General features: G+C 50.3%; 4 protein-coding genes and 1 long non-coding RNA gene across 20 annotated transcripts; all 5 read right to left on the reverse strand.

The window, feature by feature from the left end:
* Positions 1-8,056: 8,056 nt before the first annotated feature.
* On the reverse strand, positions 8,057-21,947 carry ELK4 (ETS transcription factor ELK4). Of its 3 annotated transcripts, none has more exons than XM_032710661.1 (5): positions 21,914-21,947; positions 13,531-13,746; positions 11,306-12,211; positions 10,052-10,168; positions 8,057-8,541 (listed from the first exon to the last, which is right to left on the reverse strand). In XM_032710661.1, the coding sequence occupies exons 2-5, from the start codon at positions 13,735-13,737 to the stop codon at positions 8,443-8,445; spliced, it is 1,329 nt and encodes a 442-aa protein (XP_032566552.1). In that variant the 5' UTR covers positions 13,738-13,746; positions 21,914-21,947; the 3' UTR covers positions 8,057-8,442. The 3 variants fall into 3 exon arrangements, with proteins under 3 accessions (XP_032566552.1, XP_032566554.1, XP_032566553.1); XM_032710663.1 differs by lacking the exon at positions 21,914-21,947 and adding an exon at positions 15,346-15,931; XM_032710662.1 differs by lacking the exon at positions 21,914-21,947 and adding an exon at positions 15,335-15,931.
* A 9,967-nt stretch (positions 21,948-31,914) lies between these two features.
* Positions 31,915-38,444, reverse strand: LOC116798421 (Krueppel-like factor 15). Of its 11 annotated transcripts, none has more exons than XM_032710858.1 (4): positions 38,354-38,407; positions 37,278-37,754; positions 34,914-35,852; positions 31,915-32,286 (listed from the first exon to the last, which is right to left on the reverse strand). In XM_032710858.1, the coding sequence occupies exons 3-4, from the start codon at positions 35,780-35,782 to the stop codon at positions 32,109-32,111; spliced, it is 1,047 nt and encodes a 348-aa protein (XP_032566749.1). In that variant the 5' UTR covers positions 35,783-35,852; positions 37,278-37,754; positions 38,354-38,407; the 3' UTR covers positions 31,915-32,108. The 11 variants fall into 11 exon arrangements, with proteins under 11 accessions (XP_032566749.1, XP_032566755.1, XP_032566748.1 ...); XM_032710864.1 differs by having other exon boundaries at positions 37,683-37,757; XM_032710857.1 differs by having other exon boundaries at positions 37,278-37,757.
* A 4,642-nt stretch (positions 38,445-43,086) lies between these two features.
* On the reverse strand, positions 43,087-67,691 carry SLC45A3 (solute carrier family 45 member 3). 3 transcript variants are annotated; one of them, XM_032710805.1, is made up of 5 exons: positions 67,668-67,691; positions 49,883-50,298; positions 48,804-49,634; positions 46,426-46,691; positions 43,087-43,852 (listed from the first exon to the last, which is right to left on the reverse strand). In XM_032710805.1, the coding sequence occupies exons 2-5, from the start codon at positions 50,028-50,030 to the stop codon at positions 43,385-43,387; spliced, it is 1,713 nt and encodes a 570-aa protein (XP_032566696.1). In that variant the 5' UTR covers positions 50,031-50,298; positions 67,668-67,691; the 3' UTR covers positions 43,087-43,384. The 3 variants fall into 3 exon arrangements, with proteins under 3 accessions (XP_032566696.1, XP_032566694.1, XP_032566695.1); XM_032710803.1 differs by lacking the exon at positions 67,668-67,691 and adding an exon at positions 67,132-67,260; XM_032710804.1 differs by lacking the exon at positions 67,668-67,691 and adding an exon at positions 52,786-53,552.
* Positions 67,692-74,234: 6,543 nt separating this feature from the next.
* Positions 74,235-75,269, reverse strand: LOC116798410. The gene is made up of 3 exons (XR_004360890.1): positions 75,048-75,269; positions 74,502-74,602; positions 74,235-74,469 (listed from the first exon to the last, which is right to left on the reverse strand). It is a non-coding gene; the product is annotated as an uncharacterized LOC116798410 (long non-coding RNA).
* Positions 75,270-86,301: 11,032 nt separating this feature from the next.
* Positions 86,302-99,389, reverse strand: NUCKS1 (nuclear casein kinase and cyclin dependent kinase substrate 1). 2 transcript variants are annotated; one of them, XM_032710515.1, is made up of 8 exons: positions 99,240-99,389; positions 91,813-91,862; positions 90,659-90,764; positions 89,453-89,508; positions 88,967-89,119; positions 88,620-88,772; positions 88,022-88,168; positions 86,302-87,424 (listed from the first exon to the last, which is right to left on the reverse strand). In XM_032710515.1, exons 1-8 carry the CDS (start codon positions 99,254-99,256, stop codon positions 87,225-87,227), a joined length of 882 nt encoding a protein of 293 aa, XP_032566406.1. In that variant the 5' UTR covers positions 99,257-99,389; the 3' UTR covers positions 86,302-87,224. The 2 variants fall into 2 exon arrangements, with proteins under 2 accessions (XP_032566406.1, XP_032566405.1); XM_032710514.1 differs by having other exon boundaries at positions 88,022-88,171; positions 99,240-99,373.
* Positions 99,390-101,290: the final 1,901 nt, after the last annotated feature.

The following is a 101,290-nucleotide window of genomic DNA, read 5'->3' on the forward strand; positions in this document are numbered from 1 at the left end:
AGCCAGCTTGCATTATACAAAGCAAATCCCTCTGTCAGTTCTTACATAAAATAGTTTTCTTTAACTATTCCCACCCCGTTTTTAAAAAAGATTTGCAATACATTGATTTTTTTTGTTTTTAACTTTTTTGCACAAAAATCGAAGCAATAGAAAAGTCACCTGATTTCTCAGGAAAGACCTTCATGATGTTTGAATAACAATTACCAATGAGCCACTGTAAAAGCAGCATTTGAAGTGTCGTTACAGTGCAAAGGAAGTTTTGCATCTTAAAAAAACTTTGCCTCCAAATTGCATTCAAACCTGAAATGTGTTCAAACAACTCCACATTCTGCTCTAATCAGGCTGATCAGACTTTTGTGACGTCAACATGCTGAAGGTCTTCCTAAATGTTATCTTGGAAGGTTAAATAAAAGCAAAATTTAGTAACACTGAACAATTACTGAAAACTTTGGCTATTTATGTACTTGCATTACATACCAGCATTTTTTTTTTTTTAACACAATGGCATTAAGATACTCTTATTATAAGGTATTATTTAAAAAAAAGAAAGTTAGACTGAGAAGCTTTTCTGTCCCAGGCAGGTTCACCCAACTGTAACAAGGACCACAGAGGGGTGAGGTTACAGTTGTCTCTAAAAGATCATGTCTAGAAAAGTCTCCAGTGTAGGAAGTTGAGACACTCACTACAACATAACTTGCTTTGTCTTTAGACTTGGTACTATATATATATATTTATAGAAAAAAAAATAAATGCAATTCTGTTCGGGGAAAGAGCAACTGGAAAATGTTCTCTCTGCTGCTTCCAGTGTCATTTTTACCCCTGTTAAAATCACAGGAAGGTAAAACTGGAGCCATGGCAGAGTTAGGAGTCACCTGACAGGGAAATCTGCCCGGGGGCTGCTCCCAGCAGAGCTGCCAGAGCTGCTGGAGCCCAAAACTCGGCAGCAAAGAAAACCCAGATCAGCCTAAAAAAAAAAAAAAAATTCAACCACGGAATAGAAACCACTGAAGGCATCAGGAAGTCACTTCCCAGAACAGAACTGCACTGCAGAAATAAACAGGACAAAACTGGCCCACGTTCCCACCGCCCAGCAGGTTTGGGTGCTTAAGTTGCTAAAAATTAACTTCAGCTTCCCTCTCCCCTGACTCTCCCAGCCCAAAAGCTGCCCCCAGAGCAGGTTCTCAGCTCCCAGTGGAAGTTGGAGCAGTTGTGGTGGAGCCAATGGAGCTGCTGTGATTTCCAAGCCCCTGGCACACGATCCACATCTGCCACGAGCCTCAGAATTCCCAAGGCAGCCTAAGGGTTTAGTCCCAGATTAATTCCAGCTGCCCCAACACCCATGAGGGGAGACAACCACCACCCTTACCTAGAATTTTCCCGTTTATTCGGCTCTGTTATTAGAAATACACTTCTCAGCTATAAAAACAGAGGGGAAATAAGCATTAAATGTGCTACTGTACTTATCACAAAACACTGTGACGTACATAAGGCCATCTGGTAACACTGCAACAGGATACAAACAAGATCTGAAAAAGGGAGTTTTTTTTTTAGGATACAACGTGGTTTCTTCTTAAACTACAAGGAATAATCTCAACCCTGTTCACAGAGAATCAACGTCAAAACTAGCACATCATATATAGGGAACTCTGTGCAACTGAACAACAGCAGAACAAAAAGTCAACACAACTCTAGAAAGCAGTTTCAAAGCCTGAAGATTTAAGACATGCCAGCCAAAATAAAAATAAAAAAAAAGAAAACAACAACAAAAGAAAAAAGAAAGAAAAGAAAAGAACAAACCACAACACATCTCAAGGAGCTTCGAGCAAACCCAGGTATTGTAACCCCACCCCACCCCAGCACACAGCACACACTTAGGAACCATGCAGAGGCCACCCTCAAAGCCTTCCTGTGTTCAAAAAAACCCCAACAAACCCATGAAAAAATAACCCCCAACTGAAAAACAAAAAAATAAAAAGATAAAATAAAATAATAATAAAAAAAAACCAGAAAAAACAACAGCTTCCAGTTATTGGTACAGCACTGCTGCATGTACTGCTCAAGGGCTGAAATGGGCTCCAAAATCACCTCCAGCCTCCCCTCCCGGGTCACTCAGTGTCTCCATGAAGGTCCCTGTTCTCCAAAAGGTTCAGCATTACCCTGTTCCCCCCCCTGCCACAACCAATTTGAGATGAAAACCTTCTGCAATGCCTGGTCTCAAGAGAGAAGTGTTTTGAGTAAAGGAGTCCAAACTTTTGTTCCGTGAACACAAAACTATTCAAAGACAAATTTAAGACACATTTTTGTGTTTTTGTTTTTGTTTTTTTTCTTTTTTTTTTTTTTTTAGGAGATGTGGCATCCAACCATGTCAAAGCTGCTTTTGAAAACACCCTTTGGCAACTCACAGGTCCACGCTGTGGCATGATTGACTTGAGTACTAAAAGAAAAGAAAAAGCCCCCAAAAAAACCTCACCAGAGCGTGCAAAACATATTTAAAAGTGGTGACTGCACAGTGCAGTGGCTGCTTTGAGGGGTATTTATACAAATTTGGAAGCCAGACTCCATCCTGGACACATCCTGTCAGGCATGACACACGTGTGCTCCATGCAGGGCTATTCCAGGCACAAGGAATCTAAAAAAACCTCCAAGTTTTCAGCTCTCAGGGTGTGCTTCTCGTCAGGCAGCTGGAACAGCTCCACAGGCAAAACCTTCTGCTATGTTTTTTGGGAGGGGTAAACAAAAAAGCAATTCTGGTCAGTTTTAGGGTGGGTTTTTTTCCCCCCAAAATAATATTTATGAAGCAGGTATCTTGCTATTCCAAAAGGGAAATCCTTTAACACACACATCCAAGAAGGAACATGGGCCCTGCCCAGCTTTCCTACCTGGCAGAGCCTGGTTCTGGCTCAGCCCAAAACCAATCCCCCTTCTGCAGTGAACAGATCCTCCTTATTTCTGTTTGTTCTGGGTAAAAAGGCAGGAATAGCACACCTCAGGCCAAGATCCAGGAGACACTAAACCCACTTTTCTGCTCCAGATGGCACCAGGTCCATCAGGGAACTTCCAAAGGAGCTGCTGCTGTTGAACAGATTTGCAGGGATGTACCATCCCTGTGGCTTTGCAGCTCCTCTGTTGTACCCTCATGACTAAAATTAGGCTGTGGAGAAAGATCTGGTTCCATTTCCAAGAGTTCTTCTCTGGCCAGGACCAGCTCTTACCTCCACAGTCGGTGCTACTCGCTCCAGGTGGAATTCCGTGTGCCCAGGGGCTGATCCAAGACAGAGCCTCCTGCAGGAACCCCCTGGAGAACTGCACAGAACTTGCCACTGCATTTTATCCTTCAACCTTCACCAGACAGCCCCTGATCCCAGCAGAGCAGCTCCAGCATGTCCCACATCCCACCATCCCTGGACGGCCAAAGGCTTCCCCACGGAGCAGACCTGCTGTCCAGACCCAACAGCTTCACTAAATTCCAATCAAACCACAAAAACCCCTGTTTAGGCAAGACATCCTATACCTCACCAAACATCCTGAACAGCTTCTAAGCACCATGACTGCAATCCTCATGGATTTTGGACTGTGTGACATCCTGGGGGGGGCTCTTTGCGACACCACGCTCTGTGATTTTTTTTTAAGACAAAATAAACCATCCATCCCCACCTACCTCAGAGGCCAGAAGGTCTCTTTTTTTTTTTCCCCCTATTTCTGCTCTTACAGATACACATTGTATTTCTCACGCAGGAGAACTTAAGAAATGAAACAAAACTGTTGTGGATACCCAAAAACTCAAAACAACAAGTTTTAAAACACACCCGTCGACTTTGACAACGTTCTGTAACTACTGCTGTAGTTGATTTTCAGAGCTGACAATACCAAGAGAGCCTCTTGATACAACACTGAGATGTATTGTAAACAAATATGCCTTAAAAATGGAAGAGGTTAAATCAAAAAACAGGAGTACATACAAAACTGCTATAAAACAGGAGCAGAAGGTAACTAAAAGCTAAATGAATAAATCGTGGGAGACAAGAGTGTGTCAGAACTGCAGGTTCTGAGCTCAGCACTGGGAAAAACGCTACAGAAGTGGATCAAAACTCTCACCTGAGAAAGCCATCACTGCTCTAGGACAGCTCTGTCCCCCAACTTCAGCCTGCAGAGCTCTCATGTGAGAGCTGAAGTCCCGAGGGAACCTGACCTTGCTGCAGCTCAGCGTTGTGGGAAGCTGGGAAAAGGGAGATTTGCACCTAAGCAGCCTTCACTGTCCTTAGGAGGAACACTACAAACACAAGAAGAATCTATTGGTGAGAAATCTGAGGTCTGAAAACGTATCAGAGGGAGAAATTATCCCAAACAAAACCACTGACCAGGCAAAGCCTCTCTGTTCTCACACACCCCAAACACTGAGTGGATGCTGAAGTCTGAGGATGCTCCAAGTTAAAACACTGAATTCTCCAACTCGAGGAATTTTATCACTTGCTGACCTATTGCAAAACACAGCTCCAATGTGCCAAAGGCAGTGCATAGGAATTGCATTCAGCCACCACTGAACAGCTCAGGTTCTGAAACAAGGCTCTGGACTTGAGCTGCTGTTTAAAAACAACCTCAATGCTCCTCCATCCCCCTCCTCCCCAGGATTCCCTTCACAGGTGAGACAGAACACGAATGGTTCTGTGACTGGAGGGGATCATGAACACATTCCTGCTTCCATGGACTGTCTGTGTCACCAGTGGCATCCCAAGAATCTGGGATCTCGGGTGTGGCACACACAGCACCAGCAGTGTGAGACTCCCAACTCTGCAGTGACACGGAAAAGAGATTTCCAGAAGCAAGACAAGATGCTCATCCAGTCCAATTCTACCACCAGCTACCAATTAACCAAGGCAAATATTCCCCAGCATTCCACAATCCCATGGCTACTCCAGCAGCACCAAATGTCAGCTAAGAAAAGGTTTCTGTAATGCTGCATTATCACTTTTTTAAAGCCACCACGGAGCAAACTGCCACCGTGGCCTGGAAAAGAGAACCTCTGTCAACCCCCCCTGCCCTACACTGAATTAAAAAACAAGTTGCAAGGAGCTGCAAAGTGCTCCTGAAGTGACCTAGCAGAGAACCAGCAATCACATCACTGAGCCCCAAGGAGTCACAGGACGCTGTGCTCCGTCAGGAATGTGATCCAAAAAAAAAAGCTGGCAGTTCCATACCTGTCAGTAAATGTGTGTTTAATCAGGCAGCATATATACAAGATAATATTCCCTTTAAGTGACCTGAAAGCTGGAATGGAGAAAAGGCAGCAAGCTGCTCCTCTCCCCCCCTTCCCTGCCCTTCCCATGTGCTTTCCCAACTGCCTCCTAAGACTGTAACCCTTCCGTGGATTTTGATTTCCCTTGGAAAGGAAAAGCAACCACCACCTCAGTGGATATTCCCAGATAAAACCCATCCCATCCAGGCTGCATTTCCACAGGAGCTTCCTCTGCATAAAGGATTCCCAAAGGGAAACGTGGCTCTCCCTCAGCTATGGCAGTGCAATCTCAGGAAGCTTCTTGGAGAAGAGCAGGAACCCAGGCTGGGTTCTCCTGGAGAAGAGTAGGAACCCTGGCTGGGTTCTCCTGGAGAAGAGCAGGAACCCAGGCTGGGTTCTCCTGGAGAAGAGCAGGAACCCAGGCTGGGTTCTCCTGGAGAAGAGCAGGAACCCAGGCTGGGTTCTCCTGGAGAAGAGCAGGAACCCTGGCTGGGCTCTCCTGGAGAAGAGCAGGAACCCAAGATGGGTTCTCCTGGAGAAGAGTAGGAACCCAGGCTGGGTTCTCCTGGAGAAGAGCAGGAACCCTGGCTGGATTCTCCTGGAGAAGAGCAGGAACCCAGGCTGGGTTCTCCTGGAGAAGAGCAGGAACCCAGGCTGGGTTCTCCTGGAGAAGAGCAGGAACCCAGGCTGGGTTCTCCTGGAGAAGAGCAGGAACCCAGGCTGGGTTCTCTTGCATACCCCATGCTCAAAGTGATAAAAGTTCACAGAGAGTTAAGTGCATTGTGTGCACACACACACAACTTTTTAAACAAATAAACTTGGCTTTTCTCCATAGGGGACAAGGGAAGGGAAGCAATTAAATTGCAAGGGTTTTTAGTGCTCATTAAGTACTTTTTAAATTCTAATCCTAGTCTGCAATGTTGCTCTCAAAGTCCACACACTTGGTGGGCGTCAAATTGGCCAACCTAAAACAACCATTTAAAAAAGTGCTGCTATTTATACATAGCTATATATATTTTTCTAGAGCAGACTCAAAAGCCACCATGCAAACCAGAAAATTCCAGATGCCTGCTCTCAATTATCATCTGCAGCTTTGCTTCTGCATTAAAAAGATAATAATAATTAAAAAAAAAAAAAACAACAAAAAAAAGGTCAATATTGCACATTTTAAGAGCTGCTGGCACAGGAACTTCATCCTGCATCTGCTGATGTCTAAAATGTGAAGCATTTATGCCTCTGACAGAACCCAACAGGAAGACAGGTCACTCCATGAGCTTCTCCACCTGAAGAAGGAATACTCTTTTCTCCCATTCCCACTGGGCAGGTGTTCTGGATGAACAATGCCCTCCCCACCCCCCCCAAAAATAAAAATATCAGCTGTTCCACCCACCTGTCCCAGGTGTCACGTCAGGAACACACAAAGTGGTTTTTACACGTTTCAATGTCAGAATACAGGAAGGTAACACCACCAAGGAAGAGAAGTCTTGGGTGCTGTCACACCCTTGGAAAGTGAATTCCAAGCCTGCAAAAGTGGCAAAAGGGAAAAAAAACTTCTGGAAAGCTTTGAGTTCACCAAACTTCTCCATGAAAGGGGTGCAATATGTACAGCAAACACTGTCAGGTCCTCCTGCTGCGAAATCTTCTGCTCCTGAAAACTCTGCAGGCAGCCAAGTGAGGATGCTGAAGGAGAGAGATGCTCCCATCTGTTTTCTACTGGGTGTTTTATGGAAAAAAGATTCCCTTCCATCCCCATCTCAATGCACTCAGTAGCAAAACAGAAGTTGCTGCCTGACATCAGATGCCCCAAGTGGAAGGAGGACACAGGGCCCAGCACCCACAGACCAAGACATCCAGACTCTGAGGGGCTGAGAGAGGACAAATCTCCCTTCCTTTCACTCCTCAGTTCTCTTAAAAGGCCTCCTGAGGTGTAAAAAAAAAAAAATAAATCTAACTACAAATTTCGTTTCGTCTCCAGTGGCTCTGGAAATTAAATCTCTCGTTCTTAATCCATCCACACCACCAAGAAAAGCAATGCAAGAGCAGATTTACAGCCAGGGGGACACACTGAGCCTGAGTTTGGGTCAGTGCTTCCTCAAAAAAAACCAAACAACAGCTCTAATGCACAACTCGAGCTCAGAGCTGGTAGAAGAGGAGCTCCTCCACTTGTGGAAAAGCAGGAAACTTTTCCAAAAAGAAAGAGCAGTAATGTTAATGCTGGGACATCTGTGCTCTCACCACTGTTTGGGTGTGGAACTCCAGCACCAGGCAGCAACCTCAGCACAGGCACCCACCCCCCAAAACTTCCAAGGAAAATCCACCATCCTGCTCATCCAGCAGTGAGATCACAAGCTCTGGAACAGGTCTCTGGCACAAGAAATGTTTGGACTTCAGCATTCAAACCTTCTGAGGGTCGAAAGGAACTCATCCCACCACTGATTTCTCCTCTCTCTCCAGACCTCACCTCCCCACCGAAGGGAGGGCAGGGGAAGCATCCAGGATCCAGCCAGACCACTTCTCCGAGGGGCTGGGCTGGTGGGACACACCCCACCACAATTCCCAAATTGTCCCATATTTCGGGATACGAAGCATGGAATAATAGTCCTTGAAAATTTCTCCCTGCAAAAAAGACAAGATGTTTTTACAGCAGAACAGACCAGGCTGTTTTCGTTGCTGCAGAAGTCACCGTGGCCCCCCCAGGCAGAGCTGGAGTGCACGCCCCCCTTTTCCCAAGCATTTCCTGGAATGCCAGCTTCCATCCTGATCAGATATCTTCTTGCCAAGCACAGGAAGCAGAAGAACAGAGGGTTGGTTTGTTGTTTTTTTTTTCCCCCAAAAGTCACAGAGAAAAGACTTCCCTGACACCGTTCACTGCAATCGCTGCAGACTCAGTTGCTGCAACACCGACCAAAAAGTCCCTTTTTGACCACGTGAAATCTTCCAAACCAAGGAGGGAAGAGAAGAAAACTGGAGCTGCAGCTCCTATTAAGGCCTTTGCATATACATTCCCAACCTGGGTTCTTCAGAAAACAAGGGAATTTTGCAAAAAAAAAAAAAAAAAGGCATTTTTTACTTGGGAATGGCGAAAACTACGATCGTTGAGAATCTCTGTGTGGAATTATAAATTGCTCATTTTTAAAAAACGTGGTTAAATAGAAGTGTCCCATCTTTCCCTTGCTTGCCAACGTGTCCTTTTCCATGAGTTCCATGTGCTATGTCTTCTGGAGATCAGGGGAAAACGGGCCAGGGGTAGAGGGTCCATCCAGTCCAGACAGAGTAAATGGGCCATGACTGTTCAGCACTGATGGAAACTAAGAGACAAAACAAAAATGATTAGGCAAGAGGTCACTTTAATTCATTGTTTCTCCCCTATCTGTGCATGTAGGAAAAAAACCAAACAAACTATAAAACAAAACAAAGAAAAAACACCCCAAACTTCAAAGAATCCTCTTGGATTTCTACTTTTAATTTAATTTTTTTAATGCCACTGCGAGCAGTGGCACAGCAATCCCTGCCCTGAGCACTGCCCATGTCCTCAATTAATAAGTGACTTTGATACAGGTTGTTGGGAAACCACAGGTCTAAATAGTCCCTCAGTTAATTATCAGCTATTTCTAGAGGAAAATGGCCAGTGCATTGTTTATTCCCCATCCTCGTGGCACGTATGAGCTACTTCCTTCATCTCCATGGAGATGAGAGATCCCAACCCAAAAAGCAATCACTTCAATCCCACCCTTTGCCTGAGCAAACCCAGGCAGCAGATGTGGTTATTCCAGTGCCAAAGTGGAAGGTGAGGGAAGAGCATGAGGAATTACAACTAAAGGAAGGGTTTTTTTTTTTTTAAATATAGGGGATTTTTTTTTTCTTATATATTGAACAAAATTATTTATTAAAAGCGGCGAAGGTGAGAATTTCCAAGTTACAAAAGACAGAAGAATGGAGAGATCACAGAATCATGGAATGGTTTGGGATGGAAGGGACCTTAAAGCTCATCCAGTTCCAACCCTTGCTATGGGCAGGGACACCTTCCACCATCCCAGGTTGCTCCAACCTGGCCTTGGACACTTCCAGGGATGGGGCAGCCACAGCTTCTCTGGGCAACCTGTGCCAGGGCCTCCCCACCCATTTCTTCCATAAAAATCCTACAGAACTGTGCCACACGTTGTCACAGTGATCAAATACACATTATTCCTCCTCACTAGTTTGAGATTAATTAGTGTCTTTCAGCAGAAACGATTAAAACAAACAATACAGTGGCAAAATTTAATTTTCAGGAATCTCAACCACTAAAGTTACAGGGAGGTAAGTTTTATAGGAACAACAGACCTAAAAAAGAAAAATATTCTATCTCTAAGAGCACACTGTGTGGCAGTTAATTGAAAACACTTCTGAAACACCAACATTTTCAATATCCTTAAATAAAACTGGGTAACCACTAAAATTAGTGTTGATAGAAAACCAAGATCACTGTTTTTATTTCTACAGCAGGTATTTGGGTAACTGATAACTGCAGATCTGCTGAGGAAGGGACTGAAAAGACAGAGCAGAATGGAGAGATCACAGAATCATGGAATGGTTTGGGATGGAAGGGACCTTAAAGCCCACCCAGTCCCACCTCCTGCCATGGGCAGGGACACCTTCCACTAGTCCAGGTTGCTCCAAGCCTTGTCCAACCTGGCCTTGGCCACTTCCAGGGATGGGGCAGCATCTACAGCAGGTATTTTATTTCTACAGTAGGTATTTGGGTAACTGATTCCTGCAGATCTGCTGAGGAAGGGACTGAAAAGCAGGGAGAGAATGGCAGAACTTGCTGGAACTCACCTGAAAGAGGGTGTTAGCACCTTGCAACCTGGCAGGACTGAGAGGAGCCACCGGGCTCAGGGTACTCCAGAAGTGGATGCTGGAGAGCAAAGGGCTGGGAGTCAGCAGGATGGGAGTCTGGAAGAGACAGGAGAGCTGAGTGAGACCTGCCCCTGGAGCAAGAGCACGTGGAAGCCCAGCCACAAGCACCTCAGCTCCTGCAGCTGCCAGGGCTGGCTCCCAGTTTCAGGAACTCCCAGTCCCTGCTCCTCCTCCCTCCCCAGCCCCATCCAGCTCTCCCTCCCCTGACTGAGCAGTCAGCCCTCTTCTCCAAACAGCTGCCAAATCCTGCTGGAGCCTCCAGCAGAGCAATCCAGCACACAGCACCTGCAAGGACCGGGGAAAACCGGGATTAGGAACTCCAAAGGAGCAGACAGCAGGCACAAGCCTGGTCTGGGTGACACTGACAATATAAGGAACAATAAAACAAGTTTCCACCCAGCTTCTGAATACCCTGGATGCCCCAGGTTCAACAGCCAAACACTTCCCAGGGTGCCAAAAGAGCAACTCCACTTGGGCTTTTTTCCCTGCCTTCAGCCATTTCGCTTTTCAATCAGCAGCTTCCCTACAGCTTCACTCTAATTCCAATTTATTACAGGAAAGAGATTAAATAGATACAGAATGATTTAACAGCCTAGCTGGATTCAGATCTCTTCCAAGTTTTCCATGAGACACAAAAGCTTTCCTTTCCCACACAAAGATAGCAACCAAATTAAGCAGCTGCTCTTATTGCTGTTCATGTTCACTCACAAGACTCTGGCCTTAACTAAATGCCTATATTTGTGTAAAAAAAGCTGCCAAACAGACACCTCTGTGCTTCTCTATTTTTAAAGTATTTTCAGAACCAGCTGAAGGATGAGGGCAGGGTTTAGGGTTTCTGAAATAATTCAGTCCCTCCTTGGCAAGGTTTACAAAGGATCCTGCTGGTGCTGGTTTGGGTTTTGCCTCCACATGCCAACCCTGCCCAGACGTGCAGGGCTGACACACCACTTGGGCACCTTTTTGGGGTGAAGTCAATACCAACTGTGAATAAAACTTAGGTTTTAATTAAAGAAAAAAAGAAAAAAAGGGGGGGAGGGACATCCTGAGTTTCAGAACACCCCACACAATGAGCCGACTATTCATTTTCCACTTGCCTTCCCTTACTGGTTTAAAATGTAACATAATCACCATTGTTACTTGAAAAAAAAGAAACCAGGAAGGGAGTTTGGTTACCTGAGAGAAAAGTGCTGGAGTAAGAGAAGCAGTGGGGAGAGAAGGACTCAGAATGCCCAGAGGACTTGGATCGCTGCCCGTAATGACGAGAGTAGGAGCCAACTCCAGCCCTTTGGGTTTCTTAGATCTGGAGAGGTGATTGGCAAATTCCTTCTCCAGCACGGCTGAATCCTGCTCTTTGGGCTCTGGGGATTGGTGCTGGAGGCTCTGGGCCTGCTCCAGCTGCTGGGAGGCCACGGACTCGATGTCCGTGTCAATGTCCAGGTCGGGATTGGAGCTCAGGGGCGGCGACGGGGGCGTGGAAGGGACCTGGAGAGTGGGAGACACCGAGGAGATGGGGGGGGTCGGGGTGAAGCTGCTGGTTAAGTTCGGCAAAGGTGCTGGAGCTTCGGGGACAGTTAACTTGGGCAGGACGAGCGTCTCCAAGGTCTGCAGGGTCTCCTCGGATCCCAGGGGAAGGGAGGAGGACGCGGCGGGAGCGGCGGAGACCGCGGAGGTGGTGGAGACCAGGGGGGCCGAGGGGGGCTTTTTGGAGGGCATGGTGACAAACTTGATGACGGAGGGGGTCGGCTCCTGAGGCTTCTTCTCCGTCAGCTTCTCCGCCGGGTTCTCGATCTTGATGGACCTGAAGAGTTTGACGCTGGAGCTGTTGAGGGAGTTGAGGGTGAAGGAGGAGTACAGGCCTGAGTGGATGTAGTCGTTGCGGCTCGAGGACTTAGCACACGACTGGGACTTCTCCTTCCCACAGTTTTCCACGTCCTTTGGAGCGCTGTTGACCTCTCCAAAGCCAGTCAGTTCAGGGTCTCCTTCTATCCGGCCCACGACGAGCGGGTCCATATTTAAAATCTCCGGATACGAGACAAACTTGTACACAAACTTCTTACCGTTCACTTTCTTAATGATATTCTGTGGGTAAGATACACATATATATTTAGACCTTCTTCAGATTAATTTTCTTCCTACAAACACTGCCCAAAATAGGCAGAGGAATTAAAGCCTGTAATCTTTCATCAAAAAAAATGTTTCTTTTTCCCTCTGCCTTAAAAACACACTGCGTTCCTGCAATTCAGTCCCGCTCCCAAAGCAGCGTTCCCAGAGCTCACAGACAAAACACTAAAACAGGTGAGCTCAACCTGACATTAAATACACCAAAAGCAGCCTAAAACCTGCTTTTAAATAAAATAAAAAATTACCCATTAACCCCCTCAAGGATCACTGCCCTGGGTACAGTCAGGGTAACCTAACAGGAGAACCTGCAGTATTAAAGGGTTTCTACAGCTTTGCAGAACTGAGAGCTGGTACTTCCAATCAAACCCCTTTTATCCTTAATAAGATGCTAATAAAGGAAAATAAGTAGCTGAACTAGTCAGTGGAATGCAGGATAATCAGCTACTTCAATACCACAAAACAGCATCTGTCAAACTTGTTTTGCTCCTTAAGTGAAATGCCACACGCAATTCGGGCTTAAGATCATCTTCATTTATCATGCAATTATTATTACTGAGATCTCTTCAGCACAAAGCCAGATTTGTGCCACCCAACAATAAACACCAGTAACTTACCACCTGCTACCCACTGAGGTTCCTCAGAAACTGTTTTATTTTTATCTCCCACACTGGCCCGGTAACAGTTGTGGGATAAACGGCTTATTGAAAACCAAGGTAGGTCTTGAAGACATTTTGCTAAACAAGAGAAGCTTCTTACTCAGCTGGGCTGAAATCACTGCCCATGTTAGAGGTAAAATTCTAAACACACAGAGAACAATAAAAACACTTCAGGCTGATTCACTGAAAATCCTTATTTTGAAGCCCTTTTGTAGAGGCAACTGCAGGAAAGATCTTAAGGTGGTGCAACACTCACCACCTCAGTCATCATCTCCCACTGTTGTTTTACCTGGAGTGTTGAGGATTTTAACCCTTGCCAGGGTATGCATTTTTGGAAAGGGGATTAGGATTCAACAATTTACGTTAGCAAAGGCATAAAGAGAAAACTTTGCACTTAGAACCTTATCAAATAAGCAACGGGGAGGAAACGCAGCACAGCGATACAAGAGGTTAAAAAAAAAATTAACAAACAAACAGACACTTTTAAACAAACCAGTACAACTTCCTTAAGCCTGGGAGGAAGAGGAGTGACACCCACCCATCCCCTTGCAGGGAATGAAAAAGGAAACAAAGCCCATTAGGCTGGTAAAGATGGCTAAGGATTGGAGGGGGATTTGTTACCTTCACGTAGTAGTATCTGAGCGCTCGGCTGAGTTTATCATAGTTCATGCTGGGCTTGTTCTTGCGGATCCCCCACAGCCTGGCCACCTCCTCTGCCTGCAGCAGCTTGAACTCCCCGTCGTTGGAGGTCCAACAGATGATGTTCTTGTTCTGAGGCTCTTGCAGGAGCTGGAGGAGGAACTGCCACAGGGTGATAGCACTGTCCATAGCAGTGAGCTGCAAGGCAGAGAGGCAGAGCAGAGGCAGGTTAACAGAGCATTTCCCTCCTCTCCCTACAAGGGGGTGATGGAGCTGAGATGTTATTTCCAAAGCCAGCAAGAGTAAAAATTATTAGTCACCAGTCGTGAAAGATGTTCCCTGCAGAACAGAGAGGCTGAGTGCCAACTCTGTCGTCTCCTCCCACATGTCAGTACTTTTCACATGGGTTATATTTAGCCTCATTTAACTAAATCAGGTCACTTTGGGTAAGTTGCAGTGAGTCACTACCCCAAAAAAATGTTTCTAAGTTGTTCCATGTTCACCCACTCTGGCTTGTACTGCTTTATGAGAAACAGCTCAGGTACACTCAGGTAAAAAAAAAAAAAAATTAAAAAAAAAAAAAATCAAACCTCCCACTCGCCGCCTCCTTTCCGTACCTGCTCCCACCTCCAACCTCAAAAACAGCAGATCAAGTAACTGCAAAGCTCCAGGAAGATGCCAGAGCAAAACAACTCCATTTTCCTTCAGTTCACACTTCTGCCTCTTTGTCATCAGCCCTACTCCCCTCTCTTTCAGATCTTTCCAAGTATCATCCCTGTTTTTTTTTTTCCTAAGAGCGTAAACATGAAAGTAAATAAAAATTATTTCAAGCGCTGCCTTTGCTTGTCTCAATTCCTGCCATGTCTTACCTACACCAATGATTTAGGCTGAGACTTTCTAGGATTAATATCTGCCAGCTGATTCCTGGTTTTCCTCTCCATGTCTAAATTCATCAAGGACAGACAAGGCAGAGAGATGTCATTTTTCCTTGACCATATCTGACTACACAAACCAGTATTTCCACAAACATTTTTATGCAGGACACTAATAATTCTGTCTGCACAAGGGAAGTATAAGACACACCAGATGAAATATTAATTCAGTCTCTCATATGGATTCTCTTAGTCTAGAATTGTGACAACTAATGAAGTTTAAACTTCTTCCTATGAAATAAAAACAAACCCAGGTGCTCTGGAATAAGAACCACCATGACGAAAGACACAAAAAATGGTTTTATATGTCAAATTGCTACATTTTTTTCCCCTCAGAGAAGAAACCTAAGAGTCCAGGGGTTTCTATCTGGGTGAACCCACAGCCTGAGTGCTGTTCACAACCAAAGCAGAGGCATCAAGTCCAAGGACTTGTTTGAAGTCCATGTGTACACAGGGCTCAGTTTAAGATCCAGCCAGGACTGCCAGCTCATCTTTGCTCCCAAAGCCTTTTATTCCAATCTCATTACTGCCCAGCACTTATCCAGCCCTATATAAGGAAGGGAACAGTCTCCATGTGAGCCTGAGCGTTCAGTGAGCCCTGAGAGAGGATTACTGACAGTTTACACAGTTCTTACCGAAATCAGGTGCCCCGGGGCAGGTGCCTTTTTGGGCCCAGCCCACGACACTGAACCTGTTCTGCAGAATCCCTGCCCCATGGCAGGCTGGGTGACTCCCCAGGGCCGTGCCATCGATCAAGCCAGCTAAATTGCTGCAATTACATGGAACAATCTCAACCTGAAGGACACCCACACCACGCTGTTATGCTGGCCTAGGGTGCTTTCCCCGTTAATTACTGCGCACGTACAACTCCCTGCTTGCCCAAATTAATTGCTCAGCACTCGAAGAAACTCAAGGCTGCGCTTCCAGACTCTTCCCATGGCGTGCCAGCTGATCCAGAGGGGATCAGCTCTGCCTCAGAACCGCCTGGAATCCACCTTTGCCAGCAACACTCCGTGGCTCCAAGGCTGAGGCTGAGCCCGCTGCGGATCCTCAGCCCCGGGGATGATGCACAGGCAGGAGGATCTGCAGAGCTGTCAGTGCCAGGGAGACGTGCTAAGAGAGAGCAGGAAGATGAAGTTTGAGTGATTATTCCCACGCTGCATTTATCTCCAGCACTTTGGGAACCCGGATCAGCACTGCACCAAACTGATGCAAGGGGAGGCAGCCACGTGGAAATCAGATTAGCAACGGAATTTCACAGAGTGGCAAAGGCTTTTTTTTTTTTTTTTTTACCCCTCCTCCTAAAAAAAAAAAAATCCACGCAGGTTGCATCCCAGAATTTAACTGCTATTATTTCATTAGGCTGCTTCCCTTTAGGAAGTACCACCTCGCTGTAGCACGAAGCTCATCAGCCTCTGTCACAGCCAAGCATCCAAACCTTTGGAATCACAGCTGGTTTGGAATCCAGCTGGAGACACACAAAGCTGACAGAGCAGCACTCTTGACAACACAAAGTTCAGTAACAGAGCACACACGGAGTGGCCAAAATTCTGGGAAGTGCAAGATATTAAAAAAAAATACACCTTTCCCTGCACTGAGCTATGTCCTTCTGAGGAGCATTTACCAAATCATGAGTTCATGCTGCCCAAATCCCCCAGTTTTCCAGCTGGAAGGATCCTTCTCCCATGGGCAGAGTTACAGACTGTACTGGAGTGTTACATTGATCAAGCCCCTGCTGATATTTCTGGCACTGACAGCTTTAGGGGTGTCACGATTTTGTCCACCGTTTGGAGGACACCTTGAGTACCCTCAGCTTTAAAAAGTCTTGTGTTAGACATGTTAACAGGGTGGAAAAGTCCTACTGAGACCCTGGTGTTACAGAACAGGAGCAGCAAGCACTTTGGAATTGTTCATGGATGGGTTCTATTGCACATATTCCTCTTTATTCAATATTTACTGTGTATATCTAGAGGAAATGATGGAGATCCCTCAGTGGAACCTCATGGATACCTCAATGGAGCAGGGAACACAGAGTTTTTCTGAAGGTTTTACACACGAAGGGAAGGCCAGAAAACAACCCTCCACAGTGGTCAAAGCAATGGGATCACAGGTGGATCTTCAGACTCCAGGAGCAGCTGTGAACTGGGAAAGTATAAATGTGTTGTATTGTGAACCAAGACGTCTCACTTAACTTCAGCACAAAAGCTGCTTTGATACAGCACAAGAACACATCAAAGAACTCCTGTTTCTTCAAGAAAAAGCAGAGTATAAAAAAAAAAAAGAAAAAAAAAATCACACAAGATGTAAAATGAAAACCAGCAGAGGCAAGCTGAGCACTTCTCTTTGTTTGAGAACCAACGAACACGTTGAAAAGGTTCCTCCTCCTCCAGCACCTGGGGCAGGAGGAGGCAGCTGCTGCTTTCCCTGAGCCTTCACCTTGCAACCACAGGGATGAGAAGTGGCTCAAGCTCCTTGTGCTGCCCAGAACACAGAACATCTTCAGGTGCCCTGCAGAGGAGGATCCACACCATGGCCACGTACTCAAACCCCTCCTGCACCAACACAATTCAGAAGATCCTCTTGTCCTTTTTATTCAAAAAACCCCACACTCCGCAGAGATTTTAAAGACCCACTAGTTAGAAAGAAATCAGGATGAGGACAGGAACCCACTGTCCCACTCCTACCCTGCATTAACGATGCAAACAGCATTTCAACTTCTTTCAAATGCCATGAAAAGGCCCCAACCTCCTCACACAGCTCCCTGTCAGCACAAATCTGATTGCTTTTTCTTCCAGATGAATGCACCAATAATTACAAAACACACCCCTGCGAGCCATCTTTCTGCTGAAGGTTATTTTCACAGAGAAAGGAAAAAGGTCTGAACCGAAAAGCCGCTGAGGGAAGGAGGCAGAGAGGCAGCACTGCTGCTTGTGACAACGGCCTTGCCACTCCTGCACCATCTGAGCAGAGGCAAAAATAGTTGCTAGAGGCAGAGGGCAGTTATACTTTGTAATGAGCATGCTAAAATAGAGCACTATTATTGTCTTGAGATCTTCTCTGACGCCTACGGATGACCCTTGAAGTTCACTGAGGAGCTGACAGAGTTTGGCTGCAAACCTGAGCCTTCTCCTGCTGCTGCAGCTTCGAGGGCCTTGACTTTACAAAGCCTCAGAGTTTACAGCAGGGCCAGGACACGAGATATGGATCTTTTTTCCGGCGACTTCTCCTCCTGCATCTGTGCCACAGCCACAACCAGCCCCGTGTGTGTGATTACAGAGCCCCGGGCTCTGCACCTCCTGGGAAGGAGGGTGAGCAGTCAGGGGTGGCACAGCGGGCATGTGGCAATCTCACCCTAATCTCACCCAGCAGCTATGCTTACTGAGGCCAAACAAACTCCCTCTGTGCTCAAAAAGGACAGGCCACCCTTGCCAGGTCCTGAGGAGGGAGCAGAGGACTGGAGGGGGGGATTAGGCCTGGCCTAACCGTGTGCAAGGTCTTGTGGCAGATTTCCCGTGCTTTGACTGGACACCGAGTAATCCCCAGTAATCTTTCACCTCCACTCGTTCCAACAGCCTCTCTCACCAGCATCTGCAGCCTGATGAGTTCTGCAGATGGGCTGAGTAAAACCCACACAGGAACAGAGATGGAGCAAAAGGAAGGGGAGGATGTCACACAGTCACACGGCGAGGACAAAACCACCACCGCGATTTAACCGGCTGGGTCACAGCTGTCACACACAGGGACACACAGAAACCTCTGCTCAGCCCAAAACTAACGAAATTAAGGCAGCAACAGGTCTGGGGGACCTCACAGGGGCACAGGTGAGATGTTCAGGCGAGCACATCGAGGCTTCAGCTCCAGGAAATTCCAGGAAATCCGGGCTTGTGCTGTGAGTACAACACGGAACCGGTCACGCTTCACCCCACAGAGCCATTCCCAGGGTTTCTCAGTAGCCTGAGATGGCCACGGTGTGTGAGCAGAGGGAATTTGGAGACAATAACTCCTGCCCCCGTTGTGCAATATTCCTGTGGACACAAGGCCCTGAGAGCTGGTCCAGGAAAACAAACAACCAGGGTTGGCTGAAGGAGACTTTTGGAGGTCACAGGCCCGAGGCCGGGTTCCAAACCTCAGAAGTCTGATCAGGTTTTTTTTCAATGTCTTTGTCCAGGCAGCTAAATAAAATTCATAAATAAGTGGCTGCCCTACCCCTTTTATTTCAGTGGAGGGGCAGGGAGGTGGGACACGGCTGATAAAGTACCTAATTAGGTGCTTATCAAAATACAACAAGGCAACCATTTCATCAGCACAGCACTGGAAATATCCCTTTACTAATAAACCTTTCACAAAAGCTTTTCAAGCTCCTGAGACTGTGGCTCACCTGAACTGGTACTTTTAGGATTTTATCAATTTTAAACAATTTTAGAAAGAGGAAAAAAACCACAAACCCTCTTGTCCAAAAACCAGCTATTACATACCCTGATGTGGTGGGAAGCACAGAAGGGTATTGAGTCCTTTTCCAGAACACACAGACAGGTGAAATACCAGGTTAAAAACTGTTGTATGTGTAAAACAAAGTTATTATTCACAAGGAATTAAAGCAGAGATACAGAATTCCACACCTGCAACACCACCCTCCAAAAAACTCCAAACCCTGGCAGCTTTCCAAGCAGCAATCAAATTGTACCTTCTCTAACAACTTAGTAAAATCAGGTAAGAATAAGGGAAAAAACAAACACCCTAGACCCAATAAATCCTTGTTTTCCCCTGCTGTTTCCAAAGGAGTCAGGAAAATCAGCCTGTTCTGAAGGAGAAGTCGTGGTTATCAAGGCAGGAAGTTCCCTGGAAGGAAATGCTGGAGGATGTCCTTATGATAAGAGCTGCTCCAGAGTTTTCACTGCCTAATCCACTCCAAGCCTCTTTTTTTTTTTTTTTTTAAACTCAAAACAAATGTTGCAATAAATTTTGGGTTCCTGGCTCAAAAATGTTAAGTTGCTTCAGATGAAATTTAGGTGTTAACAACTATTTCGGGACTCGGGAACAAACTGTTTCAGCTTTTTAACTCCTGAGAAATAAGTATTTGTTTTTCTTAGTATTTTCTAGTTTTTCCTCGGTTATTTTTCTACTTGCTTTCTGAGTATTTCTCACTTCCTGAATTAGCAAGCCAGGATCAGAAAACAAGCCATGAAGGACAGCAGTGGCATCGGGATTCCCACTGGATTTATGGCTGCAGGCTCAGGTTGGCAGTGGATGAGCCAAACAGCTTTTTGGGGATTTTTTTTTAAATCTCCATACAGAGACAATGATGCCCCTTTGTTGCCAAACAGGATTTTCATCATCACAACTGACACTTGAAAACGTTTAACCTGATGGAAAACAGTGAAAAGGGGGATTTCAAAGCACTTTCTCCAGCTGCTCCAACCACTGAGCCTCCACCCCAGCTGGGGACGACTGACATGCCAGCATTGATAGTTTCATGGATAAACCTCATTTTCCTGCTTTTCCACAGTCTTTTTCTGAACAGTCTCCCTTTCCTAGCTCTGCTTTTTTAGGATATGAGAGCACAGAGAGCATGGGAAGGTTTAGGACAAAGAGAGAGAATGGGAAACTTCAAACCCAAAGCACCTTTGATCAGTCCCTGCCTGGTTTGTGGCACTGATGGGATTGTTCCTGACTAAGCCATAAAAACACTGCTTTCCCTGGAAGCTCCTAAGCAGATTATACTTGCTTCCTCCTGAAGATGGGCTGAGGGGGATGTTTACCAACAGCAGATTAAATTGGCTTCAGTGGGCACGAGTGAAGCAGAAGCATCCTCAGTTCAGAGCAAGGTCTGCACTGAGGAACAACCCCAAACAACAGGTTAAATGGTTCACGTCCATCCCAGCTTGATTATGAAAGGGAAGTCTCATTTAAGCTGGAAAAGCTCTCCTTTAACAATGTTTATGATACACTCAGCCCCGTTGCCATGGGGATGGAACAACTATTCCCTCCAAACAGGCGCTGAGACCCTAAAAATAAACAGCCCGACCGAAATCACGAACACGCCGCTGTGTCAGGCACGGGGATCGTGTTTGTTGGGAACAGGATGAGGAGAGAGAAATGCTAATGACTGGATTCTGCCCCCCCCCCCCAACGCCCACAAAGCAGTCCCTGTGTTTCTCAGGAGCTGCTCCTTAAAACCACCATGGAAGGGCTCTGGATTCCAGCCCGCCCCGGCACAGCACATGGGGATTAGTGGAGGTTGGCTGTGGAGGTAACACAGGTGTGTGTGTGTACATGTGCATACAAAATAAAGGATCCCAGCAGGGATTTGCATGCTTTCCCCTCTGCCTTCCTCATTGATGTGGGCAGGAATCCACCCAGCTCAGGGAGAGCAGTGCAGGAGGATTGGGAAAAAAAATAAAAAATAGTGGTGGAGCGAGGAATTGAAAAACAACCACCCCCTGGATCCAGTCAACCCACCCTGGGATCTAAACAACCCCTGGATCCAAAAAACCAACCAACCCTGGGATCCAAACAATCCCTGGATCCAACCAACCCAGCCTGGGATCCAAACAACCCCTGGATCCAACTAACCCACCCTGGGATCCAAACAACCCCTGGATCCAACCAACCCACCCTGGGATCTAAACAACCCCTGGATCCAACTAACCCAGCCTGGGATCCAAACAACCCCTGGATCCAATTACCCACCCTGGGATCCAAACAACCCCTGGATCCAAAAAACCAACCAACCCTGGGATCCAAACAACCCCTGGATCCAACTAACCCACCCTGGGATCCAAACAACCCCTGGATCCAACTAACCAGCCCCTAAATCAAATCAATCCCTGGATCCAAGTAGCCACTGAATCCAACCAACCAACCCCTGGATCCAAACCCCTGGACCTCACCAGCCAACCAACCCACAGCGGGATCCAAACAGCCACTGAATCCAACTAACCAGCCCCTAAATCCAATCAGTCCCTGGATCCAATCGATCAACCCCTGGATCCAACCAGCCAAGCCCTGGATCCAAAGAACCCCTGGATGCAGCCAACCAATCAATCCCTGGATCCAACCAACCACCGGATCCAGTCAATCCCTGGATCCAACCAACCGCTGGATCCAGTCAATCCCTGGATCCAACCAATCAACGTCTGGATCCAAACCACCAACCCCTGGATCCAACCAGCCACCGAATCCAAAGAATCCCTGGATCCAGCCCACCCCTGGATGCAAACACCCAGCGCCGGGACCCCCCGAGCCCCGGCTGCAGGCGGGCACTGATCCCTCCCCTCTCTCTCCTCCCCAGCGGAGCGGGGCAGGCGGGACAGCCCCGGGCCCCCCGACGGACCCCCGTCCCAGTGTCCCGCAGCCCCGCGCGGGGGGGATCGTTCGGACCCAGCGCGCCCCCCGGCCCGGCGCCGCGCCGCGCCCCGCCCGCCCCCGCTCACCGAGGAGGAGCCCCGCCGGTGCCCGGGCGCGGCGCTCCCGTCCGGTCCCGGTGCTGGGCGCGGCCCCCCCGCCGTCCCTCATGCCCGGCCCGGGCGCCGGGGCCGCATCCCGGGCGGGCGGAGCGCGGGGCGGCCGCGTTACACACGGCGGGGCGGCCGCTGACCCTCCGCGGCCGCCGTAGCGCCGCTTCCGCCCACGGCCCGCCAGCGCGGCCAATGGCGGCGCGGCGCGGGGGGGCAGCGGGCCAATGGGAGGGCGCGGCCCGCGCGGCGCGGTTCCGGCGCGGTCCTAGTGCCCGGCCGGCCGCCCGCGGCCATGTGCCCGCGGCCCGGGCACGGGGGGACGTGGGCAGGGGGGAGACCCGGGCAGGGACAGCGCGGAGGGACCGCACGGGGGGTCCGGGAACGAGGGGAGGGCGGGGAGACGCTGGGGGGGGGACCCCCAGGCACTGCGGGGAGCGGTAAGGGAGAGGAAGGGGCGCGAGGTGGAGCGCGGCAAAGTGAGTCAAAAATTAAAATAAACCACCCTGGATACAAATAACCGACCACTAGGTCCAACCAAGAGACCCCTGGATTTAAACAAACCAGCCACTAGAGCCAAAAAAACCCCAACCCTGGATCCAAACATCCAAATAGCCCACCCTTGGATCCAAACATCAAAAAAACCCACCCTTGGACCCAACCATCCAAAGAAACCCCACCCTTGGATCCAAACATCCAAAAAACCCCACCATTGGATCCAGACATCCAAAAAAACCCACCCTTGGATCCAGACATCCAAAAAAACCCACCCTTGGATCCAGACATCCAAAAAACCCCACCCTTGGATCCAAACATCCAACCCCCCCCCCCTTGGATCCGAACATCCAAAAAAACCCACCCTTGGATCTGAACATCCAAAAAAAACCCACCCTTGGATCCAACCATCCAAAGAAACCCACCCTTGGATCCAGCCATCCAAAGAAACCCACCCTTGGATCCAACCAACTCAACCCCTGGATCCAAACAACAACCTTCCACTATCTCAGGTTACTCCAAGCCCCGTCCAACCTGGCCTTGGACACTTCCAGGGATCCAGGGGCAGCCACAGCTTCTCTGCCCAACCTGGGCCAGGGCCTCCCCACCTTCCCAATATCCCACCCAACGCTGCCCTGTGTCAGTGGGAAGCCATTCCCCCTTGTCCTGTCCCTCCAGGCCCTGATCCAAAGCCCCTCTCCAGCTCTCCTGGAGCCTTTCTGAAGTATCCACCTCAAACACACTCTTCGTACCAGTGTGACACCCAAGTTCCTTCCCACTGGATCAGGCACTGGCAGCACTGAGAAGGCAACACTCTCCCCCTTCCCTCGGTGAACAAACAGCCTCTCCATGGGATTCGCACCCTTTGGCACGGGAGAAGAGAATTTTGGAGCAGCCCTTCATGCCAAAACACGCAGCTCCTGTTTCCTAGACACGGGCTGGTGAAAGGTTACCTGAGACTCCACAAAGTCTCTGCACATTTTGTTTGTGCCTCCTCCCAAACCTGAGTCCTGCTCCACGGGTACAACCCAAAGCACAGGAGCCAGGGATGGGTTTTTTTGGGAATTACCACCATCCCCAAACATAGGAGGTGTAGCTCAGCTCCTGGTTAAGCCCGAGCAGCTCCAGCTGCCTTTAAAAGCTGCTTCTGTGAAGGAAATTCCCTGTTTTTACTCCTTCAGCTGGTCCCATTCGGAGCCAAACGAAGCAAAAGGAGGTTTGTAATTTCAGGAACACAATCCTGCATTTCACAACACCTTTAAATAACCCTTTATCAGAACTTACTGCACAGTCACAGGGAAACAGAAAGCAGAGTAAGAGTTTAGGATTCGAGATGCCTTTTGACTACAGGGATGAGGTAGAGGGGTTTTCCCCTGAAGCACTTTGTCATGGGAGGAGAGGAAGTTTTCAAGCAGGCTGATCATTATTTATTCATTTACAGAAGTTAATTTTATTTTTAAATGCAGTAGTTGAGAGGATGGTTCCTGGTTTTCCCAGCTCCACTTTGAAATTAAAAAAAACAGCGAGAGAGAGAGCAGGCAGGGGGAAGAAGAGGGAAAGGAGAAAAAGGAACAAAAAATCCCCCTCTGAAGTGAAAGCATGTCCATATTTCCTTTTCCTGTGGAAAGCATCAGTCATTATTTCCACAGAGCACTTCACATTATCAGCACTGCTTTTCCCTTGGGAATGCCCAGGCCAGGAAGCACTGACCCAGGACCAGCTGGGAGCTCAGGAGGCCCCTTTCCCCAGGCACTGAGCAGTTGCCTCCTCGGCTCTACCTGATTTTCACTGCAGATGAGTCAAACCCAACTAAGCCACAGTGAGCCAGACCTGCTGACAAACTCCAGGAGCTTTTCCCTGTGTCCATCCCTCTTCCCTGCCATGATCCATCCTAAGCCTTTGCTCTGTTTAAAGCCTGGACTCCCTTCTCCCACACTGAGACAAAAAAACAAAGAGGGAAATAACGCAAAGCCCTCTCAGGCTCTTCCTGTGGAGTCAGAGGTGGGAGGTTTGCCAACATCTCTGTGTGTGTGCACCTCAAACAGAGCTAATTCCCTTTCTTTGGGAAGGGACCAGCACAGGGAGCGCTCCCAAAACCAGCTGGTTTCTCCAGGAGCTCCAGAGGAAAAACCCCCAGGACTGGCACCCACTGTGCTGTGTCTTTGAGTACCTTAGTGCAGAGTGGGAGAACGACACAGCTCCAAAAAGGATCATTTCCCACAATCCAGGATCACACAGACCTGGTGTCAGCACCTGCCAGGCTCCAGTGGGGTCTGGAGACATTTTGGAAGAGCAAAGCTCCATCTCCAAGGGCACCAACACAACTCCAGATTCTTCCTGAATCCATCCCTTCTATAAACAATTGCTGAAGTATAATACATAAAATAATCTCTTTGTGGCTTTGTTTCCCCTTGCCATCAGCTAAATCCACCAGCAGAGCCAAAAATTTCAGATTTCCTTAGTGCTCAGGGAACAGCACAGGGGCTGAATCCAAAGAGACAGCACAGGCTGCCTTGGGACAGGGACAGCACACAAAAAAAAACAACCCCACCTCAGCATCCCAAGGACCTTCAGCTGCAGCTGCATCGTTGGGGTGACACCACTGACAGCTTTTTTTAGAGGGATAATAAATTTCCTGCTTTGTGCAACTCCCACTTTGTTCTGCTCCCAATCCAACGTGGGCTTGTTCCTATCTTAGACAACATCACAAGGGGAAAGATATAGGACAAGACAAAGGGTTGGGATAAAACCCAGCAGGCAACAAGGCAGGGTTTGGAAAGAACCCATAGGCAAACACACCTTTTTCAAAAAGCAGCTCACGTGCAAAGGCATTTTAAAGAGAAAGAGGCAGCAGAAAAAGAAAAATAAACACATTTCAGTGGGGATTTCTGGGGAGTGTTGAGCAGGTGGCAGCACCCAGAGATGGATTTTGCAAGTTCTGAGCGAGGACAACGTCACGAAGGGGATACAGAACCCTCAGCTGTAGGAAAACACAGGACAACCCAGCCAGAGAGATTTCTGAAAGCACTGACTTATTGAAAAAGAGAAGCCTTCCTGCAAGGCTCTGGCTTTGCCATGACGTGAGGGAGTGTCAGGATGGAAGCACAGGCACCAGGGAAGCCAGAAAATTATGCAACAGCTAATCAGATCCTAACGAGGCCTCGCTCCAGAACACACAGGTGGCTATTTTAGTCCAGCTCCAAGACTGAGCATCAGGAATCTAAAAGCCAAGGAATGAGCAGAAACAGCTCTGAGAGGTTTTGTGCCTCCCTAGCAAGAGGATACACTGACATGGAAAAAGCCTTTAGATAAGGGAAGGGCTGTTTGTCTGTTTTTTTAAAGTTTCACAGTGAAAAAACACTTGTTGCTCCCTCAGGAAGCTTAATATTCAAGGGCTTCTTGGATCACAGAATCCCAAGGTGGTTTGGGTTGGAAGGGACTTTAAAGCTCATTTCGTTCCACCATCCCAGGTTTCTCACTGAGGCTTCAGTTCCCAATCTGAGGATCCCAGGATGTGGGAAGTCATCACCTCACAGAGATCCCAAAGACCCTGCAGGGTGCCCACAGAGTATTTCAAAGCACTCAGGGACCCCCCAAATACCTGCAGCCTTCACTTGTAGAGCACCTTGAAGATGATGAAGTAACTCACTTCCCATCCCTCTGTTCCCATCCCTGCCCAAAATCTCTTATTTCTCAGACCCAATAAAGCCTTTTTCCACTGTTTTGGTTTTTTTTTTTTTTTTCATTTCTCCAGGTTTCCTTTGCAAAGAGCTGCTCTGCCTCTGCTTTGGTGTTTGTGATGCTCTCAAAAAGTGCTGGTTTCAAACCTTTCTTTCTGAATCTATGGACACAAGAGCCCCCACCTCCTGCAACTGCACTTTCAGGGCAGGTAAGAGGGAGAGAGGATGTTCAGCACCTTCAGCAGGCACAGGGGGGCTATTCCAGTCCACAAACCTCCATCCCCACTCAGTATTTCACTGGGGCAAGTCCAAAGCTCACAGGGGAGCTGGAGGAAAGGCTCCAGAGTTTAATACTTTGCCAAACAGGACGTGCAGTGCCCAGGTCCTACAATAGCTGTTGATACTCAAAAGGCACAGCTGGTATTTCATTGCAGGAAAAAGCAGAATTGCCCAGCTACACGAGAACTTCTCTACCCAGTGAGGAGCAGGGCTGGAATTTTTTTCAGGAGGGCTCAGAGCAGCTCAGAGATGGTTTCAGGTGCTTGTGAAAGTTTAGCCCTAAAGCTGTGCACCAGAGAGCTCTGGGTGTTACCCAGCATTGCCAAACTAGTTCCCACTGTGTTACACAGCCCTTCTCCTACCAAATGCATGATTCCCCTCGTGAAGTTCCCACATCCTGAGTAAAATTCCTCACACAACACTTAGAAACCTCACTGGTTCTCCTCAGCTGACCCACCTGCACCCTCGCGGGGCAGAGACCGTTGATGTGGCACCTGGAATTTCATCCCAGAGCCCGTTGTTTGTGCAAACAAACCCCAGGTCTGAGGCAGCAGAGGTGAGGAGCCAGACTGCAGCTCCCTCAGCTCCCTCAGCAAGGAGCTGGGAAGCTCTAATTGAGGGGAATTCAGGGCAATTCACAGGAAAGGACCGACGTTTCCAAAAGCGGCCACGGATCCGTGGATGTCGAATCACGGATCTGATTCCCCCTCCCAACTCCCACCACGTACTTTCTACGCCAAAAAAAGGCTTTATCTGGGTGGATTTTCGAGGGAAGCAGGGAAGGATAAGCCTTTTCTGTACCACTGCCCAGTTCCAGGATCAAACACGGAACGTCACGACTGACCAGACACTGTCACCCCCCGTCCTCTCTCCCACAGGGAATTCGTCCCATCAGCTGGAAACCTCCCCCTCTTTGGGGCAAAACATCAGAAAGCAAAGTGTTTTACCTGCACAGGCAGCGGAGAGCAGCTCCTAGGAGAGGTGCATCCCTGCAAACAACCTGTCCCAAGTCCATGCTAAGGACAAACCCCCAGCCTGGGGTTGGGGTCACCGAGCCCTGCGGGGCGAGCGACGGACAAGAGCCACTCACTCATCAGCCTCATTCCTACATGGGGATGTTCTTCCCTGCTCCAGCCTCCCTGGGAGTGCTCCTGTGCCTCCTTAGAAAGCTGATTATGAAGGAGTAAGTCAAGCCCAGCCAGCTGTTTTAATTGAGCTCGTTTGTTCATTAACCCCTCAGTCCCCAGGGTGGGAGCTCCTGCATCCCCTGCAGCACAAGGCCGGGATGTACCCACACCTTGGCAAGGAAATGTTGTAGTTTGTGCCCAGTGATGGCTCCAGAAGAGGTTGAACCACATCCTGGGACACGTGTGACGCAACACAGGGCTCCTTCCCTTTTCCTTCCAGCTTCAGACCCAAAAAGTGCTGAGGAGACACTTGAGGGACAAAACCTTGCCCATAGAGCTGCAAACCTTCTCCAGCTGTATCCCAATAGCAGCTCCCACCTTTTGTCACTCAGGGCCAGGATCTGGTCCAGCTGGTGGCAGTGGAGGAACCCTCAGATGACCCTCTTTGCCTGTTCAATCCCATTCTCACAAAGGGATTTTTTTCCCTGTTCTTCCCAAAGCCCTCAAATTCTAGTTTTCTCCCTGCCTCAAGCCAATTTCTGCTGCTGAACCACTGTGAGAAACAGCAACTACTCCAAGAATTGCATTTACCTGCAGTAAAGTTGAACTCTGGAAGCAGAATCATTAATAAAAATCCAGTTCTGATTTTATTGGAAAGGGGGGGAAAAAAAAAAAAAGGAAAAAGAAAACCCTAATGCATCTTATCCATCTTAGAGCTATATTTCCAAAGGGGCTTTAAAGCAGGCTGTGGATTTGCACTGGCCCTTGGCTCATCCCTCAGGATGAGCAGCCAGCACGAGCTCCACGTGGGCAGCTGGGGATGTCACTGCTGTCACTCGTGCTGCCGAGGATGGAGGGCTCTGCACTGCGCTCCTGCTAAATCCAGAGCCCCAGCTGCAAATTTAGAAACGTTGCCTGAATTTCTCTCCGCACTCTCCCACGTCCTGCCCTGCTACAACTGCTGTCTGCCTGCAATGAATTTCTTAAAAAGCACTGCTTAGCAACCTGACAGCCTTCTGGCTTCCAGCACAAGGCAACCAGTCCCTCCCATTCCCGCTCCTCCGACAGGGAATCCATGGCAGGCACATGGATCCACTTGGAGCACCGTCTGAGGCAGGGCCAGGTTAAAGCCCAGCAGCCTCAGTGACACTTGTGTCACCTCTTGGCACCCCTGGTGTTTTTCTGTCTGTGGGGAGGCAGAAGGATCCTCGTCCCTCCTGCTGCCACAGGTCACATCTCACTTGCCCGGTGAACGTTTCTGGGGAGCAATATCCTCACTGGAGCAAAGGAGGGGTAATTACAGAGCCTCCAGTAAACCTTGTAAGCCATCCAAAGCCCCCAGAGGGAAGCAGGTGAGGCTACAACACCCACTGCACAAGAGATACGCATCTAGGGTGGGTTGTTTTATAAAAATCTCTCCTCTCCCTTTGTGGCTTTTCTAAAGAAATGGCAAAACACACGGGGCAGGCTGTTATGTCCCCACTGCCAGCACTCCCAGCCCTGTGTCCCACAGCAGCTCCACCCCAGGAGCAGAGTGGACCCTCTGGAGAACAGAGAAGGGTTTGGGACTAAGGATGAGACACTGTGGCTGTTCTTGCCCCACGGTTTGGAAGGGTGCAGCCTCACCAGTTGCCTCGGGCTGGGAGCAGAGGGAGGCAGGATGGGGCAGGTCCAGAGCGAGCAGGGAGTGCTGGGAGCGAGTCTGGAGCGAGGGAGAAGAGCAAAGGGGGACAGAGAAAAGCACGAGACGGGGCATGAGTCATGTTGGCACGTGGCCTCTGCAGAGAGCCCTCCAGCAAAGAGGGCATGAAGTGGATTCCTTGCCAGGCAAAAAGCCTCTGGAACAAAAGGCAGCCCAGAATAGGCTCTGGAATACCTGTGTGCTCCGGCTCATCCCCAGCACACGCACCTGGGATGTGTTCCCTGCTGGCATCTGGTCATGCTTGACCAGGCCAGGAGTGCCCACAGCAGCCCCAGATCTCCAGCTCATCCTTGGGAAAGCTGCCTTCCCTCCCAAGAGGGGAGAGCTCTCCCCAAACAGCCAACACGGGCGCTGCAGGTCTCGCACACTCACACTCCCAGGGGAGAAATCCCGCTGCAGGCAGCGACTTTCCCTGCAGCCCATCCACACCTTCCCACCTGGGAGCTAAGGATGAAGGAGTTTTAAGCCAGGATCAAGAAACCAGCCCTCCTAGATTTTGGGGAAAGCTTGGATCTGCAGGTGAGCAGCGTGGCTCCAGCTCTTTGTGCCGCCTGGGGTTTGGGAAAGCCGGCGATGAGGGTGTTCTCCCAGGAACACCCCAGCCCTCTGGAATCACAACAGCTCCATTAGCTGTGGCTCTTCCTGCAGCCACAGCCGGTTCTCCACTTGGCTGAGGCTGGAGCCTGGCCAGGAGCCATCCTTCAGCTGCTGGATGGCTCGTTTCCACAAAGAAGGATCCTAACCCCAGCTTTAGTTACGTTTCTCCTCTGTGGAAACAGCGTTTCTGCACGCTGAGGGGGTTAGATTTTAGGGAAATTTTGGCTGTTTGTGAGGGCCAGAAGTGTGGGGGAAGAGGACCTTTCCCTTTAGTGCTTGTAGAGCATCAGGTCCTGACCTGAATTGTGGCCCCTGGAACGACAAACAGCAGGAGAAACAAGGTCATCAGGGAGACCCTCAGAGAACCTCAGTGGTGGGAAGTGCCCTACTCCACCCATCTCCACTGTATCAGCATCTCCTTCAGGGGCAGCATAAGCATCCCTAAATATTCTAGCTAAAGAACAAAACAAGGATTTTCAGCTCCCTTGCTCCTTCTTTCACTGCTGTGACTTCAGCAAAGCTGGAAGAGCCACCAACATCCACATCTCCAGCCACACGACACCGTCCCCAGGGTGGATTCCTTCCCAAGCTTGTGTGTCTCACACAGAAGTCTGGTGTCTCATCCAGAGATGCTTCTCACCCCTTGGAGGACACCATACCCATCCCCACCTCTCCAGCTTCTCCCTTCCCCAGAGTCACCACCAAAAAAAAACAACCTGTAGGGACCAGAGAACAACCTCTCCGCTGTACAGACCCGCCCTCCACAGGGCAGGGAACAGGGATCAGCTCATTTCCCAGTCCTTGTTTTGGGCACAACTCAACACTCCTCCCCAAAGCAGCTCAAGGGCAGTGTGAGACAAGCACGTGAAGCCCTGATCTGGGAGAACATCGGGGTATCAGCAGCAGGGCAGGGGCACAGCCCAGTTAGAGCCTGCGGGGCACCGAATATCAGCTCGAGACGTGCTGGCAAAGCCACGTGGAAAGGGCACCCTGCCTACCTGGAACTCCTGACGCTTGTTCTGTGTTTGTACAAGCACATAATTCCCTCCCAGATGTTTGCAGAAGCTCAGGAACTTGGCACAGGAGCGAGGAGTTGGCCTTTAATTAACCAGAAGTCAAATACAAGAGGGACGTCAGAGCCCGGGAGCTGCTCTGCCCCCCTGATAGGGGCTCTCAGCTCTTCTGGGGTCTCACACATCCCTGTCTCTCCTTGGCACTCTCCTTTCATGGTAAAAAGGACTTTTCTGGTGCTGCTTTCCTGATCCCTTTGAGGGCACACCGTGGGCTGAGCTCCACAGATGCATCTCCCAACCCTTCACACATTGAGGACTCCGGTGTGCCCAGTGCCAGCCAGATGGAGAACCACCAGCACAGAAAAGCAGAGCTGGGGACAACACAACCACCTCAACCACACCAGAAAGGCCATTTCCAATGTCTGCTTCAGCCCCCACAGCAAACACCCCCCATCCATCCCCCATTTCACCAGGAACTGGAGGGACAGGACAAGGGGGAATGGCTTCCCACTGAAAGAGAATAGGTTTAGATTGGATATTGGGAAGGAATTCCTCCCTGTGAGGGTGGGGAGGCCCTGGCACAGGTTGCCCAGAGAAGCTGTGGCTGCCCCTGGATCCCTGGAAGTGTCCAAGGCCAGGTTGGACAGGACTTGGAGCAACCTGGGCTGGTGGAAGGTGTCCCTGCCCATGGCAGGGGGTGGAAGGAGATGATCTTTAAGGTCCCTTCCCACCCAAACCATTCAAGGATTTCATGACCCTATCCACCTACAGTTTCCCCTGGATGCCACCCCACCAGCTGAGCTCACACACAGGGAGAACAAATCATAGAATCATAAAATTATTTGGGCTGGAAGAGATCTTAAATCCCACCTCATTTCACCCCCTGCCAGGGGAGGGGACACCTCCCAGTATCCCAGGTTGCCCCCTCCAGCCTGTTCTTGAACACTTCCAGGGATGGGACATCCAAAGCTCCCCTGGGCTGGACATTCTCTGCTCTGCCTCTCAAGGTGTGCAAATCTTGCTGAGCTGTCTCACCCCAACCCCACTTCCCCCCACACATACACACACTCTCTCACCCCAGATTAACTCCAGTTTCCATCACATGTATTTCAGAGAAGGACAGAAGTACCAGAAACAGGCCATGACCATTGTCATCCTTGAACAGAGGGCTAACACAGCCTCTCCTATCATTTGGCAAAGAGTCATTTCCCCCTCTTCCTTGGTGGTTCCTGCACCGTTTGCTCGGCTCCGGGGCCTCCTGGCAGCGATGAGCAGCAGGAATTACCTCCTGCTGCCCCCCTGAGGTGTCCGTGGGCTGCAGGGCTGGCCCCGGTGGATCTTCAGGTGCTTGGCTAAATGGTCACTGCGGGCAAACTTCTTCTCACAGGCAGCACATTGGTAGGGCTTCACCCCGGAGTGGGAGCGCTTGTGACGGGAGAGCTCGTCCGACCGGGAGAACCTGCAGGAGAAGGGAACAGAGGTGGGGTCCAGCCTTCCCTGCTGGACAGGACAGGGGATGTGGGCACCCTGGCACGGGGCAGGCTGAGCTCTGCCTCTGCCACAGCCTCCTGGACCACCCTAGACAGGTCACTCCTCTGCCCCATCCAACCTGCCAGGGAGGGCAGAGCTCCTGAAACAGACTCCTCCAGGTTTGGAAATGGGGTTTGGGATCCTGCTTGGAAGTAGGAAAGGGGAAAGTAATTCACCCACTGAGATCTTAATTTCTTTCTACTGCTCTTTAAGGAGTGGAAACTGGCCACCTACTTCCTTCATTTGTTTTAACTTGCTGAAATGCAAGAGCTGAGAGCCCCGAGGCCAGACATGGTGAGACAGGGATTTTTGGGGCATCCTCCCAGGCTGGCAGTGCCTAAAGGACACACAGTCCAGGAGCCTGGGAGGGAAGGCTTTCCTGTAACTCCCCATCCAGCCCAGAGCTGTTGAGAGAAGGTTTGTTTTCTCTGAGGGTGTGGGTTCTCCCTGCAAACTCTGAGCATCCCCTTGTTCCTCCCAGTGGCAGCGAGTTTTCCCCGTCAGCTCGGGCTGGACTGGGAGCTGGGAAAAGGGAAGCTGCCTGGGAGCTGAGTTAAACACAGAGAAAAAGGGAGGAAAAGCCAACACAGCCAGCCTGGAGCACAGGGCAGAGGTTCCCAAGCCAAGGCAACTGTTGGTTCTGAGGATGCAGGAACAAGGACCACGGGAATACCCAGTGTCCACACTGCTACTCTGTGTGACTCCCACACCCAGAGCAGATCAGCTGAACAGCCTGGAAAGTCCCTTTAACCACATTAAGTGTCCCCACTTAATTCCCCTGCACCCTCCTTCCACCTGGCACACGCAGCTCCAGCCTTGGGGGCACGGGCAGCAGGTTGGTCACAGGTACTTTGAGTGCCACCCCCAAGGTCTCACAAGGCCTGGAGTGGCTCCAGCGTGGCTTTGCATGTCAGGGCAGTGCTGGAGAGCAGGACCAGGCTGGATTTCCTCCTGCTCTGCCTGTGAGGAGCCAGCACAGATGGCAGGAGCATTAGGACGGGAGGGTTTTTCCATCTGGCTGAAACGTGCCCACGCAAAAAAGCACAAAGCAAAGAGCTTCAGCTGCAACCCCAGACTCCTGGGAGAGGATTTCAGGCTCACACCTGGGCTGGGAAATCCTGTGGCTGCTCACAAAAACCTCTGTGGAAACCAGACGTGTCCCAAGGCCACCCTCAGGTCTTCCAGGAGAACCACTGACTTCTTTCCCAGCTTTGTGGAGAGAAGAGAGTTCCAAGGTCTCAGCTCCCCCATGAAGAGCAGGGCCAGGAGAAGGGACAGATCTATTCAGAGTGAGGGACACCTCTAGAAAAGGGAACATAGCCTGGAGAACCAGATAATCTCCTGCTGCTGTAGAGGGGGAGCAGAGCACAGCAGCCTGCAGGATGCTGTTGGACAGGCTGGCACCAGCCCTTTCCTCCTCCCCAGAGGGAAAAGTGATGCTTGTGTGGTTGCCACTGTCCCCTCCTCAATCCCCAGGCTCCGAGCAACAGGTAGAGGAGGGTTCAGAACTCCTGGCTGGGACTGGAAAAGGAGCTGATGCTGATAAACCTGTACTGTGGTTGCAGCTGAAGTGGAGGGACAGTTTCTGAGGGCAAAGGGGCAGCAAGAGGGAGCCCCAAAATTCAGATTAGTCTCACACCTTCCAGGGTTTCAGACACCATAAAACCATCCAGGGGAACGAGGCAGAGAGGGAAAGCCAGAACACTGTGTAAGAAACCAGGAAAGCTCAGCTGCCAACACCAGTTCTGTGTGTGATACCCCTGGAGATCTGCTGATGGAAAGACCTGAGGACTGTCAGCCCTTCCTGCCAAAGGCTGTACGAGCATCCTGCCCCTCGGGACAGGCACCCAGCACCAGGAAGAGAACACCCCAGCAGAGCAGTAAGCAGAGAAGTGCAGCCAGATTAAACAGCAGCGTTAATTTAGGGAGCAGGGCTCATTTAGGGAACACAGATCAAAGGGAACAACAACCACCCTCATGTGCAGAGCAAACAAAAGTAAATGCAACATGGAGATACACCACAGGCCCACGGGGGTGTGAGGGATATGGGCAACCAGGGCAGCAAACAGCAAGAGAAAGCAAAAGGTTGCAAAACAAACACAGAATTACACACTGGCTGCTGAGGAAGGACTGAGACTCCTGTTTCCTTGGATAAATATTAATGGGAGAAGCCATTTTTGGAGCCCCACTGCAGAAACTGTCTTGAGCTAGACACAGAAAGCTTCCAAGATGAACACATCCCTTGGAAAAGGTCTACTGCCAGAGGGGGTTTAGGCACCCAGTTCAAGGAGGATTTGGGGTGCTGGGGAGAATATCAGCTACGTGTTCCCAGCTGGAGATTTTCAGCACTTTTGGACTGAGTGAAAACTACCCAAAACCACTCCACAAGCTTCACTTCTCCGAGTCTCCTTCCAGCTCTCACCTGTAAGTCACTCGGGAAAGAAAACGGGTGATTTTATGCTGGATTTTCACCAGCCAGGAGCTCTCCTGCCACCTCCCCAAGCCCTGGCAGGCCTTTTCCAAGGACCCCTGACCCCCCCAGAGCCCCCCACTCACCTCCAGCCACAGTTGGGCCAGGCACAGGTGTAGGGTTTCTCCCCCGTGTGCCGACGGAAATGAGCCTTCAGGTGGGAGCTCTTGGAATACACCTTGTCACAGCCCGGGTGGGAGCACTTGTGGATCCGGGAGAGGGCAGGGGGGCCCTGCTGATGCCCGGGGGCTGCCTCCACCTCCTGCACGTCCCCTGGCACCCCAGGCCTCGTGGGGACTGGCAGGGGGGCAATCCTGACGTATTTTTGGTCCACGGTGGTCACGGGGGGCTGGAGCTGAGGGAGGAGGGGGAGGTTTGGTCCCTGCAGGCTGATGACCAGCTGGGCCACCCTGACACCCTGTGGGTGGCTGTCCATCTGGAGAGGCTGGATTTGGAGGACAACAGGGATGCTCCCAGCAGCCACTGCCTGGTCCCCACCATCAGCTGTCCCTCCAGGCTGAGCAGTGCTTGAGGCATCTCCCTGCACACCGGAGACGGGCTGTTCCCCAGAGCCACCCGAGCTGACCTTGGGTTTGTTGTCCCTCCCTCCTCCTTCATCTCTGAGGAACTCTGCCTTCTCCCTCAGGAACTCCTCGATCTCCTCCAGGGTGGGGATGAAGTCCTGGGAGAGGCTGCTGCAGAAGTCGGGCAGCCTGAGCTGAGCCTCGCAGACGGCGAGCTGGGCTTTGGGCTGTTCCCCCTTGGACAGCAGGACGCCTTCAGCGGGGCTAGTGCTGCCTGCCACGAGGTGGCCAAAGCCCTCTGGGGGGCCAGATGTCCTCTCACTGCCATGTCCTGGCAGAAGGGACGGTGGCATCCTGCACTGCAGAGCACTGGTCAAGCTCTCGAGGCTGGTCAAGGAGGGCAGCAGCTCCTGGCAGCTCACAGAGACCATTTGTTGACTCACTGCCCACAGGCAGCTCAGGAGCCTCTGGAATAGCTCAGCTGGGGAAGTCTTTGTTCATCTGCAAGGGAACACCACCAAGGTTATTTCCAAATTCAAAAGCAAACATGAAAACCCTTTGAATAAAATGGACTGTGCGTGAAAAAGAAAACATCAGAACTAGTCAGTGGCCTTTGTTTTTAAAGAGTCTGTTGCTCAAAAAAACCCCCACATGCTAACCACTTTCCTCTCCAGGCTGCCAACAGGCTGCAAAGAGCCAGATTTCCCCCCAGAAGCAAACTTCTCTGGGGAGTTTATGAAGGTAAAAATACACAATGAAACCCTTCATCCCTCTTCCACCTACGCCGGAGGGCAGCTCTGCACTGCTGGGTGGTGGAGGGGATGACTTGGGGCTTACAACCACGAGTTAATTGTGATCCAGGAGAGGGTGCTGGCTTCTCCACACTGCAAATGTGGTGCAACCACACCCTGACACAGACCTGGCCTGGCTGGATCCGAGCTCACTACCTGCCCAGGTAACCAGACAGCTCTGAGGCTGCTGCCAAAGCGCCCGCGGCCCTGGTGAGTGTTCACCCACTCTGTGGGTCCAGGGCCAGCAGTGCCTGAGCAAGTCAGCTGGGAGGGACCCTGTTCAGGCAGGTCGGCCCAAGCTCAGTCACACAGCCAGCCTGTCTGGGGTCAGCTCCCAGGGCCCCTGAGGACACAAACACCACGGGAGAAGGAGCACAGTGTCTCCAGGTCAGGCCTGTGTGGTCTCCAGAGGTGACTGGTCTTCCACGAGTCAACACCTCAGACCCCCCCCAGGCCCTGCTGTGGCTCAGGGGGTTGTGAGTGAGGTGCCAGAGCACCCTCAGAGCAGACACACACCATCCCTGCCCCTGTGAGATGTCAGCTTGGAGGCTGCATCCTGCTCCAGAGCACCCAAACCGCCCAAGGCATCAGGAGCTATTCACATTTAACACAGAAATCCTGCTTCCAAGGGAAGGAAAACCTATGTCCAAGTCCCTTTTCCAGAGTAAGTGCATGAGATTTCTGCAGAGCTGCAAACCAGTCAAGCCAGTCCTGGTTATCAGTGCTTTCAGAGCTGGGAGAGGGAATTTTTCAGAAGCAGTCTGGATGTGATATAAATGCTCTTACTCTTAAAAAAATAACCCCCACATCGTTTGAAACCTGCCCAGAGCAAGGTGCCACGTTGCTCAGGGGGCATTTGCAGCACTGCCCACGGCGTCTCACAGCTCTGCATCAGCAATTTGTGGTGAGCAGAGGCTGCCCCTGCTCACACACGAGGCAAAGAAGGTGTCTGGGCCAAACTCAGCCTTCAGGCTTCAAATTTTCAGCACAACACAAATTCCTGCTCTGAACCATCCCCTTCAAGGCAGCACCCAACTCCACTCCTTCCTCCCCTCCAGTTTTATGATCTCTGGTCTCTGCTTCTCTTTCTGCAGGGAAAGCCTCCCCCCTCTGGCTACCAAACACTTCTGTTTACCTCTTCCAGAAGGTCTTAAAACCTGATTTTCTAACCAGGTCTCCTTGCAGAGCAGCTCAGGAAGTCTCCATCCCTCCAGCACGTCCCCAGGACAACTGAATTGCACTATAAACTCCTCAGCTGAGGAGCCTCGTGTGGTACAACCCTTCTGTTGAACTGACAACAGGATTAAAAGCACGACCAGAGGGCAGGAAGGGCTGGTGGTTGAGCTGCTGGCTCAGGACTGAGGAGATCTGAACAGGATCTCCAGCTCTGCTGCAGACTTCTCGCGCAGCCTTGGAGTGCTCTGATCCTCAGTTTCCCATCTGAGTGGGGGCAATTAGTGATGCCCCACCCGGCAGAGTGGTGACAAGGGGAAATGTGTTACCTGGTGGCATGTTCTGTGCCAACACACTCAGTGGGTACCTGTTGCAGGTGTCAGTGCCTTCTCATCCCAAGGCAATTTTGCAAAATGCCAACAGTGCTGTCACCCCAAAGCTACTGGAAGAGAACGGAGCCCTGAGTGGCCCTCTGGTCACACCGCAAGGCTCTCGAGCTTCTCTTTGCACTTCCACTCCTACAGTTGTTCAAACCCCCTCGCAGCACTCGAGTGCCGTCTGAAAAGCAGCAGATGTGCAGCCTGAGCCCACGGAGAAAAAGCGATTTGGCCCAAGGTCGGCCAACAGGCAGGAGGAGCTGGGAACGCAGCCGAGGGTCAGGGCTCCGCTCCCGTGACCGAGCAACGTGAGCGAACGCCTGTGACCTGCCCGGGACCGCGGGTGCCACACGCGGGGACACACGGTCACCGCCGGGGCCACGTGCGGCCGGTGCGACCCCGCCGCGATGAAGCGATGCCCGGGGACGAGCGAGCGGGAGCGGGGTCTGCTCCCACTGCAGCCCCCAACCCCACCCGGGGGCACCCTGGGCGGGGATGGAAACCCCCGGGAAACCCCCAGGGCCGGGGACGCCCAGGCTGGTTGTGCCACTCGCTTCATCCCCGAGGGGAGCGAAGCCCACCCCGGCCCCGGCCCCGGTCCCGGCCGTGCCCCCCGGGAGCGCTGCAGGGCGGGACCCCCCGCGCCCCCCGCGCCCCTTACCCGGCTCGGTCCATGCGGGTCCCGCAGCTCCCGGCGGGGGCGGCTCCCGGCCCGCCCCGCCCCGCAGAGGGCTCGGCTCCGGCCGCCGATCCCATTGGCACGGGAACACCCGCCCCGGGAGGGGCACCGGGGGCTCGGGGTGTCCCCGCTCTGTCCCTGCCCGGGGCGGCTGGAGCTGCTCCCGGAGGAGATCCCGCACTTTGCCGTGGTTTCCTTCCCCTGTTAATTTGCGCTGGAAACGGTCCAGGTTTCTCCAACGTTTCAGGAAAAGAAGTTCGAGTCCCAGCAGGCAGCGGCGGCGACGGTTCCCGCTGGCATCCAGCGGGATACAGGTGTTCGTTTCGGGAGGAACAGTTTTGGCGGGGCTGTAGGGTTTGGGTGAGGTGTGTGAGGTCTGTCCTTGTGTGGTTGCAGGTTTGGGGGCTCCTGAGGGAGTCCCTAAGGATGGCCTTGGGCTGCCTTTGACAGGGTGGGCTGAGCCCCTCTAAAATACCGAAAAGACTTGAGAGGGGATCTCGTCAATCCATACAAATATCTCCAGGGGGTGCCAGGATGGTGCCAGGCTCTGTTCAGTGGTGCCCAGTGACAGGACAAGGAGCACTGGCCATAAACTAAAACACAACAAGTTCCACGTCAGCACAAGGAAGAACATCTTTCCATGGAGCACTGGAACAGCTGCCCAGAAAGGGTGTGGAGTCTCCCTCTCTGGAGACATTCGAAACCCACCTGGATGGGTTCCTGTGTCACCTGCCCTGGGTGACCCTGCCTGGGCAGTGGGGTTGGACTGGGTGCTCTCCAGAGGTCCCTTCCAATCCTAATGATTCCTAATGATTCCAGGACATCTGGGAGCCACCCCTGGGATCTGTGATTCTGTGGTTCTCATGTACCCCAAGAAGCCCCGTGGAGCCAAGGCACACAGAGTCACCTCTGCTTTGTGAGGAGCATGAGATTTTAGGCCTGAACAAAATGCCTGGGCCAGAGCAAGGCTTCAAATTTGAAAAAAACCCAAACGAATACGAAGCAAAAACCAATCCAGCAAAGGAGGTGCATGGAAAGGTCACTCCACGGCTGTTCCTCTGATCGCTGCTGTGCCTCAGGGTGTCACTTACCTCGTGTCCCAGCTTCACAGCTCTTAATGTTACTGCTGATAATACTTATTAAAGTATTAAATACTTATTTAAGCATTAAATAATTGCTAATAATGATTAACAACACTTATTTAAGTATTAAAGAAGGACTGGGAGGATCTCAGCTCCTCAAAATCCTTCGGCGCTTCCTGCTGCGATGCTGCAGGGCCGAAAGACAAAAAATCCCCGGGGATAACAAGAGGGAGAAGAAACTCCCGCGCGGGGTTTGCACAGCACCTGGCGGGGAGAGCGGGATGTTCACCAGGAACAGCGGGCGGCTGTGCGGGGGGTGGAGGTGCGGGAGAGCCCGTCCCTTCCCCGGGGAACCCCCGGCGGCGCTCGGAGCCCCTCCCCGGACCCCAAATCCCAGCCCTTCAGCCCATCCCAGCCCCGCAACCCGCCCGCACCCCCAGGACGGCCACGCCCACAGCACAGACCCCGCCCCTCAGTACCACTGACCACGCCCCCGGTTTGTGGGCACGCCCATTTCCCCACCCCATCAATTACTCCGCCCCTTGTTCCATGGCCACGCCCATATCCTCGTTCATGTGTTCATGACCACGCCCCCCCGAGGCTGGCCCCGCCCATCTCCCGACCGTCACTGGCCCCGCCCCTCAATGACAAACCCAACCCCTAACCCTGCCCCTCCGTCTCTAGCCACGCCCCCTTAGTTGTTATCCCCGCCTCTTCATTGCTGACCACGCCCCCAGACATTGACCACGCCCCCGATCCCGCCCCTCGCCGCCGCGCTGGTGGCGCCCCCCAGCGGCCACAACGAACACACCATCGGCCCCTTTAAACGCCTTTTTATTTCCTCCTTTCTCATAGAAATTTGTAATAAAAGCCTTCCTCTCGCGTCGTATACAAAATATTTACTCTACCGAATAAATAAAACACGGACGTCTCACGGACAGGGGATGATCCCGACAGGAAAACCAGCATCCATCCATCCATCCATCCTTCCCTAACCTAGAGATTCACAACAGGCTCACGGGAACACTCTCCCTCCTCCCGTGTCCACTCTCAAAATCCCCCACGGCACAAAAGGTGAGGCAGGATTAGCCTGTGAGAGGAACACAGCAGCGCACCCACAAGCTGGGAGAGGAAAGCTCCACGTCTCCACCTCCAAGGAGTTTGTACCCAAACCTGTGGTCCCACAGCACGAGAACCCTGTGTTCTCACAGGCAACACCAGTAACAGCAGGCAAGGGATGCTCTTACCTTCACTAGAACACCCTTTGTGGGCCACGCGTGATCCCCACAGAGAAGCTGCTCCCGGCAGAAGCCACAAAGGCCAATCTTATAAATAAAGGAATTTCAGGAAAAACGCCTCCTTGAACCAGGGAGAAAAGGCTTTTGGTGCCCACAGCACACGGGCAGGGCTGTTGTGGTGGCAGCAACGTCCCCCCCAGGCTTTGGGAAGGCAGCTGGGAGAGCCCAGCTCAAACCTGAGCTCAGCCTACCCAGCCAGCTCTTGGACGTGGCTGGGGTTGTGCTGGCACAAATTACAAGGATGAAGCGGGGTTTGAAGGGTTTTATGGACAGTGTGAGGCCACAACGAGGGGCTCCCACCCACCACAGGGCAGCCCAGTTGCAGCCAGTGCCCCACACCAGTCCCTCCCATAGCTACAACATCCAATTTTCCCCAAACCCCCCCTTCCTCCTGCTCTCTCACCGTGATCTCTTGTCTAAAACCCATCTGTCTGCCCCTGTAACCCTCTGCTTTATCACTTGGGTGTCTGTAATGAAGCATTTAGGGCCCTTATCACCAAACCCCTGCACCTCAAGCTTGGTGTGCAAGCACTTTAGGCACTTAAACAAATGGCTCAATTATCAAAAGCACTTGACCATCCCAACAGCCTCCACGTGTGAAGGTTCCCCACGTTCTACCTAGGAAAATAAAAAAAAATAAAGGATTCTTCAGCACACCTGCTTGAAAAATCGTTCATCCAAGAAACACCCCAGCTTTGGCAGTAACATTTTATCCCAAAGCCTTTCCTGCTCCAGCCTGCAGTGGCCAGAGCCCAGGGTGGGAAGTAGAGACCCAAAACTGTTTCCATAAGTGGTTAAGCAACTGCCAAATCCATCTCCAAAACAGCTGCATTTCAGCACACAAACCTTGTTGTGGGAAAGGGAGGCTGGCAGGCATATAATTTGAGAAGGAGTAAAACAGAAACAGTGACCCCTGACGGGAAAGAAGCTTTTAAAGAGCTGAGCAGCCCCTCTGAGGGCCCGTCTCAGACAGCAGGGGAGTCACCCAGCCCTCTGCCAAGGAACAGGCTGACAAGGCTCTGCCAAAATAGCAACATTTTGCCCTTCAGCCGAACCTCACAAGTGCATCTTGCTGCCCACACACCTCCACAGAAAATTACTCACAAACAGCTTGTCTGGCCCAGCCAAAGTCAAGGACTTTTTGTGCGCTGGCAGGACCAGCTCAGCCTCCCCTCTCCGTGCTGTGGCAGAGTTTGGATCATTCCAAAGCCCAAGTGCTGACTGGGGGCCAGGACCTCTCCTCCTGCTTGGTGTGTGGGTAGTCCTTGAGTGGTAGAAATCTGCCATCAGCAGAATTATTCCAGCTGCTCCGCTCGGATGGGGGAATGGGACTGGCCAGAAGGACTCACAGCTGCAGCCACTCTGCTGCCAGTGGGAGATTCCTCAGACCTGGGAGCCAAACAGCCTGGAAAACCCAGGAGGATTTGGTCCCAGCACAAGGTGCTTTGCCTTACTCTAGCAGGTAACTGGGTTTTTGCTCTGCCTCAGAAGAATCTGGAGTCCTGTCTGGAAATAAAATAATTTTTAGGAAAACCCAAACAGCCACAGGCAGTGACAGCTCCACATACCCACTGCAGCAGAGACCACTCCTGAGTTCAGCTCCTCATTCCTTCAGCATCTCCAAGCCTGGCACACCTGTTCCCAGGTAGCCTTGCAGGAGAGCTCTTCCTGTTCTACTTCACTGTCACAGGACTGAAAACCCTCTGAGAATATTTCCCTTGTGTACAGCAGCATCTTTTAGGGGCCAGGTGTGGAAGAGGCACAACAGGCTGGAGCTGTTAGGGGAGAGAGCAGGAGGCAGGTCCAGGCACTGAGGGGAGGGGTGAGAGGTCAGAGTTGCTGAGAACTGTGTGAAGAAAGCTAAAAACAATCATTAAAAAAAAAGAAAAAGCTCAGAAGTCCTTTGTATCTGATGCAACCTGGTACATAGGTAAAAGGTAAGTCACCTTTTGGAACTGGTCCTAGTGGAATGTTACTTGTTTTTCCAAAACAAGACGTAGTGACTTTTCTCCTGGATGGTTTCCCCCAGCCAGAGCCGAGGTGGGGAAGGACAGAAGTGTTTGTGCACCCAAGTGCACCCCCTTGGCTCCTTGGCCAAACCTTCACCACCTATCTGTTTTGGTTTTCTTCCCCCAAGGAAATCTCCTCCCACTGTCCCATTTGCCCAAGTATTGCTCAAGAATTTGGGTAAAACTACAACAAGCAGGGGGAGAAGGATACAGCTGTGAGCTGAGAACAGGAGGGGCAATGATTTATCCCCTCCTTGGACCCAACTGCTGCTCCTGCTCACAGACACGACCCTGGTCACAGACACGACCCTGGTCACAGACACGACCCGTTATTAGAGGGAAAGTCCAGTTCCTTCCTCTCCCTGCCACAACCCCTTTGGTGCTGCCTGTGCCGTGCTCCCTTTTGATAAAGGCACCTCTGGAAAGCACTGCTGGCCCCAAGCACAATGCCCTGATGGCTCATATTTACACCTGAGATTAGCCCCGTCCTGCCCCCGGCCCCAGAACCACCCCCGGGGCCGCAGCGACAGCTCGGGGACGGCGGGTGCCACACGAGGCTCCCCACGAGTGGCCGTGTGGGCACACACCCCCCCCTCATCTCACCACGTGCAGGGCCCCCCCACGTCACACAGAGTACTTGGCCATGTCGCTCTTGTCAAAGACGACTTTGGTGGCGAAGTAAATGGCGACCAGGCCGAAGCCGGCGGCCGACACCATGTAGGCCGTGACCGACTGCGTGAACTGCACGATGGAGCCCATGAAGAGGGAGGGCACGACCTGAGAGAGCAGGAAGGCGCTGTCCAGGATGGCCAGGTCCAGGCAGATCCCCCTGCCGGGGGCCGCCGGGTCCGGCTCCCCCACCATCATCATGAGCGAGACGTCGCAGGAGGAGCTGACGCAGAGAGCGGAGCTGGGGGCAGCAGGAGGGGAGGAAGGGGAGGAGGAGGAAGAGGAGGAGGAGAAGAGGCTCCCAGCATGGCCATTCTGGTAAGGCAGCTTCTGGCTGGGGAGGAGGCCTTTAGAGAAGGCTGATTTCTTGTCCAGTAGAGCTGCGTCTTCCTCCTCTTTGCTCTTGTATTTATGCAAAAACACCTACGGAGAGGAAGGAGGCACGTGAGCATGGAGCGAGGTTGGGGGGCAGAGGGACCCTGGGTTTTGGGCAGGGCAGCAAAACCAGTGTGGCTCTGTGTGTTGTTGGGGTGGGGAGTGCCAGCCTGAGCCTGGCCCACAAGAGGTGGCCTCCAGGAGCCAGGATGGCTTTTTCCGACTGGCACAGGGTTCAAAGCAGCCCTGACTCACTGGGGGAACCCGGCCAAGTGGGGCCCTGGCTGTGCTGAAGCTCTGGGGCTCAGCAGGCTGCTGCAGCCCAAAGCCAGCCTGGGCTCTACCTGGGGACAATTTGTGCTGGTTGTCACCTCCTCAGTGGGTGCCAAGGGGATCTGGGCTCACCCCATATCTGAAGCAGGGCAGGAGTGAAGGGTCAGAGTCCACTCTGGAATATCACACAGCCACACAGCCCACTCCAGTGCAAACAGGAGTGTTTGTAGAGTGGGTGGCTGGGAGCCCAAACCCTTCCTGCACAAGAGCCCAGAGGGCAGATGATCAACCTAGAGCCCTGGATGAGTGGCCAGTCTCATCTGGGACACTTCAAAGTGACACCAGCTGGGATGGCACAGTGCTGGGAACTCAGGGAAGGGCTCTTTTCTCAGCTCTGCAACAAACCTCGGAGCTGAAGAGTTGCTTCATCTGCCTACCCTGAGCCTCCTCACTCCAGCTGGAAGAGGGGGGTGGTGGGGAAGCAAAATCTTTTTCTTCTGGCCCTTTTTTGCCTGGCTCTGCTCAAGCTGTGAGATCTCTGGGGCAGGGCTGGCTCCAGAGCATTCACACAGAGGATTTGGATGGAAAAGCTCTCCACGTTAACACCAACAAACCATGGGCAGTCATGTACAGGCAGGGAAAATGCTGCTTTCAAGCTCCAGAGTATTTGCAATTATGCACAACCCCTGGTCTGCAGGGGGTAGGGCAGATAACCAAGGACATGTCAATCCATTATCTGCATGGAGATTGAACAAACAAAGCAAATAAAACAGAAAAAAAGAGCACCTGTTTGGGATCAGAGAGCTGTACCCGCTGCAGGCTCAGAGGGGAACTATCCTCCCTTGTGCAAGAGGGACCTGGACATGGATCAAGAGGAGGGAACTGGTGCAGGATGTGGGCACCCCAGCTCTGCTGCAGGTCATCCCAAAGCTCTCAGCTGCTTTGGCACACTTAAAATGCATCAATATGGGCTGTCAGTTATCTTTCTGGAGTCTAAAAATCCTCCCACGTGCCTCCCATTGCCATCAAACTTCAAAGCAACTCCAAACCCAGCACAGGAAGGGCATTGTGTGAGCCAAACCAGGAAGTCCCTCATTTTCTTGGTTTCTGTACTGATCCAGGCTAAGAACTTCAGGGATATGAGTTTTGGGAGGTGTATCTGAATATCTGGTGAGGAGAATTAATTTACATCTAGAGAAAATTACTTAAACATAGAGGAATGGGCTTAGTGAGAACTTGGCTTTCAAAGCACCCCAAACCAAAATGCTGACAGACTTCAACAGTGGGGAAAAAAAGAACAGAAATGGGGAAGATGGAGGATTTCCTGAAAAAGGCTTTTTAGGGACTTCTTGTGGGGTCTACCAGCCCAAAGGAGTGGGTAAAGGAAGGAGGAACTTCCAGGGATGACAGCAGAGAGACCAGCCCCAGCTGTGCCCCTCACTCATTGTACTCCCAGTGTTTCCCTGTCGAGCCTTTGGCAAACAGTGGGGCATGTGGCCTTCCCATTCCCAGCCTGTGGAGTTTGGGTTTCATTCCACTGATAATTCATCCATGGGAGATCCCAGCCAAGCTGAAGCTTTTGCAAAGCTGAACGTTCCCTCATCCCCTCCTTACTGCCCGGTGCTGGGATGGGTTGGTCCCGAGGATTTGTTCAATGTGAACATCTGGATGCCTGTGGTAACAACTCCTACTTATTCCACTGCCCAGCCAACCCCTGCTGCTGGGATGAAAGAGCTGCTCTCAAACCACAAATTAATTCTGCATTTGCAGCACAAGAGAAACTCCTATTAATCCAGTGTGCAACTCAGGAACCTCCTAGGACTGCTCCACAAGGATAGCATCTGTGGGACAGGGTTACGGGCTTTTGTGTTGGTGTCACAAGTTTCACAAGGTTGATTTTTCTTGGAGCTGAGGGAATGGGAAGACCCTCAGTTTTCATTTTACTGATCTTGGTGCTCTGGACAAAAGCTGGAAAGCAGGACCTCTAAGGGCTGAAAATTCTTGGGTTTTGTAGCACCTCAGGCTGGCAGAGCTGCAGAGATGTGACTTGGCTGAGGAATGTACACAGGGATAGCTAACCTGAACCAGTTTCCCTGAAAATATGCAGGACACAGAGGAACAGGGAACACCCCTTTTCATACATCCATCCTGGCTAATTCCTGCCATCTTGCCCACTCCTCACTTTTTAAAAATGGACAATGCTTGTGGTGAGCAGGGGATCCCTAAGGAGGGAGACGCCGAACTCTCATCTCCATTTCAGATGAATCTTCAGAGAAGACACAGCCTGGGGACAGGCAGGAAACCTTTGGCTACTGGCCACAGGTGGCCGTGCCGAGGCAGATCCCTACCTGTTTGTCGTGGTGGTAGAGGGATGCCAGGGTGTAGGGCAGGATCTGGAGCGCGGAGAAGGTGAAGCCCGTGAGGGCCGCGGAGATGGTGACGACGGTGACGCTGTGGGAGAGGCACATGACGAAGGCGGCCCCGGGGAAGAACACCACGCTGGCCAGGTACACTGCCCGGGTCCCAAACTGCTTCACCAGCCGGTCCATGATTGTCGAGAAGAAGATGGAGGTGATGCACTGCAGGAAGAGGCCCAAGCTGCCCATCCGCACACCTGCGGGCAAGCAGAGGGGGTGAGAGGCACTACCCGGGCTTCACCTTGGGAAATCACAGAATCACAGAATCAGCTGGGCTGGAAGGGACCTCTGAGATCATCAAGTCCAATCCTTGGTCCAACCCTGCTGTGGTTCCCAGCCTATGGCACTGATGCCACATCCAGTCTCATCTTAAAAACCTCCAGGGATGGAGAATCCACCACTTCCCTGGGCAGCCCATTCCAAAGGCTGATCACCCTCTCTGGAAAGCAATTCTTTCTAATGTCCAACCTAAACCTCCCCTGGCACAGCTTCAGACCGAGCCCTCTTGTCTTGCTGATGGTTGCCTGGGAAAAGAGACCAACCCCCCCTGGCTCCCCCCTCCTGTCAGGGAGTTGCAGAGAGTGAAGAGGTCTCCCCTGAGCCTCCTCTTCTCCAGGCTGAACAGCCCCAGCTCCCTCAGCCTCTCCTCACAGCACTTGTGCTCCAGTCCCTTCTTCAGCCTCGTTGCTCTTCTCTGGACCTGCTCCAGCACCTCAATGTCCTTCCTGAACTGAGGGGCCCAGAGCTGGACACAGCACTCCAGGGGTGGCCTCACCAGCGCTGAGTCCAGGGGAAGAATCACTTCCTTGGACCTGTTGGCCACACTGTTCCTGATACAGGCCAGAATGCCATTGGCCTTCTTGGCCACCTGGGCACACTGCTGGTTCATGTTCAGCTTCCTGTCAAATCCTTCCCTCTCCTTCAGTTCCAAGCTCCAAACAGTCCACACACAGCGTGGCACAGCCACAAACAGCCTGACAACTGTGTGGCTGGGGCAGGAAGCAGAGCAGCATCACCTCGTAAATCCCAGCCTGCCCCCTCCACCAGCCCTGCTCCCAGGCACCCCGGGCTGACTGAAGGGAATCCAAATGCCAGAGGGGAATCCAAATGCCACTCTTGTCTTTGGAAGTCATTGTTTGCACCTTCCTGCTCTTGCCCCAGGATGTGTCACCTGCTCGCGAACCAGGATCTGTTCTCACCTGATGCCAAAAGCCAGCAGCAGAACAAAAGGAACAAGGAATTGTGCTCAAGCCAAAGCAAAGTATAGAACATCCACTAAACCACTGCAGTATCCGGTAGCAATCCCGGACCTTACCCTCTGCAAAGATCTATCAGATTTCAGGGAATTAAAACCATTAACTCTTTGGAGCAAGGATCATTACTCAGCACGTGTTTCTATGACAGCCAGCACAATGCAGTGCTGACCTGCTGGGAGCTAAACGGTGCAAGTGTTAAATAATAATTAAGCTCCCGGTAAGTTAAACAGACACCCAAGCACAAAGAGGCAGTGTGCTTGCGGAGGGCAAGATATACAGCTGCAGGAGGAGGGCCAGGAAGGTGCCTCCCAGAATAAAAGATTTGGATTAGGGAGAGGAAAAGGAGGGTTAGGCAGCCAGTCAAGGCCCTGGCACAACACAGCAACCAAAACTGGACAGGAGGAACCCCAGTGAGCAGGTAACGTGCTGCTGGGAGCTGTGTCCTGGGATGAGGACGTGGCAGCTCCAGGCTTGTGGTCGGCACTGAAGCACTGGAGAGAGGGCTGAGAGAGAACTGGGGGAGCTGCTTGAGGGCTCCCCAGATACAGCTGTGAGATGGGAATCTCATAGTAGCTGGGAAGGAAGATGCAGCAAATCCCACCTCACTCCTACAGAGCATGTCCTGGCTTTCCAACCCCGGCTCTCCTAGGGATGGGGAGCACCATTCCCACCCGTTTAAAAAGGAGGGAAGAGCAGTGAAAGGACCTGGCAGCAGCAACCACAGCTTGCAGGCAGAGCCAGATCCATCCTGTTCAGTGCACAACCTGCCAGACCGTTCTGCCACTTAACAATCCAGCCCCAGGCCAGGGCTGCCCTGCCAGATCTGACTCTGCGCTGGGAAGCTCAGAGAACAAGGAGGTGTTTCCCAATTTGGCCCCCCCCGTGCCACGCTCTGGGGGCCACGGGACAATGGTTTTTTCCTGCAGAAAGTCACGTTTCCCGTAACATTTTTTTTTTTTTTTGCATTAGTAGCAGAGCTGAGCTCCCACGGAACACTCCTGTCCGGGGGGAGAACGGGCGCCGCAGCCTCAGAGCAGCCGGTTCCCTCCTCACCTTCATCGTAGTGCCGCCTGGCATCCGTGCCCGGCTTGGCCCTGGGCACGCCGTGGTACAGCCCTTCCCCGACAAAGTCGGTGTAGAACAGCATGAACGTCATGAGGGCCATCCAGCTGCAGAGCTCGGCCACGAAGAGGCGGCGGATGACGCGGGGGATGCGGCAGTAGAGGCCGTGCAGCCGCGGCACCAGCGAGCACAGGTTCCTCAGGGCCTGCAGCGCCCGCCTGGCCTGCAGCAGGCAGGAGCCCCGGGACAGCTGGCAGGGGCAGCGGGCAGGGGAGGGCTTCGGGGACGCGTCCTTCGGGGCCGGGCCATCCAGAGCGTCCCCCTGGGCGGCCGCCTCCTCCGTCACGAAGAGCGTGGCCAGCACGCAGCCGAGGAAGATGACGGCGAGGAGGCTGAAGAGGCAGGTCTCCTGCCCTCCCAGGTAGGGGGCCAGGAAGCTGCCCCCCCAGTCGATGGCTGGCAGCAGGTACCCGATGCAGCCCCCCAGGCTGATCATGAAGGCGTACATGGAGAAGGCCTGGCGGCAGTTGTCCAGCTCCTGGAAGAGGTCGGAGAGCAGGGCCTCCAGGGGAGTGAAGCACACCTGGCCGCAGAAATCCAGCAGCCCGATGCCCAGGATGAGGAAGGCGATCTCCAGGGGGCGAGGGTTGAGGGCAAACAGGCTGGCCAGGCTGCTGGCGTGGGGGATCACGAAGAGGCTCAGCAGGACTCCCAGGCAAAGCATCCAGATGAAAGGTCTCCTCCGGCCGTAGCTGCTGTGCCAGTGGTCGCTGGCAGATCCGATCAGAGGGACAAAAACCAAGCCAAGGACTGGTCCTATCCCTGGAAAAGAGAAAGAGGTGGTATTAAGAAGACAGATCTGGAGGACACTGGTTTGTACATGCTCTACAAAGCCTGGGATGTTTCAAGAACTTGGGAGGCTTCACTGGCTCACAGCCCCCTCCTCCAAACACGAGGCTGCCCTTGATAGAAGAGTAGCCCTGCGACCACCAGGCCTGTATTCATTCACCCCTGCCCTCCAGGCTCAAAGGGCAAACGAGCACCTCGAAGAGGAGATAAAAGCTGCCTACCCAAAACCATGGTCATGAACTTCTCCTCCACGCCCACCTCCAGCAGCAGCGGTGGCACGTAGGTGATCCCTGCAGCCAGGCACACCTCCAGCCCGAAGGTCAGCGAGTTGACCAGCAGCAGCTGGGTCCTGCGGCTCTGGAAGAACATGCTGCCCCCACAGCCCCCCGAGCCACACTGCCCTGACCCCTCACTGGCACAGGGCTGTGTCCATCTGGCGGCAGCACTGCCAGGGATGCCCCTGGAGCTCCCCTTCCCGGGTTGCTGGATAGATGCTGCTTCCCATTTTTAGGAATGGTGGCTGAACTGTCTTTTCCTCTTCCTCTTATTGCAAGACGTGGCCCCAGCAGTGTCGAGTCCAGGCGTGGGCAGGCAGGGATCCCACTCCAGGCTTCCCCTGCTGCTCACATGCTGTGGGCTGTGAGAAGAGAGAGGTTATTAGACACAGCAGGGTCGAGGGCTGAAACCAGGTATCACAGACACCTCATCCCTGAAAGGGACAGTCCCCATCCCCACGGGCTTGCAGGCATGGGAGGATCTGGGACAGAGGCAGGGTTAAAGGACACAAACCACACTGGTGCCAGGTTTCTCTCCAAGGGTTTGTGACAGGTGAGACACACCTGTCAGACATGGTTTGGGAAAATCCAATCCTGCCTTCGGGCTAAGGGAGGTCTAATGACCTCTCAGTGTCCTGTCCAGCCTCGTCTTAGAGCTGGCCAGTTGTAGCAGAGAGACAAAGGATTTGGGATCCCCTCTCCCAGTGAAATCAATTAAGGGCCCCCTCTGAGGATCAGGGCTGCAGGCACTTCCCTGCAGCCACACAGGGTCATCTCCAGAGACCCACACCCCTGCCTAATGACCAGGACATCTCCTGTGCTGCTCCACAGCCTCCCAGGGAAGCAGTTTCACCCAAATCCCATCTCCAGCCCCTGAGACGGGGCACAGAGAACAGATGGTGCCTCCATGGAGTTTCACAAACAAACCTGACCCACTTTAGCCTCATCTAACAGTGAATGGCAATTACCTTACTCATTAGACTGAGTCATTTATTTGCCCTGTAACGTGCTCCCTCTCTCCAGCTTCTTCAGAGGGGAGAGGCCACCAGACCAGGACAGGGGCTGAGCAGGAGGCAGCAGATGCCTCTCAGTAACCTGTTATGAGCCCGTCACTGTGTCAGTCCCAAAGGAAAGGAATCCTCCAGGGTTACCAACACCCAGCCCACCAAACTGCTGCTTTGCTAACAGCACCTCGGGAAGGTGGCCTGTGGTTATTCTGGGAAAGGCAGAACGGGTTAGCAAGACATTAAGCTCCTTCACAAACACTAATTTAGGAGTAAAACAATTTGTTGCCTCATTCTCAGGGTTGATGTGCCCTGACTTCTCACCCCTAAGGGAGAGGGACAGACCTGGCAGAGCTGGAAGTGCTGCTCGTCAGAGGGATGAGCAGAATGCAGGAGATGGTTGGATTTGACGATCTTAAAGGTTTTCTCCAGCCTTGACAATTCCACAATTCCAGGTGCGAACACCTTGAACCAGCTGGACCATGGCCCTTCCACAGCTACACTGGACAGGGATCAAACTCCACATTATCACCCAATGGGGTGCTAATTAGTGACCCCTGACTTCACAGAGCACGTGTTTGACCCCCATCACTGCACAGATGTTAAGAGTCAGGTACAGATGGGACAGTTTCTGTGACTTTTCTTTCTTCCCCTCAACCAGATAACCCACGGGGGGGTGTGTGACTGGGTGAAGCTGCCAGTGTGGGGATGAGGTTTAGGCATCATTCTGCCTCCTGCTGCTGCAGAGGAGAGGCACCACTCCAGAGCTCAGGAGTTGTCAGGCTGCCAGTTACATGCAATAAGTACCAATTATTTTCCTTCTGGGATCCTTCACCTTCCCCCTCCACGCGCTCACCGAGACCTCAACTGTCACAGAACATCCCTCCTTTTAACAACTGTGAACATTTAAGCTACTTGCCCAAGGTCAAATAGCAAACAGAGAGGGAACAGCACCGGTTTTTTCCTTTAATCACCAGAGATGGCTTCAAAGGAACCCTCAGCCATGCTGAGCATCACTTCAGTGCTCTGGGTCTGCAAGGAAGGGATGGGGGCAGCGACCACCTTGCTCAGATGTGGGTTAGACACAGGATGTCTCGGCTGGGATGGGTGCCCAGCTGGCTCACAGCCCTGGGGGAGGAATTTAAGCTGCAGCCCTACAGCTCCAGCAGCACAAGCCTGGGTGCTGCTCACTGGAGGAAGCAGAGTCACAAGGCAAAATTAACTGAGCCACCATCACTCCAGGTTAGACCTCAAAGGGAAGTGTAACGGTCACTGTCTGCTCTAGTCTGGGGTCTGGAGAGCTTAGAGAGGGGGATTTATCTCGAGAGAAACCCCAAACATCAGGTAAAAGATGTCTCTCACACACACAGGGATTAAAAATGATTTTCTTCCCTTTTACCACTGTGACATCCCAAGCACTGAGGAGGCAGCAGGAATCTGTCCATCCCCACTGCCTGAGAACTTCAGTTTGGAGGCAAAGGCTGAATTTCTTAGCAGGAGGTAGGAAAAGACCCATCTCTCTTCCCCCTCCACACCCTCAAAGGGCTCTAATGAGAAGATAAATCCCAGTGTACCCAGAAGCAGCACCAGCCAGAGATGAGAAGTTGTCAACAGCAACCCAGTCATAGATACAGTAGCAGCAGATGATGAATTCTCTGTTTACACTGCATTTTGTCCCAATACCTAGGAATTACTTCTTAATTCTGTTCACAGGATACACAGACACGGATTGGCTCAGCTGGAAAGAAATGCCAGTGCAGACAAGGAAAATCCCCTGAACTGCTGATCTGTGAGGACAGGGGATGGAAAAGGAAGATTTGGGAGGCTCACAGAGCCAGGACTCACCTCCTCCCCACGGTGGCAGGTGATCCCTGCAGCGCCCAGCCCGGGAACTGCAGCATTCAGGAAAAGCTACTTAAGTAGTTTGCAGGCAAGGAGAGGTGGAACCGAGCTGGGACAGACACAGCTTTGGTTTCAGGGCCCTCCCTGCCTGCTGATAACAGGTGTGTTCTCAGCACCAAACCACTCCTGCGCCCGGGCCCCTCACCCAGAGCAAACACAGCCTGCCAGCACCACCCCTGAGAACCCCCAGCTCGCTCAGTGCTGCCCCAAACCTGCCCAGACACAAAGCCCAGCTCTGGGCTCACACCTGAGCTTGGCCCAAAGCCCCGTCTCGGTATTAAAACCTTCCCTCACTGATCTGCTGTTTCACAACACCCAGCAGAGATTTAGGACGTGGCATTATTATTATTTTCTTTCTAATGCCAGCAAGATGTTCCCCACAGCTTTGCAGGTAACAGTCTGGCTCTAAGTAACAGTCCCAGCTGCAAGGCACTTCCCTTAATCCACTCATCTAATCCCTTCCAGGACAATTTATCCCATGGAATATGCGGGAGGACTGGTTTGGCTTTGGGGCTCTGTAGCTTTGCCCTGGTGTGGAAGGAGTCAGGCAAAACCTTCTCCCAGGTGAGCTGGCAGCACTTTGTCCATCCCAGTGGGATTTGGCATCTCAGGGAGACCTTTCACAGCCAGATGTGGGGTGTCTGATCCACACTGACAGCAGGCACTTCTTGCCCTTTGGCCTCAGTTTCCCCAAACTTCTACAACAGGGACAGTGTTTGTCCTTCCAGTGCCAAGCACACCTTGGCAAGGACAACAGCCAGCCCTCCAAAAGGGACACAGGAGCCCTTCTGGGGAAGGTTTCCTGCACACAGAAGCAGAAGGGAGCCACATGTGGGGCTTTCCCACAGCTGCTCTCCGAGCTGTCGTGCCATGGGGACATCAGCTGCTGTTTATGCTCTTGCTCTGCTCTTCCTTTCCCTCCCCAGGGAAAATTAAACATCTTCAAGACCAGGGGTTTTGTTTTACTTTTCAGCTTGCAAACCAAACTTTTCCTTTCCTTTCTCTGCAGAGAAACAACAGATCAACTCCCAGAGGCTGGTTCACCTGGCAGCCAGGTAGGAGGGCGGGTCTGGGGGCAGGAGCAGAGCAGAGCATTGCTGGACAAAGGCAGGAGAGGGCTCCCTGTCACCCACGGGGACAGCAGTGGCAACCAAAAAAGAACCAAACCAGAAAGGACTGCACCCCTTGGAGCCTTGGCCTCTCCTGCCCAAGCACTCAGGAGCACAGGGAAGAAGGCAGGCAGGCAACTCACCCAGCAGCACCCACAGGGAGTGAGGATGAGGAGCAGGGATGAAGCCAGGGAGAGCAGCTTCCCAAGAGACTGTTTCTCTAAAGGCAGGGGGGCACAGACTGGATTCTCACATTTCCCCTACTCTGTTCACTCACTACAGAAAGAGTTTTGACAAACACCTCCCTGTGCTTGATGTGGCAGCCAGAGAACCCCAGAAACCAGGGATTGTGAGTGGGAGAGAAGCACAGACACACATGGAAACAGGACTGGATGTCCTGGTGATGGCAGAGGCACGGACTCCCTGCCATGGAACAACACCATCACCAGTTCAAGTTCACTTCCCACTTCCTCTGTGTGCCCTCACTCATGAACTCAGGATCACATCTCCTGCTTTGAGGAGAAACAAACCCCAAGACACCTGGAGAAGGTGGATAATGTGCAGGGCACACATGGACACACATAAGCAATGACTTCTTGCAGTCCCTCCTCCCCCCAGTCTCCTCAAATCTTTCCAACCTGGGATCTTACAAGTCATCCCTTCTCATTAGTGCTTGGAATGAAGATTGAGGGAGGAACATTTTCCAAAAATAAAATTTGGGTGTATTTACGTGGCAGAGGAAAAACTCATTTATTCCTAGAAGAATCCATATCCTGCTACTCCATAATCCTTCCAGTCTCTCACATGGGTGCAAAAAGGAACAAGAAATTATATTAAATGTGGTTACAGGCTTTGATTTATGCCAGTCATGCACCTGCTCAGTAGTTCAACAAACAACCCCAGCAGTGAGCAGACAACAGAGATTTAGAGCCAAGGTGAGGGTGGGGAGACCCTGGCACAGGTTGCCCAGAGAAGCTGTGGCTGCTCCTGGATCCCTGGAAGTGTCCAAGGCCGGGTTGGACAGGGCTTGGAGCAACCTGGGCTGGTGGAAGGTGTCCCTGCCCGTGGCAGGAGATGGAACAAGATGAGATTTAAGGTCCCTTCCAACCCAAACCATTTGATGATTCTATTATCAACTATTTTTGACCTGTCAGGGCTGTCTTATACAGAAAATAAATTGCCCCACGAAAGCCTTTGCCTTGGGAAAGGAAAAGCTCAGGCAGGGGCTGCTCCTGTTCAGCAGTTCCCAGGTGACATGGATGGATCCTCACCTTCCCTTCCCATGGCACAAACCCATTCCCAAGAGGTAGCAGAGAGAGAGGGGAGGGCAGAGGGCCCTGCAAGCCACTGGGTTTCCATTCCTAACCCCAAAATCACATTTCCAACCGTCCGAGGGGCTCTTTACGAACGTTATTAATTCCCCGCTCCCTGGAAGCCCTCTGGAAGAAAGGATGGGAGAGAGCACAAGGGGGAGTGCTCAGGGAAGGGCTGTTCATGCAGTGCCAGAGCCTTTCACAGCTATCAGTGTCCATTCAGGGCCGCTGAATGTAAAATCCACCATGGAGAATAGCTCTGGCAGGGCCGGGCGGGATGCAATGGAAAACTCACCTGACCTCTCCTGACCCTCTCCCCTTCCCCCTCCCCTCCCAAATCTCCTTGACCCTCATTCACAGTGTGGGGAGAAGGGAGTGGTCATAAAGCAGGGATGGGAGAACGGGCATTTATTTAGTCTCTGAATTAACTCTGCGTTTCCTTTGAGCTCCATTATACCAGCCCGGCTTAGGGGAAGAGCAGCAGCGGGTGGAAATCCCCCCAGAGGAGAACAACAGGGCAGACCTGGGCACCCCAGTCCATTTGAAATGCCCTCCCCCACCCCACAGGGCAGTGTCCAGCAGCCAGGATATATTAATCCAGGACAAATGGGAGATGCTACAGGGGAGGGGGGGGTTCCCAGTGACAGCTCCGACTCCTGCACGGTTTGGTTCAAAGGGAGATGCTTGAATTTGTCCCAACTGGGGGTTGGTTCTTTCCTGCACCCACAGCAGGATCATCCTGCTCTCAGGGCTGTCCAAAAGCCAGAACTGCTCAGAACCTTTTGTACTCCCTGCACTCCTGAGGCACAGACAGATCCCTGTCCTGCTCGCTGCCATCTCCATGTGGGAACTGAGAGCACAGAGAGGATGCTCTCCAGGGTCTGTCCCCCTTCCCCTTCACACCTCTGGTATCCCACGTGCCAACAGCTCTAGGGATGCTTTATCCTCACCCCACAACACAAATATCACACAGACAGCAGAGCAGCCCCAGACTCCAACAACCTCCTGTCCCACAACCTGCTTCTTCCTCTGGCAGAGGAATTGCACCTGCCAGGAGGTTTCTCCCAGCCTTTGGCTGCCTTAGCTCCTGTGCCTGACTGTTTGACCGCAGGAAAGATACAGCAGCAAAGAGTGACCAGTTCCAGCAAGTCCTTCTCCTCCTCCTCCTCCCCTCCCGTTACAAACAGGAACCGCCTGTCTGAGTAACGGGGTCACTGACTCAGTGGAGGCCACACTGACATTTTCGGAGCTCTCAGAGGGACAGACATGAGCCCAGAGCCCACAGTGGTGCCAGAGGGTGTCATTAACTTCCCTGTGCTTGGCAGGCAGCAGCACCAGGCTTCAGCCTGCCTGGGAGATCCATGGGAGGAGCATGGACAACGATGGGGCACAGATTAGAGCTGGGCACCCAGATTTCTGCAGCAAGCAAGGTCCAAGGCTGACAGGCTGACCCTCACCTTGCTGGTCTGTAGCTCAGCCCTATTTCCATCACAGACACCCCAGAAGAACTGCACTGGAGGGCTCAGTTCAGCTCTGACGTGGGGAAGGACCGAGTGCCCCAATAAACATCCCACTGCAGAGGGATCTCCAGACTGGGCTGGAGGAACCACAACGGGACTTGTGCCTGGCACACAGGGTGGTCTCCCAGCGTTTTACCTGCTCAGGGCTGGCACCTCCTCACCACACTCCACTGAGCACCCAGAGGCCTCACAAACTCCCAAACACACACAATGCACCCGCCCCGACAGCCTCGCTCCCTCCGGTCACGCCTTCCTGAGCCGGCGTCAGGTCTGCTGCAAACGGCTCAGGACCTCCAGACAAGGTTGGCTGGCTCTCCATTAGAGCCACAGCTTTGTTTGGCTGCTGCACGACCCAAGCTCTCGCTTTTATTCACGAGAGGAGCCCCCGTTTTGGAGCGGGAGGGGAAATGAGAGGATCTGCTTCTGCTTTTCACTGGAGCTCGTTTCTGGCGTTTCAATACCGTGCCCATCACCCCCGGCATTTGATCCAGATCAACCTCTCCCCCACCCCGGCCTTTCTTCTCCGTTTATTATTTTTAGCAGAAGAATAAAAATGTAAATTGAACTGGAAAGGGGGGAAAAAAAAAAAAATAAATAAGCCCCCTCCAGGTGCCCCCTTCTCCCCGGCGTGGTAACGGGCACAGATTATATCCGGCACCACATGACCAGGGCCTGTATTTATATGTCAGCATGTAAAACCCACCCTGCTGAGCTGCCTTTTCTCTGCCTGGGGCTGGGGGCTTCTGCTCCTCGTCTCGTCAAACAGCCCCACAAAGGGGATTAAGGAGAGCCCCTCAGCCCCGCAGAGTAATCCATCAAATTATCCCTTGTTGGCGTTGCTGTCCTCTTCAGGGGGAAAAAAAAAAAAAAAAGAGCCCTCCAAAGGCTTTTAAAGGCACTGAAATTACACTTGAGCCTGAAACACTCCACCCAGCTGCCGTAGCCCACAGCACAATGGGCTGGTTGTAAAGGGAATACCGGGAAGTGAGGAGCAAGGAAAAAAAGAGGGGGATGCTGTTAAAAAGGGCAGCGGCCTCCCCAGGGCTGAAACTCCAACAGGTGGTTCTGACTCCCCCCATTCCCTGGATCCTGTGGCACAGACAGCCCAATAACACCAGCTGCATGTCCCAGTTACTCACCCTTCCCTGCAGAGGTGGGATCTGGGGCTCTGGGATGGGTTGGCTGTGCCCAGAGGGACCCCCGGGCACATCCTCAGCAGAGATGAGGCTTGCAAAGGTCAGCAGTGGTGGAGGAGCATCCAAACCTCTCCAGCCAGGGAATCCTGCTGGAGTCTGGCAGTGCCACAGACCACAGGCTGCAGCACTGTCACCCCATGTACCTACACTGTCCCCAGAGCCCTGAGACTGGACAGTCCTTCCAAACCCCTGCAGAACACCCACCACACGCAGCAGGAACATCCAAGGCTCAGGGCACCCTCACCAGTGTCCCCACAGGCAAAGCCAAGCCAAAGGCAGGAGCACACTCACCAAAATCCTGTGAATACCTGCCTGGAATCTGCAATTCCTTCCACTGCAGATCCCTAAATTGCACAGGAACTTTTGTGCTGGTTGTCACCACCTCATTTTGAGGTACGAAGTCCTCTGTCCACCAGCCCTGCCTGAGCAAGCACATGGGATTTCACAGGTTTGCACTGCTGGAATCCTTAGGGAATAACGATCACCAGGAGTGAAACAGGGAAAGCAGATCATAAAGTACTTATTTACCCCGACAACCTGGAACTGGCAAAGGGAAGAGCAAACTAGTGCTGGTGGAAGGATGTCAGGGCACACAGAGAACACACACATGGGGCACCTCAGCACTGAAAGCACTGACACAGAACTTCTGAGTTCTCATCACTAGTGATGAGTGAAAGAAGAATTATTTCCCCATCTGTAACAGAGAAGAGATGAGGAGGCAGAAGCCCTTATTGCTTTACTGTGTCCACTTTGTACTGCCTGTCCACAGGGCTGGGAAAACGGGAAGTGAAACTGGAACTTGTTGTTTCCAGCTAAAGCACAGGGGCTGTGTAATGGGACATCTGACCCCTCAGCAAGACACAGCCAACTTCAGCTCCTCCTGCTCCAGCACACCATGGCTCCAAGGCAGCTCCAGGACTTCTTTCCCACAGCTTCATCATTCCCAGCTTTATCTGGAAAGCTGTGACAGTCATGGGGCCAGCAGAGTCTCAGGACTGGCCTTGGGGTGGAGAGGACAGCCCTGATGTATGAGAGGTCAGAGCGAAGGCCACGGGTGGCACAGACCCCTGAGACTGTAAATCCAGCCCCTCACCCATGGATGAGGCAGGAGCAACCCAGGAACAAACTGCTGAGCCCTGGGAGGGCTGGAGGGGTGCTCATTCCCCCAAACTGTACCCCCACAGGCTGCTAAAGCAGCAGTGAGGGGGCTGACAAATTTAAGCCCAGTCTGAGCTGCTATCACCCAACACTGACAACTCTGAGCTTCCCTCTTTCACCAGAACAGTTTGTGCCTTAGGAAAAAGGAAGGAGAGCAACCCAATCTCCACACAGAGAGCACCAGGCACACACTTACACAGCCCCTTTTGCTTCAAATTTTGGGAGCGTGACCTCGTGCTCCTCCTCAAAGGACGCACTTTGAGTCCTGGACACACACAGAACTAATGGGCTCTTTTGTAATCACATGGTAGTTAGTCCATTTTTTCATGGTGATTTTCTGGTCTGCAATCCCAGTTATTTGTGTCCCTGCTCCAGAAGTTTGATGCTGACATATCTCTCAGCAGAGCCCTCTGACCTCCGCTGGCAGGTCGGTGGGTTTTTCTCCCTCTCTGTTTTCTGTCTGTAAAACCAGGTCATGGCTTTGAACGAGACAAAGAGCCTTTGGCAGCGTGAGGAACAGCCCCGAGAGGCAGCTGTGAGTGCAGAACCCCCATCAGTCACATCAGCCCCTCCTGGGCACCCTGGGCTTTGCCCAGCACCGGGAACACTCGGAGCCAGCACAGGGATGGACGTGGGATGGGCACTGCCCCACGGTGGGAGGGTGCAAAGGGGGAGGGAACGAAGCAAAACTCTTTAAAAATGCTAAACTGGGAGTTGCTGTAAGGGGTGGTTGTCCCAGTCACCCTCCACTTCCACCCTTCCAGTCGCCCCTCTGGCCAGAGGTGGGTTTATGCCACAATTCCAGGAACCTTCATGTTTCCATCCCAGACACTCCCAAATAACTGCACTGGAGGGCTCAGTTCAGTAGGGAAGGACTGAATGTCCCAATAAACACCCCATAGCTGAGCTCAGCTGCAGAGGGATCTCCACACTGGGCTGGAGGAATCACAGCAGGATTCATGCCAGGCACACAGGGTGGCCTCACAGAGTTTTACCTGCTCAGGACTGGCATCTCCTCACCACACTCCATTAAACACACAGAAGCCTCACAAACTCCAAAACACACCCAGCCAGCCCCCTCTGCCAAAGGGACAGGTGCACAGGGAACAACAGGAATTTTCCCTGGTTCTCTAAGGGCACAGTCCACGGATCAAAGTCACCAGAACAGCAATTTTCACGTGCCTGGGGCAGCAAAAGCTGCTCAAACTCTGCCTTTCTCCCTGCACCCGACTCCTCCGGGTTAATGAGGGCCCTCAGATCACTGCTGGAGCACAGAGAGCCTTTTCCTTATCACCACAGACCAGCCACGGGGCCTGGGTCTGAAAACGTGGGGTTCTATGATTTTATTCCTGCCCGAAATTGTCTGGATAATTGCAAAGATAAGAAGCAATCAGATTTTATTTTTTTAAGGCAGATAAGTTTCACCAGAAGGTCATTATGGGAAACTTAAAAAGCTTTTTTTTTTCTCCTTTCCTTGTTCTGACTATCAGTTTAACGTGTCACGGACTCAGAGCACGCAGGGGTTTAATATTCCCACAAAATACAGCAGCATGGAATACCTGGAAGGGGAGTTTTCCACCTTTCAAAGAGCAAGGCTCAAAGCTGCCATTTCTACAGGAGGTGACCAGAGTGATGCATTTTTGCCACCCCACTCAGTCCCCACCCCGTGTCTCCTTACAAACAGGACCCTCACTTCTATTTTGAGCCCTGGAGAGAATATCAGCCCTAAATTATTAGCTTTTTAGTAACCAAGCGTGGAGTTCAGGTTCAAAGCTGCCTGGATTTTGCAGAGCCCTCTGAGCAGGGGTGCTCAGGGATTTTGTGGCACAGGTTTAAGCTGGTACAGAGCACAGACTGCATCTGTCAGGGAGGACAGGTAGGAAAGTGGTCTGGGGGCTGAAAAAGTCTCAGAGAAAGTCTGTTGTAACAGCAGAGGATAAATGAAAGTTTGTGTGTTGAAGACTTGAGTAGAGAGGCAGGATTTTCTCTCCACACAGGTCTCTCTCTCTCTTGCCATTATTTACTGGAGTAAAGTTCAGTGAGCTACAAATGAAGCAGAAAGACCTCTGATATTCCTGTAACATGCTCTGGGCTGCCTTGGGCAAACAGCCAGGGCACCTCGGGCAGGCACAGAGCTGGCTTTGCCCAGTAAGGGCTGGGAAAGGGCTTATCCCCAGCACTGTCCTGGGCCATCCTGGCTGTGCATCAGCATGTGCTGACTGGCCTTGGATGCAGGGTTTGGCCCAGGGACAGCCAGCATTCCCTGCTCTTGCCCAAAAGGCTCCTGCTCTGCTATCAGCATTGGCCACAGACAGTGATGAATGGGAGGATCTGGGGGCAGCACAAACGCAGACTGTTCGCAGGAATCAAAGCTGAAAGAGGCCCTGTTGAATCATCTTCCCCGGGGCTGCTGCAGGGCTGCTCCCAACAGCACATTCTCCAGTGATTTGGCCAGCCTGAATGGATGGGTCTCAAGCACTGAGGTTGCAAGAATTTCCCCTGAAACAATATCCATAGGCTAAAAGATTTAATAGCTGGGAAGCGTCCTTCCTTCCTTCCTTTCCTCCCTCCAGTTATCCCCCTGTGTTAATTCCTGTGCTCTCCTTTCCACATGCACGGTCAGACCCCTCCCCAGACGACGTTCAGCCACTCTCCCAAACCCAGCTTCAGTCAATTCTCATGAAAAGCCACCCTTCCAGGCCCATTAATTGCTCAGTCGGCCTTGGCTGTAGCACAGCAGCCTTTTGTTCCAGCGCTGCTCCAGCTGCTCCCACCGCCCCTCACACACAGGAATCGTTTGTCATAAACATTCCCAAACGCACCTCTGGAGTCCAACAGCAACAGTGGCTGCACAAAGCCCTCCCCTGTCACGCCACGAGCCAGTACCTGGTACCACAGCCTTGGAAGCCACTGTCATCTCCTTGTCCCTTTGTGCTCCATCTCTTTGTATTTATGAAGTGCCTCCCGCCACAGACCTACAAGGAAGCTCTCTCTCTTTCTCTCTCTCTCTCCCTCTCTCTGTGGCCACAACAATCCTTTATTCTCTTTGCACAGCTCTGAAGGGAGAATTTATTGGTTTACTCCAGAATCCAGAGCAAGGTAGCACAGTGATAACAGGGAGAGAACTAACAGGACATTCAGTGACAGCTCAGGTCTTGTGAGTGACCGACACTTCGGGTGCCCCCTCCCCAAAGTGATGTGGCACTACAGCCCTGGGCAGAGGGGAAAGAGAGCAGGAAAATGCCCTGGAACAGTGGCAGATGCTCAACATTCCCAGACAGGGCACTGCTGATGGAAAAGGGACAAAATCACCACCAGGGATCTCACTCACAGAGTCCAGCTAGTGTGGAGGGGTTTGGTGTCTGTGCAGAGCACAGAGAACTTCAAACCGAACCCAAGAGCCAGCTCTGCCCATTGCTCTTGAATTAGGAGCAGACAACTGGGAGGAGATGGCAAAATAGCACCAGAGTTGAGGTCTGATCACCACCTCAGTCTCTTTGATGCCCCGAGTCAGACCCCAGCAGGATTCACTCCTCCACCTGGTGATGAAAGTGTGATCCACGGATTTCATTGCATGCACCACTTCACCCAGAGCCTCAACCCATAAATCTGAGGCCAGATTTCGATGTTATCCACAACTATGTGCACATTATTCCCAAAAGTTGGCTCCAGCCTGCTCTGCAAGAACATTAATGTCTTTTGAGTGCTGACAACCTGCAAGGATTTGAGACACTGCACTCATCAGATTTGCATTTTTCTTGAAGTCCCAGCTCCTGGAGACAAACCACCACAGAGAACTTCAGCTCCTGCCCAAATGAAGGTGGAAAAAAAACCTGTTCCCTTGACTGAAGGGGAAAAACTTTACACCTCACAAACCAAGCCCAGCGCCCAGCGTTTTTTAAGCTTCTGTTTTCAAATAAACCTCATTATTTTGCCAGAGGCCATCCTTACACCTCCTGAGCCTTCCAAACCTGGCAATTCTGAGAATTCATCTGCAAGTCACCAGAAGCTGGTTCTGAAATCAGGGCTGATTTCATGTGTTGCTCAAACAAGGTTTCCCTGGATGTAAGGCAGGGCCAGGTCCTTGGGATCTGGACTAACAGCACTCTCTTTTAGGAGGAAGAAAATCGGTTCAGAGCTGCAAATCAAGCACCTGCTTATTGCTGTGTGTGTTCCAGTGCCTCCAGCCCCGAGACAAAGAAGCCATTGGAACCACATTCCTACATTACAGTCCCTTATTTTGCCAGACAATATTCACGGGGGTCTGTTTCTCCTCTTCTGCAGGCTGGCAGAATGTTAAGCAAATATTTTTGGACTGCAAGAGGAACTGACATTTTAGGATATGAAAACAAGGAGGAAGGGCACAAATTAGAGGACCTCCAAGGAACAGCGTGCACACAAACAACAATCATGAAATGGTGCCCTTGTAGTTCCACTCAGCTCTGTTTTCTGAACCAGCAACTCGATAGCTCGGAGGGTTGGACACATCAGCAGCTCCAAAACACAAGATCAGGCTCAGATTCTTCCAGCAGTGAGGAGCAACAGCAGCACAAGAAGGAGAACAGGTTTCAAGGGATAAATATCAACCCTAGTTGTAACCGACCAACACAAGCACTGGGACGTGGAGTTGTATAAATAATCCTTTCGTTTATTATTTTCCTATTGCTTTGTTTGTGGAGAGTGCAAGATTTGCTTTATGTTGTGCAGCCCATGTTTACAGACAGTCTGCCATGAGCTCACACGTTGCTCAACCACCTTGCAGAGACAGCTTTAAAATCCCCCCCTGCTTATTACAAGCAAGGATGAGGGTCTCCAACCCCTTTCTCAGCCGAGCCTGAGGGTTCCTGTTCTCCCATGGACAGTTTTGGTGCCTGATATTAAGCATTCAGAACTCGAGTCAGCGCTGAGAGTTGCTGACAGGCTGCTCACAAGCCTCTCATGACTCCCTTGCTCCACTCCCAGCCTCGACCATGGGTTCAGCTGCACGGCTGAGGGATCACAAGACTTCCCAGGTTGGCTGTCTGGGTTGGGTTTATGAGGAATAGCTGTCCTGACTGCCCCCACCTCCTGCAGGAGCCACAGCACACCATCACATGATGGAATTATTTGCAATAGAAGTGAGTGGAGGAGATTCACCAGACAAAACTCTTCTGGGTTTCAGTGTCTCCATCCCACTTGTCTCTCACTGCTCAAGGCTTTACCCCTTTCAATACCTGCTCTCCCTGACCACTGCCTGCAGCTCCTTTCTCTTCTACTCCCTCTGAGCCTTGAATCCATCACAAACTTTCACCCAATGGTCAAGAGTTTGGCTTTGATGTTGCCCCAGCCAAGACAAGGAGGCAGCAACGTGCACATTAAAGAAAACCTAAAACAGCTACCACAACAAGACACTCCTTGGGTGAACTGCTCCAAGGTAGAGAAAGGTGGAAGATAAACACAAACACCTTACTCACACCACTTAGAGCTGGTCTGAAAGGCCCTATGATCCCACTGTGACAGAAGTGGGATAAAATTCTGAAGGGAGTAAAGCCAGAGGAGGAAAAAAAGCCACGGAGAAAAAGAGAGACCATCAGCATATTATTTTGTAATGCCTGTTCTGTGTTTTTTCCTGTTATTTAAAAGCGGGCTCTGAGCACTGGCTCCAGCCTGGGATCAGACCTGACAGACTCACAGGCAGCTTGAATGAAACCAACTGCCAGAAGTGTCCACACAAACCCTGAAGTTCTTTGCCACATCCCCATCCACAGAACTGATGAAGGGAGGAGTCAGGGAGGCACCACAGGCACAACTTTCCAGGCTTTTTTTTGTCCACATAAAACCGTGGAAGCCAAAGTGGATTGGAAATATCACATATAAACACTGCTTTTACAGAACACCAAACTTTGTCTTCCTTTGCTTTTGCACATTCCTCAGGAGTCATTTGCAAACCCTCAGAGCTTCTTGTGGGTCCAACACGAGGGGCCCTGGGTTAAGATTTTCAGTGATGCAGGAGCTCTGCTCCCAGGTATTTCCAAAGAGGCTTTACATGTGAGGAGACCCACAGAGTTATGTTCCAAGAGCAGCTTTTGCCCCATCACTTCATCATACCATGGATTTGATGCTTTCAGGACCAGTTTTGTTGGTTCAGACTTTAAGCAAAGCTTCTACTTGCAGCTTTAGCACAAAACTGGGTAGTTAAGGTTATTTCTTTTTATTTTTAAGAGCGTGCAGCCCTAATGCCATCAGCCACAAGAGTCCAGCCATCACCCTAAGCTCCATATGGAGTTGAAGAGCAGAGATATGAAACTCAGGGAGAAAAAAAACCCAAGAGCACCCCCTTCCCCCCACCCCAACCCTGCCACTTGAGTGCTCCAGCGAGATAAACAGTTTGGGGAAAAGGTTACCAAGAGTTTATGCTAAACATCATTTCCCAGGAACTCTGGTGAAGATAAAGAGACCAAGGGTTGTATTTTTTAGCTCAGTGATCAGCCCAGTGATTTCAGCTTCTCCCACCCTGGACATAACATGGGTACATCCAGACACTGCTGACAAAAATCTGACTGTACACCTTAGGAATGCTGCTGCTGCTGCTGGAGTTTGTCTGGAGGACACTGAGGCATCTACTACCACCTTTCTACAGGGATGACAGCCTGTGAAACCACTGCTCTGTTCACAGGTGATGTTACTCTTATCCTTGGGCAGGTTCTGCACAAAACCAGGTGCTTTGGGCCTCCCAGAAACAACCTGATGTTGGGAAACACCGGGAGGCTCAGGCACTTTAATTGACACAACACTCAGAGATCCCTGCACAGGCCATGTCTGTAACAGGCTGCAGGGGAATATCCCACCAGCAGCCAGTGAGCAAAACCTCCCTGCAAGGAGAAGTTTCCTCCTAAATCCCAAGATCTGCTTATGCCCTGAAATACAGGGATTTATACCCCTCATAAAGCTCTCATTTAATTTGCTATTAATTCTGCAGGTTCTCATTATCCATATCAAATTTCTAATCCTTTTTTTTTTTTCCTTCCCCCCCCCCAAATCCCATAAGCCAAGAGCTCTTGGCTTCCACCGTGGCTTGGGTGGTAATAAGTTCCAGAGTTTTTTAGGCACCGCCTGGAATCCCAGAGCAGGGCTGGCAGTCTGGCTTTCCTGGCTCTGCCACTCCCCACGAGTGGAAGGGTAGAGGGATGGTGCCAAAAAGTCCAGAGGTAGCATCACATGTTTAAAAATGAAAAAAAAAAAAAAAAAAAAAAAAAAAGAAAGAAAGAAAATTGCAGGTGGGGCAAATAATAGAAAAGGTTTAAAGGCTGGTACACGTTTTTCAGGAGTGCCTGCATGACTTCAGTGCCCAGGTCATTTGGGTACTTTTGAAGTTCTTACTCATGTTCTATTTCTATAAATTTCGAGTTATCCTCATGTTACACGTACAAACACTGCTCCCTTGAACCACAGCTAGAACCAGAACAGCACCAGGGTGGGACAGGGTTGGAGCCTGAGCCCTTTCCCTGTGCTGCTCAGGAGTCTGACAGCTCTGGGGGAGGGGGACCAGCAAACCTTTTCCTGATACATTTCCCTTCCAATGTTTGTTGTTTTCTCTTTTAATCATAAGCATGAAAACCAAACACCTTGCCAAGTTTGGCCATCACCAGTGTAAGTATTAAGTTTATTCTAATGCCTTTCTCTTCCTCCTAAAGCTGCCATCCACAAGAAGACAAATTAGCCTTCTAGTTTATGTTTATCACAAACAACTAAGGAATGTTACCACCAAAATCTCAAGCCACGCCAAAGTCAGCAAACCCTGGAATATCACGCCAAAGTCAGTAATCTCTGGAATGCCCCCATTGTGACATTTAGGTACCACTGTTGAAGCATCAGCCTGCTCAAGCTCCCACTAGAGCTGGCGGGGAGAGACAGGTAACCTGGCAGCAAATCCAAACAGGAGCCTCCAACCACGTGTAAAGAAAACTTCCCTTTGCCCGGCGCTGCCTTCCTCGGATTCTGAGGATTCACTGACCTGTCCCTGCGAGTCTCCAGGATTTCTGGAAGTCACATCCCCGCTCAGCGATCCTTCAGCCCGCTCAGCGATCCTTCAGCCCGCTCAGCGATCCTTCAGCCCGCTCAGCGATCCTTCAGCCCGCTCAGCGATCCTTCAGCCCGCTCAGCGATCCTTCAGCCCGCTCAGCGATCCTTCAGCCCGCCCCGCTCGCCGCGGATGTCTCTGCAAGAATGAGAAGCGTGGAAAAAAAACTCGCGGCACACGCTGCTGTACCCGGGACCCCCCGCCCGCCCACAGCCCTACCTGCGGCCGCTCCTGCTCTGCCTCCCACCCGCAAGGGCTTTTTGTTTCCCTCCCCATCCCCCGCGGAGCCGGAGCGGCACCGCGGGAGCATCAGCGGGGTCCGAGCAGCGCCCGGTCCTGGGCTGCGAGTGCTGAGCCCCGGAGCCCCCCGGGACCTCCAGAGCCACCCAAAAGCCCCGGCAGCTCCCCCAGGAGCCGCTGCCGCTGCCCGACACGACCATCCCCGATCCCGGTCTTAGTGCCGGTCCTACCTCGGCGCTGCCCGCGGCTGAGCCGAGCCCAGCTCAGCGCCCGCGCCTCCGCCGCGGTTTAAATGGGCAGGTTGGGCCCGGCAGGGAGCATGCGCTGCCCGGGCCGAGCGGGGCCAAGGGGGGGGCCTCGGCCACCCCCGCAACGGCACCGCAACCCCGGTCCCAAATCCCCGCAGCCCCGGAGCCGGACCCTCCCCGCCGGGAGAGCAGCCCCGTTCCCCGGGAGAACAGCCCGGATCCTCGGAGCCCCGCAGGGTCCGCCAGGAGAGCAGCCTCGTTCCCCACACTCTGTTTCCCGCAGCCCCGGAGCCGGGAGAGCATCCCCCCGATCCCCGCATCCCTGCGGCCGAACCCGCAGCCGGCACAGCGGCCCCGCTCCTGGATCTCGGCCGGCGGAGCATCCCCGGAGCCCCGCACCCCCTTCCCCGCACCCCTGGCCGGGAGAACAGCCCCTCTCCTTCCAACACCGGGAGAACAGCCCCGCATTCCTTCCAACCCCGCTCCCCGCAGCCCCCGGAGCCCCGCACACCGTTCCCCATCAGCCGCTCCGTTCCACCCAAACAAAAAGTGGTTTCATTTCTTTAAACAAACAAACCAACCAACTAACCAACAAACAAACTTTTTTCTTAACCTTTTCCTTTTTCCCCTCTCCCTCCCGCTCCAGCGTTGACGGCAGCAGGAGTGGGTCTTTTGGTTTTGTTTGGGTTTACTAAGTGCTGTTCGTTGCTCGTAATTGCTTGGATTGTACGCAAACGGGTCCCCTGCTCTGGGAAGTTTGTGACCTGGCCCTGGACGTTACTCGTGGGAGGTGGCTGCTTAACTCACACGGCTGCGAGGAGAGACACAAAATATATACATTTATATATACACACTTGTACAGAGACATCTCGACGTTATAACAGCATCTAACTTGTCTGACAGATCCCTGAGCTGAGGAAAAATCAGTGTTCTATTCATCCATCCAGATGAGAACCCTTAGACAAAACAGCCTTTCCTAAACATCTGCAGCAACAAGTATCTTTTTTTTTCGTGTGTGTGTGTGTGTGTGTGTGAACAAAATGAGCAGAGGATAGGAAAAATGAGGCAAGAATGCAGTTGACAAAACCAGCTGTTCCTAAATGAATGTTTGCAAATGCTTGGGCCAGTTCTTCAGCTGAAGACTTCAAAAGTCGTCGAAAGACTTGGGCTGGTTTGTGCTATTTAAAGATTTGGCCCCTGGTTTTGCCATGAATTCATCCAGCTCTATTAGTTACAGGAGCATTACAAAAGATTAGTTATTTTTAATCTTCACAAGGTCCCTCCTTTGAGCAGCTTTGTACCTCTCAAGGTCAAAAATCCCATTTCCACGTCACATTTCAGCTTGGGTCAGCGGGATAGTTGGTGTTTTTACTGGGAGCAGCTGTTCCCTCCCAAAGTTTGCTGAAAGGACTCGCCCTGCACAGAAAAAGCAGAGGAGCACCTGCATTTGTTGTCACTTGAGCTGATGAGAACTCCCTCACTGGGGTGGCTGACGAGCAGAAATGACACTGCTGTTTCCTGAAAAAAAAAAAAAAGGGAAAAAAAAAAAAAAGAAGAGATTTTTTGGCACTCCAGATGCAGGAACTCGGTAACAAAAAAATCCAAACCCAACAAAAAGCGCTGGAGAGCTGGGCTATGACTTCAGCTGGGGAAGTGCCAGAATCCAAATTTGGGTGGGGAGAACTGCCCCTGTTTTCTAGGCAGAGAGGTTCACGAGCAATTTAATGGCTATTAGTGCTGGTTGTCTGGGGTTTTTTTTTCTCTCTCTCTCTTCTCCTCCCTCTCTTGCACTGGAGCAGATGACTGTCCCTAGGTGGGTTCCCAAATGCCCACACGGAGCAGGAGGAGCTGGGCACTGCTGGGCTCAGTGGTCAGACAAGCAGCATGAACTGCAGTTTCCTCTCTTCTATTCCCGGCTCTGAGTCACTGTGTGATCTTGGTTCAGGCCCAGGCAGCCGGTTTTAAAGCAGAAATTGCAGGCTGTGGTGCTGGACACTCCTGGATGTCACTGAGAGGAGGCTCTGCTCATCCCACTGGCACTGGGGACCTCAGAGCTCTACACGTGTCCACACCAACAACAGGGGTTGGGGCAGGGCATAGAAAGCCTTGTTTCTCTCAAAAGTCACAGGATAAATTAACATTTAGTGTTTCATACCAGTACAGAAGACCAAAACCTCTTGGAGGTGCAGAGGGTTTGCTCAGAATCACAAAATCACTGAGGTTGGAAAAGACCCCCAAGACCCTCGAGTCCACCCTGTGCCTGATCCCCACCTTGTCCCCCAGCCCAGAGCATTGAGGGCCACCTCCAGTCCTTCCTTGAACCACCAAGGTTTGCCTGCAGGGCCTCGGGGGGAAAGGACACATCACCACAGACACAAAACACAGCCACACTCTGGTGGAACTTCCACTCCTCCCTCCTCAGGCCCTTCTTTCCTTCCAGGTGACACGTCCCCAGAACTGAGCAAAACCAAAAGAACTTGGCATTTCCAGCCACTGGAGATCCCACCCCGAGTTCCCAGGAGCACTTTGGCAAGAGCTCAGTTGGGATCTTCAGCGGGATCAGCAGCTCTGAAAATTTAGACCATGAACTCGGGTACCCAAACACGGCAATAACAGCCTTGGTATGACCTTGGTCATACTCTGGTTTCACTGGATCCAGTCCTGGGCTTATAAATGGGCCCAATAATTGATTCTGAAGCAGGATCAGAAGCTTCAGAATAATGCAGGATTGAGCCATCATGGGAATGTGCAAACCAGAATTATCTATCAAACAGGGGAAATACGGAGTCAAACTGCCATCCCAGCTGCTCGTGCCTGATTAGATCATGGCACAGATTTGCCCTGGCCTTATCTAAATCTCATGTACCCAGCCAGGCAGAGCTGGTGGTATCGACCAGAATATTGACAGGGGTTGGGAAGCACCACGTGTGGCAGAGAAAGCAAGGAGCCAGGGAGCAGGAGACCTGCCAGCTTCACCTGGGCACGGGATGAGCTGTGACAGCTCAGATTCCTCTGCTGCAGCCCCACAGAGAGAAGGCACGACCCTGGTCCCCTCCAGAGATGAATTTCATGGATGCTCTGATCGACTCTGGGAGCCCCAGGCTGGCCTAAGGGTGGCTTTAAGCCCGTTTTGTGCTTAATTACAGAAAATGCAAGTCCTGACCTTGATTGCAGAGCAGCTGCTGACTCACAACCCAAACCTTTCTCTCCCCGTGAGCCGAGAACACAAACCCAACCTCAGCACCCCACCCAGGCAGGCTGAGTGATATTTACAGAGAACTCAGTCACCAAAGGTGGAAAAGTGTCAGGGAAATGCCTGTAGGAACACACTTTGGTGGCGTTTGGTGCTGCTGCCCCGAGAACAAAGGTGGGAATTCACACCGGGGGCCTTTAGGGGGATCTTCCCCGACGAGTTGACGCTTCTAAAACTCTTGTGCCTGTCAGGAGTGATGCTGCCAGGAGATGGACTTTGTGTAATTGTGTTTAATGGACCTTTAGAGAGAAAAAGGCACTGGAACAAGCACAGGCAGCACGGGCTGTTTATACTTGAGGTACCAGAGCAGGCGGCCGCACTTCGGGGCTGATCTTCGCTCTCTCTCTAAACAGGAAATGTATTTTTGTCTCAGGCACTTCAGGAGAAGCCACCAGGCTACAGCTTTCAGAGCGTGGGGTGCCCCAAAAAAGAGCATTTTGACTCCCTGACGAGGCCTGAGAGGCGGTGGGTGGGTGCCCAGAGCAGCAGGGCCTGGAGCGACAGGGACCCTCCAACACGTCAGGGTTGGAAAATCAAGGGATGGAAAAGGGAGCTGCAAAGTCAGCTCTTGCACAGGCAAAAACTGCCACAGTCAGCACCAGTGAGGAGGGAGAATCTGGGGCAGGGAAACAGCAGGGATTGTGTTTTCTGTGGCAGTAGGAATTGCTTGGTAGAGGCACAGGTTGAATGGAGCCCTGAGCAAGGTGGAAGGTGTCCCTGCCCAGGGCAGGGGGTGGGGTGACACGAGATTTAAGGTCCCCTCCTGCCAAAATCATCCCGGGATTCTGTGATTGCCTCTGGCTGGAGCAGTGCCAGGCTGGAAGGTGCCCATTCCTGGGGGGGCTGAAGGGAACAGCACAACGTTCTTGCTTCCTCTCCAACAGCCAAACCAAGCTGCAACATCCCACAGCCTCACTCTGTCCTTCCTCAGTGTCACAACCCCCATAAAACGGTGCAGGCAGCCGGTTTTCCCTGGGTGAGGCAGCAGGGAGGGCACTGGATCAGCCCTCTATCAGCTTTGCATAATTTTTATCTCCCCTAAGTTTCACAATATTTAGTTTTGGAGCGGTTGCAGTCGTGGATTTTTTTTTCTTTTCTTTTCTTTTAAATTCTTTTTCTTTTTTTTTAAAAAAATATCCATTTCCTCGTGTTTTGGTTGTAAGAAAAAAAAAAAAAAAAGAGCTTGGAAACATCACCAGCCATAAACAGCCCGAACCAGGAAGCCATTTATTTATTTGCTTTTAATCGTGAGTCTCAAGCCCAAGAAACAACCTCATGGTTTTGAGCCTCTGCAAAGCCTGTCTCACATAAGAACCCATCAGGGAGATTTTGGTGTGTGGTGGGGAGGTGGGGTCACCCTGTACCACTCACTGCACCCCAAGGCCTTTTGCAGCCAAGCAAACAAACTTGTCAAACCCCTTATTGATCCTGGCCTGGCTCCCCCTCTTCGCTGCTCAGCACCAGCGGCACAGAGGGGAAGAGCTGCAATCTGGGCACGTCTGCTCTGTTTGCAGAGAGCAGGACAAACACTCGGTCCCTGGGCTGCATCCTTAACCCCTGCCTGCTCCTGCCAACCCCCCTGCCCCGGGCTCCACGTGCTGCTCTGGGGTTCTGAGCGGTGCCACCGGCCTGGCAAAGCTGGGGTTGCCCCCTCGTCCTGCCAGGAGGCCACGGAGGAACCCGGCAGGGAGGGACGTCCTCGCTGCGGGTGCACGAGGAGAAACGGGCGACCACAAGGGCAGCGTGAAATCCAAACAGCTTCCCTCGGGAGAGGAACGGAACAAACGGCTCCTCCTCGGCCCCCGAGGCTGCTCTGCCGGTTGCTGGGCTGTCACCTCCGGGCTGCAGGTAAAGCCGCGTTTCCCACGGGTGCAGAGGAAGCCCCAGCTCTGGTTTGGTGCCCTGTGACAGCAGCCACAGGCTGCAGAGCTCGGGCTCCAGCTCTCTGAACTTTAATCCTGAGCGTTGCAGAGCTCCCCGTTCTGGCCCCGGAGGGCTCTTTAACCCTCTGCACCCCAAGGACAGCCCGGCACAACTCAGGAAGGCCACTGGGAAGAGAAAGGGCACTTTGCACCTCCTTATTCTGCTTCGATACCAGCCTGCCTCTCCTCCCTCCCAGCACATCACTGCTCGCCCACCTCAGTCCTATAAACAAGGCAGGGAAGAATTTCCTGGCCAGTGCCTGGTAGATGCCAGTTTGGGATGGGTCCCACCCTCCTCTGAAAGGTCTTTTCCTCACCAGAGCATCGGATAATTACTCACATCCCACTCCCTCCCTCCCACTCTTACCCCAAGGGGGTGAATTTGATTTCACTGCAGCCCAGAATCACTTTGCCACGGGGCAAAGCAGCCAACTCCAGTGTCAGTTTACAATTTCCAGCTCGAGGCATAAGATTTGAGGCTCTTCCTTGTGAAAACAGCCTATTTTGATTCAAATCTGGTTAGAGAAAGCTGCCTATGCGTTGAACTCTTTCCCACCCTGCACGTTTGGTACCAGCAGCTTAAAGCCACCCCGTGCCTTGCTTGCCCTTTAGTTCTGCTAAGCAAGAAACAAAGCCATGGATTTCTTTCTGGTTCGGGTGCCAAGGAAACTGTCAGCTCCCATTCAGTCTTCCCCAGCCTTTCCCTGCAACACATTTGCTCAGCCACTTGCAAATGATGCACCCCATGAGCCATCCACTCGATTTCCCAGGGCAGCGTCAGCCCCGAGCTCTGCCCGTGGCACCTGGGGGGCTTTGGGTGGGACACAGCCCAAACCAGGGGCCCTGGTGACCTCAACTGAACAATAACTCACTGATACAAGTCCCTCCTGAACGGGGACAACCAGAAGAAAAAGCAGGTCTGGCTGTTTGCTCCAGTCGGGGGCCATCTCGTTCCTTTAAGGAAATTCTGCTCATCTGCAAAGGGAGGTAAAAAGTTCCAGTTGCTTGGATAAAGCAGGGCCTAAACAATGGGAATTCTTTGATTCTAAATCCAAACCCTTTCTCCAGGCAGCACCTAAAGCCACACTGGAGGTGTCCTCCCCAGACTCCTCCTGACAGTGCCCTTGACTTTTCTTCCCCGCTCACAATTTTTTCCCTCCCGTCCCTGTTTCTCCCACAGAGCCACAATCCTTCCACAATTCTTCCAGTCCATGTCCTTGTCTTGGGTGATACTTCTCAGCTCTGCCAGGCAGTTTTTCTGCAGAACTTGGGGTCAGTTCTTTCAGAAAACTGCCCCTATTCACCATTACTGGGTGAAGCAGGAAACCCGAAACAGAAAATAACTGTAAAACGTTTCCAGAACCCACCCCAGCCCCACTGGCTGGAAAAGACAGTTCTTGTCAAACCAGTCGATCAAGAATAATTATCTATGAAACTTCAGAAGATTAAAACTGTGCCTTTCCTTGACTAATTTATTATCCAGCTCAGGGGTGGATGTTTGCTGCAGGTAAACAACGGGCACCCTGTTACAGGACACAGAGCAAATATTTCCCAGAGTGTTTGTTCTGCAGCCCTTGTACTGCAGGAAGGGGTTGCAGAATAAGGACACCTTATTCTGCACAGGTTGCAGAATAAAGACACCCAAGCTCTGCTCCTTTCCAGCTGTTAGAGAAGATTCATCTATTTTTTTTTGGAGGATGAATCCTGCCTTGGAGTAGCTGAGGGTGGAGGAGGACACCTGCCTGCAAACAAACAGGGAAGTGGCCCTTTAGGATTGGGAGAACCTTAATGATTTCATTAATTAACAACAACAAAAAAAAGGATCATCAAAAGAATAGTGAGAGTTTTCCACTCAAATCTCATCATGACAGAGCAGGGCAAACGTGGCTGTCATGGCTTGATGATTCTATCTCACTTCTTTTACCACCATCCCAGGTTTTTGTGCCTCTCCCTTTCCTGCCTCTAGAAGTTATTTTCCTTTCTGTGCCACGCTTCTCTAGAATTTTTATGGCTATCCCAGCACCAGGAGATATCCTAGAACCACCCAAGGCAGCAACTCCTTTGCTCCTGCTACTCCCCAACGAAATAAAAACTACCAATAGCCCAGATGCATCGATAACTTTGCAATTAATTCGATTAATTCCAATCAGCCTCACCCTCTGAAACCCCGGGGGGGCTGACTTTGACCTGAATGTTAAAAAAAAAAATTGCTCCACCACGAACTCCCCCAGATATTATTATTGACAATTCCGTGTCACTCCCAGCCCTGGCAGCTCAGGAGACTGGCTGAGGGGTCACTGGCATTCCACAAATCACTGGATTAACGAGGGAAGAATGGAAGGATTGCCTGGGGTCAAGACACACAAACAGCACTGGAGACATTTCCCCAGCAGTGGGCCCAGACAGGGTCCCCCGTGTCCCATATGGAAGAGTGAGCACCCAAATGTGATGTAATGAGCCCTGTCATAATGGGATCAGCTCCAGAGGATGATCTACTAACCCCCCTCCTTATTCCTGGTTTTTTTTTTTTTTTTTTCCTTTAAGGAGCCAGGAAACCTCTCCTGGAGTGGGTTGGGCTGTCACTTGTCTTGCTTTTTACAGAGGGAATTTTTTTTTTTCCTGTCTTGTTTTTTTTTGTAGGGGAGTTTTTCCTCTTGTGGGAGCCTGAACAGGGGAGCTGGAAGAGATCAGAGTTAATTCTGCCCCTGGATGAACAGAGTTGTTACTGTGCCTCCCCTGCAGCCCAGAACCACCAGCTGATGGGCCACTTCTCCCTGAAAGCCTGAAGGAACAATCCAAGGTGCTCCAGCTGTGTCCAGACACACGTGGAGAGGTCCCTCAGCATCCTCCTCCTTGTGGTTTTCCCTCCTCCTTTCCCTCAAAGTTTCCTTTTTCTCAACGTTCCCCCCCCCCGTTATAAAGAGAGCAGCTTCTCCTTCCTTCAGCTGTAAAAGGGCTGCAGGGACCTGACAGCAAATCTCAGTTACATGGAAAAGATTCCCAAAACCACAAGAAATTGGCTTCAAGTGGCTTTTCCTTTCAGTCAGGATAACTCCAGCCACAATAATAACTCCAGGATAACTCCAGCCACAATAATAACTCCAGCCACATCCCCGTGAGGAATGTGCTGGAATTAGCAGCAGGTTGAGTCCCCAAGTTTGTCACCAGGACAAACTTTATCCCCACTGACAAGTTTTGAAGCTGCTGTGGAAGCACAGATGCCACACAGCCCTGGAGATGGCATTTCCCAGCCCTCCCTCGTTGTAGGGCCACGAGATCCAGGGAAAAGCCTGGAGAGCCAAAGGGAGGCTTGAGAAATGCCAAGGAAAAGGAGGTGGCAGCTTTTTATTTAATTATTTATTTATTTTTAAAAGTCTGTTTGCCAACAGCTTCCCTGCCAGCTGGGCCAGGCTTAGCTTTAAAGCTGGGTTATTTGTTTTGGTGGCAGCAATGCCTTCTTCCAGCACTTAAAAAGTCCTGGGAATTTCTGTTTCTGTTAATTAGCACAGTCTCCTGCCCTCAGATCAGAGACCTGGGCTCTTCCTCGTCGGGTTGGAACCCTTTTAATGACTGGAGGTGCAAAGGGAGCAGCTCCCCAGAGCCTCCTTCCCACGCTCCGCCCGCTGCTCTTTCCAGCCCTCTGGAATTCTGCTCCAGGGGCACCTGCCCAGTGTCCCACCCGGGGAATCCAACACTGGCACAGGTTGCCCAGAGGAGCTGGGAAACCACTTCCCCAGCCCTGGAAGTGTCCCAGGCCAGGCTGGAGCAACCTGGTGTCCCATGGAAGGTGTCCCTGCCCGTGGCAGGGGGTGGCACTGGGTGATGTTTAAGACCCCTCCCAACCCAAACCATTCCACAATTCCGTGATTTTGTGTTAAAACATTTATGTTTGCGTTTCACTCACGTGGGAAAACGCAATATAAGAGGCACCACAAGTCGTTAAACTCTGCAACTTGCTCTTTTTTTTACACTCAAAAGCCCTCGGCGGGGAGGGGGGAGAAGGAGAATCAAGAGTGAGAACAAGGATTTGCACCCAAGGATATTTTCTTTTTCCTTCTGGCACCTTGCTCTACAAAAGAAGGAAATGGGAGAAATGTTTAAAAGTCACTTAAGTGGATTTTTTATGCATTTGAAGGTGTAAAACCAGTTTAATGTGAGTGAGACTGAAAGAACATGAGTCACTTCCAAATGTGAGGCCTGGTCTGCCTTTGAGAAATGTGTTACTTATTAATTTAAAACTAATGTACTGAACTGGTTCTGGGAACAGAAACTGTTTCAAATGCAGTATCATAATCAGCAGTGAAGTTCTAAAAAGGAATTAAAATTTAAAATTAAATTTTAATTTAAAAAAATCAAAATAAGGCCAGTTTAAGGAAAAAGAAATGACAGCTCTATGTAGTAAATAGGATTGTACTCAGACTATTCCTTCCCTTCATTCAGGAAGTGAAGCAGAAACACTACAATAATATCCTCTTCATAAAACATTCAGAAACATTTAGCTAAAAAAAAAATAAAAATAGAAAGAAATCCAAGCAGAGACTGTTTAAAAAAAAAAAAAATCAGTACTGACTTCATTTCACAAGAGGAAGAAGACAGAAGTTCTCAGACATAAAACACTGCAATTAATCAAAAATGTTTGAAAGGGTTTGCAACAACCAAAGGCAACAGACCCCCCCTGTTAAGGAAAGGCACTAATTGATAATGCAACCCAAACCCTCCTACCAAGGCCAAGGGCTCAGTGAGAAATGCTTAAGGCTGAAGATATTGTGACAGCAGGAAATGTAGTTCTGCTGGAACTGTTATCTACTCAAAACACAAATGTTATTCAACCTGAAAGACAAGCGATTATTCAAATAAATATTCAAATAAAGCCCCAGCTCCTCTTCGAGCTGCACAACTCACGAGTGAATATGAAGGAGAACCTTGAATATCGAACCAAATTTATCCTGTTGGAGGGCAAATGAAATGTTATGGATGAGGCAGAGGAGGAAATGGCTTTGGCTTTGTGCAGGGTTGTTTGTGTTTGGTGTCCATCGAGCCCCTGCCCACGCAGGAGGGAGAACTGTGACCATGGTTTGAGGCCAAGGGCTCAGCCTGACCCAGAAACTTCAGCTCAGCATCCACAGGAGCAGGAACTGTCCCTTCCTGGTCTGGATCCACGGGGGGAGTGCATTCCAGGGCTGCCCACAGGGGGAGAACTGCACTTGAACTTGACCCTCTGCAGGAAAAAAAGAAAGAAAACCAAAAAAACACCAAAACACACAAACCCATTTCCTGGGCTACAGAAAACTGCGAAGCTGGAGATGTGTGTGAGCCCCGGATGTGGTTCTGAGCCCACAGAGCAGAGTGAACCCATCAAATCACAGGGCACAGAGCCCCAGGGCTCTTCAATCAGTGCACCAGGGGCAGACACAGACACCTCCAGAGCTCTCCTGCACCCCTGGACAGCAGGAATTTAAATTATTAGTGATATCTGTGCTTGATTTATCGCACTGCGTGGGACACGGACCCCAAACACCAGCGAAAGAAGTAAAAACTCCAAACCTGTTCACTTGCAATTTGCTGCATCAAAACTACACCTGAAAAACATGCTTTTAAAGTGCAGGGAATTTGCTGGGAAAACCCAGTTTTCCCCTTCAACATGCAGGATGGGCAAGAACAGAATCATGGAATACCCTGAGCTGGAAGGACCCACAGGGATCATCCAGTCCAGCTCCTGGCCCTGCACAGACACCCCAAAATCCCACCCTGTCCCTGGGGGAGTTGTCCAAACCCTCCTGGAGCTCTGGCAGCCTTGGGGCTGTGCCCACTGCCCTGGGGAGCCTGGTCAGTGCCCAACCAGCCTCTGGGGGAAGAACCTTCTCCTGAAATCCAACCTAAACCTTCCTGACACAGCTCCAGCCGTTCCCTGGGTCCTGTCCCTGCTCTGCTCAGAACAGCAGCTCTTCAAACCAACCCTATTCCCTCCTCCAAGGACACCTGTAGGGCCCAAACAAGCTGTGCTGCCACAAACAGATCCCGTCTTGAATTCCACCTTTGGACTTGATTTTCGTCCTAGAACCAAATGCTAACCAAAAAGGGACACAAACAGGATATTCCCCAGGCAAAATTCTCTCAGATTAAAACTTGACAGCGAGGATTGTTTGCCAAGGGGATCTTATTCCCCTGCTTTGGCAGCACTTGCTGGAGTTACTAAACCTTATCCGTGTCCACTGCTCAGATGCACGTCCAGTAAACCCAGAAACAAATAGTTTGTTTCTGGTATTAATTCCCTGCAAACGCCACAAAGCCAATGGGAACTTTTGTTAGGGAAGTTTCTTTAAGTTATGCTGGCAAAGCAGCTGCCAGCAGGATGGAGCAGTCAGGAAATGCACTGGGCTCCAAAGAGCAAAGCTGAGGAGAAAAGCAGCCCAAAAGGGAAGTAGTGCAGCAGGACCTGAAGGAAACTCGGCTCCAGGATCAAGAATCCATGTCAAGACTGCAGCACAGGACTGCAGATGCCACAGCAGTGAGGTAGGAGTACCTGGCAAGGTTAATTGGCTGCCCTGTTCAAAAGGAAAAGACAGGAATGCCATAAGCTGGGTGATTAAACCACTCCATTCCCATCATTAAAGCACTCCGTTCCAAAAGCCTGGAGCATCACTGTCAGCAGCAGCAGCCAAGAGCAAACACTCCCAGGTTACAGAACCCCATTTTACCACCCTGTGGGATAAAATAAAGGGAATAGGTAGAGAACCTGCAGCCAGACACGGAGATGGCATTTCATAAAGTACCCCAAATAATCTCTAAAAGCAAATACATTAATTAACCACCCCCTGGTGCAGCCTGTTCTCCTGTCCCACTGCTCCAAGACCACGACTTCATTTTGGTTGAGTGTCCTGCTGATCTGGGGCAAGGACAACACATCCCAAAGCTACTCATCCATAGGGCTCCAAGCATGTTCTGCCATCCCAAACCTTTCAGGAAAACATGTTCCCCAAAAGCAGCTTCAGCTTCATCCCTGTGAGGAACAAACAATTCCGGGTGTTTGTCCTGACGAACCGCCTCGGTTTTTTAAAATCATCCACAAATAAAACACAACCCAAACTGCAGCGTCCACCGTTCATGGCGCTAAGAGAACACTTGCATTCCAGGGTGTTATTCCAGAGTTTTTCCCAGCTCATCCCAAGGGAAGGAGGGAGCGGGATGAGGCGCCGTCCCAGCGCGCCCTCTCCTGGCGCGGCGCGGGCAGGACACCAAAAACGAGCCAAAAATCGGTAAAAACGGCTCTGAACTTACCGGGATCCCACCGATTCTGCTGGAAACGGGATGGAATGTGCTCCAATGGATTTATGAAGAGCACAGACGATGGATCGTGACCTCCCGCGTGGGACAACACACGGAGAAACACCCTGTGCCCGGGCCAACCCTCCCCGCTGGCATGACAACCAGCCAAGCAGGATTTCGGGGATTTATCCCATATTCCCAAGGAATATGGACAGGTGTCCTCTTCCCTAAGCTGCGGGGCTGCTGCCATTGCTGGGACACACGTGGGGAACACAAAACACTCTCGACTGCTCAGGAGGCTCCTGGAGGTGACCATGATGTGCATTGGGTTTGTCCCTCCTTGTCATCACTGAAAGTGGGTTTGAGTCCTAAAATCCCAACTCACGGCTCTCCTGGAATGGTGGGAAAGCACAGGTTGGGCTTTCACAGCCAACATGACTTAATTTGGAATTTCTCCCCCCTCACCTCACAGGTAGTGATGGGAAGGTCACACCTGCCCAAACTCTTCTGGCCAAAACCCGACTTCCCCTCCTCAGAGGACACACGAGTTTTCCAAGGAATTAATCCCCAAACCACCACACATCCTGGAAGAGAAACACATTTTACACCTCGCTGACATTCACAGAAAACCAACCACAGGAGGGTGATACCTTCAAACAGCAGAAGAATTACACAACTCGTGTTTATGGGTTATAAAAGCCCTTTTATAAAGCCATTTTTAAACAAAACCGAAAAGTTTACAAAAGAAAATAAAAGATACAGAAGAATGAGTTGCTTAATATATTCCAAAAAGGAGAAAAATAAAAGAGGGGACACAATTCCAACATGCTGAACAATAAAGGGTTCTTTTTCCTCGTGGTTCTTTTTTTTTTTAATACAAAATACAAGCGAAGGATACACATACTTAAAACAGAGCTCAGGAGCAGGTATGCAGTCCTGGGAACCCTTTCAATAAAAGCAAAGCAGGGTTTTGTTATTTTATTTTTTTTTTTCTTTCTTTCTTTGCAGGTACATACAGAGACTGGAATATGTAAAATTAAGTAGCACAAAAGACCATCACACAATTCTACCAATGAATGTTGCATCTATAAATTCACGAACATGGTCGACAGTCATGTTCACTTCAACCCCTTGGAAAAACAAAACAAGAAGAAAGCGTGGGTTGGGGTTTGTTTTTTTTATTATTTTAAATAAAGCATTAATGTTACATTCAGACTTAACTCCTAGTACCATGCTTATCTCAGTGTTGTCAAGGTATTGCAAGAGTTGCCAACCCCACTGGGCCCAGAGGTGACTGTTTGCAGCTGCCCCCTTTTCTGTCTGCTCTTGAGATCAACCAAAAAAAAAAGAAGAAAAATTAAAAGAGGATGGGGAGGGGAACTGCAAAGAGCCCGATTTTTAGGAAAGCTCAGCAGGGGATTGCAAATACTCAAGACAAATATTCATTGCATACCACAGAATGATGCCTTGCCCAAGGCCCTACCTGGAGTCTCCTCCTCCTCTCTCTACCTCCCGATGTTAAACCGAAAAGAAAATTAACGCAGCTCTTATTTACAAATTTTAAATCTCGTGAACAATTGCTTCTGCAGGAGAGGAAAAACGAAACCAAAGCCAAAAAAAATAAAGAAAAAAAAATTAAAAAAAAGTCAAACTCACAAAGCTCTGAACACAAAGGGGACGGGATGTCGGACGCTCCCAGGCGCACTCACCCCCGCGCACTCACACACCACAGACCTCGGGGGCTTTTACACACATTTTTAAGTCTGGCTTAAGCTGATTCGAGGATTTCCTCCGTCCCACCCCGCCACCCACCCCCTCCCCTCCCCAAAATATATATATAAAAAACCCCCTCGCCCCCAATATACAAAGCATTATGCACAAGGGTGGGCTGCAGTCACACTGAGCATGCTGGACCGGCTGCAGGGGCAGGAAGGCTGGAGTCGGGGCCAACAGTGGTTGATACAGAGTCAGCACGTGGCAGGACTTGACTAGACTTAGAAATCTGAGTCGTGGTTTGTTTTTAGTAGAAAGAGTTCAGTGAAAAGACATTCAAATGCCAGTCAGCTACTGAAGTGGGGAGTCTGAAACTTGATTTTTGGGGAGGCCTCGAGAGGACACTGGCGGCTCTCGGAGCTCTGATGCTCCTCAGAGCACTTAAGAAACAAAAAGTCACCTTGGACAGCAAGAACAGAACAGTTAGTGTTGCTTCCTATTTGATCAGAACTTATCTTTGAACCTCCCAAAACCGTAGGAAAATACTCGAAAGCTCAGGGAACGTTTTTCTATTTGATCATATACATACAGAATATATAATTTCCACATATAGGTGTGACCCCCTCCCCCAAGCTAACATCTCCTATATGCCAGCAACAGTGTCCCTTTAAATATCCATCTGCTTCATTTTCACATCCTGCCTCCCCCCAACAGATGAACATCCACTTCTCAACCAAAGATTAAACTCACGGAGATCAGTTTGTAAGATTTGAAGAACCATGTGTTCAACAATATGATCTGTTATAAAAATAAACACTTCACAGACAAATTACATAAAGCAAAGCACCAGTTTCTACAGCTCAAAAGCTTCCAGCATGTTACAGTTTTGCCTCCCTCCCTCCTCAAACCTGGGTGCCTCAGTGTCTATTGTACCTTTGTGACCATCACCAGTGGAGGGAAAAAAAAAAAGAAAAAAGGGAAAAAGAAAAAAAAAAGGAAAAAACCAGGAATTCCAGCACATCTTCTGCCACTATCCCTGGTTGTCCATCACCTCCTGTGCTGGCACAGGAGCTGAGCAGGCTCAGAACCATTACCTGGCACTGGTGAGTCACCCAAGGTGTGCTGCTGCTTCTCTCCCCTCACACTCTTCTGCTTTGATGAAGTTAAAACCAAATTAAAAGCTTCTCAGCTGCCCCGTTTTTGACAGGCTCTCCCCCACAGCCCACTCAGAAACCCGTTTAGCTCAGCATGGTTGGCACTCCCATGCTGATCAGAAACTGAAGTAAATCACCTTTAATATAAAATTCCAACCAAAACTGCCAATTTTGACTGATCAAACCCTGTTCAAGGCAGGACTATTGGCATAAACTGCAAAACTCAGCGTGGTGGTGTGGATTTAGAATCTCCAAAAGAATGTATAATACAAGTTATAAACTATTTTTTTAATGGTAAGATCAGGGCAGAACTCGAGACTGACTAAAACTTTGGAATAAATCCATTTACCTCTCTGCAGAGGTTCCAAAACTACAGCAATGGAACAAGATTTTCAAAGCCTCCTGTGAACAGAACTTTCTGCTCCACGAAGAACCACTCATCCTCCCAAAGACAGGCATTTGCACAGCTTTCCTTCAAGAAATCAGAATGCTTAACACAAATTAATGAAGAAAGGACACCGAAAAATGTGAAGCTGCTGCTGCTGAAAAATGGGGTGTGCTAAAAATAATTAAACGCAATAAAAACATGAATGTAAACTGCTGCACTTCTAACAGAGCAGCCAAGAGACCATCAGGGCTTAGTGTTGGCATAAATCAGCAGGACAGTAAGATTTAGAAGAAGTTCCCAAATCCCCAAAGCACGGGATTTACATGGTGTTTGGGAAGGGACAAACTCAGAAAATAAACATCGTGGAATGAACACGTGAGGAAAAAAAAAAAGAACAAGTTCTGTGAGATAAAGGGCCAAACTTGCCAGGCATAAAACAATCCAGTCCCAAAACCTGAGCTGAGAACAACAGAAACAGATTTTTTTTTTTCCACAGCCCTGACTTTTCTTAACCGTGTTGGGGAAAAAAAAAAAGGACCCCAAAAATATGTATTTTAAGTGGAACTTACAAAATCTACTCTTCAGAAAAGATCTGGTCCAGCAGGGGAAGAACCAGCTGTTTGACCAGATGAACTGGAATAATCCTTGCACATTTTAATATATAAAAAAAAAACCCCTAAGAACCCAATGGGCAAGAGTAGCTTGAAACACAGTCTGGATTGAAGGGGAACAACTCTGTGAACCAAACACTTGCAAGAGTGTTTGCTACCCCCCAAAATGGTTTTTAAAATATGGCCATTTCTGTTCCCATATTCCCCAAGAAGCACAGGACTAGGAGCAGAGGGAATGCAAGAGACTCTGCTCTCCCAGAAATCAGGGAAGAGGTGTGGGAGAGGAGAGGGGATTTTACATTCACTTCTTTTTTTTCCAAGATTGGTACTTCACTCCAGCCTTAAGCTGCTCTGGAAATTGGAACCACTTCAAAAATGAAAGATTTACAATCGAAACAACGATCATCTTTATTGTAACGGCAACAGTAGTTTCATGAGAGTAAAGAACGTTAAGAGAACTTGAAATTTTTATAAGCCAAGGTAAAGTAATTTACCAGCCTCAATAAAAACCAGGGCTATGAACCACACAAGACAAATCACTCGGCTGCTGCATTAATATTCCATTCCCCAGCTGAGGCTCCACACTGTGCTCAGCATCCTCAGGCTCCCTATGGATTCAGCCAAGTGTCCTTCCTGATCATATTAGTGTATCACATCTAAGAGCTCTCTAAAATCCAAACAGGATTACAAATCTGGTAGCATGTGCTACCAGAAATCCAACTAATTAGCTGCCTTATGTTACCTTCAAGAGGCTGGTTACAAAATGTGTAGTTCTGTGACCAAAAACAAAAACAAAACAAACAAAAAAAATAGGATGCAAAAGCTTGTCAGCTGGAAGATAACTGCGAGCAACCAACAGAAGCACAAAGGGTTTAAAAGGAAACAAAAAAAGAGAGAAAAATGGCAGGTCCAGTTTTCAGTATTTCCACCAACAAACATGGCAGCAACCTCTGTTATCAGGGTTTGAAAACCAAGGCTTGTGTAGTTTAATGGAGGTTTAAAAACGAACATAAAACAACGACAAAAAGGACGTGGCTGCTTTGATAAAAGCACGTTAAAATGCCACCACACACATCTCGAGTGTCTCGCTTCTAGAGGGACATCCTGCTTGCCACCTCAAACAGTCCTGCTTCCAACACTCCACTTCCAGCACTCCACCTCCTCCCAGCTCAATCCTTGGCCACCGTTCCCTACCCAGCCATTCCCAGGCTCAGGGAGCTGGACCAGCAGATCTGTGGCTGTGGGAGCAAAGGATGAAGGAATGGAAGGATGAGGGCAGGGAGGTGGGATGAGGGCACGGTCACTGCCTGCTGTCCCACACTGTGGGATGGGAAGATGAAGGATGTGGAGGTGGGATGGGGGGGATACTCCACGGGATGGAAGGATGAGGGTGTGGAGGTGGGATGGGGGGCATGGTCACTGCCTGCTGTCCCACACTGAGGGATGGAAGGATGAGAGTGTGGAGGTAGGATTGGAGGGATGCTCCATGGGATGGAAGGATGAGGATGGGGGGGGATGTTCACTCCCTGCTGTCCCACACTGAGGGATGCAAGGATGAGGGCAGGGAGGTGGGACTGGAGGGATGCTCCATGGGATGGAAGGATGAGGGTATGGAGTTGGGATGAGGGGGATGCTCCCTGCCTGCTGTCCCAGGGTGCTGGATAGAAGGATGAGGGCAGGGAGGTGGGATGAGGGGATGCTCCCTGCCTGCTGTCCCACCCTGAGGGATGGAAGGATGAGGGAGAGGAGGTGGGATGGGGGGATGCTCCATGGGATGGAAGGATGAGGGTGTGGAGGTGGGATGAGGGGGATGCTCCCTGCCTGCTGTCTCACACCATGGGATGGAAGGACAGGGGGATGCTCCCTGCCTGCTGTCCCATGCTGAGGGATGGAAGGATGAGGGTGTGGAGGTGGGATGAGGGGCATGGTCACTGCCTGCTGTCCCACACTGAGGGATGGAAGGATGAGGGCATGGATGTGGGATGGATGGGGAGGGGATGTTCACTGCCTGCTGTCCCACCCTGAGGGATGGAAGGACAGAGGGATGGTCACTGTGGAGGTGGGATGGGGAGGGGGTGTTCACTGCCTGCTGTCCCACGCTGCAGCTGGAGAGGGCTGAGGGATCACTGGAGCTTTTCTGAGGACAGATGGAGGGAGAGAAGAGAAACACTAAAGCCTGACTCATGGGATCCGAGACTGACCAGAGCACTGCAGAATCCTTTGCTTCACATTTACACACGGACATCCCTCGCCCCAAAACCTAAAGAATTTTAAGGTTTTTTACGCTATCCGTTAATTTTTTTTTTTTCCTCCTTGGAAAAAAACCTCTAGAGATGTATTTTCCACAATAACCAAATGGAAACTGGTTTTAAAAGTTGTTTGCAATCTCTCTTCCTTGTTCTGCCCATCTACAGCCAACCCTGAAGAAATCAAGTGGAGTTAATGGATGTGGGAAGCTTGTAAGTTGTACATCTGGGTTTGTAGAGAATGGGCTGCAATTTGCCTACAGCAGAACAGTTTTTTTATCCAGCAAAGACAAAAAAAAAACCAAAAAACCTCCCATCCTAATTGGAGGGTCTTTTCTAAATTAAAGACACTGGACCATCTCTGGGTCTCTTGATTGCTTTCCATGAAAAACGTGCCTGAATCCAAGAAACACAGGTTTCCCCCCCGTGTCTCCTTTTCCTCCACTGGAATTATATCAACTACATTTTTTTCTGAGAGTGAACTTGTCTCAACAAAAGTCTGTTAAAGCATAGGTTCTTTTTTTTTTTTTTTCCTCTCCATATATTCAAATACAGAATAATAGTTTTAAACAACTCTTACCAGCACTGGGAAAAAAAAAATCTATTCTACTTAAGGATTTGTTAAGTATGGTTTCCACATATCAGTCCTCAAACCTTATTGCTTCACAACTGCAATATCCCTTGAAAAAAAAAATATATTTAATGGTCTGTTAATTTGTCTCAAATGGCTTTCAGATTTGGTGGGGGAGGGAGAACGGAATGGCCAACAGAGAACATTGACTTCAAAATATTACTGTATAAGGGTTTCCTCTTATTAAAAAAGGATACACTGTATTAAACAGCTGAAAGTAAAGACAGCATTCAAAGCCCATGAGTCAAGCCACAGCCAAAACCGTGTTCTACCCCTAAGTATGTTTTTCTTTTCCTTTTTCTTTTTTTTTTTTCTCTTTTTTTTTTTAACCAAAGATTTCCTCAACTGCCATTTTTTAATCTTCACCAGAGGGTGCTTCGTCTTCAGATCCCTCATCCCCTGACTTCTCTGGTGGAGGGCTGGCTGATTTTTTCTTTTCTGGGGGGCTTTCAGGCTCTTCATCCTCTTCTTTGGGGGATGGGGTCTTTTCTTTCGTTGCCTTGGAGGCTGTGGGACGACCTCCCTTCCCTTTGCCTTTCACTGGACTGGGGGTCACTGAAACAAGAGAAAGCTTGTAAAACTTATCAGCAGCAAAGGCAAAAAAAAAAAAAAACAACCCCAAAAAGTCACATGGTGTTACACAAACAGGATTTACAAGTCCCTTCAGCAGCAGCTTTCATTTTGCTTTGACCCCACAGATTGTTTTTTGCACCCCCTGTTAGCAAAGCTGAAGTGAAAATTAGCTAACGAGGTTTTAAAGCTATTTCATTGCAGGTCCTGACTCATTACTGGATGTGACATCATGAATGAACACAGCCCTTGTCAAACCAGAACATACATCACTATTAAACTTCAAACTTCCTGCAGAAATGCATCCATTTCTCCTTTGGTTCAGATTTCCCCACCTTCCTCCAGCCTGAAAACACCACAAAGTCCCAAACAAAGCCACAAATTGTATTATTTGGCTACAAGACAGAAAAAGTCAGAATGCAGCACCTCAACAGGGAAGGGTTTGAATACTATGTAGTTTTTACCAACAAGATAAATTCAATCCCTAAAGTAAGTACTAAAGCCACCTTATTATTTCGTATTTATGCTTTAAATCATGGCATTTTAGCCCTTCAACATTTATGTGGATGTCTACTGACTCACCTGTAGCCTTTAGCCTGGGCTTGGGCATTTTCTTTTCTTTCCTCTCTGGTTTGGATTTCTTGGAGACCTTCTTATTCTTCTTTTTTGAACTGCCATAATCACTGTCATCATCATCTTCCATGAGGAAGTCTTCATCACTTCCTGAATCTGCTGGAAGCATGAAGAAATTTAAGTTTTTTTGGAGCAGAAGATGAGAGATCTGCCAGTGAGACAGGACACAGACTGGGACCCTCTGAGCTTCCACTGTCTGCTGGGGTAGAACATTTGACTTGGTTTTTACATCATCTGAGAGGAGCATCAATGCCTTAAAACCAGAGGGACAGCAAGAAGCAGTGAGAGCTTTACAATAACCCTTTAGGGCTGCTCACAAAAACATTCATCTGCAAACTCTGAGCACAAATTCTAGGTGTGAAAACCCTAAAAGCTTGGTCTGTTGGACAGTAAAAAGTAAATTACTAAGAAGGATGATTAATGCCTTCGGTGTCACGGTGAAAAAGCAAATTGTTCCTTTTGCTGTGTGGCCAGACCCATAAACTCATATCTGCTACTAAACCCAGCTCATCATTGATGTGAACTTCTTACAATCCCATTTACTCACTCTCCTGGAACTGGGCCTCATCATCCTCTTGCTCTTCCTCCTCACTCCCCACGTCATCCATGAGCATCTCCCGCTGTTTAGAAGCTGCTTTGGACGCTGCCTGTCGCTGCTGACGGACGTTTTTGTGATCCTCCTTCTCATCCTCGCTGTCCTCTGCAGCAAAAGCCCCCAGGTTAGGATGGATACACACCACAGACCCCCTGCCTGGAGGCAGCAAGTCATTCATAAGAGAGTAAATCAAGACATTCACTGATAACTGATAACATCTGACATATTAAACACCTTCCTGCCCTCACCCAACTACCAGGAACCTCTTTTTTTTTTTGATTTTTCTTTTTTTTTTTTACCTGCAGGCCTTTTCCTGGATTTGGAGGCTGCTCTCTTGTTCTTGTCTGGTTTAGCCTTTTTTCCTTTTTTGCTTTTTTGAGAGCTCTCATAGTCACTGTCAGCTTTGCCATCGTCTGCTCCTATATCATCATCTTCACTGCCAAAATCTTCATCTGGAAGGAAAAGGTACCAAGATGAAGTTTCTTGAATCATTCTGAGATATGGATGAAAACTACAGGGAAGAGATTAACAAGTCCATCCACCTGTGAAGACAAACTTTATAGTACCCATCACATTACACCAAAAAAACCCCAAACCAACCACATTATCCCAAATCAGGGTGGGAAGTAACAGCAGGAGAGGCAGAATCCAACTTAAGGTAAGTGGATTGGAGAAGTGCTGCTCTTCTAGTCAGAGTTATGTCAAATCCTACTCCTGCAACTCTCACAAACTGGTTTTGAAGAGACACTGCTTGTTCTGAAGATGTATCAGTACAATGGAGTTACCTGCTGAGTGTGAATCATCTTTCTTAGTCTTCACATCTTTGTCTTCTGAATCCTCACTGAAAAGGAGACAAAGATAAAGTTTGCCTCCTGTTCTAACTTTGTGCAGAAAATAACAATTTTTGAAGAGCAAACTGATGTCTAGGCTGGGAACATGCACTTTTCCAGGACATTACCATGTTATACTTCAGGATTCCTCTGGTGTATGTGCAGTTATCACAGCTAGAAAGGTAATGTTCAAACACAATCAAATAATAAACTTGTATGGTGTCAAGTGAACCAACCAGGCAATAATCAGGGTGAGGTGCAAAAGCTTCACTCTGAAAGCTACCAAGATGGCTTCCATTTTATTTAGAATTTTGATGGTTTATATGCTGAGTCTATAAAGGGAATAAAGGTTGATTCTGAATAGATTTATAGTCATTGTTTAGATCCCACTCTGTGCACGTTGCTGTATAGCTCTGAACTGGCACAGGTTTGGTCCAAATGATCTGATCTCTGATGGAGAGTAAAAGACACCTTGGGGTTACAGGACAAGAAGGAGCTGGCAGAACCTCCACCCCTGAAGCTGATGTCTGCCATGAGAACAGATAAATGATTTAACAGTTCTTATGGGAATTATTTGGGAGCCACAGCTGGTGTGAAATGGAACACACCCTGCTGAGGGAAAGTTTGCTGTACAGCAAAGGTAACTCTGAGCACTGAGTCCTCCCACACTGCTGGAGCAACTTGGTTATCAGGACACGTTTATGAATTAAACAAAATGAGGAAAAAAAGAACCACCAAACTTAACAAATGGCCCCTGCACCATCCCACTTAACCTGTAAGGCCAGGAATGCCCTGAGCACACTGCAAAGGTGGAAAATGAACTGCATCTCCCCACCAACTTACCTGGAGAATCATCCCAGCTGCCAACCTTTGTAACACGGATCATATTCCTCCCCATTCCAACTGTCTGGTTCTGGAAAGCTATTTTAGTGATGAAGCACCAGTGACAAGTGCCTCACACATGATTTCTCTGTCTGCTCAGATAAGGAAGAACCAGCTCACTGTCTAAGCTGGTTATGCAAGTTCTGAGCCTCAGAGCTCCCAGTCTCACCCCGCGGACTCGAATTCCACCTACAATCAGTTCTCCTGCAGGATCCCGCTCCCCACAGGCAGGACAAGGTTTGGAGACATGTTCCCAAAGACATGAAGTGGTTCTTTTACCTGTCCTCCTGAGAATTCTTCCCAGATCGCCTCTTATTTTTGGCCTCTCGGGGAGACGAGCGGATTTTCTTGGACGGGGGACCTGAATCTCTTCCATAATCTTCATCTGGACGGGACAGTACAAAATGGGTGTGAATCAAACTCCTACTTCCCAGCAAACTGCCTTCCTCAGCTCTAACTTAAACCTGATCATTTCATGCACAACAAAAAGAAGGCCCTTTGGAAAAAAAAAAACAAAACAAAAATAATAAAAAAAAATAAAAGCGAACCAACAAAACAAGATCACAAAGCTTCAAAGGAGATTTTTTACAGAAGCAAAGTCCTGTCTTAAAACTTGTGATTTACCTTTTGTGGTGCCAACGAGCACAATAAAAATGCTGTGTTAAGAAACATAAAAACCTCACAAGAGGACACAGTATCTCATTTTACACCTAGGCAGTTATTATGTAAACCTATTAAAAATTAACTTCCATACATATTTCACCATGCTTTTAACAGCAGACACTATTTACTGTCCTATGATGGGGGAAAGTATGGCATTATATAGGAGTTTACAGCACAACTCTTTACAACTCTTACACAATACCTTATGAACAGAGCTGCAATTAAGAACTAGGCATATTTGTTTCATATTAATTATCAGTGTAATCTGATAAACAAACAGCAGCACCGTGTCTGTCTTCTAAGAACTCAAAACATTTTCCATATGGCTCCCAGAAAATTTTCTTCAATTCACACAGAACATAAAAGGTTATATTTTTTTAAGATGCTATTCCTCAAAATGCCTGATATTATGGGCTCAACTAGAGTCCACTAAAATAAATGGAAAACATATTTTCCTGCAGAAAAAAAAAAAAGTGGCATTAGGGAGATTCAGGACATAACATAGACCAAGGAAGGAAGTTGCTGCCAAGAGCCTCAAGGCACTACAACAATACAAGCATTAAATAATAAGATTTCTATCACCATTGTTTGTTTAATACAAACCATATGAAAATCATTACATTTTCAAATACTTATTAACAGTTTGGGCTGTGAAGAGCAGGAACTCCTCAGAATTTGAGTTAAAGACAAACAATTAATACACAAGGCAATAATGAACTGCTCTACCCCAGAATATGATACTGTTAAGAAAAAAAAAAAAAGTCATTTACCAGCATCATCTGATTCCTGAAACTGGGAGTAATCCACCACCTTCCTGTTCCTGGTAAAAAGCAGGGGAAAGAAAAAAAAATCAATTAGGAATTCGTAATTACAGAGATACAAAAGCTTTCTTTAAGAAACAAGGAAGTGCCATATCTTCACTTCCAGGGCTGGATTTGTAGCCCAAAAATATCCCAAGGGAACTCTCATAATCAGCCACCTACACCTCTGAAGGCAGAAGTGAACACACAGCATATTCCAGCATTTTCCTAAGGAGATATTATAATAGTCTGGATTATAATCTCAGAGTCTGAAAAAAGCTTTTTGGTAAGTACACAAATATTACCACTAATAAACACTTCTCAACTGCTCTGTTTTGTACTTCTGCTTCTCACAGCTCAATACACCCCACAGAAATCCTCCTGCAATGTTTGTTTTCCCACGTGGTCCCCGCTTCTAAAGCACTTTAAAAGTTTTCACTGGGGCTTCTGGGAGTTTTTTCCAGGAGTTCCACGAGGAAGATGCCAGAGCTGTGACACTGCTCAGCTCTGTCACTGGGCACAGCAAGGAACCCAGACACACATTTCAGCCAACCTGTGCTTTGTTAGTGAATCAACCTGTATTTCTTTACTTCACCAGCACCTCCTCTGCTCTTTGGCCAAAGTGAGAGAGGCACTGAGGGATCAGGAACAGTGCAAATGCAATGGCCAGTTCTACACAAAATTAGTTATTATTTACACCAGCAGCTATTACTGACACTGAAGCCTCACTGGTCAAGAAAATTAGATCTTCTCTAACTTACTGAAAGCTCAAAAATTAAATGAGATGTGAGGAATTGGTGGCTATTTTATCAGCACCTTGTCAATTGAGGCCCAAGGGCTTTATTGACAAGACATAACTGCCCTGTAATGCAGCTACTAGAGGGAGCCAAGACAGACACATAAATGAATTATACTTGAGGTGACTGATAATGTCTCAGCCAAACTCAGACTCCAAACCTTTCCTGTAACCACTCACATGGAATGGGAGGAGGAGGCACAGCTGGAAAAGGCCCCAGAGGTTTCAACACCCCTCCCTCCACAGTCCCTTTTCACACTCCTTTTGGCCCGAAGCCAAGGAGAAATTTGATTTTCCAGGAATCATCCCGTGAGCTCACTTGGACAGCTCCAAAAGCCAGGAAAACACTGATGAAGTGCCCAACCCAGCACCTCGGGCCTGAGGAGCACTGCAAAGGGAAGGCAAGACCAGCTCCATCCACACCTGGATCCACCCCTTCCCCTCTCCTGCTCTGCAGGGCACGACCGGGCAGCTTCACAGCTGAGCTGCACCTTGGCATTAACATCAGGCACTGCTGATAAAACTTTAGCTGAAAGACACCCAAAATCATCACTGCTCTGGCTGCTGATCCCTTCCCAATCAATCTGAAGTTGCCCTCCTGTCCAGGTACCTCTAACTCATGGCTTACAGCACCAGCCTTCGAAAGGGGAAAGAGCAAAATCCCATTTCAGCCCCACACCGAGACTCTTAAAACAATTACACAGCAAAAAATAAAACCAAAAAAAACCCCAAATAAACAAACAAACCTAAACCAAAAAAAATCAAACAAATAAAAGGAAGGCAGGAGCAGTGGTTGGATTTCTCCAGGCTGAATCCCATCCAAGCCTCAGAGCACGTGTGAGTGGGACAAAGTACAAGAGCACCGTGGGGCAGAGCACTGCTCACTCACTCCCAGCCTGAGCATGGTAAAAATACCAATTTAGGAACACAAGGATTGGCAAGGCTTGTTATGGCTCATCATCCAGGGATTTACATTCCTATTCCAACAGGTATATTGCCTCCTGACCCACCTCACGTGGGAAAACACTGATTTTTATCCTGGTGAGCAGTTACGCCAAACCAAACATCTTATTTAGTAATTATTATAGGGGTTTTTTTTCCCCTCCAAAGGCATAAATGGAAAAAAAAAAAAAAAGAAGCAAAATTTCCACACATTCTGTTCCAGCAGCTTTGTAAAACAACAGTTTTGGACATCTCTAACAAACAAGGTGGAAATTGTAATACTGCCACCCTGGAAGTTGGTCATGCACAGTTCCGTCTTGGTTCCTGCAGTCAGACACACAATAAATCAGGTACTGAAAATGCAACAGTGCCAGCTAAAACATTAACAAAAACCACTGTCCCCATGGAAAACATCCTTTCTGCAAGCACTGCCCCTTGTGTTTGCAGCTGGGAAGTAAATCCTGCTTTCCTTACCTGGTGAACAGCTGTGGTATTTGTATTAAAAAACCAGAAATCACTATTTCAGAAGCAAACAGAAGAGAAGGCTGTTTCCTTGTGCCATCTCATTTTGCAGGGCAAGGAGAGGGTGGAGTAAAGAAGGAATATCTGCACTGATAAAAATCTGGTGGTTCCCAACAGAACCAGAGAAGCTCAGAGGCACAGAGACACCAACCAACCTGCCCCTGCCCTTCTCCTCCCTTTATCCCCCTCATTCAGCTCATTTGGATCAACTGATGGTTTTATTTAGAGCTGTCAACAGCACTGATAATTAATTATGAGTTTGCAAGGAGGAGATAAAAACACACTGTGTAAGTTCACTGCAAGAGCCAGAAAAAGAGATTGCTGGTGCTGTCAGTGAAGAGGCTCTTTGCCACGAGCAAAATCTAGAAGATGTGAAGGCAAGCAACCAGACATAAAAATAAACTCTTTGTTAAATCCAGTTAGACTGAGCATAAAAAGACAGGCTAGTGGACAGCTGGGGTGGGTATTGTTCAATCTGGCTTCAAATATGCACTGAAATTTAAAGATAACTTCCTTGCTAATTCAGCTTAACATTTAAAGTGTGAAGGAACTGGGGGACAAAAGGTACAGAGAGAGGTCCAATAGCTAAGTTTTAATAACACTCAGTCCAGGATTTTTGGAATAAACAGCAACTCATCTAGCAAGTCATCAACATGTTGGGATGGAAACACTTAGCAAAGTAATAAGTAATTTAAATACAACTCAGAAATGCAGAGTAATTCTTGCAACCTCTACTTGATGGTGACCAAACAGCTATTTTGAAACTATGAGAAGTAATGTCAACATGTAAAAGGATCACTAAATGCCTCTAAAACTGAGGGATTGTACAGTAGTATTTTATCTTCAGCCAGTGAGGTCCCTAAAGCCTCAGTCTTTGGAAGCCAACACATCAGAACAGACACTACAATCAGGGAGAAATATTCTGGGGTTTTTTTTAAAGGGAATGCTTAGATCCCCAGGTATTTCTGCAGGCATTAAAATCCACAGATGAAGCCCAAGTTTTAAAAAAAAAAAAACCCACAACACATACTCCTGAAAAGCAGGGCTAAAAGGAGCCTTCAAAAATCGAGTCACTGCTCTGAATCTCGTCCTGCACTGAAGAGGAATGTTCAGGTCAAACGACAACCAGCAGAAGCAACAACCTCTAATGCAGCACAGCAAGGGAAGTGAATGAGATTAAATGGTTACTGAGACTCTGTACATCATTTATCCACAGCATTTAACCAACATAACCACCAAACCAAGCATTTGTGGACAAAGCTACAGCCCCTCCCTCACCCTCAGGGCTGGGGCAGCTCTGGCTCAGTGGGGCTTCACCTCCTGGTTCTCGTTCCCAAAGGTGTCTGTCCCCTTTTAGGCCAACATTGTCAATAAATATTGCCATGAAAAGCACCTTTTGGTGCCTTTTTTTATACATAGTAAATGAAAACACCTGTGAGAAACACTTCTGGCTGGCATTTTTAAAGCTGCCCAAAGCAGTGCTGGATTTGGGCCTCCCATGACCAGGGACTTACAATCCCCAACAGAGGTTGGCACGTGGTGACAGTGATGGACCCAAAACGTGTCACTGGGGGGTCAGTCTGTGTAAAAATGGGCACAGCCACACCCAGACAGGACTCAGCCACGAGAGGTGCCCAGTTACAAAGGTCAGTGTTTGGGGCTGGGCCTGGTGTAACCCCCCATGTGTGTAAGACCAGGAGAATTTTTAGGGATACAGGACTTGGAACTCCACCAAACAGTTAAATGATTTATGCAGCAACAGTTCAAGCAGCCTTGTGCCCGTTCTCCAGTGGAATCCAACTATAATCGAGTAGATTTTAATACAGAAGTGTTCTGGGGCAGAGCAGGGGAGGGGGAACCAAACCCAAACCCCCACCCAAATCACTTCTGCAACCTGTGCTGTCCCTGGGATTTTGATCCTTTTTGCACCTCCACCTTCCCTCTGTTTCTCTTTAGACTGAGAGAGAGCAAGGGGCAGCTTTTCACTCCTCTGCAAAGTGTCCACACCTATCTCTGGACCCCCACACAGCATCACTCAGGTTTTATTAACTGCCAATCCCCAAGGAACTGTTGCTTTCCTGCTTCCTGTGGAAGTTTGTCCAGAATCAAAATATTTACGCTTTAAATTGCCCAAGTACAACACTGGCAACAAGTTATATATTTAATAGATAAATATATTTCTTCCTGCTGGTAAAATTTCACCCTTCCACTGCAGTGCCAACAGGAGACTGGGATTCCAATCCAGGAAAATTAAGGATGTAAAGCCTTGAAGCACTGAGATCAATCCATAACTGGCTTTAACCTTAAAATGAATCACCAAAAAACCCCTGGGATTTCCATACCTGCCCACAGCATCTCAGTTTGCAATGGCTCCAGGAAAGGACCAGCAAGTGGAAGCGACCAGTGAGGAAAAGCAGAAGCAAACTCCATTAAAAGTCAAAATTCTGACTTAAAACACGTTAATTGACTGATGAGGTATATAAAAAAAGTGGTTCAAAGTATTTAATTTTATTATATCCCTATAATATTTTATATTACAGGATATAATGTCACCACCAGCCCCAGTTGCTCTTTGCAGTTCTCAGGTGAGGTACCCACAAGATGCAGAGGTTCAGTAATTTCAGGTTCCTTTACTTTTTACTTCTTGTCTTTTTATAACAATAGTGTAAATACTATCATTATCCATCCAGGTGAAATTTAATTGTGTAGAAAGGACTTGGCACAGGAAGCCTGTAAATACCAGCACTTTATTACTACTCCTTAACAATTTTAAGGAACTGACTTCAACAACCAGACTCAGTTTTAAGGCAGCATTCCATGACAAGTGCAGTAAAAACTGGGCATATATGGTGGATTTTATTAACTTCACTGTTTTAGGTGCATATATTCACCAGAAACCAGCAGACATCATAAATTAGTTCAAAGAACACTGACCAGAGGAGAACTTTTCCAACACTAAATCTCACTCTGATGAAGAGCCTTTCACCAGGCTGCCATATCACCAACCACAAGCTGAGATAGCCAGAAAAAAATCCATTTCAGAATTAATTTATTAATGGATTTAAATCTATTAGCAGAGCTCTTCCAGTTTATATTTACTAGAGCAATAAATACAATGTAGCAGCCCCTGTGTATTTACTTTTCCCCCCTGGAAGGGCCGTTAAATACAGGTACACAGAGGACTGTTATGTCTCTCCTGACACGTGCCAACAGGTTTTGTGCTCCCAACAACCTGCTGGACTTTGGTGCTTTATTTCCCTGTAGACCTGGGCCTGTCAGCTGAGGGTGAGACAACTCAAACCTTTCCCAACACTGCAGGCCTGGATGGGGGGAGGTTTATTTTAATTATTTTTTAGGAATGGCTGCGAAGTTATTTTCACACCAGCAAGCTCAGAGGCTCTGCTTTTAGAGACACAGCCCTTCCCTGACCTGTCAGCAAGACTCCAGTGCTGGCAAGAGAACCACCAGCATTTGAAGTGTCCCCCCCAAGCAGCAGAGTGACACCACCACTGATTTGGGCACACGGGTACTGCCACTCAGGGTCAGACCACTGGTCCAGCCAGCACAACACCCTGCCCTGCAAAAGGCCAAAACCTGATGTTTCAGTGCCATTAATGCACCTTTTGCATTTCAGACAACTCCCCAAGGGAGCTTTATTTGCCTTTCCCTCTCCATGCAGGAAGACACTGCTGGTCAAAAAAACGAGCTATGAAACAATTGTACCATCAATCACTTCCCTACTTAGCAAAGTACCCCTGGTTTCCATTTATTTTTTAAACTCTCATGTGTTAAGAGATGCCATTTAAACATCAAGTATATCGTCTATAAATGTATATATGTATCATAGCCACAATTAATTATTATTTAGAATATCCAAAATATCCACACTCCAGACCAGGCTTACTGGGAATGAAAACACAACCAGTTACTGAAGTACCCTGAGAATGAAAAAATTTCAGAGCATCAGGAGAGCACCTTGAGAAACCTCTTTCCTTTTCTACAAAAACAACTTAAATCGCGAATTCACTCTCTAAAAGCACAAGTTCACTCTCTTTGCAGAGAAGAGTAAAAAGGAAGACACTCCTCCTCTCCCCCCGGTAAACTTTCAGCTACAAGGCAAGTTCACAGACTCAAAGAACTCATACACAACGTCCCGAGCTGGAAGGGACCCACAGGGATCATCCAGTCCAACTCCTGACTCTGCACAGGACACCCCAAAATCCCCCCCTGTCCCTGAGAGCGTTGTCCAAACCCTCCTGGAGCTCTGGCAGCCTTGGGGCCGTGCCCACTGCCCTGGGGAGCCTGGGCAGTGCCCGACCACCCCCCTGGGGGAAGAACCTTTCCCTGAGATCCACTTAAACCCTCCTGGACGCAGCTCCAGCCGTTCCACGGGCACCAATTCCCCCGCGCTGCAGATCCTCAAGCCCACCACAGCTCAGCCCACCCCCAGCAGCTCCTCGAGGCCCAGCACCGCTCAACCACAGACACAAACACCACACCTACCTCTGCGAACACACAGCTCGCAAACAGCACCGCTAAAAAAGCTTTTTCGCTCCTCCACGACCCAACCCCTCCCTGGGATAGGTGCTGGGATGGGGGGGGACACGCCAGCAGGAAAACGACCCTGGAGCGCTGCTGGCGGGCGGGCGGGAGGAGCAGGGCGTGTGTCCTCCTCCTCCTCCTCCTCTTCCTCCTCCTCCCGGCGGCTCCTCCCCTCAGCGTGGTTCCCCAGCACAGCCCCCGTGGCCCGGACCCCCCTCGGGGTGGCCCCGCGCCCCCTCCCCGGGCGGCGGGGCAGGGGCAGCGGCCGCGGATGGCGAGCGAGCGCCGCCCGGCCCGCGCCAAGTGGGTCACGGCGACAATTCCCTCTTCCCCCCCCCCCCCCCCGTTACAAAATGTGGGACAAGCGCACGCAGGGGCCGAACACCCCCCCCCACACACACACCCCCACCCGCCCCCGGCCCCGCGTGAGGCGCACGGTGCGGACCGTCGTGTTTATTGCGGTAAATACGCGCGGTTACCGGGGGGGAAACAAGGGGAAATAGAGGAGAAAATGGGCACGGCCCTCCCTGAAGCGCGGCCTGCGCGGGGCCGCGGCCGGGGCGAGCGGCGCGGGAGCGGCGGCTCCGCGACTCACCTGACGGGCCGGGACATCTTCCCGGCGGGTTCGTGCCGCCCCCGGGGGTGGGCGCGGAGGGAACGGGGGACGCTGAGGCCGCCGAGGCCGCCGGGGCCGCCCGGAGCGAGCGGGAGCGCTGGGCCCAGCGCCTCAGGCCGCGCTGCCGGAGCCGCCGCTGCCGCCGCCGCTGCTCCCCCCTCCAGGCGCCGCCGCCGCCCCCGCTGCCTCTTCTCGCTGCCGCTCCCTGCCGGCGCTCCCGGGTGCCGGTGTCGCTGCCCCGCTCCCGGCCCACGGTCCCGGTGTCCGCCCCGGTCCCGCTCCCGCCGATCCCCCCCGCAAAATGGTCGCGCTCGCCCCGCCGAGAGGATGCGAGCGAGGGGAGGGCGGCCCCGCCCCCCGCGCCGGGCCCCGCCCCCGCCGCGCGCCGATTGGCCGCGCCGGCCGCCGGCCCTGCCGCCATTGGCCCGTTCGAACCATCACGGCCGCGCAGGGCCCCGCCCACTGCCCCCGCGGGGAGGGCGGCGCGCGCGGCCCCGCACGCGGCGGAGCCGCAGCGGCAGATTCGCCACGGGGCCCCCGCGGCCCCGTCCCGCGCGCCCCGCACATCCCGCACCTCCCGCGCCGCCCGGCGGGTCCCGACACCGCCCGGGCACCGCTGGGTTTTTTGTCCTTTTCCTCCGGCGATTTTTTCGGGGCGCGGCGGGGGCCTCGGGGCCCGTCCCGCAGATTCGCCGCGCGGGCCCGGCGCGGTTTTGGAGGGAAAAACGCGGCCCCGGGAGCGGGTTCAGTGGCGTTAATTTTTATTAGCAAAAAACGCTGGAAGTCACTCTCGGCCGTCGATTTTGTCGTCGGCACTGATGTCACCACCACCACTTTCCCTGTTCTAGTCAGCAGTTAAGGACATGCACAATTTATGCAAAGTCCACTGAAGATATTTGGGGTTTTTTTACGCTTCGAATTCCCTAGAAACGCCAAAATTAATAATTTTGTTTAGAAAAGGAACTGCTTCAACCATGGAAAAATTAAATGTATTCCACAGTCATTAAAATGGCAGCTTCTACAATAACAACTCACTTTTGCTTTGCACTTGGATCTTTAGAGACTCGTCCTTCCCTTTTATTTAAAAAGCACTTAAAAACGTATTTTTATATGTTGGGTTCCCTGAGAAGACTGGTTTGGCAATACAAATATGCTTTACAGCAGTAATTATAATTAAAGGATAATTTGAGTTCATTTAATGCCCTGCTCGAGCTTCATTTGTCTCCTTTGGAATTATTGCCATTTTTCTGCCCAATCCAGCTGTGCCCTGTCCTTTGTGCCAGTCAATACCCATGAAAATCGAGCTGATCAAGGAAAAAAAAGAGGCCCTTGGAGCAACTGCCTGCACATCCAGCCCCAAAATACACTGAATTAACAAGCCCTGAGGGGGAAGGTGCAGTAACCACATCAAGGAATTCTTTGCTCCCTGCTCCGAGCTGGATACGTTGGATTAAAAGCCACTCTGGCTGACTCGCAGATGCACAAGTTTTGCATGTTTATAGCTCAATAAAACTCCGGTAATTGGGGGTGTTTGGGTGGAAAGGCTCCGGGTTCCTTTGGCTGTGTTTTGTCCATCCCCTGTCGTGCCTATCTCGATTTAGGCAGCCAGGTTAGGGCAGGCTGATCCCAGCCCCGGGGGATTCCAGCCCCGCAGCCCCTTTGTCATGGAATTCTTCCCAGACTTCAGAGGATCCACCCTGGGAATACACAGCAGGAATCATCCCCGTGAGAGCCCTACCAGGAACAAACACCCCCCGAGGGGGGACAGTGACAGCCAGCCCTGGCACCAGGGAATTCCACTGGAATTCCATTGGATTTACCACATTATTCCCTCATATTCCTTCACCTGGGGTCAAACAGCACCTCCTGTGCTCCGGAGTGACCCCCAAACCGGGGTAGATCACGTCACTGGATTAAATTTGTAATAATCTACACACTTTACCACACTTGGGTTGTTTTATCACACTGATCAGGGTTCAGTGGGATTCAATTTTACTACAAAAAAACGCAGAAAATTAATTTCTGTAGAT

The sequence above is a fragment of the Chiroxiphia lanceolata genome, chromosome 25 (assembly GCF_009829145.1).
Source record: "Chiroxiphia lanceolata isolate bChiLan1 chromosome 25, bChiLan1.pri, whole genome shotgun sequence".
NCBI lineage: Eukaryota > Metazoa > Chordata > Aves > Passeriformes > Pipridae > Chiroxiphia > Chiroxiphia lanceolata.

What these genes read in the sequence shown, in the direction of transcription:
- NUCKS1 (XM_032710514.1), bottom strand. An exon ending in TCAGGAATCAGATGATGCTG is followed by an intron (nt 90,765 to 91,812) that starts GTAAATGACTTT and finishes TGTCCCGTCCAG; the next exon opens with ATGAAGATTATGGAAGAGAT. An exon ending in AAGAATTCTCAGGAGGACAG is followed by an intron (nt 89,509 to 90,658) that starts GTAAAAGAACCA and finishes TCTCCTTTTCAG; the next exon opens with TGAGGATTCAGAAGACAAAG.
- LOC116798421 (XM_032710862.1), bottom strand. Translation starts at nt 35,782, where the DNA reads ATGGTCTCTGTGAGCTGCCAGGAGCTGCTGCCCTCCTTGACCAGCCTC. An exon ending in TGGCCCAACTGTGGCTGGAG is followed by an intron (nt 32,287 to 34,913) that starts GTGAGTGGGGGG and finishes CTTCTCCTGCAG; the next exon opens with GTTCTCCCGGTCGGACGAGC.
- ELK4 (XM_032710661.1), bottom strand. Translation starts at nt 13,737, where the DNA reads ATGGACAGTGCTATCACCCTGTGGCAGTTCCTCCTCCAGCTCCTGCAA. An exon ending in TCAGATACTACTACGTGAAG is followed by an intron (nt 12,212 to 13,530) that starts GTAACAAATCCC and finishes TCTTACCCACAG; the next exon opens with AATATCATTAAGAAAGTGAA. An exon ending in CTCCAGCACTTTTCTCTCAG is followed by an intron (nt 10,169 to 11,305) that starts GTAACCAAACTC and finishes TGTCTCTTCCAG; the next exon opens with ACTCCCATCCTGCTGACTCC.
- SLC45A3 (XM_032710805.1), bottom strand. Translation starts at nt 50,030, where the DNA reads ATGTTCTTCCAGAGCCGCAGGACCCAGCTGCTGCTGGTCAACTCGCTG. An exon ending in CAGGCGGCACTACGATGAAG is followed by an intron (nt 46,692 to 48,803) that starts GTGAGGAGGGAA and finishes GCTTGCCCGCAG; the next exon opens with GTGTGCGGATGGGCAGCTTG. An exon ending in TCTACCACCACGACAAACAG is followed by an intron (nt 43,853 to 46,425) that starts GTAGGGATCTGC and finishes TCCTCTCCGTAG; the next exon opens with GTGTTTTTGCATAAATACAA.